The 144,179-nt window shown below is 42.5% G+C and overlaps 1 protein-coding gene across 1 annotated transcript; it reads right to left on the bottom strand.

Annotated features, from left to right (window-relative positions):
- Positions 1–33,940: 33,940 nt before the first annotated feature.
- Positions 33,941–137,175, bottom strand: LOC126235743 (serpin B6-like). Its single transcript, XM_049944529.1, has 8 exons — positions 137,121–137,175; positions 103,353–103,442; positions 91,426–91,605; positions 88,137–88,341; positions 76,452–76,666; positions 71,158–71,343; positions 52,696–52,834; positions 33,941–34,296 (listed from the first exon to the last, which is right to left on the bottom strand). The coding sequence occupies exons 2-8, from the start codon at positions 103,428–103,430 to the stop codon at positions 34,148–34,150; spliced, it is 1,152 nt and encodes a 383-aa protein (XP_049800486.1). The 5' UTR covers positions 103,431–103,442; positions 137,121–137,175; the 3' UTR covers positions 33,941–34,147.
- Positions 137,176–144,179: the final 7,004 nt, after the last annotated feature.

Genomic DNA, 144,179 nt, shown 5'->3' with positions numbered 1-144,179 from the left:
TCTTTTGCTACTTTCTCTTTATTACGAGGTTTGATACAATGTTGAACTTAAGTACGTTATCTAAAATAAAATTCAAGGTTACATAAATTTCTGACTGTATGATACATCATATTGAGTGCAATTATTAGAAATATATTAGAAGCACAGAGAATTTAGGTTTCAGCAGCAGGCAAACTCATGACGTTGAACCAGAGCAGCCTTCTTATGATGGAGGATCGGAGATGCGTCCCGCGAAGAGCACTGCCCTCGTCTTTTGATCCAATATGAAGAACAGGAAGGGATGGTCTGCCTTGAAAACTATTGGAGACGGAGGCGTTTGGGGTACATGCGATCGGGCTAATCCAGTGATGACGGCTGCAACAGACAAGTCGACCTGTCAGATTTTACATTACACAACAACTTATCACAGTTTGTTTGCAGTGATGGCTGTAAATATTTCGTTTTCGTTTGGTCACCGGTTTCATTCTGTACGAACATGTTCAGAAATATAGAAGAACTGAAATCAAATGCAGGGAACAGATGCACTTTATTAGAGTTGCGGTCTTCAGTCCGAAGACTGGTTTGCTGCTGCTCCACAGACTAGTCTGTCTTCATAACTACTACAACTTACACCCATTCTTAACCTGCTTACTGCATACAAGCCTTCATCTCTCACTGCAATTTTACACTTATCCTCTCAGTTCCGTTACAGTTTTTATACTTCGATTGCTCAATATGTGTCCTGTCAACTAACTCCTATCTTCAGTCAAGATGTGAAACGAATTTCTCCTCTTACCACTTCGATTCAGTATCTCCTCTATGTTAGTCGACTACGCGTCCGATCTTCAGCATTTTCTGTAGTATCACATTTCAAAAGCTATCAGTCTTTTTTTGTCTGTACTGTCGATCTTCCACGTTTACTTCCGTACAAGCTCGCACTCCAGAAAAAAACACCGTCTTAAAAGAATTCCAAATTCTTAAGTGTATATAGTCTGTTGACAAATTCTTCTTTTTCAGAAATGCAAGTCTACGTTTTACACCCTCTCTACTTCGGCCTGCATCAGTTACTTTGCTGCCCACTTAGCAAAACTCATCTACTACTTCTAGTGTCTCACACACCAGTGATGCTATAATTAAGACATAGCAAACCGTCAGTACATAAACAGGAGCCAGATGACAAGTAGTCCATTCCTGGAGACGACGATTCAAAACTCCATCCGGTTGTCCAACTCAGGCTTCCCTGATTTCCCCAAATCGCTCCTGGCAAATGAAGGAATGGTTCCAATCAAAAGGGTGCACCCGATTTGACTCCCCCTTCCTTTCATAGTTCGAGCTGGTGCTCCGTCTCTAATGACCGCGCTATCGACAGGACGCCAAAGTCTAGTCTTCCTTTCTTTTGCAAGCAGTTACCACGATCAATTTAAAATTTGTGGAAAGCGGCGTTTTCACTGAGCATCACGACCCAGTCATACATTGAGACGCAAATATTTTTAATAGCAGTCTCGAGTTTACTATTAAGCTGCATCAGAATCAGGTTTTTTGTAGTTTTTAAACAACATAGACACGACTTCTACTGTATGGCCGTCTTGAAAACCGTAACATCATTCTGTTACTCAACTGCAGTGTATTTCTCTTACATGTGCTTATCCTGCTTCCTAAGCCTCATTCCAAGCTTACAAGGGGAGGCCGCCAATTGTGAAATTCAGATTCGATTCATACTGCGCATAATAAAAGCTCATGGCCAGAGGTGTAATGTGGCAAAGCACCAAGATGCACTTCTCAGCCGTTGTCGAGAAAATCGACAGTTAAAAGAAACCGTTGCGGTGAACTACTCTCTACGATTAATAACTTTCTACAGCGTCGTGGCGCAGCGGTAAACGCTCGGGTTCGTAATCTGAAGGTCGCTGGATCGAATCTCGCGCCATGCAATATTTTTTTAATATTAGTTTTTTGTAATTCAAATATATATATTAATGAATTGCTTATGCATGTTGGTGAAGGCGGATCGCTCTCCAATTGTACCGCCTCCATTTTTCCGTTTTTTTAACAGGGTGTACCAAAGCTCTCCCGTCCGCATTGATTTTCGACGATGTTATAAGTTGCGCTAGGGACCGCATCTACCTTCTTTCGAAGTTAGCAGGCAACTACGCTGTTATGCGGCGGCTCGTTTCGGCCCATTCAACATCTGTCCTTCAAGTGTAACGAGTGAGTAACGGAGTTTATATTTCATACCTGCCGCAGCAAATTTGTGTTCGTGGGGTCTCTATTCTAATTCGAACGTTTGACTTACGCTATACGTATTCGTTTCGGAATACCGTTTCTACGTCTTCCGTTAACTATACGTGGTTAACATTATGAAGAGAATTAATAACATTTGTGAAATACAACTTTGTTTGTGGAAAACATAATGATGTTCGAAGTCGTCAGTTTTTCCACGACAAACGACTTTCAACAACTTATTATATGCATAATTGTTGCAACTGATTGCCGGGAATTATATATATATATATATATATATATATATATATATATATATATATATTTGAATTACAAAAAACAAATACTAAAAAAAAGGGTTGCATGGAGCGAGATTCTATCCGGCGACCTTCGGATTAGGAACCCGAGCGCTTATCGCTGCGCCACGACGCTATAGAAAATTATTGATCGTAGAGAGTATTTCACCGCAACGGTTTCTTTTAACTGTCGATTTTCTCGACAACGGCTGAGAAGTGCATCTTGGTGCTTTGCCACATTACACCTCTGGCCATGAGCTTTTATTATGCGCAGTATGAATCGAATCTGAATTTCACAATTGGCGGCCTCCCCTTGTTAGTTATAGAGGTTGAACAAGAATACGAAAACACAGCGAGAAATGTGTGCTTCAACTCAAATACAGATGCTAGCCAATCGTACACATTGGCTTTTGTAATGGACCACTAACGGCACCTGTGCAAAGTCCTCAATACATTGCGCGTGACATTCGTTGTCGTAACATCGTCGATTAGTCGTGAGTGCATTATGTCAGAGCCAAGCAAATTCGAGCCTGGGTAGATTGTTTGTGCTCGTACAGTGAATGCTTCCGTAACCAAGGGAACTGAAGTGTTTCTTATTCAAGAGTCACCACATCGAAGATATACACCTCGTGCAGAGATAGCGCAAAAATATCATCCGCTACATCACAGCACAGACGAAAGTGTATCGCGACGGACGGTCATTGAAGAGGAATGTGATAGAAAATAAGATGGCGATGGCTGCAGAACTGAATGTCGCATACCTGTCACCACCAAAACAACATGAAGGGGGCTTCCTAAGTAGGGAATTGCACGACGAGCTGGAATTACGCTGTCAAAGCCATAAAATCCAGATTATTGTGCAGTGGAAGAACGTCATTTGGTCGGATGAGTGTTGTTTAACACTTTATCTAACTTGGAAGAGCGTACTTCCCCAGTCAAACGTGGCTGGGTTTCGGTCACGTTTCGAGCAGGCATATCGTGGTATTCCACTCCGCAATGTCACATTACTGCCAAGAGTTATATGACCATTTTGGATGATCGGGCCCAGCCGGCCGTTGTGGCCGAGCGGTTCTAGGCGCTTCAGTCTGGAACCGCGCGACCCCTACGGTCGCAGGTTCGAATACTGCCTCGGGCATGGATGTGTGTGATGTCCTTAGGTTAGTTAGGTTTAAGTAGTTCTAAGTTCTTGGGGGCAGATGACCTCAGATGTTAAGTCCCACAGTCCTCAGAGCCATTTAAACCATTTGATCGGACCCAACCCTCGGTAGAGCGTTTCTTCCCCAGTGGTGATAAATGGAAATGTCGTGTGGCTAGGGCCTCCCGTCAGGTAGACCGTTCGCCTGGTGCAGGTCTTTCGATCTGCCCCAAAGCGCCAGGGCCACTGTTTGCACAGCCCCCATCGTCCACGACTAGTTTTGTGAGCATCTCTGCTGGCCATCACTGTCACCACGTCTTAGTGTTATTCAGCCCTTATGGTCTACTTTTGAGGGGAAGGTGTGTGATCGCTGTCCACCTATCCATTCCGAGAAGACTGGAAACTGTTTTGTAGGCCAATGGTTTTTCTACACTGCTTCAGGCAAGGTAATGTGTCGTGTTTATGGTGTTTCCATTTAAAATGATAGATCGTACTGAATACATATATATCATAAAATATCGATGAGTTGCAGAGAACTGACGTGCAATCAGTAGACAAGGTCTTCATACTGAGCCAGAGTGGGCTTCTTATTGTGTGGGGTCAGAGATGTGTCCGGCGAAGAGCACCGCCCTCGCCATTTGATCCAGTATGTAGAAGAGAAAGGGATGGTCCGCCTTGAAAAAGAATGGTGGTGGAGGCTTGCGGAATGGAGATGGCGCAAGGTATGCACGGCTGGTGGTATTTCAACAGGTGACGCGCCATCCATGAGAATGTCCGCTTAAGCCGAAAGGAGACTACACTTCCGCACATCGACCGTGCAGAGAGACACACGCACCATCACCCTGTGTTCCCCAAATTTGACACAGACTTTTTCTTCATTATTATTCATGCGTTTTAGTAATTATGAGAGCTATGACGTTGTGTGTATTGTGTATTGAACCGGGGACCTAGAAACGACGGAGAGGCTTCGTCCCGCCGTAGCCCTCAGTGGTTCACAACACCATAAACCAACCCACCGCCGTCCCATACAGAACCCAGGGTTACTGCGCAGTTCGGCCCACAGTGGAGTACAACCCCCCCCCCCCCCCCCACACACACACACCCTCCCCGCCCCTCCGCCGGGAACGTCTCATACCAGACGAGTGTGATCTCAGATATTTGCGTGGTAGAGTAGATTAATTTTGGTGTACGCGTACAAGGAGACAGAGTTTGCTCAGCAATCGCCGACATAGCGTAACTGATTGGGTTGTTTGGGGAAGGAGACCAGACAGCGAGGTCAGCGGTCTCATCGGATTAGGGAAGGACGGGGAAGGAAGTCGGCCGTGCCCTTTCAAAGGAACCATCCCGGCATTTGCCTGGAGCGATTTAGGGATATCACGGAAAACGTAAATCAGGATGGCCGGACGCGGGATTGAACCGTCGTCCTCCCGAATGCGAGTCCAGTGTCTAACCACTTTGCCACCTCGCTCGGTAGCATAACTGAGGTGGAATGAGTGGAACCAGCCCGCATTCGCCGAGGCAGATGGAAAACCGCCTTAGAATCCATCCACAGGCTGGCCGGCACACCGGACCTCGACACTAATCCGCCGGGCGGATCCGTGCCGTGGACCGGCACGCCTTCCCACTCGGGAACTACGACATTGCTAACCTAAGTACAATGATCAGCCAAAACATTATGACCACCTGTGATTCTTGAGTTTCTCCCGGCGTATTTGATAATCAAAATATCCACGGGTGTACTGCCGGTCTGCAGTGTCCAACGGGCACAATCGGAAGACAACGCACACTGATCTGTATTTGCACGCAGACAGCTGCCACCACCCTTCACAGAGGAATGGGGTGCTTAAAACTCTAGTACATAGGGCGCGCACTATCTCTGACGCAGAGAGTCTACCCCAGGAATTGGAACATCTGAGAACTGTATTTCGGAAAAATGGGTACTCAGAGTGGCAGATTCAACGTGCTCTCCGCCCACCCACTACAGCACAACCTGTGGAGATGGATGAAATCACGAGGGAGGAGGTAGGCACTGCGTTTATCCCATATACAGGCGCACTCTCGGGGAAAATCGCCCGCATTTTGAAGAAACACCGGGTTCCGAACTGTGTTTTGTCCTCCGAATAAAACTCGTGCACTGGTGGGGAGCGCCAAAGATGATCTCGGTTTGAGGAAGGCCGGCGTGTACCAGATTCCGTGTCAATGTGGCAAGTCGTATATTGGTCAGACGATGCGTACAGTCGAGGATCGATGCCGTGAACACTAGAGGCACACTCGACTGATGTATCCGAGCAAGTCGGCGGTCGCTGAACATTGTTTGTCGGAAAATCACGCTATGGAGTATGAACGCACGAGGATTCTGGTACAGACGTCGAAATACTGGGACAGCGTTGTTAGAGAGGCCATCGAAATTCGCACCAATGACGACCTCATAAACCGTGACTGTGGCTATAATCTTAGCAAGACTTGGGAACCAGCGATTGGGTTAATCAAGAGTAAATCGAGCAAATGTATAGTTGTGACGACCACGGCGGACAGAGCCATCACTCCGGCGTCATCTCAGACGCCGTCGCAATCTGTTCCACCGCGCGACCGTGGCGCGGGGCGCGGACGGCGGAGTGAGCGCGCCGCGGGCTGAGGGTATTTAAATCGGCCGCCGCCGCGACCGAACCCAGTTCCCCCTGAGCAGCCATAGTGTACGGATCTCCGTGCCGGCACGTTCACAGGAGCTCAGTCCGCCAGTTCACCTGATGATGGCGACATGTATGATCGCCGAAATATTGTGCCCGTTGGACACTGTAGACCGGCAGTACACCCGTGGATATTTTGATTATTATGACCACCTGCTTAGTAACTTGTTTGTTCCGTCTTTGGAATGAAATAACATTACTGATACTGCATATCAGGAATACGACAGATTGCTGGTAGGTTTGTGGAGGTATGTGGCGTTAGATATCTACGCACGGGGCACGTAATTCACTTAAATAACAGGCCACTGATTTGCGTACGAGGTGATGGCGCCAAATAGGAGCCCAGATGCGTTCCACACGATTTACGTCAGGCGAATGTGGTCACAAAGACGTCAACCTGAGTTCGCTATAGTGCTCCTCAAACCACTATTGTACGCTTCGGCCATTGCTATTTTCCCGTTACAGTGCCAGAAAGTATGTCAGTTAATGCTACTGCAGCAGCGTCTACCTTATTTACGCTGACTACTAACTTCATGGCTTGACGTTATTTTACTGATCACTGTGCAAAATTGAGTCACATTTATAAAGAGCTTGGCCCTGTAAGCCCACCTGTCACTGTGACGTTGTACGCCCTCTGGTCTGGAAGCATGCACTGATTCGGTTAGGGCACACTAGACTCACATTCGGGAGGACGACGGTTCAATTCCGTCTCCAGCCATCCTGATTCAGGTTTTCCGTGATTTCCCTAAATCGTTTCAGGCAAATGCCGGGATGGTTCCTTTGAAAGGGCACGGCCGATTTCCTTCCCCATCCTTCCCTAATCCGAGGTTGTGCTCCGTCTCTAATGACCTCGTTGTCGACGGGACGTTAAAAAAAAAAACAGAGATTCGGGTGGGATGGGTGCCATAAGGCCATTGTATCTTCTCCTGAGGCAATCTGGCCCACAACTGTTCTAACTGGTCCTTGATATCCTTGGTACTGGTACTAGGACAGAATTGACGTCTGACCTAGTCCCAGATATATTCCATCGGAAGATATCTGGAGATGAAATTATAATATGGCATTTATTGGCCGGCATATCCCCTTCGGGGTTCGGCCGCCGTATTGCAAGCCCTTCTAGTTGACGCCACTTCGGCGACTTGCATGTCAATGATTATGAAAATGATGATGAAGGACACAGAACACCCACTCCCCTGCCGGGAATCGAACCCGGGCCCCCTTGCGTGGTAAGCAGTAACGCTACCGCGGCGATACAGAGGCGGAAATCTGGAGATATTGTTGGCAACGTGAGTACCTCAACATCACACAGACAGTTCATGAAGACACGTGACATACGTGGACGAGCTTTGTACTGTTGAAAACTGGCACCACAATATTGTCGCATGAGAGACAGCACATGAGGACGAAGAATATCCATGACGCACCATTGTGACCCCAGAGTTCCCTAAGTCACTGCGAGATGGCTCCCGACACTAGGACGCCACGAGTAACACGGAAGTGCCTTTTCAAAACTTTGTAAGAATGGGACCTCTCGCCACGTCACCTCCATACTCACCGACAACGGTCAACGCAGAACACAATGCGGTACCGTTCATCAGCAGTCGATCCTTCCAGGTCACGTTACCACTCTAAAAGCAGAGTTTGTGTTTTGGTTAATGTTGTAGGGAATCCGTTACTTGTATTCGGACGGCAGGCGCAGATGTGAAGGGCTTAAGCTGTGCCTGGTGCTCCATACAGCTACCCTGTTTCATGGTGGTCATACGTGGTCTACCCGAGACTTGACTAAGAGTATGGCTGCCATAACATTACTAAGCTACCAACATGGGACTACTGTCACATCTGAATGTTTCACTAATTTGACTGTTGCACGATTCGATCGGCAGACAAAATCGAGACCCACTATAATGATGATGTTTGGTTTGTGGAGTGCTCATCTGTGCGGTCATCAGCGCCCGTTCAAAGTCCCAATCTTTACACAATCCAGTGTAGCCACTTTCATGAATGATGGTGAAATGATGAGGACAACACAAACACCCAGTCCCCGGGCAGAGAAAATCCCCAACCCGGCAGGGAATCGAACCCAGGACCACGTGATGGAGAGGCAGCAACGCTAGCAACTATACCACGAGCTGCGGACACCCACGATGCGGTCCATTCCAAAGCCTGTCAGGTGCTGATAATGCTGTCTCGTATGAGTCTGCGGCATCCCCGTGTCTTTTACCCCTCAACATGTGGTGCTGTTCATGCCACTTACATACGCTCGCAGGTCTATAACAACACTAAACACTGACGACACTAATGCACTGCAGTGACAGCTAAACCTGTCACAGATAATTGTAACCCTAATCATTAATATACTCATCGGTGTTGTGAACGTGTAGCAACTTATGTTACCATCCAACCATGTGTTCTGCAGACTTCTGTTTTTTGCCAGGCAGTGTACATAAACAACGGGAGACCATAAGCAGTCATCCTGATGAAGGCATCACTAATACCTTTCGAAACGAACTTTTTCATTGTGTTATGAAACGTCCCCTTTTGAACAATTTTACAAGACTGTGCTTATACTGACACACAATATTTTTAGCGCAACGCAATCTAACTTTCAATAATCTCTACAAGAGAATGGCACTGACTCACATTAACCTGTACTTTTCACAAATCACTTACCTCACAAAAATCTTGGTTACTCCCACTACTGCAATACAGCAAGCGCCACTACTGCCAGCTAAATAAAAGATTCAAACTATGGAAGGCACTAACTACTGATAGGGATAGTTAGCAAATGAAAGATATTAATAGAGAACAAACAATGTATTTACCTTGATATCATCATCATATATATATATATATATATATATATATATATATATATATATATATATATATATATATATAGCAGTTCATGACAAATTACAAAACTCCGCCATCTCTCTCCCCACATCCACCACTGCTGGCGGCTCACCTCCAACTGCGCAACGCTACGCGCTGTTCACAGCCAGCTGCCTAACACTACAATGGCGAGTATTACAACAATGCAAAGCAGCCACAGACTGCACACAGCACAGCCAGTGATTTTCATACAGAGGTAGCGTTACCAATAAAAAAACCTAAACAGCCTACTTACATAGCCCCCATGCTTCCCACAAAAAATTTTACAAATTGGTTTGGGCAATGGCCAATACAGATTTGAAAATTTTTTTCATAATTACAATAACAAAGAAATCAAATGCACACACTTATTGATACAATGTTGGTCAAAAGCTAAAATTTTCTCACAGTCCATAAAGATAGTCCTGATCATTCATCATAATAGTAATTACAGTTTTTTTTTCACAAAGTCTCATTAGTAAAAGAAATTGCACACAGATGTAGTGGATTTCCATGCAGTCTTGAAGAAGTAGTGTTGTCCTTCCAACGGAAAGACAGTGCTGACTCGACATGCAGACAGGTAATGGGCCACAACCGAGTAAACCCACAGCAGAGTCAGTCGACGTTTTGAAGAACATTGGTAGGTAGGTCATCACAGAGTAGACCCACTGCAGTCCTGGTAGAGATTACGGTATTAGTGGGCCACCAGAGGCGCAGACCCACTGCAGTCCTTGTGGAAATAATGGTATTGATGGATCATCAAAGAGGTAGACCCACTGTAGTCCTTGTAGAGATAATGGTACTGGTGGGTCATCAAAGATGCAGACCCACTGTAGTCCTTGTAGAGACGGCCATCAGCCATCTGTTGCAAATGTGCAGGTGCACAATCACCATCGAAGAGTCTTGCGGACAATATAGCAAGTCCATAACCACCACTTGTGCACTCACAAAGTTTTTGGAATTGTCCTCAGAACCAGCAATGCTGTTATCCAGTCCCTTGCTGAATTATTAACACACGTGCAAACACTATCAGTCCCTACTTCTCACATATTGTCCATATACTATGACCAACAGAAACGTGTGCAGTGAAATGTAACTTACAAGTTAATAATTTGATGAACTGGTGTCAATTACAATTTTATAACATAAGAATACAATTACAAAGGTACAAAACACATCATTAAAGAACATAACAATGTATTCACCTTGATATCATCATATATATATATAGCAGTTCATGACAAATTTCAAAACTCCGCCATCTCTCTCCCCACATCCACCACTGCTGGCGGCTCACCTCCAACTGCGCAACGCTACGCGCTGTTCACAGCCAGCTGCCTAACACTACAATGGCGAGTATTACAACAATGCAAAGCAGCCACAGACTGCACACAGCACAGCCAGTGATTTTCATACAGAGGTGGCGTTACCAATAAAAAAACCTAAACAGCCTACTTACAGTGTGTACACCGTCTTTCAGTTATACACGTACAAGTAAATTACTGAATCAAAGTTTTGAGAATCCGGTTTAGGTTCATCAGAAGCTGTTATTATCGGGTTCCGTGTGACATTTGAATAAGGCTCGGCTACTGTCCATTGATCATATTCAACCGTGTATCATCCCTTCCCTCACCCAAGTTTCTTTGGAACACTATGGGAAGCGTGTAGTATCACACCGTTCCTAATAGCAGCGAGAGTCCTTTTAATAAATACGAGATGACTTCAATGAGTAACTTGCACATCACACTGAGGTGATTAGAGTCATGGACTGGTGGTATCCAAATACACAGATGGCGGCAGTATCGCGTACACAAGGTAGAAAAGGGCAGTGCATTAGTGGAACCATCGTTTATTCAAATGGTTCAAATGGCTCTGAGCACTATGGGACTTAACTTCTGAAGTCATTAGTCCCCTAGAACTTAGAACTACTTAAACATAACTAACCTAAGGACATCACACACATCCACGCCCAAGGCAGGATTCGAACCTGCGACCGTAGCGGTCGCGCGGTTCCAGACTGTAGCGCCTAGAACCGCTCGGTCACCCCGGCCGGCCATCGTTTGTGTCCAGGTGATTCATGTGGAAAAGTGTTAGACGTGATTATGGCCGCACCCCGGAAATTAACAGTCTTTCAGCGCGGAATAGTACACTACAGGCCATTAAAATTGCTACACCACGAACATGACGTGCTACAGACGCGAAATTTAACCGACGCAAAGACGATGCTGTGCTATGCAAATGATTAGTTTTACAGAGCATTGACACGAGGTTGGCGCCGGTGGCGACACCTACAACGTGCTCACATGAGGAAAGATTCCAACCGATTTCTCATACACAAACAGCAGTTGACCGGCGTACCCTGGTGAGACGTTGTTGTGATGTCTCGTGTAAGGAGGAGAAATGCGTTCCATCATGTTTCCGACTTTGATAAATGTCGGATTGTAGCCTATCGTGATTGCGGTTTATCGTATCGCGACACTGCTGCTCGCGTTGGTCGAGATCCAATGACTGTTAGCAGAATATGGAATCGGTGGGTTCGGGAGGGTAATACGGAATGCCGTGCTGGATCCCAACGGCCTGGTATCACTAGCAGTCGAGTAGACAGGCATCTTGTCCGCATGGGTGTAACGGTGCGTGCAGCCACATCTAGCTCGACAACATTTGCAGCAGCATTGAGTGTCAGCTCGGAGACCATGGCTGCGGTTACCCTTGACGGTGCATCACAGACAGGAGCGCCTGCGACGGTGTACTCAACGACGAACCTCGGTGCACTAATGGCAAAACGTCATTTTTTCAGATGAATCCATGTTCTGTTTACAGCATCATGATGGTCACATCCGTGTTTGGCGACATCGCGGTGAACGCACATTGGAAGCGTGTATTCGTCATCGTAATACTTACATATTACCCGGCGGGACGGTATGGGGTGCTATTGGTTACACGTCTCGGTTACCTCATGTTCGCATTGACGGAACTTTGAACAGTGGACGTTACATTTCAGATCTGTTACTACCCGTGGCTCTACCCTTCATTCGATCCCTGCGAAACCCTACATTTCAGCAGGATAATGCACGACCGCATGTTGCAGGTCCTGTACGGGCCTTTCTGGATACAGAAAATGTTCGGGTGCTGCCCTGGCCAGCACATTCTCCAGATCTCTCTCCAATTGAAAACGTCTGGTCACTGGAGGCCGAGCAACTGGTTCGTCACATTACGCCAGTCACTACTCTAGATGAACTGTGGTATCGTGTTGAAGCTGCATGGGCAGCTGTACCTGTACACGCCATCCAAGCTCTGTTTGACTCAATACCCAGACGTATCAAGGCCGTTATTACGGCCAGAGGTGGTTGGTTAAAAAATGGTTCAAATCGCTCTGAGCACTATGCGACTTAACTTCTGAGGTCATCAGTCGCCTAGAACTTAGACCTACTTAAACCTAACTAACCTAAGGACTTCACACACATCCATGCCCGGGGCATGATTCGAACCTGCTACCGTAGCGGTCGCTCGGTTCCAGACTGTAGCGCCTAGAGGTTGTTGTTCTGGGTACTGACCTCTATGCACGCAAATTGCGTGAAAATGTAATTACATGTCAGTTCTAGTATAATATATTTGTCCATTGAATACCCGTTTATTATCTGCACTTCTTGTTGGTGTAGCAATTTTCATGGCCAGTAGCGTACTTGGGGGTAGACGCAGGAGACATTCCGGTTCGAAAAACGTTAGGGAATTCAATATTCCGAGATCCACAGTGTCAGCAGTGTGCGAGAATACCAAATTTCAGGCATCACCTCTCACCACACAATAGCCGACGTCCTTTAGTTAATGACCGAGAGAATCCTCATTGCTAGGAGACAATCAACACTGCATAAAATAACCGCAGAAACCAACGTGGGATGTACGACGAACATATTCTTTAGGACAATGAGGCAAAATTTGCTGTTAATGGGCTGTGGCAGGAGACGCCAGACGGGAATGTCTTTACTAACAACACGAAATCGGCTGCAGCGCATCTCTTGGGCTAGTGACCATATGGGTTGGACCTTAAGACGACTGCAAAAACACGGCCTGGTCAAATGTCTCTATTTCAGTGGTAAGAGCTTATGGTAGGGTTCGAGTGTGCCGCATACACCACGAAGCCACGGACCCAAGTTGTCAACAACGTACTGTTCAGGCTGGTGGTGGCACCCTATAGCATCAACTGTGCTTACGTGTAATGAACTGGGTCCTCTGGATGTTCAGCCACTTGAAAACTATTCGCACCCATTCGTGGACGTCACGCTCCCAAACAACGATGGAATTTTTATGGATGACAATGCGCCATGTAACCGGGCCACAGTTGCTCACGATTCGTTTGATGAACGTTCTGGACAGTTCGAGGTAATGGTTGGGCCAACCAGATCACATGTCATGGATCTCATCGAACACTTATGGGACCTAATCGAGAGGTCAGTTCGTGCACAAAATCCTGCACCACAACACTTTCTCAATTATGGACGGCTATAGAGGCGACATGGTTCAGTATTTCTGCAAGGGCCCCCAAAAACTTGTAGAGTCCTTGTCACGTCGAATTGGTACACTATACAGGGCAAAAGGAGGTCTGACACAATATTAGGACTTTTTTCACCTTAGTGCGCAGTGTAAAATATTTGATCAAATTTTAAAGTTTTGTTACTGAATGCCGTTATATTTCTCCTTTCTCTTTATTATGAAGTTTCGTACAACGTTGAACTTAAGTACGTTATCTGGAATAAAATTTACATAAATTTTTGATAGTATGATACACCATATTATGTACAGCTATCAGGAAATATGTTAGAAGCACAGATAATTTAGGTTTCAGCAGCAGAAAAACTCTTGATGCTGAACGAGAGCAGCCTTCTTAAGATGAAGGATCCGAGATGCGACCCGTGAAAAGCACTGCCCTCGACTTTTGTTCCAGTATGAAGAACAGGAAGGGATGCTCTGCCTTGAAAACTATTGGAGGCGGAAGTGTCCGGCGTACAGGCGATGGGGCTAATGTAACGACAACGGCTGCAACAGATAAATCGGCGTTTTAGATCGCGCATAACGCAATAAATCGTCACACCATGTTTTCACTCATGGCTCCAAATCTTTCGTTTTCCTATGGTAACCACGTTCATTCTGTACGAACGTGCTCAGATCTAAAAAATAACTGAAAAGAAAGAGAGGGTATGAGATGTACTTTATTAGAATTGTGGTCTTCAGTCCGAAGACCGGTTTGCTGCTGTTCTACAAGTTAGGCTGTCCTGTGGGAACCTCTTCATGCCTTCATAACTACTATAACTTACAACCAACGTGCTTCCTGTACACAAACCTTCATCTCCGACTGCAGTTTTAGCCTCATCCTCTCAGTTCCATTAGAAATTTGCTTCCCCGATTCCTCAACAAGTGTCCTGTCAACTAACTCCGGTTTTCAGTCAAGTTGTGAAACTAATTTCTTTTCTTTCCCAATTCTATTCAGTATTTCCTCGATAGATATTCTGTCCACGCATCAAATCTTCAGCATTTTCCTGTAGTACCACGTTTCAAAAGCTACCAATCTTTTCTTGTCTAGAGTGTCCATCTTCCAAATTTACTTCTGTGGAAGCTTACACTTCAGATAAATAGCTTCATAAAGGAATTCAAAATACTTATATATATGAAGATGGTGACCAAGCATCTCGTTAGAATGAAATTACAATTAAATGAATACCCCTAGCTGCATACAGGCGTTGATATACGTCCCGGTCGGGACTCGAACCCTGCAACTCCTGCTTACATGGCAGACGCTCTATCCATCTCTTTTTTTTTTTTTTTTTTTTTTTTTTTTTTTTTTTTTTTTTTTTTTTTTTTTTGATCGATGTGTTTGGTCGTTGCGGACGTCACATGACACCCTGTCAAGTTCGTTTTGTTGAGGAAAACCAACTCTGACCGAACACGCTGAGTTACCGTGCCGGCATCCATCTGAGCCACCAAGGACACAGAGGACAGTGCGACTGCAGGGACTTATCTCTGGCACGCCTCCCGTGAGACCCACATTCCCACCTTATTGTCCCACACTATATTTATAGTGCCCCTGGCCATTATACTCATTACTCGTGGCTTTTTGCCGATTCCGGTAAGAGTTCGGGCACTGTTTGTGCATCCGCACGGAAGAAGATGGTCAAATGGATAAGTCCCTGCAGTCGCACTATCCTCTGTGTCCTCGGTGTCTCAGATGGATAAAAAAATAAGATGGATAGAGCGTCTGTCATGTAAGCAGGAGATTCCGGGTTCGAGTCCCGGTTCGGGCACACATTTTCAATTTTCTCTGTTGACGTATATCAATGCCAGTACGCAGCTACGGGTATTCATTTCATTGTAATTTCATTGAAAATACTTAACTTTTTAAAATCTGTTAACAAATTTTTTTTCCGAAATGCGTTTCTTATTATAGCCAGTTTGCATGTTATATCCTCTCCACTTCGGCCGAAGTCACTTTTCTGCCCACATATCAAAGCTCTTCTAGTATTTTTAGTGTCTCACACACCAGTGTTCCTATAATTAAAAGATAACAAACCTCCGGTACATAAACAATGGGCTATCGACGGGACGTTAAACTCTAATCTTCCTTCCTTTTCCAAGTAGTCACCACAATCAAGGGCTTGATTTAAAATTTGTGGAAACGAACGTTTTCACTGTGCATCACGATTCAGTCATACAGTCAGACTCAAACACTTTTAATCACAATTTCGAGTTTACAATTAAACTGCATTCCCAACAGCTTTTTTGTGTTTCTTAAACAACATGTACGCAACTTCCTCCGAATGGCGGTCTCGTAAACAGTAACATCATTCTGTTACTTAGTTGCAATCTACACTACTGGCCACTGAAATTGCTACACCAAGAAGAAATGCAGATGATAAATGGGTATTCATTGGACAAATATATTATACTAGAAGTGACATGTGATTACATTTTCACGTAATTTGGGTGCATAGATCCTGAGAAATCAGTACCCAGAAAAACAACCTCTGGCCGTCATAGCGGCCTTGATACGCCTGGCTATTGAGTCAAACGGAGCTTGGATGGCGTGTACAGGTACAGCTGCCCATGCAGCTTCAACACGATACCGCAGTTCATCAACAGTAGTGACTGGCGTATTGTGATGAGCCAGTTGCTCGGCCCCATTGACCACACGTTTTCAACTGGTGAGAGATTTGGAGAATGTGCTCGCCAGGGCAGCAGTCCAAGATTTTCTGTATCCATAAAGGCCCGTACAAGACCTGCAACATGCGATCGTGCATTATCCTGCTGAAATGTAGGGTTTCGCAGGGATCGAATGAAGAGTAGAGCCACGGGTAGTAACACATCTGAAATGTAACGTCCCCTGTTCAAAGTTCCGTCAATGCGAACAAGAGGTACCCGAGACGTGTAACCAATGGCACCCCATACCATCACGCCGGGTGATACGCCAATATGACGATGACGAATACACGCTTCCAATGTGCGTTCACCGCGATGTCGCCAAACACGGATGTGACCATCATGATGCTGTAAACAGAACCTGGATTCATCTGAAAAAATGACGTTTTGCCATTAGTGCACCGAGGTTCGTCGTTGAGTACACCGTCGCAGGCGCTCCTGTCTGTGATGCAGCGTCAAGGGTAACCGCAGCCACGGTCTCCGAGCTGACACTCCATGCTGCTGCAAATGTCGTCGAGCTAGATGTGGCTGCACGATCCGTTACAGCCATGCGGATAAGATGCCTGTCTACTCGACTGCTAGTGATACCAGGCCGTTGGGATCCAGCACGGCATTCCGTATTACCCTCCCGAACCCACCGATTCCATATTCTGCTAACAGTCATTGGATCTCGACCAACGCGAGCAGCAGTGTCGCGATACGATAAACCGGAATCGCGATAGGCTACAATCCGACATTTATCAAAGTCGGAAACATGATGGAACGCATTTCTCCTCCTTACACGAGACATCACAACAACGTCTCACCAGGGTACGCCGGTCAACTGCTGTTTGTGTATGAGAAATCGGTTGGAAACTTACCTCATGTCAGGACTTTGTGTGAATGCTCTGAAAAACTATTCGTTTGCATGTCACAGCATCTTCTTCCTGTCGGTTAAATTTCGCGTCTGTAGCACGTCATCTTCGTGGTGTAGCAATTTCTGTCACACGCGCTTATGCTGCTTCCTAAACCTCATTCCAAGCTTAGGAGACTGCTGTATTCTAGTTACAGAGGTCGAACAAGAATATGGAAAACAGCGAGAAGTGCATGTTTGAATATAAACGGAGATGCCAGCCATGTAAGCAGGTTGTGCTGTTATAATTGACAACGAACGGCAGCTGTGCAGAGTCCTCAGTATGTTGCAAGTGTCAGCCGTGGACACAACAGTGTTGTGTGCAGTCGTGAGTGCGTTAGGTTGGAGCTGAGTGCATTCAAGCGTGGGCGGATTATTGGTGCTCGGGCAGTGGGTGCTCCCGTTAACGAGGGAGGCAAAGTGTTTCTAGTGTCAAGAGTCACCGTAGCGAAGACTTGCGTCTCATACAACCACAGCGGAAAAACATCATCCGTTAGGTCACAGCGCGGACGAGTGACGGAAAGTAAGACGACGACAGCTGGAAAAGCCACTCCAGAACTAACTATCGCACTCAGCTCCAGCTCCAAAAAACACGAAGAGGGCTCCTGTAGGTGGTGGTTGTTGGGATGTTTAGGGGGGGGGGGGGGGGGCTAAACAGCTAAGGTCATCAGTCCCCCAATGAAATGTTCAAATGTGTGTGAAATCTTATGGGACTTAACTGCTCAGGTCATCAGTCCCTAAGCGTACACACAACTTAATCTAAATTATCCTACGGATAAACACAAACACCCATGCCCGAGGGAGGACTCGAACCTCCGCCGGGATCAGCCGCACAGTCAATGACTGCAGCCCCTTAGACCGCTCGGCTAATCCTGCGCGGCGGGCTCCTGTAGCAGGGCGATCTCCAATTTCAAAACCACTCATCAGTGACGCAAATCCCCATAACAGGAAAACGTGGTGCCGAACTCTTCAAATCTGGACTGCGGCACAATGGAAGGACGTCATTTGGTCAGACGAGTATTGCTTCACACTATTTCCAGATACGGCCCAGTTTACGACCCAAGAGTGAATCGTGGCGTGGTTTTGGTGCTGACTGGGACTGCTATATCGTAGTATTCCACGATCCCCATGGCTACTATGCAAGGTGGCATTAATGCTAAGGATGATGTGACCATCCAACCCTTGGTAGAGTGTTTGTTCCCCAATGGTGATGATCTGGACAAGGCGACAGTACCCCTGATCGCACAGCTCCCATAATCCAGGTCTAGTTTCGTGAGCATGAGGATTAACTGTCGCCTCTTCCCTGGCCATCACAGTTACCAGATCTTAATATTACTGAGCCCTTGTGGTCTGCTTTCGAGAGAAAAGTGCGTTATCGCTGTCACTCTCCAACAACTGAACTTGTGACTGTTTTGCTGGAAAAATGGAATAAGATTCCCTTAAAAGCCTTACAGGCTCTGTATGTATCCATTCCGTGACGACTGGAAGTTGGTTCAAATGCCAAAGGTCTATCTACACCACCTTAGGCAAGGTAATGTGTTGTGCTTATGGTGTTTCCATATTTTGGTCCGCCGCCTGTACATACAGAAACCTCATGCATTGTCACCAACAAGAAGAAGGTGCGAAGTGGAACCTCGTTAATGGGGCTTGTCTGCTGACGTACATTCACCTGTACACATGGACGCCACAAAGTGTGATATACTTGAATACACTAGGCTTTTCATTGTACCTGGTGATCAAAAAGTCAGTATAAATTTGAAAACTGAATAAATCAAGGAATAATGTATGTAGAGAGCTACAAATTCACACACATGCTTGGAATGACATGGGGTTATATTAGAACCGAAAAAATACAAAAGTTCAAAAAATGTCCGACAGATGGCGCTTCATCGGATCAGACTAGCAATTATTAGCATTGAAAGGTCTCTGTTGGATTCCTTTCATGTTTAATTTATTAAATCTGTTGTCATTTACGGCATAAATTCCTCTTCTAAATTTACTGTGGCGTTTCTGACTATCTGGGAGGAGACTGAGTAGTGGAACGTGTTACTTTTACACATAAACAAGAACGATCTGTCACACTACTACACTTTAAAACACAGTTTATATGTAATTCATGTCACACAGTCTCATACGGAATCTACATCCGCTTTCTTTTATATACTGTATATGATAAGATACTGTCATCCCCCTTCCCTTCTGTGTGAGAGGATGAATGAGCAAACGTATTTCTAGTTGCATGCTTGAGGGTATCAGACAAGGCTGTCTGCTAGAGAACAGTAGGACCAACGTCGGAACAGGTAGCTACGCTTTCTAAAAGCAAAGAGGTTTCTATCCTTAGTATGGTCCTGTCCGTCCGTTGTCATGTTGGTATAGGAAGCTGCCCCTCTGGCCACTTCCGTTTGTATTTGTGAGCCACCCCTAAAGCCGTCGGCACACGGACCGTGCTGCTGAACGTTAACGTTGAGCGTGCCCAGTTCAACGTGCTGCTCAACGCTCAGGAATGATGCGACTTGTGCATACGGTACGTGGACCCCAACGTGGTATACGCGATCGCAACGCACTCAAGCGACAGTTGAGAGATGTTTCTAGTTCGTTAATCACACTGTTTACTCAACGGGCGCGTAAAATTCCCATGTTAGCTCTATTAAAATGCACATTTCTTCCATCGTCCACGAAAAGGAAAGTACCATCTCCAATCAATAAGGATACAGGCTTATAAAAGTTCCATTACAAGCAGTGCGTTACAAAATTGGAATACTTTCCGCATAAGATAAACATTATTTCATCATTCCCACATTTTAGTAAAACCCCAAGGTCAGTCTTACTTGATCACTGTTCGTACCCAGTAGCAGAATCTTTGCAACATGTCAATTACGAAGCGTAAAAGAAAAAGGAGAAAAAATACCTTTATACAAGTAGCGTCAGCTGTCCTTTAGATTAAGCCAATCGAACAAAGTCACCCCTCAAAAAAAGGTGAACTTGTATTTACATAAAATCAAACATTACAGTCTATACTTACATTAAACTAATAATAAAGTATCAGAACCTAATAAAAACGCGAATGTTAGGAAAACAAAAATGTCGTGTCAGGACACGAACCACCGCCCCAACGAAATAACCTCATTGGTATACAATGATGCTATTCATTACGTTATACCAACATCACATCCGCTTTATCTAATGATAGTACCTTACCTCTTCCTAAAAACTTTAATCGTAGATATTTTACTAATTGAAATTTAATTATAACACATTGTACCAAGAACAATGCGTTTTGGGTGGATCTTCAGTGTGTCGCTGCCTGAAATTTAATTATAACACATTGTACCAAGAACAATGCGTTTTGGGTGGATCTTCAGTGTGTCGCTGCCTTCAAATAGCCTACTCTCATTATACGCAAGTTACAATAATTATTTTGCCGCGAATATGGTGTTTCTCATTATTTTATTGGAACGAATCACACAGTTAACAATGAGTTTTGCAGTGATTCTCAATTTGCTGGTGCTCGGAACGGCATATATACGTATAGGCTTGAAATGAATGACAATATGGCGCGTCACAACTCTGTACTGAAGGGAGACGGCGTGCGTGTGACGTAGGTGGCGTTGTGCCATGTCATTGGTCAACGCTCAGACGCACGCTGAGAATATCTGACATGCCAGATATTGCTCTGCACGTTCGGAAAGACTTCCGAGCGTGCTATTCCATGCTGTGACGTCAGAAACTCGGCACGCTCAACGCTCAACGTTCGGATGCACGGTCCGTGTGCCGACGGCGTAAGGAAGGGACCAGGCAGTAGGTCCGTGGCGAGCGTCTGAAGTGGTAAGATCTCCGGCTAAGCGCGTGTCTGCTAAGTCCGTAGGATAATGGATTTCTTAAGTTCAGCCTAACTGAAAATTTAATCACCTTTATTTCAGGTTTAGCTCTAAAATATCTAATGTTATCTTAAATTGCAGCGCAGTGTAATTCTCGTGTGAAGTTCAGATCATTTTCCGGCAGTTGCTTTGTCACTACTTTGTGAGTAAAGTGGAACCACGTGTTGATCAGTAACTCTAACTAAGATCAATCTTAAATGCGAATGCTTGTGTGATTATAACGTCTCGTCTTGACAATATTTTTCAATGTAGAAACTTTTCTTTATGTTAAACCCACGTGGGGTGTACTTTGCGAGACCAGTACCACTGTTTGACCCATCAAGTTAATAGTAAGACGTTAGTAACCAGTTCGAGGTTTTCCTTTTGTAAATTGCTTTTCGATCTAATTTATTTTAATTATCAAAATTATTGTGGAGTTATACGCTTTGTGTAAACCAAGTTGACCACGTGAAGCATGTGGTGTAATCATCAAAGTAGCCCTCAGCTATTCTTTTTCGGAAGATTTCACAGAGAGTTAGTATGAATTTAGTATACCAGTGTGTGGTATTTACATGACGGACAGGATTGTGCTACGAACGTAATTTCTTTGGGTGAAAATTGAATCGGTTGGTTGTGGTTAATTTCCTCTTGCATATGTTTCAATGTTCTTCGTGTGTTATTTTATGAATGCAGTGTTGTATGCAGTCTCCCAATCTTGGCTCCATATTTGATGTGTTCCGTAAGATTACAATCTCACATTTTTACAATCCTAAATAAGGCACCAGCTTAGTTATGAATCAATGATCAATCTTAAAATAAATTTCCAAATATAAACTAATTTCTTTCTTTTTATTTAAATTCTCTTTATATATATATATATATATATATATATATATATATATATATATATATATATATATATTACCGGTTGTTGTATGACTATTAAAAGATTATAATTAATGTTAGTCTGTTTGGGAATTTGGTAAACCTAGACTAGATACCTGGTGAAACAGTTGCGCAGTAATGCACGGTTAACTTCCCCAGACAGCTCACAGCTTTTAACCCGCTTTTATTGTCTATCAGTACCGCTTTCATAGCAAAATAAAGTAACAAACTTACACATGGCGACCCTGTTCTGTGATTCCGCTAGACTCTGGAATCTCTGAAACGTTAGATTGCGAGCGTTGTATAATCTTAATTTTTTTTCCCTACTGTGCTCAAACAACTTCTGCGTTGTTTCTGAGCAGACTTTCAAATGATTCACGGCGTTGTTGAGCGGCGTTGTGTTGTTTGTCTTGTTGTTTTGTTTTCTATATTTGTGTGTTTTATATGTGTGTGTGTTTTTTTTCTCGCTTGTAAATTCCACTGTTTCGATCAAAGATAAAAATTTGTTTTGCATGTGAAAAAGTGCGTAATAGGTTGGGTATCTTTCGTGTGACTGTCGTAATTTTTGGGGGACACATTTATTTTGATTAGTGTGTCACGTACCGGGTATAAATTGCACTAATGCAGACACGTAACCAAGCTAAAAGTAAGCAGTCCGACAACTTAAACAACATGGACCATGGGGATAATTTGAATTCGAATATTAACACGCCGGACGGTTCCGAAAATGCAATGGGGAATACTTCAGAGGAAATGCAAAACAGGACGAACGGGCTCACATCAGAGCCAGAAATTAGTTTGCCTCCAACTAACCAAATTGATTTGGCAGAACTCATGAAAGCCTTATTGCAACAAAATAAAGAAAACGCAGAGAAATCTGAAAAATCGATCCGAGAGCTAGGCGAACAAATGACGCAGAAATCAGAAAAATCGTTCCGAGAACAAAAAGAATCATCCAAAAAATTGATCCGCGAGCTAGGTGAACAAATGACGCAGAAATCAAAAAAATCGTTCCGAGAACAAAAAGAATCTTCCGAAAAATCGATCCGCGAGCTAGGCGAACAAATGACGCAGAAATCAGAAAAATCGATCCGAGAGCTAGACGAACAAATAGACGAAAAACTAATCCAGCAGACAAATAAAGTCGACAAGTCGATGCAGAGATTGTCCGATGATATCTCACAAAGAATAAACAATCTGGCAAGTGAAATAAAAAGTGATATTATGAAAGAATTAGGCCGTACATTTGAACAAATCGATGATCGTCTGCAAGCCTTAGAACAGAGCAAGCGGAGTCACGATGCGGAATCGAAAGAGAGCGAAGAACAGCTACTTAGGAATTTCCAAGCGCTGAGGGAAGAATGCGAAAGAGAACACCAGCAGGTACTCTCGAGGGTCCAAGAGGCGGAAACGCATTGTCCCACGTCCGTTAGCAACACAATAGCGGACAACAGTTTAGCGATTCACGCGCTGGAATAGCAAGTAGAACAATTGAAGCAGACTGGGGCGGAGGACAAGAGACAAATACATGACAAGATTGCGGCATTAGCGGGCATTGTAGGCACGATGAAGCTGACGGAAAGCGAGAACAATACTACACCGGTAGCGGCTGCAGAGACCGAAGAAGTGCGTTTGCTTCTTAGATTTCAGAAGGGACAGTTCGAAGTGAACAGGCAGCACAAATCTTTAACAGGCGAATTGCAAGAACGCGTGGCGCATCTGGAAAACCGCATGGCGTGTGATTCCGAACTCGCCAATAGCACTAAAAATAGCCGTACAAACAGTGCAGAGAGGGACTCCGGCCACGAGGGAGATTTTGACGACAGGGAAGAATGTAATTTGAGGGGCAGAGATGAAAAAAATAGAAACATTCAAGGGCCTCTCCAGGAGGAAATGCGGGGATTTGATTTCAAACATTTCCTTACGGTGAGAAAGTTTGAGATATTTCGAAATTCACAAAAAGGAATACATCCACGAGCATGGCTCGAGCAATTTGAGTTTTGTCTTCCCCCCGACTGGGCAAGTTCACATAAGATAGAATATATGTGTGGCTATTTGGAAGGCGAACCGGCGATTCGCATGAGGTCGGCAGCGCGTCACTGCAACTCCACTCGGGAGTTTCGACAAGCCTTTCTCTCCGCCTATTGGTCGGAAGCGGCACAAGATAGGGTCAAGCATGGCATAATTATGCTGCCAAATTTGAACCAGTCTGGTTTCGGCAGTCCAGCACACCTATTCGACCACATGCTGCAGGCAAATCAATTTCTATATGACCCATACGGGCCTGCGGAACTAATTAGGATATGCATCACCAAATTGCCGATGCACTTGCGCCACGTCATTCTTGTGTGACGATGCAAAGAGGACGTGGAAACGTTTAAGACACTTCCCCAAGAGTTGGAATCTAATACAGCATAATGCCCGCCTAATCAGGCACAAAGTTATTACGTGGCACAGCAGCGCGATCGCAGTCGTGGCCATAGTACTAATCAACGGCGTGACTGGTCGTCGCGACGCGAACGGAACAATAATCGGGACCGGCCGTATAGAAACTGGGGTAACAGTCGCGAACACAGGTGGAACAACAGAAATGATCGAGGACGTGGACAAGATCGTGAACGCTACAGGTACGGCAACCAGAATCGACACTACGATGAATACGGTGGGAATAGGACTGTAGGCGGAGCACCTCATGATGTTGAAATTCGGCCGGCTAACCCTAGACATAATCCAGCAAATGGAAATGAACAAAACCGGCAATGACAAACGATCAGCGCAGAAGGCGCCCAATCGGAACAAATGAGCGACATGGCAAATGAGTAGATAGGACAGTGACAGTTAGAGAGGACGGTGAGGAGAAAGAATTGATTAGTTTAAATTTGTGACGTATGCATTTTGAATAATATGTTGGTAAAAATTAATGATAAAGATGTTTCTATGTGATTGATTGAAGTGATGTTTTAATTTTGTTTTCTTTCCTTGTGCAATTAGGATTTAGTTTGATTCAAACGTGAAGATAAAAGGTTTCTTTGTGAACGAGTGAAATGCTGTCTATGTTTTTTTTTGTGTAAATTGAAAAGAGTCGCTCCTGAGAGAAGCAACATCTGTGTTGAATTAATGCAAAACTCAGGGGAATATCCGATCTGTGGGTATTATGGGTCTGGCAAACCCAGGTCCCCAGCTGTTAGTAGCCTTGTTTCTGATTTTCTTCTTTCAGTGCTACTATCTATCTATTACTATTCTATATCTGTCAGCATAAATGAGGATCTCTTACTATAATATGCATGCTGTATGAATATTTTAAGATAGGAGAACTCTGAGAAAGGAATGAGTAAGTTTGGAATCTTGAAAACAGGATGCGATAATACGATTGTTTAACCAATGGCTTCCCAATATGTGATGATATGTTAATATTGATGATATATGTCTTTTTTGTTCTTTATAGCTGAGTATGTAAAGTGCTGTCTGTGGATTTCGTCAGTATATTGATTCCCTTCATGGCAAAAGAAGAATTGTGGTTTGTGTAATTTACGTGGTCCTGAAATATTATTGTGGTAGTCAAATACGAGCAGTTTTTTGGCAAATGGAGAATGGAACAAAAATATGGGTCCTTTCTGTAGTCTTGATTGATGTTGAGCCAAAGCCTGAAAAATTATTCTGCGTTAATACTTGTCCTAGAAAAGCGACGTTTATGTGTTTTGCTGATGCTGTGAGCATTACAGCTTACTGTTTTCGCTGATGCGGGATGCACTGCAGCCTATATGATTTGTACTGAGGAAATTTCCCTCTTGAAGGTAGAGGAAGATTAAATAATTTTGATTATGGGACCGAAGGAAAGCTTGGTTTAAGAATAGAGGTGACCACAATTTTGCCATTCATGAGAAATGAATCCAGAATAACCACCACAGGCGAAATAACTGATTTGGAAGCGAAAGGTAACAAAGAAGGAACGAAATCGCAGCAAGATGGGTAAGAAAATATAGTATAACCTGTATAATGCAGATATTTTTAGCCTTCTCAGAGTCATCTGCGTGATTAACTCTTGTGATAACGTAATTCTAGATGAAATTGTCTTACTGTTTATACATAAAACATATGAGTATGATTAATGTATAATTGCGAGTCTCTTATCAGGTGTGTCAACTGGTATAAATGTTTTGATTTGCAAATAACCATTGTTCTTTCTTCTATGTATGTTTAAGGAACGTTTCTCCATGTTTATCATGTGACAAGACGTATGCCGCGAGCGTCAAGAAGAGGACGAATTAGAACAATGTTGTAGTGGTATATACACGGTGTTGAAATACCATTGAAGTAGCTTGTTGGCTTAACTAGTAGTGGATTGAAGTAAAATTTTGAGTAATGCATGTTTATGGGTAGTTAGTTTGTAGAATAGACAACAGGTGTGCATGTGTGTGTGTGTGTGTGTGTAAATAACATGTGAACCCTATGCTGTCCTGACCTATACTTGGACAAGGCATAATCCTATTCATTTTATTAATAAGTAGCATTTGATTACTAAAACGTAAGTGAACCACATTAGTGATGTGGATTTAAATATTATATTGTCAGTTCATTTAATTTTTATTTTTTTTTTACATTGTCAAGTCATTTCACTTTTATTTTTTTACATTGTCAAGTCATTTAACTTTTATTTTATATTGTCGATTCATCTAATTTTTTTATTTTTTTTTTTAATTAAGTCTCACTTTTGTTCTTAAAAATTGTGAAAGACAATACTAAGTGGTATTATGTATGCCATTGTGTAATCACATAACTATGAAAAAAAAAATTTCTGTGAATGCAGTTGAGAACGTGAAAGCGAACTGGCTAAACTCTTACGAGACAGCAGGAGCAGCCGGACTAGTTGTAAACTGGCGGGTTTCCCAGCAGGACACGCTGTCAACCGGGCCACTTCGGGAGCAAGGTCGACAACAAAAGAAGGCCACGCGGCAAACACTTTCCCTTGCACCTGGAGCTAATGGGCGGCCGCCCCGTGCGACCCTACCTGGAGGCGATGACCTGAGATGGGCGAGCGGTCCACCACGCGGAAATCCATCTGCTGGCAACGCACCACACGCACGCGACCGTGACGAGACAGCCGCGGTGAAACGACAAAAGACAGGGGATAAAAGGGCGTGGAGCCTTTTGACAGGTACTGTCCAGAGAAACTTGCAGACGTCAACGACGCCTATCGACATTTCCTGACGGATGCCTACTGTCAAGCGACATTAAATCATGGTTCGATGTTCTCTGGTCGCTAAGGGTGGCACAAAAGAAGAGCCATTAAGTGTCATCCTTGCCCAGGAATATCAACCTGGCGTGTCAATCGAGGATACCGCACGAATTTGACAACACAAACATGGAACCAAATCGAGATGTACGTGACACGGGCCACCAAGAGAAACTTCATGAGAGGGCAGAGACGGCGGGATCGCACGCAACAGATGGACAAAAATCCCTACTGACAGCTGCGGCGACGAACCCCCCTCCCCCGCCCCTTATATTGTGCCTCAGAACAGTGGAACTACTGAGTGTGTCAGTGAACAGTGATTATACGGTTCTTAGTTCAATGCATATACATGTGTTTCTGTCACAGAAACTTTGACTCGTGTGCTTTGCAGGGGTTCGATTTATTGGTGTTTATTAGACTGACTCTTGTATTTTGCAGGTGTTCTATTTATTGTTTTTTTTTAGAACTGACTCTTGTATTTTGCAGGTGTTTTATTTATTGGTGTTTTTTTTTAGATGTTGACTATTGTACTGTTTTATTGATCAATGTTTATTCTTGTGTGATGTATTAGATTTGTGATATTTTCTTTCGTAAATTCATTGCTGTGGCATTGCTTCGTTTATCAGTCAGATAGCTTTTGATTCTCATTGAACTGTGATCGATTAGCCTTTGCATGGGGCATATTTATTGTGAGGAACCCCTTAAGGGTAACAATCACATAATTATTGTAGTTTCAATATAATGACACAGTGCTCATTGTTTGCTAACTAATTGAAATATAGTAGAGTGATTAAATTAGTGCCACATAGTTATTTTAATTCTACAAATTATTAGTTTTATAAGATATACAATTTTTTGCGATAACCACTTTGTAAAACATGTTGTTTCTCTTATCATTTTTTTGCTTTTGCGGATTGTGCATTGTAATGTTCTGCTTTATAATACTGATGTTATTTCATGTTCTTTTTTAATTGCTGTGGCACCTTTGCTATTTTCATAAATTTTGCTTGTTAATAAACAGTCATAAATTTTCCTGTGATCAGTTGGCTCTTGCAATGAGCAAATACTGGTGAACTCCATAAGGGTAACAACCAGAAATTGTTTTCATATTAATGACACAGGAACCATTGTTTTCACTTGCTGACCGAATTAGGTCTACACTATCTTTTAAATAGGTGTCACAGATTGTGTTCTTTTTTTTCTGTTTGAAATTAGTAGATTTTAAAGATTTGTTGAAATTATTGTGTTTTAGCAAGTAGCTGGTGACCTTTTGCCTTTTCTTTACACTTCTGGTTTAAGTAGGGTGTGAGAAGCCTACTTGGGAATGTCCTAGCATGGCCAGAAAATTCCCTGCACAGTCTTTTCGCGGAGCGATGGGGTTATGAAAGGTCTCTGTTGGATTCCTTTCATGTTTAATTTCTTAAATCTGTTGTCATTTACGGCATAAATTCCTCTTCTAAATTTACTGTGGCGTTTCTGACTATCTGGGAGGAGACTGAGTAGTGGAACGTGTTACTTTTACCCATAAACAAGAACGATCTGTCACACTACTACACTTTAAAACACAGTTTATATGTAATTCATGTCACACAGTCTCATACGGAATCTACATCCGCTTTCTTTTATATACTGTATATGATAAGATACTGTCATCCCCCTTCCCTTCTGTGTGAGAGGATGAATGAGCAAACGTATTTCTAGTTGCATGCTTGAGGGTATCAGACAAGGCTGTCTGCTAGAGAACAGTAGGACCAACGTCGGAACAGGTAGCTACGCTTTCTAAAAGCAAAGAGGTTTCTATCCTTAGTATGGTCCTGTCCGTCCGTTGTCATGTTGGTATAGGAAGCTGCCCCTCTGGCCACTTCCGTTTGTATTTGTGAGCCACCCCTCAGAAAGGGACCAGGCAGTAGGTCTGTGGCGAGCGTCTGAAGTGGTAAGATCTCCGGCTAAGCGCGTGTCTGCTAAGTCCGTAGCAGCGCAGTTTAATTCTCGTGTGAAGTTCAGATTATTTTCCGGCAGTTGCTTTGTCACTACTTTGTGAGTAAAGTGGAACCACGTGTTGATCAGTAACTCTAACTAAGATCAATCTTAAATGTGAATGCTTGTGTGATTATAACGTCTCGTCTTGACAATATTTTTCAATGTAGCAACTTTTCTTTATGTTCAACCCACGTGGGGTGTACTTTGCGAGACCAGTACCACTGTTTGACCCATCAGGTTAATAGTAAGACGTTAGTAACCAGTTCGAGGTTTTCCTTTTGTAAATTGCTTTTCGATCTAATTTATTTTAATTATCAAAATTATTGTGGAGTTATACGCTTTGTGTAAACCAAGTTGACCACGTGAAGCATGTGGTGTAATCATCAAAGTAGCCCTCAGCTATTCTTTTTCGGAAGATTTCACAGAGAGTTAGTATGAATTTAGTATACCAGTGTGTGGTAATTACATGACGGACAGGATTGTGCTACGAACGTAATTTCTTTGGGTGAAAATTGAATCGGTTGGTTGTGGTTAATTTCCTCTTGCATATGTTTCAATGTTCTTCGTGTGTTATTTTATGAATGCAGTGTTGTATGCAGTCTCCCAATCTTGGCTCCATATTTGATGTGTTCCGTAAGATTACAATCTCACATTTTCACAATCCTAAATAACGCACCAGCTTAGTTATGAATCGAGTTTAATATGCTGAAATTTCAATGATCAATCTTAAAATAAATTTCCAAATATAAACTAATTTCTTTCTTTTTATTTAAATTCTCTTTATATATATATATATATATATATATATATATATATATATATATATATATATATATATTACCGGTTGTTGTATGACTATTAAAAGGTTATAATTAATGTTAGTCTGTTTGGGAATTTGGTAAACCTAGACTAGATACCTGGTGAAACAGTTGCGCAGTAATGCACGGTTAACTTCCCCAGACAGCTCACAGCTTTTAACCCGCTTTTATTGTCTATCAGTACCGCTTTCATAGCAAAATAAAGTAACAAACTTACAGCATAACAAACTAATACAAAGCAAAGATGATGTTCTTTACAGGAAATGCTCATTATGTCCACCATCATTCCTCAACAATAGCTGTAGTAGAGGAATAATGTGAACAGCACTGTAAAGCATGTCCGGAGTTATCGTGAGGTATTGGCGTCGGATGTTGTCTTTCAGCATCCCTAGAGATGTCGGTCGATCACGATACACTTGCGACTTCAGGTAACCCCAAAGTCAATAATCACACGGACTGAGGTCTGGGGACCCGGGAGGCCAAGCATGACGAATGTGGCGGCTGAGCACGCGATCATCAAACGACGCGCGCAAGAGATCTTTCACGCGTCTAGCAATATGGGGTGAAGCGCCATCCTGCATAAACATCGCACGTTCCAGCAGGTGTTTATCAGCCAGGCTGGGGATGATGCGATTCTGTAACATATCGGCGTACCTCTTACCCGTCAGGGTAGCAGTTACAAAACCAGAATCACGCATTTCCTCGAAGAAAAAAGGGGCGATAACGGTAGATGTGGTAAATCCAACCCATACCGTGACTTTCTCGTCGTGCAATGGAGTTTCCACGACAGTTCTAGGATTTTCGTTAGCCCAAATTCTGCAGTTGTGGGCGTTGACAGACCCTCGGAGCGTGAAATGAGCTTCGTCGGTCCACAACACGTTACTCAACCAATGCTCATCTTCCGCCATCTTTTGAAACGCCCACATCGCAAATGCCCTCCGCTTCACTAAATCGCCAGGTAACAGTTCATGATGCCGATGGATTCTGTACCGATAGCATCGGAGGTTACGCCCCAGTGCCAACCAAACAGTAGTGTATGGAATGCCGGTGCGACGTGCGACTGTACGAGCGCTGACTTCCCCGTGCATAGACGAACCCGCTACAGTCTCCATTTCTTCCTGAACTGTCTCAGCAGCATTACGCCTTGTGCTCGGTCGGCTACTACGGGGTCTATCGTCTAAACAACCCGTGGCTTGGAACTTCGAAATCATTCTCGCCACAGCTGCATTTGTCAACGGACCTTTACCCGTCCAATCCCCTTCCTATGGCGATAGGATCGTAACGCTAAACCAGCACATTCCCCATTCTGATAAAACAGTTTCACTAAAAGCGCCTTTTCAGGTAACGTCAACATGCTGCGATTGCTGGCGCATCTGATTCTCTCTACCTTTTTTTTTTTCTTCTTTATTGTTATTTTGAAACCTGTAGTACAGGCAGGCCTGCAGCAGCATACGACGCCGCTCTTTGGCCGCAGAGAAACACAGATATACAAATGAAGACATTTAGAGAAAATTCATGGTGGACATATAGACGGAGACAACACTTTTTAAAATACAAGGTGCCGTTCACGGGCATAGAGCCCAAGATAAAATTGTTCAGACACTTGGACACAGACAGAAACGAAAATTGTCACACGTGAACGAAGGTGCACAATACGAATAACACTGAACCACTTAAGCACAAAACGACGGCACACACAGAACACGAGGCGTTGATCTCCGGCGCGCGAATGTTCACTATCCGTGTACGAGTCCGGGGACCTGCCAAGAGAGGAGGAGGGGGGGTGGGAGAGGGAGAGGGGAGAGCAGATGCCATGGGCAGGGGAGATAGGGGGAGGGGTAGCCCAGGGGAAGAGGGAAGGAGGGAGGGGATGGGGAAAAAGGAAAGAGAAGGGAGGGAGGGTGCCTAATGGAAAGGACACAGGATGTGGGGGGGGGATCAAAGTTGATAGGAGGGGTAGATGGAGGGGAGGAGGACATCATCAGGGAGGGGGAGCTGGCGGAAGCCACCTTGGGAGAGGGTGAGGAGGGTGGAGAGATGGAGACCGGGTGGGACGTGGGAATACAGGTGCGGCAGTGGGCGGGGGTGGGAGAGGATGGGTGAGACAAGTGGGTGAGGAGGATCGAGTTTGCGGGAGGTGTACAGGATCTGGATCCTTTCAAGGAAAAGGAGGAGGTGGGGGAAGGGGATGAGATCATACAGGATCCGTGCGGGGGAGGGGAGACGGATGCGATAGGCGAGGCGGAGAGCATGGCGTTCAAGGATTTGGAGGGATTTATAAAAGGTGGGGGGGGGGGGCGGAGATCCAGGCCGGATGGGCGTAACAAAGGATATGGCGGATGAGGGATTTATAGGTGTGGAGGATTGTGGAGGGGTCCAGACCCCACGTACGGCCGGAAAGGAGGTTGAGGAGACGGAGTCGGGAGCGTGCTGTGGCTTGGATTGTCCGGAGATGGGAAGTCCAGGAGAGGCGACGGTCGAGGGTGACGCCAAGGTACTTAAGGGTGGGAGTGAGGGCGATAGGACGGCCATAGATGGTGAGATAGAAATCGAGGAGGCGGAAGGAAGGGGTGGTTTTGCCTACAATGATCGCCTGGGTTTTGGAGGGATTGACCTTGAGCAACCACTGGTTGCACCAAGCGGTGAACCGGTCAAGATGGGATTGGAGAAGGTGTTGGGAGCGCTGCAGGCTGGGGGCAAGGGCAAGGAAGGCGGTGTCATCGGCAAACTGGAGAAGGTGAACGGGGGGTGACGGCGGCGGCATGTCCGCCGTGTACAAAAGGTACAGAAGGGGGGAGAGGACGGAGCCTTGGGGCACACCGGCGGAGGGGAAAGAGGTGTAGGAATCTGTGTTATGGATGGTGACATAGGAAGGACGGCGGGAGAGAAAGGAGCCGATCAGACGGACGTAGTTAATGGGAAGGGCGAAGGTTTGGAGCTTAAAGAGGAGACCGTAATGCCATACGCGGTCATAAGAGCGTTCGAGATCCAGGGAGAGGAAGATTGCGGAGCGACGGGAATTAAGCTGGTCGGAAAGGAGATGAGTAAGGTGAAGGAGAAGGTCGTCGGAAGAGAAGGACGGCCGAAAGCCACACTGGGTAATGGGAAGGAGGCGGTGCTGGCGGAGATGCTGATGGATGCGGCGGGTGAGGATAGATTCCAGGACCTTGCTGAAGACCGATGTAAGGCTGATGGGACGGTAGGAGGAGACGGCGGACGGCGGTTTGCCAGGTTTAAGGAACATCAGGATACGGGAGGTTTTCCACAGGTCAGGGTAGTAACCGGTGGACAGGACTACATTGTAGAGCCTGGCCAGAGTGGAGAGGAAAGAGACAGGAGCTTCACGAAGGTGACGGTAGGTGACACGATCGTGACCAGGAGCGGTGTTGCATTTCGTGCGGAGTGTAGCAATGAGATCCTGGGTAGTGATAGGGGCATTGAGTTGTGCAATGTTGTCCAAGTACTGGAAACCAGGAACGAGGGGAGGGACAGAGGTGTCAGTTCGATCGCGGATATCCGGGAAGAAGGAGTAATCGAACTGGGGATCATCGGGGATGGAAAATACATCGGAGAGGTAGGAGGCAAAGTGATTGGCCTTACTAAGGGTGTCAGGGAAGGGGTGATCATCATGGAGATTCTCTCTCTCATTACAGCTCCTTTTATACACGTTTGTGATGCGTAGTCACTGTCGTTGTGCTGTCCAGCGCCATCTGTCGGACATTTTGTGAACAATGTTTTTCTTGTTCTAATAAAACGCCATGTCATTCCAAGCATGTGCGTCAATTTTTACCTCTCTATCTACATTATTCCGTGGTTTATTAAGTTTTCAAATTTATACTGACTTTTTGATCGGCCGGTATTTTGTTGTCTTACAAATATGGTGAAAAATTTGAACAAGATACTCCCATTGATCATTCCCCTTTATTCTGAGCCTCGAAACAGTGTTGAACTGAACTATAATTTTTCTTGAATACAATGCAAGGTTACATAAATTTATGATAAACTGATAGATCGTGCTGAGCACAGTTATCAGAAAAAAATCGATGAGTTGCAGAAACCTGACGCGCACTCAGTGGACAAGGTATTAATACTGAACCAGAGTGAGCTTCTTAATGTGAGGGATCGGATATGCGTCCGGCGAAGAGCACCACCCTCGTCTTTTGATCCAGTATGTAGAAGAGAAAGGGATGGTCTGCCTTGAAAACGATTGGTGGTGGAGGTGTGTAGAATACACCTGGCGCTCGAATAAATTCCAGACCTGAAACAGATAAATCAACCTTTCAGACTACGCGTAACACAATAATTTAACACAGCTAATTTACAGACATTGTTGAAAATTTTAGTTTTGCATACAGGTCCAACCTATACGAACGTCTACACCTCTGTAATAGAATTGGTGTTAAACTAAAAGAAGACAGTTACACTTTATGAAACTTATAAATAATCGACATTGTTAAATATCTTCAGCTACTACAAAGTGATCCCTTGAATAAAAGCACCATAGCATTTGACCGTAACAAAAACTCATTTATTTATTTTCCGTTTGTATTCAAACAAGCGTTTTACAAAACTTTGCATTGCCATTATCTACCATATAAACAGGTGTTACTGAGTGCAAGGTGCGCTCGGCTGGTGATATTTCAACAGGAGACGTTTGTATTTCATGGCGCAACAAATCCTCATGTTGGTCGAGCAGAGCGGCTCTCGCATCGTCATTCTGTGTTTCCCAAATGAGCACAGTCTTGTTCTTGATGATTATGGATGCATTTTAGTAGTTATGAAAGCTATGGCATTACTAAGCCAAATATGTCAGTGTACAATTACGGTTAATGATCGATAATGGCCAAGTTACGTTGTACAGTATGAATAACGCCAGAGGAACGGCAATGACACAACGGCGTTTTGGGCTCCTGCCACGGACGTATTGGACTTACGTAGCCTGGCGTTCTTTTAACAGTAATGATTCCATGGGATGCCAGCAAAAGTTCCCATACAACGGTACACTGCTAGCTTGTGTTCTTGTAGCAATCAATACAGCGTGTGTGCTGTCGGATGCTACTCGTTTAACTCGCCCACATGTATCCGTCTCACTAAGCAGAAATTAAAATTAGTAGGCGGACTTTCCTTAACTCCTGTCGGCATGTTTCTAAAATTGGTGGCTGAAGTGCAGTGGCCGTTGCTAATTTGTCGAGCGGCAGCAAAAAATACGACAGTTAATGTTGCATCATGGTTTGAGAAGATATTTGACCTTAATCAATACACTAATCAGCCAGAACATTATGACCACCGAGCTACTATCGATAGAAACCCGTCCAGGAGACAGCTGCGTCGCCCGACTATTCAGACACATGCACAGTGCATGTAATACCATTGAGCGTGGTGACCGTGTGTAGAGTGCGGAAGACAAGCAATCTATTTGAGTTTGACTGAGGCCAGATTGTGATAGTTAGAAGGCTCGGCAAGAGCATTTCGGAAGCTGCACTTGTCGGATGTTCGAGGAGTGATGTGGGAGTGTCTTCAACACGTGGCGAAACCAAGATGAAACGATATCAAGATATGAAATTGGGTCGTCACCCGTCATTACAAATGTTGGGCGTCGTAGGCTGGGCAGACTGGTAAAACGGACACGCGGCAAACTGTGGCGGAACTAACATCAGACGTTAATGCTGGGCAGAGCACAAGTATGTCTGAATACACACAGAACATTGTAACACCTACAGCGCCTCTCGGTGTTGAAAAAACAAAAATAGCTCCCAAATTAGCTCCCATGTCCTTAAAATATCAATTCACAAAATGACCCAAGTCCCTCCACAAGTAGTAATTACGAAAAATAAATAAATAACAAATAGAGGGAAATATCTAGTATAGAAAGCAAAAGAAAAGAAAAGGAAAATTTAATTATAAATTTTAGAAACATGGGAAGGGGGAAAAAAAGTAGAAAATATTAAAATATTAGTTATTCCTATACGTAAGAAAATCAATATTATAGTCATAGAACGTAGGTCTGGGACACCAAAGATAGTGTTTATTAAAGTATAAATAGCCATACGTTGTAACTACGATACTCCAGTCTCTAGCCTGTTCTAGTTCGGAAGTTATTTAGGACAGCTTTAGAGAACAACAATTGGGACTTTATCAAACGGGGATCAAGAATAGATCGTGACGAGATTGTTTTTGAGGATTGTCAATTCAAGACCTTAATTTGGACATTTATCAGATTAGATAAACGGGAAGGTGAATAGTAATCTCTTTGGATTTAATTTCAATTCGTGTGAATATTTGAACGCCTGACTGAATTGAGACTTTTAACCAGATTCGGACTTTGAATTGTGATAGTGGGAAACTTTAACTTCACGCGACTAGTGATTATAGTTAATGACAGTTTGCGGATATTAAATAGAAATAACTTATTTACCGAAAGTGACAGGATATTATCTAACATCTAGCGGGAATCCTACTTAGACATCTAATTACAGAACTTCTTTGAATGAGATCGTATGAGTGAACCTATTTATTAATAATTCTTGTCAATAAACTGATGTTGTTAATTTGAAACATAATAAAAGTCTTGAACATTAATTTAACTTAGATTAATAAACGTAATGCCAAGAACAAACTAGCGATCCGTAACTAAAACAACTGAACGAAAGGTTAAAGTATCGTCGTCTGTAAACATTGGTAGTGAAGCTACTAAAGCTTTTTCTCTCAGAGTTGGGAAGACTATACGTGTAGTGACCCACGTTTAACATTGGGCTTTAAAAGTAATCAAACTGATACTTAGCCGGGACAATATTAAATAAAAGTAAAACCCTTCAATGACAGTCAATGTGTAAAAAATAAAATCAAACTTTCACCTATTAGACGGAAAAGCGAAAACAGAAAAAGGGCTGCTACAACACTCCCAATGATGGGCCTCCGCAGCCGATGACCCATGCATGTCCCAGTGTTAACACCACGACATTGGTGACTACGACTGAAACGGGCACGTGACCATCGGCACTGGACGTTCTTCATCAAGTAGATGGGAGGGTGTGAGTTCGTACTCTTCTAGGGGAACAGCTCTTTGACACCTGTACTGCAGGACAGAGACAAGCTGGTGGCTGCTCCATTACGCTCTGGGGAACATTCACGTGGGCATCCTTGGTTGACACGGAGCTCGTGCAAGCCACCAAGGAGTACCGCACAGTGGTTGCAGATCACCTACACCCCTTCATATCGATCATGTATCCTGACGGCAGTGGCATTTTTCAGCAAGATAATGCACCATGTCACAAGGTCAAGAGTGTGATGGAGTGGTTCGAGGAACACAGTGCCGATTTCCAATTGATGTGCCCCACCCCCAAACTCGCCAGATCTGAACCCAATCGAACACATCTGGAATGCGATTCAACATCGCTTCAGAACTCACCGCCCCCTACCTGGAATTCATTTGAATTAGGTGACGTGTGTGCCAACACTCTCCAGCGACCGACCAACGCCTCACTGCTTCTATGCCACGATGCGTCGTTGGTGATATCCGTGCCAAAGGTGGATATACCGGCTATTAGGTAAGTGCTCGTAATGTTCTGGTTGATTAGTGTAGATTACTGTGCAAAATCGAGTGACACTGATAAAGAACTTGGTAGTATAAGACCACTTATCGGCATGACGACGCACATCCTCCAGCCTCGATGCATGCACTAATTCGGTGAGGTAGGGTATCATAAAATCGTTGTAGCTTCATCTGCGGCAATCTGGACCACAGCTGTCGCAACTGGTCCTTTATATCCTAGGTATTGGGACAGAACTGACGTCTGACCTGGTCTCAAATGTATTCCATCAGGGACAGATCTGGAGGTCTTGTTGGCTATGGGAGTACTTCAGTATCACACAGGCAGTTTGTAAGTAGGCTGTTTAGGTTTTTTTAATGGTAACGCCACGTAACGCTCTGTATGAAAGTCACTGGCTGAGCTGTGTGCAGTCTGTGGCTGGGTGGCATTGTTGGAATTTGCCATTGTAGTGTTGGGCAGTTGACTGTTAACAGCGCGTAGCGGTGCGCAGTTGGAGGTGAGCCGCCAGCAGTGGTGGACGTGGGGAGAGAAATAGAGGAGTTTTGAAATTTGTAAGACTGGATGTCATGAACTGCTATATATATACACTCCTGGAAATTGAAATAAGAACACCGTGAATTCATTGTCCCAGGAAGGGGAAACTTTATTGACACATTCCTGGGGTCAGATACATCACATGATCACACTGACAGAACCACAGGCACATAGACACAGGCAACAGATCATGCACAATGTCGGCACTAGTACAGTGTATATCCACATTTCGCAGCAATGCAGGCAATTATTCTCCCATGGAGACGATCGTAGAGATGCTGGATGTAGTCCTGTGGAATGGCTTGCCATGCCATTTCCACCTGGCGCCTCAGTTGGACCAGCGTTCGTGCTGGACGTGCAGACCGCGTGAGACGACGCTTCATCCAGTCCCAAACATGCTCAATGGGGGACAGATCCGGAGATCTTGCTGGCCAGGGTAGTTGACTTACACCTTCTACAGCACGTTGGGTGGCACGGGATACATGCGGACGTGCATTGTCCTGTTGGAACAGCAAGTTCCCTTGCCGGTATAGGAATGGTAGAACGATGGGTTCGATGACGGTTTGGATGTACCGTGCACTATTCAGTGTCCCCTCGACGATCACCAGTGGTGTACGGCCAGTGTAGGAGATCGCTCCTCACACCATGATGCCGGGTGTTGGCCCTGTGTGCCTCGGTCGTATGCAGTCCTGATTGTGGCGCTCACCTGCACGGCGCCAAACACGCATACGACCATCATTGGCACCAAGGCAGAAGCGACTCTCATCGCTGAAGACGACACGTCTCCATTCGTCCCTCCATTCACGCCTGTCGCGACACCACTGGAGGCGGGCTGCACGATGTTGGGGCGTGAGCGGAAGACGGCCTAACGGTGTGCGGGACCGTAGCCCAGCTTCGTGGAGACGGTTGCGAATGGTCCTCGCCGATACCCCAGGAGCAACAGTGTCCCTAATTTGCTGGGAAGTGGCGGTGCGGTCCCCTACGGCACTGCGTGGGATCCTACGGTCTTGGCGTGCATCCGTGCGTCGCTGCGGTCCGGTCCCAGGTCGACGGGCACGTGCACCTTCCGCCGACCACTGGCGACAACATCGATGTACTGTGGAGACCTCACGCCCCACGTGTTGAGCAATTTGGCGGTACGTCCACCCGGCCTCCCGCATGCCCACTATACGCCCTCGCTCAAAGTCCGTCAACTGCACATACGGTTCACGTCCACGCTGTCGCGGCATGCTACCAGTGTTAAAGACTGCGATGGAGCTCCGTATGCCACGGCAAACTGGCTGACACTGACGGCGGCGGTGCACAAATGCTGCGCAGCTAGCGCCATTCGACGGCCAACACCGCGGTTCCTGGTGTGTCCGCTGTGCCGTGCGTGTGATCATTGCTTGTACAGCCCTCTCGCAGTGTCCGGAGCAAGTGTGGTGGGTCTGGCACACCGGTGTCAATGTGTTCTTTTTTCCATTTCCAGGAGTATATTACGACTTTTGAACAATATTAAGGTAAATACATTGTTTTTTCTCTATCAAAATCTTTCATTTGCTAACTATGCCTATCAGTAGTTAGAGCCTTCAGTAGTTTGAATCTTTTATTTAGCTGGCAGTAGTGGCGCTCGCTGTATTGCAGTAGCTTGAGTAACGAAGATTTTTGTGAGGGAAGTGATTTGTGAAAGGTATAGTTTAATGTCAGTCAGGGCCATTCTTTTGCAGGGATTATTGAAAGTCAGATTGCGTTGCGCTAAAAAAAATATTGTGTGTCAGTTTAAGCACAGTCATTCATGGATTTTTCTAAGGGGACATCACATAAGTTGACAGACACGTGACACACATGGACGAGCACTGTCCTGTTGAAAAATGGCACCACGATATTTTCGCATGAGGGACAACACACAAGGACACAGGATATCCACAATGCACCATTATGACATCAGAGTTCCCTGAGTCACTATGAACTGGCTGCCCACATCATGATGCTATGAGTATCACGGCAGTGCCATTTAAAAACGTTGGTAGAATGGGACTCTCGCCAGCTCACCACCATACTCGCCGACGTTGGTCATCTTGGGTAGCGTCAAACCGCAATTCGTCGCAGAACACGATGTGACGTCATTCACCAGGAGTGAACGCTTACCGGTTACGGCACCACTGCAAAAGCAGTTGATTGTGTGTGGCATTAAACGGCAGCCTACGCGTGGGACGTAAATTCCCTAGTCCTTCTACTGACAGTCTCTTACCAGTGGTGCATGATGATTCAGAATGTTACAGTGAGTCCATTACTGGTAGCAGGATGGCGTTACGATCTGCTTGGTGAACAATATAGCGATCCTACTTTGTGGTGGTCAGACGTGGTCTATCCGAAACTTGACCACGAGTATGGCTGACAACACATTACTAAGCTTCCAACACGGGATAACTGTCACACACGAATGCCCCACAAATCTGGGTGTTGGAGGATTCGACCAGCTGGCAAAATCGAGTCCCACACTGAGGCCCTTTTCATACTCTGTCAGGTGTTCATAATTCTGTCTCATACGAGTATATGGCCTCTCTGTGTCTTTTACAGTGAACCTTCAACATGAGGTGCTGTTCACTCAGCTTATACACCCTGCCAGGATTAGTAACAACACAAAACACGAAAGACACTAATGTTGTCTGATGGCAGCTGTACCTGTCGCAGAGAACTGCTCCTCTAATCATTAACATACCCATTGGTGTTATGTACGTGATGAACGTATGTCACCAACTGGCTATGAGTCTTGGATGCTGCTTTTTTTGTCAGGCAGTGTACATAAACAACGAGAGACAATCAGTAGTCATCTTGATGAAGGCTCTCATCAAAAGTTTTCAAAACGAACTTTTTCCATTGTGTGTACACCGGCGCTCGGTTATACATGCAGAAGTAAATTACTGAAGCACAGTTTCGAGAATCCAGCTTAGCTTCGCCAGAAACTTTTGCGTAGCATTTAAATAAGGCTCAGCTACCAGCCGTTGATGGTTTTCAACGGAGTATCTGAGGTGTCAACGTTCGACACCACGCTAGAGGTTTCGATAATCGACAGCGGTCCAGCACTTGCAACCTCTCTGGACCGGCTGGCGCTTGCACCGCCGCCGTATGCCACCGACAGGGACTTACGGATCGCACCGGCCGAGTCAGCTGCAGGTCGTTAGCGAAGTTAGGTTAGAATACCCTTCACCTCGCTAGGCTCGCGCATGTATTACGCACGTAATACCGGAATTGTGTTGTCTTGCTTGTTGTATAATCCAGTTAATGTTTGTTAATGAGTCATTTTATTCAAGAAATATAGTTCTTGTTAGTTATGTTCCTGGAGTGCAGTAGCAGGACAAAGTTAAGTAAAAGTATTCCAGTACTAATTTTTATAGAATGTTCCAGATTCCTACAGCCACCCCACTCGTGCTAGCCTCTATCATCACACTGCAAATCCCGGAGGTACCGATCGAAAATCATCCTGCATTTGTGTGAGGTCATGACATGCTGCCATCGACCTTCACATCAGTATCATCCTTCCCTCACTCAAGTTTGTGTGGACTACTATCGTAAGAGTGTAGTATCACATCCTCCCCAACAGGAGCGGGAGTCCTTTTAATAAATACGAGATAACTTCATTAAGTAAGATGGACATTGTTATTGCAGGCCAAGTAAGTTTAATTGAATGCTGCATTACACTGACAAGAGACACAGATACGTGACACTATTTTTGAACATAGTCATTAGGTCTCTCTAAACATCGGCCAGGACTTTCTGCCAATTGTTCAACTCTTCGACGACGGAAATCCACCACTTGGTGGCGAAGACGCTCCAGAACTGCTTTGTGAACTTCCTCATGAATGGAAAATCTGCGATTGCTGCGAACCAGTACCTGAATTGTCTGGATGTTGTCGTCTCTAGTTCTTCCAAACGAACATCACACTCATTACTTAACACTTCCAGGCTGAGATGCCGTGATCCATACATAGAACTCTCCCCTGACGTTCCGCCTTCGACTGCGGAAGGCGTCCTCCGAGGACAATCGGCGAACTGCAACGAGAGCGCGAATGAACTCCGTATATATAAGCCATCCAGAGGGTGCCGCTGTCAATCACATGACGTCAGCTGTGCTATGATCTCTGATATTGCCAACTTTCTCAATTGAAAGTAATCTCCAGAAAGATTCTAACCACCACCCAAGACATAAAAGACATTGACAGGGCGCACAAAATATGTGAACCAGCTCACTTGGATGATGACATTGAACACCTTAGACCGACCTTCAAGAAGAATGGGTATTCCAACAGAGAGATAGATCGTGCACTACGCCCTAGCCTGACAACCAGGACGGACGAGGATCGACACCAACCCAAGGGGAAAGTGTTCTTATAATTCATCAGTAAGGTCACTGATCGCATTGGAAAAATCTTAAGCAAGTACGATGTGGAAACTGTTTTCAGACCCACCACGAAAATAAAAAAAAAGAATGATTAAGATCAGTAAAAGATAAACGACATCCTCTGGCTACACCAGGTGTCTATAAAATTCCGTGCCGTTGTGGAAAGGTTTATATAGGCACAACAAAAAGAAGCGTCAGCAACCGTCTGGGACATATTGATAAATCGGCTGTAGCGGAACATGTGTTTCAGGAAGGTGATCATGAAATAAAGTTTAGTGAGACGACCGTCATAGCAAAGACGTCGCATTATTATGCGCGAATGTACATAGAGGCCATTGAGATTGCCAAACACTGCAATAATTTTAATAGAAAATCTGGATGAGATATAGATGTCAACATTGCAGCAACAGCGTGACAATAGATTACTTTCAATTGAGAAAGTTGGCAATATCAGAGGTCATCGCACAGCCGACGTCATGTGATTGACAGCGGCGCCCTCTAGATGGATTATACACTACTGGCCATTAAAATTGCTACACCACGAAGATGACGTGCTATAGAATCGAAATTTAGCCGACAGAAAGAAGATGCTGTGATATGTAAATGATTAGCTTTTCAGAGCATTCACACAACATTGGCGCCGGTGGCGACACCTACAACGTGCTGACATGAGGAAAGTTTCCAACCGATTTCTCATACACAAACAGCAGTTGACAGGCGTTGCCTGGTGAAACGTTGTTGTGATGCCTCGTGTAAGGAGGAGAAATGCGTACCATCACGTTTCCGACTTTGATACAGTTCGGATTGTAGACTATCGCGATTCCGCTTCATCGTATCGCGACACTGCTGCTCTCGTTGGTCGAGATCCAATGACTGTTAGAAGAATATGGAATCGGTGGGTTCAGGAGGGTAATACGGAACGCCGTGCTGGATCCCAACGGCCTCGTATCACTAGCAGTCGAGATGACAGGCATCTTATCCGCATGGCTGTAACGGATCGTGCAGCCACGTCTCGATCCCTGGGTCAATAGATTGGGACGTTTGAAAGACAACCACCATCTGCACGACGACGTTTCTAGCAGCATGGAGTATCAGCTCGGAGACCACGGCTGCGGCTACACTTGACGCTGCATCACAGACAGGAGCGCCTGCGATGGTGTACTCAACGACGAACATGGGTGCACGAATGGCAAAACGTCATTTCTTCGGATGAATCCAGGTTCTGTTTACAGCATCATGATGGTCGCATCCGTGTTTGGCGACATCGCCGTGAACGCTCATAGGAAGCGTGTATTCTTCATTGCCATACTGGCGTACCACCCGACGTGATGGTATGGGGTGCCATTGGTTACACGTCTCGGTCACCTCTTGTTCACATTGACGGCACTTTGAACAGTGGACGTTACATTTCAGATGTGTTGCGACCCGTGGCTCTACCATTCATTCGATCCCTGCGAAACCCTACATTTCGGCACGATAATGCATGACCGCATGTTGCAGGTCCTGTACGGGCCTTTCTGGATACAGAAAATGTTGGACTGCTGCCCTGACCAGCACATTCTCCAGATCTCTCACCTATTGAAAACTTCTGGTCAATGGTGGTCGAGCAACTGGCTCGTCACAATACGCCAGTCACTACTCTCGATGAACTGTGGTATCGTGTTGAATCTGCATGGGTAGGCCGTTATTACGGCTAGAGGTGGTTATTCTGGGTACTGATTTCTCAGGATCTATGCACCCAACTAGCGTGAAAATTTAATCACATGTCAGTTCTAGTATAATGTAGTTGTCCAATGAATACCCGTTTATCGTCTGCATTTCTTCTTGGTGTAGCAGTTTTAATGGCCAGTAGTGTATATACGGCGTTTACTCGCGCTCTCGTTGCAGTTCGCCTGTTGTCCTCGCAGGATGCCTTCCACAGTCGAAGGTGAAACATCAGGGGAGAGTTCTATGTATGGACCACGGCATCTCAGCCCGGAAGTGTTAAGTGATGACAACACCTACCATGAAAGCGTTCATTCTATGAACATCACACTCATCTGTGCGGCCTTGGCCACATTGTTTGCACTATCTCACTACGGCTGGAAGCATCGTTGCATTTGGTCCACATACCGCCTAATTTTTGCAAATGGATCTGTTTACAGTTTAGACGTTTTGCCAGCGAGAATCGTAGTGTCCTGTGTACTTCAACTTTTGAATACGTTTCCAGTTGCCACGCCACTTTGGCCGCCTACTGTGACGCACCTGTTATCTGTACCGCAGCGGGAGTGCGTCTGCAGGAAACCCAGGACATGTAATCCCTTCTGACAATGCACCATTCTTGTTGCGCAGTGGTCTTAGCGTGCAGTGACATGTGTAACTTACTTTGTCAAGTCCTCTCGTAATACTGTTTCAGTCCGTCCGCATAACTGTTTTTGCATTTACAGCTAGTGATATGGCAGAGATATTGTTTGTGCTGGCTCCCATCTTTAGTGTACAGGGTGAAAAAAATTTAAACCGACAAACTCTGGGAGGTTGTAGGGGACATCAAAACAAATATTTTTCCCTGATGTCATTTTTCCTATGAGGAGTATTATACCAGTAGAGGAAGATTTCTCTGGCGGCAAATCAATTAAACGAACAAACACTTTTCCATTTTTTTATGACCAAGAGACAACAGATTAACACAACCCAATTTCAATTACAGTAGATTTTCAAAAATGCCTCCATTGACACGTAAACTGAGGTTACACCGTCGGATCATGTTCTGCCTCACTCGGGCAAAAACCCCGGGAGTATCCTGAATTGTTCCTGCTGCTGCTACTATCCGGGCAACCAGATCCTCTTCTGATGGAACAAGAGTTGCGTAAACAGGGTTGCGCATCTCTCCCCACACAAAAAAGTCCAGAGGGGACATTTCTGGGGATCGAGCAGGCCATGCTACAGGACCACCTCTGCAAGTCCACGTTTCTGGGAACCGTCGGTCCAGGAATCGACGCACACGACGGCTGAAATGTGCCGGCGGCCCGTCATGTTGGAACCACATGCGTTGCCTTGTAGGGAGCGGGACGTCTTCCAAAAATTCTGGCAATGCTCTACCGAGAAAATTGTAATGGTGCCTGCCATTTAATGGCCTAGGTAGCAGATACGGCCCAATTAAACAGTCCCCAGCAACACCGACCCACACATTAACGAAGAACCGCACTAGATGAGCGCTAGTATCTGTGGCATGTGGGTTATCCCCACTCCAAACATGGGAATTGTGAGTGTTGAAGACTCCATCACGCCCGAACTTTGCTTCATCGGTAAACAACACAGAGGATGGAAATGTAGGATGCATTTCACACTGTTCCAGGTACCACTGCGAAAACTGTACTCTGGGTGGATAATCAACTGGTTCCAGGTTGTGGACACGCTGTAAGTGAAATGGACGTAACAATTGCTCTCGAAGCACTGTTCTTACATTCGTCTGATTCGTCCCCATGTTACGTGCAGTTGCACGAGTGCTGATAGAAGGCTCCCACTCCACATGTTGCAAGGCAGCTTCCTCAAATTGCAGCGTTCTTACCGTGCGACGGCGTCTCTGTCTAGGTAATCTGCTAAATGACCGGGTCTCACGCAGACGTTGGTACATAGCAGCAAAGGTCGTATGATGTGGGATACGGCGGTAAGGATATTTTTGTTGATAAACCAGCTGTGCAGCTCGTCCGTTGTGGTGCGTTACGTAGCACGCACCAACCATATCAGCGTACTCACTCAAGGTGTATCGCTCCACTTGTAAACAGAGACAGTGCACTACTACACTGGTGGACAGCAGGTGCCTACAACTGAAGAGCGTAGTACGATCTCTAACAACTGAAGAGTTAAATAATCCTCATAGGAAAAAACGACATAAGGGGAAAATATTTGTTTTGATGTCCCCTACAACCTCCCAGAGTTTGTCGGTTTACATACTGTTCACCCTGTATATCGTTTAAAGAAAGAAACAAAATTAAAAGCAACTAACGTAAACGATGTGTGGCTTGAAATCTCACAGAAAGCACACTTTTTTTCTGTAACGTCCGTTTATACCCGTACATGTTTTGTTATTATACATTCAACTCAAAATCGTGCACCGCCAGGGCCAAACGGGAAGCCAATGACCACCGATACGCCGCCGCCTTCGCACTCACCGCTACCCGGGACGCAAGAGATGGCTCCCCTGCGCCCGGCAGTCGCGCCTTCACCGATGGTAGAAGTTGTTCCGTCTCCGGGCGTGGATGCCCACTCTGTGGCTGGTTTTTCGGCCGCTGTTACCGACCATTAGCAAGACCGATGTCGGGGCGCGGCGCGAGCTCGGCATAGGCTGCAGATGCGGCCCCTGCCTTTTCACTGGCACCTGCGGCTATACCTCCCCCCCCCCCCTCCCTTCCATCAAAACGCGTCCCGAGGTTGACAATAAATGAAGTAACAGCCTTGTCAACCTGCGGCCGGTTCGAGTACACACTTTTATTGCAGGCACAAATAGCGCCACCAGTCAGCTGGCGTAACATGTCGCAACGACGCCACCGCAGTCTACTAGCGGAATCAGCCGGAGCCTCCGGAGTATTTATAGTAGTTACTCTGTATTTTGATTGGTATGACGACTAGGCTCTGATTAACTGAATGCACTGTAAATGTTCATGACATATTTTCGACATCTTCGGAAATGTCATTTTCGGCCTTTTTACGATTATTTTAAAATCGGTCTCGGCCAGAATCTAGTCGTCAAATGAATGAAAAGTATAAATTTCGAACTTTGACTGGTTTTACATTCTGCTAAAAGTGATTGAAATAATTAGTGCTAATAATAGACTGACGTTGGTAAATAGACCAGAACAATTTAAAAGTGAATGCCAGGCATAGTCGAGGCGTTTTACGTAAAAATCATTGGCGCAACAGGAAGGAGCTAGAAACTTCAAAATTTATATTCGGATTCTTTTTTATTGTTATTTAATGGAAACAGCATGCTGGATCTCACAAAGTAATATTTTGATTAAAATTCATGATTTTCTGCTTTTGTGTCCTAAGAGTATGGAAGCAAGATAGATTAAGTAAGTGATTAGATAAAGCTAGGATGTTTAGATGTAGGTAGAATGAAGATACGCTATAATAACAAAGATGTGAGAAGTTTCAAACAGGTAGCTATAAAACTATAGCTGTAGCGTCTCTCCAAAGGGCAAGTTCAGAGCTCATCTATTGCGTGCAGTACAACTAAAATAATTCTCTCGCCAAAAGTGTTTAACATAGCCACATCCGAATGAACAGATACTTACCTGTGTGCTGATTGTACAATTAAATTGAGAGCTTCATTGGCCTTCAGCAAATGAAGCAATTAATTATTTAGTAACTTGAAGTGGTGCTTTACTAGCCGAGTGGCTATGTAGGAAGGCAAATGTTGTCGGTTGCGCCTTCGGCGGTCCGCACCGCGGCTATATAAATAAGAGCGCTGCGAGCTAGAGTCAGGCCCCAGTTCTCTTCTAGATTCGTATAAGCGCGCACTACGCGTCGGAGGCCGCGTCGCGTCTGTGCAGTTGCAAGGAACAACCTTGCACGCCGTATTATGTAACTCGGTATGCACGTAACAATGAGTTGGCATTGGGGTAAACTGTTAATTGCGGAACGACTCCAGTGATTTATTCGCAGTTTGCGTATGTCGTATTTTCACGTGTCGCCGCAAGACAGACCTTCTACCATTACTAGCGTGGGGGTTGATGAGTAGTAGCATCAAATTTTGGCGAGCATTCACTTAGAACATTTACATCGATAACGGTTATTGAACAATTTCGTTACCTAGGGATAAAAGGATCCGCACAATATACTCTGAACAGCTCTGATAGTACAATAGCTGATAGTAGCATTACTTGGTTAAATATTTATTTGGAACTTTACGCTTTATCGTTTTCAGAATATAGCGAAAATTGTTAAAGTAAACTGCATTTTCTGTGAATCCCAGACATCACCCTAAATCCTCAGAGTAATGAACTTCAATGATCAATAACTCTATTTCTCCATCAGAGTGGGCACAGTGAAATTCAGTTGCAGGCATCACGTTTTGCTAATCACTTTCTGGACGCCAACATTGTAGTTAGAGAGCCTGTGTTGAGAACGGCAACAATAGAAATTAAATTTTCCATGTCCCACCCCACAACTCCTTAATTACGTTGTCCCTGAAACTTGGAGTATGCACCACCATATTAGTCTCATCATATTTCATTTCATGATTATATTCGAGGCAGTGGTCGGCGACAGCTGATTTGTTTGAGTCTGCTGACGTTCCTTGCATCTCCCCCCGACTCATCTGATCGTCGGCCCAACATAAGACATGACAGATTCGCATTACTTTCAAAGACCTAGTTATAAACAATGCTTTTTATATAAGTTGAAAGGAGCTAAATACACTGGATTCCACGTTTTCAGAGTATAGCGATCTTTCCGGATATTGGACCACCCTAAGGCAGATAAATAATTTTTGGTTTCTCTTCCTCGCACTGCCTCAACCCCTTTCTCATGTACACTAATGGCCTTTAAAATTGCCACACGAAGAAGAAATGCAGATGATAAACGGGTATTTATTGGACAAATATATTATCCTAAAACTGACATGTGATTACATTTTCACGCAATTTGGGTGCATAGAACCTGAGAAATCTGTACCCAGAACAACCACCTCCGGCTGTAATAACGGCCTTCATACACCTGGAAATTGAGTCAAACAGAGCTTGGATGGCGTGTACAGGTACAGCTGCCCATGCAGCTTCAACACGATACCACAATTCATCAAGAGTAGTGACTGGCGTATTGTGACGAGCCAGTTGCTCGGCCACCATTGACCAGGCGTTTTCAATTGGTGAGAGATCTGGAGAATGTGCTGGCGAGGGCAGCAGTCGAACATTTTCTGTTTCCAGAAAGGCCTGTACAGGATCTGCAACATGCGGTCGTGCATTATCCTGCTGAAATATAGGGTTTTGCAGGGATCGAACGAATGTACAGCCACGGGTCGTAACACATCTGAAATGTAAGGTCCACTGTTCAAAGTGCCGTCAATGCGAACAAGAGGTGACCGAGACGTGTAACCAATGGCACCCCATACCATCACGCCGGACGATACACTAGTATGATGTCGCCAAACACGGATGCGACCATCATGATGCTGTAAACAGAACCTGGATTCATCCGAAAAAATGGCGTTTTGCCATTCGTGCTCCCAAGTTCGTCGTTGAGTACACCATCGCAGCCGCTCCTGTCTGTGATGCAGCGTCAAGGGTAACCGCAGCCGTGGTCCCCGAGCTGATAGTCCATGCTGCTGCAAACGTCGTCGAACTGTTCGCACAGATGGTTCTTGTCTTGCAAATGTCCCCATCTGTTGACTCAGGGATCGAGACGTGGCTGCACAATCCGTTACAGCCATGCGGGTAAGATGCCTGTCATCTCGACTGCTAATGATACGAGGCCGTTGAGATCCAGCACGGCGTTCCGTATTACCCTCCTGAACCCAGCGATTCCATATTCTGCTAACAGTCATTGGATCCCGACCAGCGCGGGCAGCAATGTCGCGATACGATAAACCGCAATCGCGATAGGCTACAATCCGACCTTTATCAAAGTCGGAAACGTGATGGTACGCATTTCTCCTCCTTACACGAGGCATCACAACAACGTTTCGCCAGGCAACGCCGGTCAACTGCTGTTTATGCATGAGAAATAGGTTGGAAACTTTCCTCATGTCAGCACGTCGTAGGTGTCGCCACCGGCTCCAACCTTGTGTGAATGCTCTGAAAAGCTAATCATTTGCGTATCACAGCATCTTCTTCCTGTCGGTTAAATTTCGCGTCTGTAGAACTTCATCTTCGTGGTGTAGCAGTTTTAATGGCCAGGAGTGTATTCTTGATTTTCACTGCATTGGCCTCTCCGTTTGATGCTCTGAAAACTTATTCCTTCAGAACGCCCGTCGTTGGTGTTGCAGTTCTCCTGTAAGGCTACCCTTGCCTGAAAACGTTCGAGCCGTATGGAGCAGTCTTCAGCATCGACTTTCTTTGTGACGGGTGGTGATGGCTCGAGCCGTGGAGATGCAGGTGAGCGGTCAGCGCGTTTAGCTTCTCTGTTTACACGGACCCACGGATCCGTCCAGTCTTAACTAAAACGTCGAGTAAAGGTATCTCGCCCTCTTTTTCAAGTCGCGCCGTAAATTTTATACTACAATGCACAGAGTTTAAATGTTCCCGGAAGTCTTCGAGCTTTTCCGCACCATGTGGCCTCACGACAAAACTGTCGTTCACATATCAATAGAAACCCGTGGGTTTCAACTTGGTGAATTCTAGTGCCATTGCTTCAAAAACGAAAATGTACTACCTATCGCAACGCCGTCTGTTTGTACATAATATTTCCTCCCGTACAGGAAATAAGTTGACAGAACGTACCTAAAGAGTCCTGTGAAACAATCGTCTAATTCTTTCGTCGTGAGTTCCGAGGAATCAGAAAGTGGAACTCTCGTAAAGAGGGAGACTACATCGAAACTGACCATAACATCCTGGAGCTGCAATAGACTGAGGCGCTGTAAAAATCGGCGGAGTTGTCAATGTGTGTTCGCACTTCCACACATATTAGCTAAGAACGCGTTTCAGGTATTTTACCAACTGCTGTCCAGGTACACCAGTTTTACTGAGTATAGTTGTTTGAGGAATTCTTTCCTTGTGTGTCAGTATATCATCAAAGGCTATAAGGAGTATCCCTTAAACATTTCTAATGTTTACTTTCTCTTCTTCGTATTTCACTTCCATTAATCGTTACCGGTTTTTGTTAATTGTAACAACTGAGACTTTCTTATCTTTCTATACTTCATTTCTAACATCTTATTACACTATAAAGCGTGGATGACCTCTCCTAAAGCCGACCGCGGTGGCCGAGCGGTTCTAGGCGCTTCAGCCTGGAACCGCGCGACTGCTACGGTCGCAGGTTCGAATCCTGCCTCGGGCATGGATGTGTGTGATGTCCTTAGGTTAGTTAGGTTTAAGTAGTTCTAAGTTCTAGGGGACTGATGACCTCCGTTGTTAAGTCCCATAGTGCTCAGAGCGCTTTGAACCTCTCCCAAGTCCATGCACACAATAAAGTTACACTTTATTTCCTTTACTCTTGCATTATTAAGTGTAAGATCGAAATTTTTTCCCTCTTGTATTTACTTCCCCCGATTTATCGCCCACAATCACTCGAAATATTCTTTCTGTTTTCTGCAAATTATTCTAGTCGGTAGATCTCATGTCTGAGAAGTAAAACTTACTGTCTGACATTCCTCTTATTAATGCGAACGTACCTCCTTCTTCCTGATAATTCCTTTCTCTAAATTTATCTCCACACTGGTCGGTGAGTCCTGTTTAATATACCTGGGTCAGTAGAAAAAGAAAGTCGTCGGTAACGTTGCCTCATGGCCTGTTACTGACGTGTTTCACTTTTCATAATTTATTGCTCAGTTAATCTGAGACGGTACTACTTGGCTCAGGTTTCCTCCATGTCAATAATTAACGTAGTGTTAGTGTGACCTCGTTACGTTATTGCGATCTGTGTAATACGTTTTCTCAATAGACATTCCGGCAGCCAGAAGCAAACTAGTCGCGTCGTCCGTACACAGGAGTAAGAATTCCCTTAACCAGATACCTTCCCCATACCATTAGTATTCTCCAAGCCTATACTATTCTCTAAGCGTTTCCTGGACACAGAATGTCTTCAGTATATTACTATGTGATAATAAGCTGTATAAAACAGTTCATTCGCTCTCTCGTTCCCAGTATGGGTTCCAATAGTGCTTATAGCGTTTCTCGTCCATCTCTTTATGTACAATTATAATTAAAGAAACACATTCTCGCATGGCCATTTGGCTGCCTGAAATATGAAACTTAAATTAAATAATTATAGTGAGTAGTTGATAAATTTTAACGATACACAATCCATAACTTGCCATTTGAATTGTAATATTAGCATGTAACTACACACATAATTGTCTGTGTATGTTGGGAAATGTCCACCTAAAAGATAGACAGATAAAATTATAATTACGTTTAAATCAGTAGAAGTCCCAATTTTCTTATCATTTCTTTCTTTTCTGGGTTAGAGAAAAAAGACGTAAGGGAAACGAGACAGTTTCTAAAAATAAATATTACGAGAGCTTTTCTGGTTTCTTCTTGGGCAGCAAGTTACTTACCAGTTGCCGCAGCAGCCTCTGTGCCCTCTTCGTTAATCTCTATGAAAGCTTTGTGGAACACGTCGTCCACTTTAAGCCGTTTCTTGCTAATTCCAGAAAAATCTGCATCCTCCTCACTGAACATTTCAGTCATTCCAAGCTGAAATTGAAAAGATCATTATTTCAGAGCACGATTTTCGTGTACATTCGTCGTCGCTTCCTTGGATAAGACATGCTATCTGAAATGACAATAAAAGTTGTGAGTGCACTAAAAAATAAGATTAACAAATTTCTGACAATGGCAGATTGTTCAGCAGAGAATACGTCAAACGTTTGCATGAAATGAAAGGATGATATCACTACAATTATGTTCCACTTGCTTAGCAGCGTATTTAGTATATCTGAACCACGTCTGCTCATAGCTTTCACGTGACCAAAGTGGGCATAAATTTCCTATACCTTTTATTGGAATGAGACGTTACGAATGTGGACAATTTTGGTTGTACCGGCGTAGGATTTAAATCCCTCTCTTATCTCATTTTCACAGCAGCAGTATTACATACGGAACAGCACTTCACATTGAATGTAATTAAGGAAGAAATTCCGTCTGCGTTGTCGAGCAAACGCCAAGGGGTTACTCAGTCATTGGTGTAATAGAAAGTATTTCCACATGCAAATCTGCTAATAATCTTTAGGTAAAAGAAATGATAAATGTACAGTACAATAGCTCCGTAGCATTACTTCAAACCAATGCAGACGCCACGGTTCCTTCTCGTAACAGATTCACGTTCACCTTTCCTTTCTTTGAATAGACATGAACATCATGCGTTGTTGTTGTTGTTGTTGATGATGATGATGATTTTGAATTGGCCTTCAGTCCGAAGACTAATTTGATTCAGCTCTCCATGCTACTCTACACTGTGCAAGCCACCATCTCCAAATAACTACTGCAACCTAAATCCTTCTGAAAATCTCTTGATCTCCATCTACGATTTTTACCCCCCATAATTCCCTCCAACACTTTGCTGTTGATGCCTTCATGTTTCCTATTAACTGATTCCTTCCTCTAGTCAAGTTTCTTTTACCCCCATTCTGCTCAGTTACATGATCACATGATTGTACGAGTATTTTCTACATTCTTCTGTAGTACCACATTGTATTCTCTTCTTGTCTGAACTGTTTATCGTCCACGTTTCACTTTCATGGAAGGTAACATTCAAAACAAATACTTTCAGAAAAGACTGCCTGGCAAATCTACATTCGTTGTTAACAAATTTCTCTTCTTCATAAACGCTTTTCTTGCTATTGCCAGTCTACATTTTACATCCTCCGTACTTCGTCCATCATCAGTTATTTTCTGCCCAAACAACAAAACTCATCTACTACTTTTAGAGTCTCGTTTTATAATCTAATTCCTGATTTAATTCTGCTACATTCCATTATGCTTGTTTTGCTTTTGTTGATATTCATCTTATAGCCTTCTTTCAGATTCTGTCCATTCCGTTAAACTGCGCTTCCACGTCCTTTGCTGTTTCTCGTAAAATCACAATTTTATCGACAAACCCCAAAATTTTTATGAACTTTCATTCATTCTCAAAATTTTTCATTGGCTTCCATTACTGCTCGCTCATTGTGTAGCTGAAAAACTTCGGGGCTAGATTACTATCCCACTCGCTTCCCAACCACCACTTCTCTTTCATCCTCTCGACTCTTATAACTGCCGTCTGCTTTATGTACAAGGTACATAACTTTTCGCTCTCTGCTACCTTCAGAATTTCAAAGTGTATGTTCCAGCCAACACTGTCAAATCTACAAAAGTTACAAAGATAGATTTGCCTTTCCTTAATTTGTCTTCGAAGACATGTCGTAGGGTCATTATTGCCTCGAGTGTTCTACATTTCTCCGGTAACCAAACTAATCTTCCCCCTAGGATGGCTTCTACCATTTTTTCCATCCTTCAGTAAATAATTCGCGTTAGTACGTATTTTACAACCACGATTTTACTAAACTGATGGTTCATTCACACCTGTCGTGACGTGTTTTCCTTGGAAATGGAATTATTACTTTTTTTTTTTTTAAGTCTGAGGAAATTTCTACTGTTTCTTACATGTTGCAGATCAGATGGAATAGTTCTGTAATGGTTAGTTCTCCGAAGGATATAAGTAGTTCTGGCTCAGGTCTTTCACTGCTCTGCCAAATTTTTCTCGCCCTATCATTTCTCCTGTCTCATCTTCATTTACGTTCTCTTCCCTTTCTATAATACTGTCTTCAGTTTCATCTCCACTGTACAGTCTGTATATATATTCCTTCCATCTTTCAGCTTTCCCTTCTTCGCTTAGTATTCGTACAGCTGCTGCTATTTTTCGAAAGGTCTCATTAGTTTTCCTGTCGGCAGTATTGAAACGTCCCCTTTTAACAATTTTACACGTGACTGGGCTTAACCTGACACACAATATTTATAGCGCAACGCAATCTGACTTTCAACACACAATATTTTGTTAGCGCAACGCAATCTGACTTTCAACACACAATATTTTGTTAGCGCAACGCAATCTGACTTTCAAAATTCTCTACAAGAGAATGGCCCTGACTAACATTAACCTATACGTCTCACAAATCACTTACCTCACCAAAAATCTTCGCTGCTCAAGCTACTGCAATACAGCGAGCGCCACTACTGCCAGCTAAATAAAAGATTCAAACTATGGAAGGCACTAACTACTGATAGGGATAGTTAGCAAATGAAAGATATTAATAGAGAACAAACAATGTATTTACCTTGATATCATGACAAATTACAAAACTCCACCATCTCTCTCCCCACATCCACCACTGCTGGCGGCTCACCTCCAACTGCCCAGCGCTACGCGCTGTTCACAGCCAGCTGCCTAACACTACAATGGTTGAGTATTACAACAATGCAAAGCAGCCACAGACTGCACACGGCACAGCCGGTGATTTTCATACTGAGGTGGCGTTATCAATAAAAAAACCTAAACAGCCTACTTACATAGCCCCCATGCTCCCCACAAAAAATTTTACAAATTTTGTTGGGCACTGGCCAATACATATTTGTTAAATTTTTTTTTTTTTTACAATTACAATAACAAAGAAATCAAATGCACACACTTATTGATACAATGTTGGTCAAAAGCTAAAATTTTCTCACAGTCCATAAAGACAGTCCTGATCATTCATCACATTGCAGTGTTTTTCTCAAAGTCTGAGCAGTAAAAGAAAATGCACACGTAAGTAGTGGATTTCCATGCAGTCTTGAAGAAGTAGTGTTGCCCTTCCAACGGAAAGACAGTGCTGACTCTTGACATGCTGACAGGTAATGGGCCACAACAGAGCAAACCCACAGCGGAGTCAGTCGAAGTTTTGAAGAGTATTGGTGGGTAGGTCATCACAGAGCAGACCCACTGTAGTCCTGGTAGAGATTATGGTATTGGTGGGCCACCAGAGGTGCAGACCCACTGCAGTCCTTGTAGAAATAATGGTATTGATGGATCATCAAAGATGCAGACCCACTTTAGTCCTTGTAGGGATAATGGTACTGGTGGGTCATCAAAGATGCAGACCCACTGTAGTCCTTGTAGAGATGGCCAGCAGCCATCTGTTGTGACTGTGCAGGTACACAATCACCATTGAAGAGTCTTGCGGATAATATAACAAGTCCATAACCACCACTTGTGCACTCACAAAGTTGTTGGAATTGTCCTTAGAACAAGCAATGCTGTTATCCAGTCCCTTGCTGAATTATTAACACACGTGCAAACACTAACAGTCCCTACTTGTCACATATTGTCCATATACTATGACCAACAAAAACGTGTGCAGTGAAATGTAACTTACAAGTTGCTTAATTTGATGACCTGGTGTCAATTACAATTTTATAACATAAGAACACAATAACAAAGATACAAAACACATCATTCAAGAACATAACAATACAAATAACAGTTGCGGTAATAGGGGCTTTACAAAAGAATAGAAATAAACATATACATCAGTGTTACAAAAATAATGACATAAGTACATACATAAAGATCAGAATAACTTTTGGAACATCAACATCACACATGAGCATTAAAACAGAACAGATAAATGTCTAAACATCTTTACAAAGTAAATAACATAGTATTTGAAAAATTATACAACATAAATCTTATTAGCTAAACACATAAAGACAGGAAAAACACAAATATAAAAGAGTACACAAATACATAGTGAGATAACACAAAAGGAAAGGACAGGGTTCGTTTTCAGTGTAACTTTTGGTACTGCAGTATTTTGCGAACAAAACCTTTTTTGTTCTTGGAGATCTCCCTTCGTTCATCATTATTCCCAAAAAGTCCTATCTGTACCTCTTTTCTGTGTTCCAACCATATTTCTTTCAAAATAGTTAGTTCTTAGTGCACAATACTCATTTTTGCCAAATCTGTTTCTTATATAGTCTACCCCTCTTACGCTAACTTAAATCTACTGAGCTCAGATGCTAAACTAAGGGACGAGGCAATGCAGCATCACATAAAACAATTAATATAAACAGCAATGAAAAAAACGCAGATTTGCGAAGCAAGCAGCATTAAGAAATTAGCAAAGCAATTGTAATATTACAACTAATCTAAGGCAATGTGCAACAAATAACAAGAAATCATTAGTAAAACTGGCTTAACAGAATAATACAAAGTCAAATTCAATAACACTATGCCTGGCAAACAGCAGCAACTTATACCTAAACATGACATAGCTCAAGCAGAAAAAATATTACAGTAAAAATGGCCATGTTTAAAACTTACGTCACATCTTAACACTAGAGTGATGCATCACAAAAACTTACTCTACGAAAAAAATTAACAAGTAGTTGAAAAGAAAATTATGTATGCAGTTCCTGTTATTAGTCCCTTCTTATTGGTCTTTCCATTCCAAGAGCTCCTTTTTCGAAGAATGTGGGTCATAAAATAATTATTTAATAGATCTGTTGACAGAAAGTGTCCACATTAGCAAATGAAATTTTTTTTTTTTTTATAAAACCTATGCTGCAACACAGCTGGAAACTAGATATCAAATGAAATAAGCAACTATGAAAGGCAAAGCATAAAAATATCATTCAATAGTCATGTGACATTTCATAAGTTAGTGGAAAAATCTCTCAACTAGAGAGACAGTAGTCATAATCAGGTGTATAGACATAAAAATATTTCTCGTCATTTCATTAGGCATCCAGTGTAATCATATGTTTTCAAGTTCGACGGTGTCGTTTTTGCGATGCTTTCTACAAAAGAATGTCAGAAGCGAGGTTAATGGCCTCCCTTTTTGTTTTTCTACCTGTGCCGCTGGAAGGCTAATGGCCTTTTTTTTTTTTTTTGTTTTTTTTTTTTCGGGAGGCTGTCGCCCAGGTGGGTGCCCGCGACGCATTACGTGCAGGTGGTCACTTAACTTTCGTACGGAAATATTTACGACAGCAGTTTTCGCTACAATGGCAGTCTTATATAAAAATTTCATAGGTCAAGCATTTGTGTTACAAATCTGTAGAAACAAAATCCTATAAATATAAGTGTCCAAAAAAAAATATTCGTCAGCATTGTGATACATTCACGCATTTACACACATTTCATAATTCTAAAAGTACGATTCTCGGTTTCCAACATCCTTTTCCACAAAGCAGAGTTCCTATCCACTATTCATTACTCCTTACCTTATTATACATATACATATTCGTCGACACTTCAATATTTCATCGTAACATACGTATCATAATCAGATTCCTCATATAGCATCATCTCATTGATAATAAACATACCTCAACAACATAATACACATCGTCGCCGTAAAAATAACATCATAACACCTCAGTCAACTCTCAAAATCGTCGTAGCTTTCTAATTTCAAAACCTAAAAAAAATTCTCTGCTCATGTCAAAAGTGTCATCTGCCTCAAACGTACTTTAAAAGTCATGATTCCATACCAAACACATCATTCAAAGCTCACATAGTATCACAATGGTTCCAAAAAAAAAAAAAATATGAACAGTTCACAAAGTACAAACAAAATACAATTTCATAAGTGTGAAGTTATTCAACTGTGTAATTACGTAAGCATCTATCACTAATGTAGTGAAAAAAATGTTTGTCTCTCTCAGTTAAATGATCTGATAGCTGTGTAATACTGTGTTGGAGAAATATGGTACCGATGTGTAAAGTTGTATAAGCAAATACCATATTAGCTAGGGTTCCTTGTGGTTGCCACACACATGGTACACAAAGTAAGCGTGTACCCCCCTGAGGATAAATGTAATTATACCCTCAGGTGTTACAGATTACAGCAATGGAATGAAATATATCTCGGAAAACTTTCTTTGCAATTTAAAAATCTTTAAAAATAAAAGTTTTAAGTACAAAATTAATCACTCAAATACGTGTCCTGTAGCGCTAAATGTGCGTCTTGTTGCAACATAATCTCTGTGTAAGTGTCGTAGATATCGTCCTCCGAAAGCTGAGTTCCACAAAAGTCAATGTACTTACCTCATGATACACAAAAGTGAAATGCTTTGCGTATAGATATCTTAGTTATTACGCTTATTGCCGTGATGAGGAAAGTACTGTCCTGTAACGTATTGTTGTGCCACAAAAAAGGCTGTCTCATTGTAGCTATACCACAAAAGTTACTACTAAAACATGTTTTACTTTCCAGAAGAAGTCAGAAAAACTGTGCAGATATAAAACAGATACACCGCAAAAGCAACAAGGTAAATTGTGTCACACACTAGTAGCGTCGTGATATAGTCGTGTAGCTGTCAAATAAACTAACCACTGTGTCACCTGGTATCTCTCAGAAAGCACCTTGAATCCATAATGTATTTGCAAGTAAACCAAAATATTGCATTAAAAAAAAAGCAGATTATCTTTCAATAAACGGTTTTACGTGTGAAATGTGGTGTAAACCTTTGCTCTTCCTAGTACTCAGAGTGTGAACTTGAATGCAATTATCATGCCGTATACGTCGTTAAAGAATACTGGAATTTTTCTCAAGGTTAGCGTCTATGTTATTTTTCTCGGAGCCAGCCGGCGCACGCGGCTCCCTGCGGTGCGGGTCATTGTCTGTTGGCGCGCGTCGTTAATGGGATTCGGAGACCGAACCTCTAGAAATTCGCCTTGCCGAGAGGGCCCAGCTCTGTTATAATCCCGCCAGTTCTGATGAAATTCAGGTCTGTCGTTATATCGCTAGTTTACATAGTTTCTTGTTTGTCGGTCATGTGGTGGAGAATTTCTCCCGGAATCGTAACTGCGCGCCGAACTGTTGCGTCTGAAGTTATTCTGCACCCTTTTTTTTTTTTTTTTTTTTTTTTTTTTTTTTTTTTTTTTTTTAACAGCTTATAGTAAAAATCATTGTGTCGGCGAGTAGCATATCGGTCATTGTTAGGTCGTGTCGGCGGTTCCATCTTAAAATTCGGTGCACATTGCCAATTTCTTTCATAACTTCCGAAGTGTCCCGTGTCACTATTTTGTGGCTGTTCCGCACTTCCATGTCCCTCCTCCAGCACTGGGGCGCGAGCGTCCTCTGAAATACGCAATTCTTGTATTACCTGTGTCAGCCGATCTTGTACTTCGCGGATTTCTCTTTGGTGTTGCGTACTAATCTGATTCTGATTTTGTTTGAATTTCCCAACTTGTTCATACTCCTCTGCGTCAGTAAAAGCTACAGGTCTCATGTCATTCAGATCATCATCCACCTTTGTAGATAAGTCAATGACCTGATCCGAAAGTTCAACTACTTTCTCCGATAATGCACTAATTTCCTCCATGTGTCTTTCTACTGTGTCCTTCAAATTCTCCTGAGTTTCCGCAAGCCGCACAACCGAATCGGTAGATGCAACTGAGTCAATTTCAGCCTGCAAGGTGTCGTGATTTTCATGAACAATAGTTTGCAGCTCCTTTATGGCCGCTTCGCAATTCTGTAATGCATCTTCATGACGCGAAAAAATAGGTTGGAAACGCTCACAAATCCGTGCCTTTACGTCATTACAGACCTTTTGACATTTCGATTCGATGTTATGCAACTCAATAGCCAAATCTTCACGTGTTTGTTCAAGCGTGGTGTGAAGATTTTATTCCATTGCGTCTAACTTTTGTAGCTTTTGCTGTATTTGTCTCTCATTTTGTTCCATTTGTTTCTGACTTTGTTCAATTGTGTCTAATTTTTGAAGCTTTTGTAGTGTTTGTCTCTGATGTTGTTCCATTTGTTGCATTAGCTGTAATAACAATGCATTAGTGTCTGGAATCTGTTCCTCTACGCTTTTCGGCAGTGCATTTGCACCGGCAACATTCACATTTTGACAAGCAGAAAATGTGTCTTGACTTATTTGAGAAAACGGTGAGGATCCAAAACCTGAATCTACAGTATTTGTGAGATCGTCTCGTGTCATTTCGGATTCCTGAGCCGCGCTATTGCCGACCGATCGATCGATAATGCTTCCCTGTTCTCTAATTGTTTCGCTGTCTACACCATTGTTTGCAACCCGCTCCATTTCCCTATGCACAGTTACCAAATTACTACTTTGAACGTCTGTTAATTCATTACACAGTGGTGCTGGCAAGCTACGCTCGTCGTCACTATTATTTCTCAGTTTGCTTTGGAGCCTAGTGTTACGTTTTTCACACGCCATTATTGTCACAGTATTTCACACGACAACACAGAAAAACACAATTTCAAGAGCAAAAATAAGAGAACACATTAACATAACACTGAAAATAATATCTAGTTAATTGCAGCTGCGAAATACTTGGTGCAAATCTACATGCATACCACAACTGTTTTATTGTACAACAATGAAAAACTACAACTACAAAGGAAATTCTCTCTATAATTACGCGCTAGCAATAAACAAAATCTACACTAATTACACAAACTACAAGAAAAAAAAATCAGAAGATTCCAGTGAGGTATCCTAGGCTAAGGGTCGACATATGAAACGTCCCCTTTTAACAATTTTACACGTGACTGGGCTTAACCTGACACACAATATTTATAGCGCAACGCAATCTGACTTTCAACACACAATATTTTGTTAGCGCAACGCAATCTGACTTTCAACACACAATATTTTGTTAGCGCAACGCAATCTGACTTTCAAAATTCTCTACAAGAGAATGGCCCTGACTAACATTAACCTATACGTCTCACAAATCACTTACCTCACCAAAAATCTTCGCTGCTCAAGCTACTGCAATACAGCGAGCGCCACTACTGCCAGCTAAATAAAAGATTCAAACTATGGAAGGCACTAACTACTGATAGGGATAGTTAGCAAATGAAAGATATTAATAGAGAACAAACAATGTATTTACCTTGATATCATGACAAATTACAAAACTCCACCATCTCTCTCCCCACATCCACCACTGCTGGCGGCTCACCTCCAACTGCCCAGCGCTACGCGCTGTTCACAGCCAGCTGCCTAACACTACAATGGTTGAGTATTACAACAATGCAAAGCAGCCACAGACTGCACACGGCACAGCCGGTGATTTTCATACTGAGGTGGCGTTATCAATAAAAAAACCTAAACAGCCTACTTACAGTATCTATCTTTCCTTTAGTTTTATGCTTATATATCTTTACATTTGTCTACTAGCCACTCCTGCTTAGCCAGTTTTCACTTCCCATCAGTCTCATTTATTAGAGCTTTGTATTCCCTTTCGCCTGCTTTATTTGTCACATTTTTAAATTTTCTCTTTTCTTCAATTAATTTCAATATCTCCTATGCTACCCAAGGATTTCTACAAGACCCTATTGTTTTACTTGTTTCAGTCTCTGCTGCCTTCACCATTTCAACTCTTAAAGCTATCCATTCGCATCCTACTACACTTCGGGCCATTAAAATTGCTACACCAAGAAGAAATGCAGATGATAAACGGGTATTCATTGGACAAATATATGATATTAGAACTGACATGTGATTACATTTTCGTGCAGTTTGGGTGCATAGATCCTGACAAATCAGTACCCAGAACAACCCACTGGCCGTAATAACCACCTTGAAACGCCTGGGCATTGAGTCAAACAGAGCTTGGATGGTGTGTACAGGTACAGCTGCCCATGCAGCTTCAACACGATACCACAGTTCATCAAGAGTAGTGACTGACGTATTGTGACGAGGCAGTTGCTCGGCCACCATTGACCAGACGTTTTCAATTCGTGAGAGATCTGGAGAATGTGCTGGCAAGGGCAGCAGTCGAACATTTTCTGTATCCACAAAGGCCCGTACAGGACCTGCAACATGCGGGCGTGCATTATCCTGCTGAAATGTAGGGTTTCGCAGGGATCGAATGAAGGGTAGAGCCACGGGTCGTAACACATCTGAAATGTAACGTCCACTGTTCAAAGTCCCGTCAATGTGAACAAGAGGTGGCCCAGACGTGTAACCAATGGCACCCCATACCAACACGCCGGATGATACGCGAGTATGGCGATGACGAATACACGCTTCCAATGTGCGTTTACCGCGATGTCGCCAAACACGGATGCGACCATCATGATGCTGTAAACAGAACCTGGATTCATCCGAAAAAGGACGTTTTGCCATTCGTGCACCCAGGTTCGTCGTTGAGTACACCATCGCAGGCGCTCCTGTCTGTGATGCAGCGTCAAGGGTAACCGCAGCCATGCTCTACGAGTTGATAGTCCATGCTGCTGCAAACGTCGTCGAACTGTTCGCACAGATGGTTGTTGTCTTGCAAACGTCCCAGTCTGTTGACTCAGGAATCGGGACGTGGCTGCACGATCCGTTACAGCCATGCGGATAAGATGCGTGTCATCTCGACTGCTAGTGATACGAGGCCGTTCGGATCCAGCACGGCGTTCCTTATTACCCTCCTGAACCCACCGATTCCATATTCTGCTAACAGTCATTATATCTCAACCAACGGGACCAGCGATGTCGCGATACGATAAACCGCAAACGCGATAGGCTACAATCCGACCTTTATCAAAGTCGGAAAGGTGATGGTACGCATTTCTCCTCCTTACACGAGGCATCACAACAACGTTTCACCAGTCAACTCCGGTCAACTGCTGTTTGTGTATGAGAAATCGGTTGGCAACTTTCCTCATGTCAGCATGTTGTAGGTATCACCACCGGTGCCAACCTTGTGTGAATGCTCTGAAAAGCTGATCATTTGCATATCACAGCATCTTCTTCCTGTCGGTTAAATTTCGCGTCTGTAGCACGTCATCTTCGTGGTGTAGCAATTTTAATGGCCAGTAGTGTATAATCCTTTACCTTTTGCAGATAATCTTTGCCTAAAGCCCCCTCTGAAACTATCAACAATCTCCGATTCTTGTCTAGGTCCCATCTCCTTAACTTACTAGATTTTTGCAATTTCTTCAGTTTTAATCTATAATTCATAGCTAATAAATTGTTGTCAGAGTCCCCATATGCCGCTAGAAATTTGTTACACACTAGAATCTGGTTCCAAAATCTCTGTCTCGCTACTAAATAATCTTAAATCTTCCAGTTTCTCCTACTCTCTTCCTCGTACGCAGCCTTCTTTCATGATTCATGAATGAAGTGTTAGCGATGATCAAATTATGCTTTGTGCAAAATTCTACTAGACGGCTTCCTCTTTCATTCCTTTCCGCCATTCTTCATTTACGTACTATTTTTCCTTCTCTTCGTTTTCTTTCTAGCAGATTCCAGCCCTCCATCACAATTACAATTTTGTCTCCCTTGACTACATAAATAATTTCTGTTATCTCATCATACATTTCTTCAATTTCTTCATCATCTGCAGAGCTCGTTGGCATAGAAACTCGTACGATTGTGGAGGGTTTTGCCTTCGTGTCAGTCTTTGCTACGATAAGGCAGTCACTTTGCTGTTCATATTAGCATACCCACATTTCTATTTTTTTATTCACTCTTATACCTATTCCTGAGTCACCCCTACATGATTTTGTATCTACACCCATGTACTCATCAGACCACAAGTCCTGTTCTTCCTGCCATTGAACTTAGTAATTCCCCCAAAATGTGGAGTGTCTGTAATCTACGAGGGCGTTCTGAAAAGTAATGTCTCCAAATTTTTTATTCTGTTCTCAATATCGATTGAGGTATTACATGCCATGCATAATACTCGGTTGACGGCCTTCCCTTCGCTGACGTCCGCAGCTCGTGGTCTCGCGGTAGCGTTCTCGCTTCCCGAGCACGGGGCCCGTGGTTCGATTCCCGGCAGGGTCAGGGATTTTCACCTGCCTCGAGATGCCTGCGTGTTTGTGTTGTCATCATTTGATCATCATTTATGAAAGTGCCGAGATTGGACTGAGCAAAAGTTGGCCATTTGTATGGGTTCTGATAACCGTGTGGTTGAGCGCCCCACAAACCAAACATCATCATCATCAACATGATCCTTCGCTGACGTTAGTTGCTACTCTCTGCCGCTAGAGGACTACGAATTGTACCGTGTTACACGGCGGTGTGTAACGTAACTGTGTCGGTGCGTGAGAAACAGCGAGCTGTAATCGAGTTTCTAACCGCAGAAAAGTTCTTACTTAGGTGATGTACCCTCCCCTTCAGCACTACAATGACAGAACACACAAGGTTTGCGACGTCTGCAACAATCTGACGCCTTGGGTTTACTGTCATCGATCATCCTTCATGTGATCATCCTCATCTTTACAGAATTTGAAGAACACCTTCAAGGACTCGACTATGATAGTGATGAAGCAGAGGTGAGGTTGTGGCTCCGTCAACAGAGTCAAACATTCAGTGAATGTGTCGAGAAATGAATATGTAAACATGAAGAATAAAGATGTAGAATGTTACTAAAGTTTATTTTATTTAAACAGCTTGAAGAGTTATCACATTCGGATGCATTACTTTTCAGCACGTCCTCGTAGTACTGTTAATAAAAATAAAATTCTACCAATTTCATTTGAGGGTATAGAAAAAAATTTATAAAATAAATATTAATCGAACCACTAAACTATAGTGTATTCATAAGAAGGCTAGTTTGCAACGTTGACTGACTGAATGCAGATCCCCTGCAAGCGTTTCTTAGATAAGTTTACAGTTACAAGGAGCGATCAAAAAATTTCCGTCTGACGGTGTTTCTGCTCGAATATGCAACTTAGTGCGACTCCGAAGTGGGTATATAGGCACCGACATGTAAACAACGGATTTAGTGTGGCATTCGTGCCTTCCCAATGTACATGAAGTAATTGCGGAAATGACGTGAATTATGGCGACGTTATTACCAAATGCGCCCGTTCAGGACCAATGTACTCTTGTTTTCTTGGCCGCCGAAGGCCAAACACCGGCAGACATCTATAGGAGAATGAAGAACGTGTACGGAGCAGCACGTACGTCGAAAATCAACTTCGACAAGGGACGCTGCTCTTTGATTATTACTGACGTCCTCGTAACGTAAATCTCGTAATGCAGATGTTATGCCAACTTACGTGGGACACATTCGAGCACCCGTCCTATAGGCCTGATCTCTCCCCATGACGGCTTCGGAGACCTCCAAGGATTGGTTCAACCTGGTGAGTCGGTGCAATGGTTGCCTCAATTCTCACGGCGATTTTGCATGATTGCATTATAGATTCTGAACTGTACGGGTTTCGAACGGAAAATTTTTAATAGCCCCTTATATACGGCTGTCAATGAGGAGTTCAACTAGCGAAGGGATCGAATGTACGTAAAAGAGAAAATTTTATTTGTGGTCCCCGTTAGATAGCGCTACAGAGATGAAGGACATGAAATCGGTAGTTGAGAAGGGAACGAGACAGAGTTGTAGCCTATTCCCTACGTTATTAGGTCTGTACACAGAGCAAGAGAAGAAATAAAAGCTTTAACGTTTTAAGCATGGCAGCTTGGTTCAGTGACCGCTTATAAATTAAAGTTGAAACAAATGAGCCCTCGGTCACAATGTTTAGTCTTATTAACCAGGTTTCAACACTTCTAAGAGTGCCTTCATCAGAATTTAAATGTTTAAAGTGGCTTATAACATAATTACTAATTCATGGGAGAAGATAATTTTTTATATAAAAGTGTAAGTACTGATTAACAATAAAAGAAAGAGACAGCACTTACATGTCACGTTTAAAATAAATAACAGGCCAGAAGGACTTTTGTCACAATTTTTTTTAAAAGAATGCATGAAGGCGAGCCACTATGGTCTGCTCATATCTATAAAGCCACGGGTAGCATATAGCACAGGTGGAATGGAATGGATACTGTCCTCGTACGAGGCTATAAATTGAGCATCAACAGTGGTAAAACTAATGTGGTGCAATGTAGTCGAATCAAGTGAGGGAATGCTGGCGGTATTGGTTAGGAAATGCGACAAAAAATAATATCAGTTTACTATTTGGACAGCCAAATAATGGAAGAAAGCTGATACAAACGGGATTTAATATACATACTCACAACAGCAACAAAACCGTTTCTGAATAAAGATAAATCCATTAAAATCGAGTATAAAAAGTATTTTCTGGAAGTATTTGTCTGGATTGTAGCCTATTAAGAAGTGAATCGTGGACTACCAACAGTAGAGACAAGAGGAGAATAGCAGCTTTTGCAAAGGGTGTTACAAATAATTCTGAAGATTACGTCGATAGATCGAGTAGATAATTAACAAGTGCTGCAAATAATAAGAAGTGAAAGAGATTTCACGATACAGCCCGACTAAAAAAAAAAAAAAAAAGGAATACGTGGATAGTATACATGCTGAGGCACTGAAGAACGGTTGATCTGGTAATGAAGAGGAGTGCGAGGGATAAAAATTGTGGAGTGGGATCAAGTTCCGATTATAAAAAGCGGTTCCAGTCGACCAGAAAAGTGAAGCGCGAAGAACGGGAGCAGGAAACTGAATGAAACTGTTTGAAGATATGTGATTAAAAAATCTGGAGACATTTACAAATAATTTGGCAGTATAAACCCATTCATCAGTACGACATTGCAACCCTCCTGTCTGGATCAGCTAATGGTAGAGAAATTTTTATGTGATAGACGTGTTCAGTTGTATGTCCACATTCCAAAAATTTTTCAGTGATGTATAATTTATTAATCACCTGACAGTACTTCCCCCTTGGCTGAAATGTACGCGTTCTACTGATACGTCGTGCAACCACTCAGGTCGTAAAACTGATTTTCTTCCCACACTCCTGCAGCAAAAATATGGCAGTTTTTTTTATTTTAAGTAATCTGTTTTATATATATATATATATATATATATATATATATATATATATATATATATATATATATATATATAATCCCGAAAGAATGTATCACTCCGCAGCGATGTGCTCACTGCTTTAGAACGCGGCCGATTAAAACTGTATCCTGGGTGGGACGCTTACCTCTAACCATACCTTCTGCTGGCAAGTTCTTACTAACAGAGCCAATCAGGCTTGACTCACAACCTACCTTCACACCTCAGTTTTGCCAGGACCTCTCTCCAACTATCTAGATTTCACAGATGTTTTTTCATAGCTCAGTCTGCCCACACAGTTTCCATGAAAGGAAAGGATCGTAGACCCTAGACTGACCCGGCACAGCGCTTATTTTTCTTACGACACAACCACAAAAGAGCTTCACAATGCAGCAATCGGTTTCGACCAACCTGTAATCATCATCACACTAAAAGCCCATCCTGTAAGCTGTGTCGCCGGCCTGTGTGGCCGAGCGGTTCTAGGCGCTTCAGTCTGGAACCGTGCGACCGCTACGGTCGCAGGTTCGAAACCTGCCTCGGGGATGGATGTGTGTGATGTCGTTAGGTTAGTTAGGTTTAAGTAGTTCTAAGTTCTAGGGGACTTATGACCTCAGATGTTGAGTCCCATAGTGCTCAGAGCCATTTGAACCATTTTTTTAAGCTGTGTCAAGATAAATACTACTATGCACGGTGAACCTGATTCAACCAAGAAAATTCTGGAGAGTTTTCAGTGGTATTTCCTGAATATTTTGAGCCAACGGATCGTTGCTCTCAGGTGGCTCGTATCACAGCAAATACATTTCGCTTGAATTCTTACCCCCATTTACCTTAGCGCTGTATTAAAAATTTTTGCACAACAGCACAAATGCCAACGATATGCGCTTGGTGTTTCGTTTGGAAACAAATTTGTTCCATAGATTCACCGTATTTACCGTGGTCAAAATTCTGAGGAAGATAAGAGTAAGCTACAGCGAAAGATGGGTTATGTAAAATGTGTACAAGAACCAGGAGGAAACATGAACGTAGTGCTCGGATTAAAAACGGTGTAACACAGCGATGTGGACTTTCGCCCATAATGTTCAATCTGTTACATAGAAGAAACAATGACGGAAATAAAAGAAAGGTTCAAGAGTGGGGTTAAAATTCGGGATGAAAGGATGACTTGTGGCTGCCGCATCGCGGTCGCGAAGTGGGGCGAGGCAGTTCCAGATAAGTTTTACAGTCTGACGATAGTTTATGGATTTATAGTTTTAGCTTGACGATGTCCACTATGGACAAACGGCAGATACTGTTATTCTGAAGAAGGTTGGGTTATCCCGACTGAAACCTAGGCAAATTCTAGGTAAACGGTGCAACTGAGGCTGTTGATTATTAAAATTAAAATTAACAAGGAGAAGGGACAGGATGATAGGACATCTGTTAAGACATGAGTGAATGACTTCCATGGTGCTAGAAGGATCTGTAGAGGGCAAAAACTGCACAGGAAGACAGAGATTGGAATACATCCAGCAAAGAATTGAGGAAGTAGGTTGCAAGTGCTACTCTGAGATGAAGAGGTTGGCACGGGAGAGGAATTCGTGGCGTGTCTCATCAAACCAATCACAAGACTGATGACTCAAAAAAAAGCATCAATCTCTATAATGATGCACGGAATGAGGCTGGAAAGCTGGTCCCGGTTCATGTGACTTGTAAGGCTGAAAATGTTTGTCCCCAGTTAATCGTAGGGGAGGGGATTACCAAGGACACGATGCAGTCGCTCAACGAGCGGGTTTTTTAACATGCGGACATTCAAGATCGGCTTGAATTCAGCTTTTTTTCGTATTTTAAGGAAACAGGTTGGAAACAAAGTGAATTACCTTGTTAAGCTACTGTTCTTTTGTGTGTGTGTGTGTGTGTGTGTGTGTGTTCCTACACTCACAAGAAGCATTAGATTCTTCTTTTAAAGATTTATGTCTAAGAGTTTATTTTTTGATGTTTTGTGGGCTACAATCAAACAATCTGTAGCACTTAGAAAGTGTAGATACCAATAAAGCCACTACAACAATGTGACAATCAACAATGGCCAACTTGTGATCCCAGTCATGTGACACACAAAGGAGTACCCCCCAACCCATACTATAGGAGCTGTGCAGATATTTACATTAAATACTCAGCCTTCCACGTGAAGCGTTAAAGGAGCTACGTTCAAAGAACCTCTAAAAGTGTCACAGTGTTGAGGAGATCTAAGGTATCTTCGCAGCTAATGGGAGAAAGCATTCCAGGTGCCATTTTATTCGGTTGGACGCTTGGACAATAGCGATAACGCCAATAGTCGGAAAATGTGTTCAACGATAGCTAAGTCCTGAAGACTTAAATTTTTATTTTATTTGACCTTTGTTGCCGCTGCACCATACTTCCAGTCCTGGACAATACACGCAATCTCACTGGCTGCTGTCAAGAGAGGGGATGGCCTCTTTTAGCGGTACTGGTGAATAACTGTTTGAATGACTGTCGTACCCGTTTTAGCTTCTTATCTGAAGAGAGATTCAGCTGCGATTTACGTTTGATATCCTTACCATATGTTTCAGCCTGGTTTTCTCTCTGTTACTCATCCATCATTTGGGCCGGTAATGAAATTTTTCCACGAAAAAGAGAAAAAATCAGGCCATTGGTACCTCTGTTTACGTTTTGATTCTAACGTTTCATACGGGCTTTCCTGTAACAGCCAGAAAAGAGTTGTGGAACTTCGTGGAATGAGAGTAACATGATATTATTCGCGCGCTGAAAACAAGGTATGTCCATAGATCGTACGTCGAACAATATTGCAGAAAGATTTAACTAAGGTTTCAAGTAGCATACCGACTATACATGTTAAAAAGCGTAGTGTTGCACGAAAAATATGCTCCAGTAAGGACGCTCAGACAGCCTTGTAACGGTCCACAAATTAAATTCAACGAAGGACAAGAACATGTAATTATGTTACCAGCGCCAAAATTTATCGACTTCTCAATAACTGAAATATTGACGTCAACTGATATAGAAATAATTATTAAAATACTCCTGACCAAATGTAATGTTTCCCTAAGGAATGTTCAGCTATCGGTTCTTCTTGCGCCATATAACACTGCTCATTATTAACAGTTTTACATTTATATGACTATTTTGTGTTTAATGATGCTTACTAATAGAACAACTGAGAAATACAGCAATTTCATGGCAATGACAAACTGTAACGTATCAAAAATTGCAGTCGTTTAATATTATTTTTAGGTATCAGAATTGCACTTACGTCCGTGAGTGGTCCTGAAAGTGGTGTTGCGTACTCCATTTTGAATTTAGGTAAATATACGTCTACCTCAGGTTTGTACATTCTGGACACTATATCTTGAAGAGACACATTCGTAAGATTCTTCTCGACATCTGGTAGGCCATTTAACTCTCTGGGTAAAATTATCAGCATACTAATTCTGTTGGCCTGATGTACGAAATGAAACCAAAGAAGAAAAACGCATTAACACTACACAAATGGCGGAGCAGAGCAATCACCTAGGGAAAATAATTCGAGGGCTATTCGTTTGCTAAGGCCCGACCGGTAGCCAAATGGAAACAACAGCGAAAATCCCCTGAAGCTGCACACAGATAGGTTGGGCAGTGCCTCTAGTATTTCCGTCGATTGGGTGACGTTGCTCTTTCCAGTTCTCAGCGCGCTGGGAGCACGTAAAGATGCCTACAAAATAGTGCCGCCAACGTTTTTTATTTTCGCTGTGGTTTCTATTTCCCGACCGATCGGACCTTTATGAACGAACAGCCCTCGTATAATCATAAATATTGTATGCTAAACTATGTAACTTAATTCTTATTTTACTGCTTTAGTCTGCAAAAACCACGTAACTGGACAAATATTTAGAAAGGAGTCGCTATAAGGAGGCTTAAGAGATTAATACATCAATTAACCTCATCATAAAACAGGGATGTCACTGAGTTTGCTCTGTACAAGGTGTCCCAAAAAGAATTATCCGATTTTAAATAGAATTATTTATTAGGAAGAAGGGATTAACACCAAAAAATTGCATACTAAATTACTCAGAAAAGACATAAGTTCATAAAAATCCATCAAAAATGTTCAATATGTCCTCCATTAGCTGCACGGACGACTAATAGCCGAATTCATCCCAAACTGAGCGTGTCTTCTGTCACTGAAGGGCCGGCCGAAGTGGCCGTGCAGTTAAAGGCGCTGCAGTCTGGAACCGCAAGACCGCTACGGTCGCAGGTTCGAATCCTGCCTCGGGCATGGATGTTTGTGATGTCCTTAGGTTAGTTGGGTTTAACTAGTTCTAAGTTCTAGGGGACTAATGACCTCAGCAGTTGAGTCCCATAGTGCTCAGAGCCATTTGAACCATTTTGTCACTGAAGCTACAGAAGCTGATATTCTGGTTTAAGTTCATCAATCTCACGAGGTAAGGGAGGAACGTAAACACATTGTTCACCATATGCCCACAGGAAGAAATAACATGGTGTTGAGTCAGGGGACCTAGGAGGCCAAGAGTGTAAAGCCTGATCTCGTGGTCCTGTACGCCCAATCCAACGTTGAGGTACGTTGGCAGTGAGGAAACTGCGCACGTTGTTGTGCCAGTGCGGTGGCGCTCCATCTTGCTGATAAATGAAATCATCAGAGTCAAGTTGTGGGAATAACCAATTCCGGAGCACTGCAAGATATGATTGTCCTGTTATGGTTTCTTCCTCAAAAAAGTAGGGTCCATAAACCTTGCTTTGCGAAACACCACAAAAAACATTCACTTTTGGTGAATCACTTTCGTGTTCAGTTGTTTCATGAGGATTTTCGAGCCCCCATATACGCACATTATGACGGTGAATAGCACCGTTAATGTGGAAAGTCGCCTCATCGCTCAATATCAACCGTGACATAAAAAGGTCATCTTCCATGTCCTCTAGAATAGCATTGCTAAAGTCCACTCGCTTCACTTTGTCAGTACCGTGTCTCGAAGAGCTTATACCAGCTATAATCGGTGTGGTTTGAGGGCTAAACGACGCCGTAACGCACGACGCCACACTGTTATGCGCGGTAACGCAAGTTCTCGGCTAGCACGACGCGTAGACTTGCGACGTCTCCGCTCAAATGCTCGTCGGATTCGCTCCACTGTTTGTTCAGGTACGCGTGGCCTGCCAGGACTTTTGCCTGTACAGAGGCACCCTGTTTCTTCAAACTGTTTATACCACCGTCGAATGTTCTTCGGTGATGGTGATTTAGCACGAAATCGAATATGAAACGCCCGCTGAACTGCGATCTCTGACTGAGTACGACTGAATTCAATAACACAATACGCCTTCTGTTGCGCGGACGCCATATTGCGTGAGACTGGCTGGACGCTCCAGGTCAGCGCTCGTAGCGACATCTAGCGGATTTCTTCTGAAACTCTAGACCATGCCGATTACATCTAGCGCTGTTTCACTTACCTAGTGACATTTGTCTCAATATTATTACAGGTTAAAATCGGGTCATTCTTTTAGGGACACCCTGTATATAGAGGTGGCAAAAGTCATGGGATAACGATATGTAAATATGCAGTTGGTGGTAGTATTGTGTTCACAGTGCATAGAAGAACAGTACTCAGGTGAGTCATGTGAAAAACTTTCCGACGTATTTACGGTCGCACGACGGGAATTAACCATCCACCTTCTCCAGTACGCCGATGACACCGCCGTTCTTGCCCTCGCCCCCACCCTGAAGCTCTCCCAGCACCCTCTCCAATCCCGTCTTGACCGGTTCACCGCTTGGTGTAGCCAGTGGTTGCTCAAGTTCAATCCTTCCAAGACCCAGGCGATCATTGCAGGCAAAACGACCCCTTCCTTCCTTCTCCTCGACTTCTGTATCACCATTTATGGCCGTCCTATCACCCTCACCCCCACCCTCAAGTACCCTGGCGTCACCCTTGACCGTCGCCTCTCCTGGACCCCCCATCTCTGGACTACCCAAGCCAAGGCACGCTCCCATCTCCTCAAGCTCCTTTCTGGCCGCACATGGGGTCTGGACCTCTCCACCATTCTCCACACCTATAAATCCCTCATCCGCCCTATCCTCTGCTACGCTCATCCCACCTGGATCTCCGCCCCTCCTACCTTTTATAAATCCCTTCAAATCGTGGAACAGCATGCGCTTTGCCTCGCCTATTGCATCCTCCTCCCTCCCCCACATGGATCCTCTATGACCTCATTCCTTTTTCTGGAACGGATACGGATCCTCTACACCTCCTGCAAACTTGATCGCCCTCATCCGTTTGTCTCTCACATCCTCTCCCGCCCCTGTCCCCTGCCGCGCCTGTATTCCCACATCCCACCCGCTCTCCATCTCTCCATTCTCCATACCCTTGCCCAAGGTGGCTTCTACCAACTCCCTCTCCCTGATGAAACCCTCATCCCCTCCATCTATCCCTCCTACCAACTTTGATCCTCCCCTTCCTACCCCCTGTGTTTTTCCCAAGGGCACCCTCTCTCCCTTCTCTCTCTCCTCTCTTCCTCCCTCCTTCCTCTCCCCCTGGGCTTCCCTTACCCCCCTCCCCGACCTTCTTTGCTCCCCCTCCCCGCTCCTCTGCCACTGGAATCTACACCCTTCCCTCTCCCTCCTCCCCAACCTTTTCCCCTTTGGCAGGTCCCTGGACTCATACACGAACAGTGAACATTTGTGCGCTGGAGATCATCGTCTAGTGTATGAGTGTGCCATCGTGTTAGTGATTCAGTGTTTCATCGTTTGTGCTCCATCATTCACGTGTGTCATTTCTGTCGTCTCTGTTCATGTCCGAGTGCAGAACATTTTTTATTTGGACACTGCACCTGTGAACGGTTTCATGTATTTTAATTTTTTCTGTCTACTGTTGTTTATCCACCATGTTTGTTTCGTTTTTTGATGTCTCCTTTTGTACTGAATGTCTTATCTGTGGCCGAAGAGCGGCGTAGTTTTGCCGCTACCGGCCTACCTTGTAAGAGGTTTCAAAATGACAATAAAGAAAAAAAAACGGGAATTTACAGACTATGAACGCGGAATGGACTTGGAGCCAGACTTAGTGTTACGAGTGTGTGGAGAATACCAAATTTCAGGTTTCTCACCACAGACAACGCAGTGGCCGACAGCATTCATTTAGTGACTAAGAGTAGTAGCGTTTGTGTAGAGTTGTCGGTGCTAACAGACAAGGAGCACTGGGTGAAATAACCGCAGAAATCAGTGTGCGTCGTACGACGAACTTATTCGTATCCATTAGGACAGTGGTGGCGAAACTTGGCTTTAATGGGCTATGGCAGCAGACGACCGACCCGAGTGCCTTTGTTAACAGCATGACATCGCCTCCAGCGCCTCTCTTGGGCATGTGACCATATCGGTTGGACCATAGACTGCAACACAGCAGCCTGGTCAGATGAGTCCCGATTTCAGTTGCCAAGAGCTGATGGCAAGGTTAGTGTGGTGCAGATCCCACGAATCCATGGACTCATGTTGTCAACAAGGCACTGTGCAAGCTAATGGTGGCTCCATAATGGTGTGGGCTATGTTTTCGTGGAATGGTCCAACTGAACCGATCATTGACTAGAAGTGATTCTATTCAGCTCCTTGGATACCATTTTCAGCCATTCATGGACTTAATGTTCACAAACAACGATGCGCCATGTCACCCGGCCACAGTAGTTCACGACTGGTCAGAAGAACATTCTATACAACTCCAGCGAATGGTTTGGCCACCTAGATCGCAGACATTAATCCTATCGAACATTTATGGGAAATAATCTAGAGGTCAGTTCGTGCACATGATTCTGCATCAGCTTCACTTTCGCAGTTATGGACTGCTGTAGAGGCATCATTGCTCAGTATTTCTGCAGATGACTTCGAACGACTTGTTGAGTCGATGTCACATCGAGTTGCTGCACTATGCCGGGCAAAATGAGGTCCGACACGATACTAGGAGGTGCCTCACAACTTTTGTCACCTCACTGTATGAGAATTGTTATGAAAAGAAGCACTCCGACTTCTTATCAATAGTATTGTGTGTATAACTTGAGAAGTATTAAAATGTTGGTGGTTGGCTTAGTAGCTATGAATAATAACGTTACTTTAGATTCTAGTATGTGTTAATCTTATTATTAATTATTTTCACATTGATTGTTAAAGCAGAAATACATTCTTGTTGTCATCATATTAGTTGCGGTACTCGCACAATATGATGTTTTATATTCTTCTTTATTTTATTGCATGAAGCTGCATGAAACTGATTTACCAGTAAAAAAATTATCACACGTACAGTGTTGTGTTTTCTTGGACAAAATAAAATACAACATAATGGAGATTTAAGATTCACATTAGTATATGTCCTTTCGGTTTGTCTATTCAAATTATTAAAATTTCTTGAAACTTGCTGCTTTCACTTTGCTTATGCAGAGGAAAATATCAACTTTAAAACATTCAGTAGGCCACAATTTCTCTTAAAGCTGAGACAAATCTATGTTTCGTATCTTTGTTTGAACTTGAATGAAACTGATTGCTTTATAAGTATGTTTTCCTCCTGTCTTCAGACGAAATACCTTGTATGGAAGCAGGAGAACCTGAGAATTAAGTTCATTTATCTCTGCATACATAAAACTGGCCCTGACGAGCATGGTGTCCACATCTTTGGCTGGCTGTGATGGTCGATAGAAAGGCAGAGGTTCTGTGAGATATTTGTTGAACTGTATGCTCCAGTTGCCCTTGAAATAAACCGCATTGACCAGTACCATACGAGTGCGTTCACCGAGAGCACCTGAAAGAATTGCTTGTTACTGACATTTGAACATCATCCACTCTATCATTTATTCACACATACAGTTCCACAAATTCCGTCTTGAAGGACAGGGTTCATAGAAATGAAATACATTCCATTATACATTAATAGGGAGAAGTAGTCAGTGCAATCTACTTTTGTTAACTACGTTAATAAAACATTATGACCAGTACTAATATACTCATACTGATGATGTTAACTCTACTAGATTTCCCGCTTATTTAGACGAGATCACTAACGTACTGAAATATGCTCACTATTTTTTATTTACTTAAATTTGGCATATTTCGTGACAGTACCTTTTCCGTGAAATGTTTACAAGATGATATTTGTCTTGGCTTCAGTCGTCTAGTAGAAGTATAATTCCACAATGCAGTTTCGTCGGCTGCAGAAATGACCTGGTTCAATGCGTTTGCCTCATTTTTGGTGCTTCAAATACCATTTCTTCGAATGTGGTTTTTTCTTAAAGTTTATATAAAAAAAGTAGCAACATAATTCATTTTTTTCCTGTTCACTAGCAAATTATTTATGACGGCGACCAGCACATTGTTCTACCGTCAACACACACCAAGAATTCACTGCCGACTGACTACAGTCAAAGACGACTCCAGCGTCAAAGACATTTTACACAACACAGAAGCTTCCACTTGTAATCAGTCTCTTTGATTTTCTTCGTCACATCTATTAGTAGTAATCAATATGCTGTCACTCTCAAAAATATAAGTAAATTAGTATAAAATAAGGCAAATTACAATTTAAAAAATTCTGACAAAAATATAAGAAAACATTACCAACTTCCCACATTAAATTTGGTATCGACAAATCCAGTAGAAAATAACACATCTCCCAGGTCCATTACAGTACGCTTGTGCAGTGATGCTCGACTAGAAGGTAAGGCGGTTCGAATCCCTGTGGTGGAAAATTTTCACTGCCTTGATTTGGCCGCCAAGGGAAGGATCTCTTTGCGCCGATGTCCTAGATGAAATTCAAAAGCTCTCTGCGGTGTCTTATGAGATGAGGGAATGTGACACTCTTAATGGTGATCCGTACGTCGCATGTCGACTTTAAGGACGGTGGACGCCTTGGTGCTATTCGAGAGAAGTATGTTACATGCCGGCATCGAATTTCACCCTGTCTCTTCTAGTCACCCATACCAACAAAGAATAGACCGTACAACCATTCATCACAGTGATCCACATGGCACATACACACACACACACACACACACACACACACACACACACACACTTGACACTTCATAGCAGGTCGGGGGAAGGCAACGGCGAGCCACCTCCACTGGGACCTTGCCGTGGGCGGCGATCCCAGATTCCTGTATCTGCTCGCCCTACACTAATTCTCTGAGTGGGTTATACTCAGGCATTTGCCTATTATTTATATACGAATAAGCACATTAGAAGGTAAAAACCTTATTTGAAGAAAATTCACTGTTCATTCTCTTCTACTCAGCAACTGTTTCTCTCTAATGCTTCAAACAGAGCGTCTATGCATCATTACATAGGTCACTATGAGCTATCTGCATAACGGCAAAGTCAAGATCTCTTTAATATTAACATTAGAGATATGTGGAATATACATTACCGAGTCCTAATACTCTGAAAAATTGCAGAAGTGGCTAGCTGACTACTTTACTTTGTTTCAAATGTCTTACATCCATGGATAACCTGTTATAGATATTAACACAAAGACATTATACACCAATCTGAAACCTAAATAAGATACATAGTCTATGCAGACTTTGCATTTATTTCTAGTATTGTGGCTGTGAAATACAATACATGTTTCATCCTAAATTTAGCTTTGTTGTTAACCAAAAACGAAGTTAGGGAGAATTTTTATAGGCAACTAAGTATAATAACCCCTAGGTATCTCAAGAGCACTCTAAAATATGACCGCTTATCAGATTTAAGGAGGGTAATACGGAACGCCGTGCTGGATCCCAACCGCCTCGCATCACTAGCAGTCGAGATGACAGGCATCTTATCCGCATGGCTGTAACGGATCGTGCAGCCACGTCTCGATCCCTGAGTCAACAGATGGGGACGTTTGCAAGACAACAACCATCTGCACGAACAGTTCGACAACGTTTGCAACAATATGGACTATCTGCTCGGAAACCATGGCTGCGGTTACCCTTGACGCTGTATCACAGACAGGAGCGCCTGCGATGGTGTACTCAACGACGAACCTGGGTGCACGAATGACAAAACGTCATTTTTTCGGATGAATCCAGGTTCTGTTTACAGCATCATGATGGTCGCATCCCTGTTTGGCGACATCGCGGTGAACGCACATTGGAAGCGTGTATTCGTCATCGCCATACTGGCGTATCACCCGGCGTGATGGTATGGGGTGCCATTGGTTACACGTCTCGGTCACCTTTTGTTCGCATTGACGGCACTTTGAACAGTGGACGTTACATTTCAGGTGTATTACGACCCGTGGCTCTACCCTTCATTCGATCCCTGCTAAACCCTACATTTCAGCAGGATAATGCACGACCGCACGTTGCAGGTCCTGTACGGGTCTTTCTAGATACAGAAAATGTTCGACTGCTGCCCTGTCCAGCACATTCTCCAGATCTCTCACCAATTGAAAACGTCTGCTCAACGGTGTCCGAGCAACTGGCTCGTCACAATACACCAGTCACTACTCTTGATGAACTGTGGTATCGTGTTGAAGCTGCGTGGGCAGCTATACCTGTACACGCCATCCAAGCTCTGTTTGACTCAATGCCCAGGCGTATCAAGGGCGTTATTACGGCCAGAGGTGGTTGTTCTGGGTACTGATTTCTCAGGATGTATGCACCCAAATTGCGTGAAAATGTAATCACATGTCAGTTCTAGTATAATATAATTGTACAATGAATACCCGTTAATCATCTGCATTTCTTCTTGGTGCAGCAATTTTAATGGTCAATAGTGTAATATCTTCACTGCGTGCTTCTGTACAATAAACACTTTCCAGAACTAGAGGACAGTCAAGGGATAATAAAGTACGTAACGGGAGACGAAAATTTGATAATGATGGAACGATATACTATGGGGAGGAAATAGGAGAGGGACATGGGATTTACGAAAGAATATGGGTTCGGTAGTAGTAATGATAGAGGAGAAAGTGTAATGCACATCTGCAGTAATTTTCAGCTAGTGATAATGAATACTCTGTTCAAACTTGATAAGAATAGGCTGCATAATTCGAAACGCCCTGCAGAAACTGAAGAATTCCTTGTATCAAGAAAAGACAGAGATTCCGAAGACAGATACTGGATTTCAAGGCCTACGCACCCATGTGCACACAACGAGATCTGTTCAAAAAATTCCGGAGCTTTGTCCACAAAACCTTTTCACTTAATTTGCATGGTCTCCTTCGAAGTACTCTCCTCCACAATTGATACACCACTCCCAAAACAGTTTCCACTTCCGGAAGCAGTCTTGATACTCCTCTTGCTGGATCGCGCGAAGAGCCGTCTGCCATTTTTCTTTTATTTCGTCTGTCGTTGCAAATCTTCATCCTTTCAAAGGGGTTTTCAGCTTTGGAAATGAAAAAAGTCCGTAGGGGCCAGGTCTGGAGAGAGGGAGTCTGAGGCAGCACAGTAATTTCGTTTCGTGTGCAATAGTCACGCCCCAACAAGGATGAATGTGTGGGTGCGATATCGTGATGGGAGAACCATGAATTGTCTCGCCACATTTCAGGCCGTTTCCTTCTCACATTTTCTCACAGACGTCGCAACACGTCCCGGTAGTACCGTCGATTAACAGTTTATCCCTGTGGCACGAATTCATGATGAAGTAATCCTTCAGTGTCAAAGAAAGCATGGCTTTGACATTTCACCTGACCAGACGAGCAGTTTTTAGCCTTGGAGAGCCTGTCCCGACCCATTGTGAACATTGAACATTGCTCTGAACATCATAACCGTAGGCCCACGACTCATCACCGGTTATGATTCTCTTAAGGAAAATCTCGTACGCATTTGCGCGATCCAGAAGCCCTTCACAGCCTGCGAGACGAAGGTCTTGACCCGTGAGCCGTGGGACCAACTTGGCAGCAATACACGATGCATTCCTAGATGCTTTGTAAGGATTTCATGTCATGATGCAACTGAAATGTTACATTCTTCTGCAATCTCTCAGACAGTCAGTCTTCGAATGGCACTCATAATTTCTTTGACGTTCCTGACAAGAGCGTCGTCGGTAGACGTCAAAGGGCGTCCTGAATGAGGGTCATCTTTAACTTCCGTCCGGCCATTTTTACGAGGTGCATTCAAGTTCTAAAGCCTCCGATTTTTTTTCTAATCAACTACTCACCCGAAATCGATGAAACTGGCGTTACTTCTCGACGTAATCGCCCTGCAGACGTACACATTTTTCACTCCATGGCAGCGGCGAAGGCTTCTTTAGGAGTCTGTTTTGACCACTGGAAAATCGCTGAGGCAATAGCAGCATGGCTGGTGAACGTGCGGCCACGGAGAGTGTCTTTCATTGTTGGAAAAAGCTAAAAGTCTCTAGGAGCCAGGTCAGGTGAGTAGGGAGCATGAGAAATCACTTCAAAGTTGTTATCACGAAGAAACTGTTGCGTAACGTTAGCTCGATGTGCGGGTGCGTTGTCTTGGTGAAACAGCACACGCGCAGCCCTTCCCGGACGTTTTTGTTGTAGTGCAGGAAGGAATTTGTTCTTCAAAACATTTTCGTAGGATGCACCTGTCACCGTAGTGCCCTTTGGAACGCAATGGGTAAGGATTACGCCCTCGCTATCCCAGAACATGGACACAATCATTTTTTCAGCACTGGCGGTTACCCGAAATTTTTTTGGTGGCGGTGAATCTGTGTGCTTCCATTGAGCTGACTGGCGCTTTGTTTCTGGATTGAAAAATGGCATCCACGTCTCATCCATTGTCACAACCGACGAAAAGAAAGTCCCATTCATGCTGTCGTTGCGCGTCAACATTGCTCGGCAACATGCCACACGGGCAGCCATGTGGTCGTCCGTCAGCATTCGTGGCACCCACCTGGATGACACTTTTCGCATTTTCAGGTCGTCATGCAGGATTGTGTGCGCAGAACCCACAGAAATGCCAACTCTGGAGGCGATCTGTTCAACAGTCATTCGGCGATCCCCCAAAACAATTCTCTCCACTTTCTCGAGCGTGTCGTCAGACCGCCTTGTGCGAGCCCGAGGTTGTTTCGGTTTGTTGTCACACGATGTTCTGCCTTCAATAAACTGTCGCACCCACGAATGCACTTTCGACACATCCATAACTCCATCAGCACATGTCTCCTTCAACTGTCGATGAATTTTAATTGGTTTCACACCACGCAAATTCAGAAAACGAATGATTGCACGCTGTTCAAGTAAGGAAAACGTCGCCATTTTAAGTATTTAAAACAGTTCTCATTCTCGCCGCTGGCGGTAAAATTCCATCTTCCGTACGGTGCTGCCACCTCTGGGATGTATTGACAATGAACGCGGCCTCATTTTAAAACAATGCGCATGTTTCTATCTCTTTCCAGTCCGGAGAAAACAAATCAGAGTCCTTAGAACTTGAATGCACCTCGTAAACCGTGTGAACCATTCGTAACACCGAGTACAGCGTAAGCACTCATCACCGTAGGCTTATCTTATGTGTCTCTGTAAAGGTTTTCTTGAGTTCCACCCACAATTTAATGCAGATGAATGCTCCCCTAACTCTGCCATCTCGAGATTCGCAAATTGTGCGGCACAACGTTTTACTCAATACAGCACTGAATAATCTCTAACAGATATACAACAGTGGAACATCAGGTAGTTACACATTAAACCTAGCCGTGTGCAGCGATGCCAAACCCTTCGCTCCAAGACATCATTCGCGCGAAATTACGAATGTTCCGGGATTTTTTGGACAGACCTCGTACAAAGTTAAATCACAATTGAGTAACTATGAAGCGTTGGCTAATCTTTAAGAGAATCGTGGACATATTTAAGAAGGGCGTTCACAAGAAGAGAAGTTGGACAAAGGAATATAGGTGCGAGGAAGACAACTGCGAAGAGACTTCGAGTAACAGAGTAAATACTTCAATCGATGTACGAAAGAAGGAAGTACAAAACTGTGTAGGAAAAGATATAAACGCAGCAATCTAAGCCACATGGAAATAAATAAAGTGCAGGGAATTTAACGCGAGAAATCGTAAGAGACATGGTCGACAGAAGGTCAGAATCACCGTACAGAAAAGTCAGAATAGCCTTCAGTGGTATCAAAAGTGAACGTCTCCCAACGTTAAGAATGCCAGAGGAATTCCACTGTTAAATGCAGAAGGAAGAGCGAATGGATGGAAACAGAACAATGTAGGCCTCTACCAAGGCGAAGAGTTGATGGTGACTTGATACAAGAAGAAATCGGAGAAGATGTACAAGACACAGAGTGTCCAATATTAGCCTAAAGTAAAAGTGTAACAGAGCTTTGGAAGCAAATGAGGCCATAGACATGTATAACTTCGGAATTTCTAAAGCCATTGGGGGAAGTGGCAACCAAACGACTATTCCCGGGTGGTCTGTAGATCTAAGAGACTGGATATACACCAACAGATTTTCGGAAAGAATCATTCACACGATCCCCAAGATAGCAGAAGATAGCAAGGGGAGATATGTGCGGAAATTATCGCACATTCGACGTAACAGCTTACGAATCAAATTTTCTGGTAAGAATAATATACAGAAGGAAAAGAATGTTGAGGATCTTAGATGATAGTTTTGGCTTCCGGAAAGATAAAAGTACCAGAGAGGGGGTTCTGACATTGGTTTTGATAACGGAAACAAGAGACAAGAAAAATGGAGACACCTTAACACAGTTAGTGGACCTAAAAAGTGCATTAGACAATGTATGATGGTGCAAGATGTTCTAAATTCTGAGGAAAATACTTATAAACTATAGGCAAAGACGGCTAATGTACAGTAAGTATATCAAAAACGGTGGAGGACCAGGAACAAAGTGCTCACATTAAACAGGGTTTAAGACAAGGATGTAGTATTTCACCGCTGCTGTTCAGTCTATATGTCGAAGAAGCATGGGCGGAGTTCAAAGAAAGCTTTTAGAGTCAGATTGAAAATCAAGGTGAAAGAATCTCAATGCCAGTGAGGAATGTGAGCGGACGTAAGACGGAGTGCAGAGCATTTGTAGACGGCCAGTAAAAAGAGGATTACATGTATGGAGAAAATGTCCATACCAAAACTCGTGGAGCTACATTACGATCAAGCGAGTGTGAAACTGCACATTGACGAAGCTGGAGACGCTGTCAACCTCTTCCTACCTGTCGACAGCTACCGTACCTGCTGAAGAGCCGCTATCCCTCAGTTAGCGCCCTAGTCAGGTTTGATGAGAACTTTAGCTTCGTTTTTTGCCTGTGAGAACAGTTTTATCCCGAACTAAAATCCCTTCATCTGTTCATATTTAAAATCATGATAATCAGCCACTTTTATTTCAGTATATGATCACAGGAAAGATTAGTTAAATTTCATTTACATCCAGCTCAGAATTATATACGTTGCATTATTGCACCTGGCTGCTTTCACAGTGAGGTCACAATATTTCTTCTGCGAATACGTTGCACTTACACAGATGGTATTCTTTCGAATGATCAGCGTGGTAAGTTTGCGAGCATATGTATGGAGAGTGGCCACGCCGACAAAAATTTAAAAGTGGATGTGTTTCTGTTCTTTTTTGTCTTAGTACTACACTACTGGCCATTAAAATTGATACCCCACGAACATGACTTGCTACAGACGCGAAATTTAACCAACAGGAAGAAGATGCTATGATATGCAAATGATTAGCTTTTCAGAGCATTCACACAAGGGTGGCGCCGGTGGCGACACCAACAACACGCTGACATGAGGAAAGTTTCCAACCGATTTCTCATTCACAAACAGCAGTTGACCGGCGTTGCCTGGTGAAACGTTGGTGTGATGCCTCGTGTAATGAGGAGAAATGCGTACCATTACGTTTCCGACTTTGATAAAGGTCGGATTGTAGTGTATCGCGATTGCGGTTTATCGTATCGCGACATTGCTGCTCGCGTTGGTCGAGATCCAATGACTGTTAGCAGAATATGGAATCGGTGGGTTCAGGAGGGTGATACGGAACGCCGTGCTGGATCCCAACTGCCTCGTATCAATAGCAGTCGAGATGACAGGCATCTTATCCGCATGGCTGTAACGGATCGTGCAGCCACGTATCGATCCCTGAGTCAACAGATAGCGACGTTTGCAAGACAACAACCATCTGCACGAACAGTTCGACGACGTTTGCAGCAGCATGGACTATCTGCTCGGAGACCATGGCTGTGGTTACCATTGAAGCTGCATCGCAGACGGGAGCGCCTGCGATGGTGTACTCAACGACGAACCTGGGTGCACGAATGACAAAACGTCATTTTTTCGGATGAATCCAGGTTCTGTTTACAGCATCATGATGGTCACATCCGTGTTTGGCGACATCGCGGTGAACGCACACTGGAAGCGTGTATTCGTCATCGCCATACTGGCGTATCATCCGGCGTGTTGGTATGGGGTGCCATTGGTTACACGTCTCGGTCACCTCTTGTTCGCATTGACGGTACTTTGAAGAGTGGACGTTACATTTCAGATGTATTACGACCCGTGGCTCTACCCTTCATTCGATCCCTGCGAAACCCTACATTTCAGCAGGATAATGCACGACCGCATGTTGTAGGTCCTGTACGGGTCTTTCTAGATACAGAAAATGTTCGACTGCTGCCCTGTCCAGCACATTCTCCAGATCTCTCACCAATTGAAAACGTCTGGTCAATGGTGGCCGAGCAACTGGCTCGTCACAATACGCCAGTCACTTCTCTTGATTAACTGTGGTATCGAGTTGAAGCTGCATGGGCAGCTGTACCTGTACACGCCATCCAAGCTCTGTTTGACTCAATGCCCAGGCGTATCAAGGCCGTTATTACGGCCAGAGGTGGTTGTTCTGGGTACTGATTTCTCAGGATCTATGCACCCAAACTGCGTGAAAATGTAATCGCATGTCAGTTCTAGTATAATATATTTGTCCAATGAATACCCGTTTATCATCTGCATTTCTTCTTGGTGTAGCAATTTTAATGGCCAGTAGTATATATTTCATATGCTGAATTGTGAGCAAACAGAAGTTGTAAAGGCTTGTGCTCATACAAATTACTTTTCTCAAAATTGTTCGACAATATTTAGTTAAAAAAGTATACATTTTAGTCTACAGTTGGAGTTTATTTATTTTTTGCCTGCTGGCTATCGGTTCTGGGACACAGTACCATCCTCAGGGCACCCTCTGGCACGAAATCATTATGCTCTCTTCCCGGGTAGCCCTGACGTGACGAACGCGTGCCAGGGGGTTTTATAGGATGGTACTGTTTACCAGAACCGGTAGCCAGTTGGCAATATAAATAAATTGCGACTGAACACTAAAACATATACTTTTTCACTACTGTTTTTGATTGCTGCTGCACCGACAGGATGTCGGAAATATGTAATACTTGTTTGCTTTGTTTTTTCTGTATTTTTATTTACAGTATTTTGGAAGAGATAATATTACACAGAATGAAATTCTCAATCTGCAGAGGAGTGTGCGCTGATATGAAACTTCCTGGCCGTCTTGTTGTGTGATTACATTATGCTGAAAGTAGGGCCACAGCCAGAGCTGGTTTAAGACGCAACCGACAAAAGCGGCCGCTTCAGGCGCCACCATGAGTGGGTATCCAAGGCGCCAAGCTTAAATTTGTACTCGGGGTTTATCATAATTAGTATCGAAAACTGACACGAACTAAAGTATACGATAACAGGAAAAAAAACTTTTTCCCGTAAACACAGGTCAGCAAACGAGACGTTTGCGAACTTCAGTCGCCACTGACTTCAGTATCAACTATTGTCCTAGTTAGAATAAATATATTTTAAATGTAACCTCTTACGTGAATCCCCATCTAATCGGGCACAAATTTCATTAGGCCTAACTGAGAAAGAAGTACCATATTGTTCCACGTGTCACCTTGCCATTTGGTGGTAATACTGCAATGATCTGCTTAGTGAGTCAGGTGTTCTTTCTGCAAGTACGCATGTACGGCGCATTTTGAGGAATCAGGCACCTAACCTGTAAAACATCTCACCGGTACCCATTGGGACAGCCGAATTTACTTCGTCTTGCACACTGAGGCTTTTCGAGAGTAATTGCTATTATCAAGTGCATTTTCATTTCTTTATGGTGGCGCTAAGTGTGTTTTACAAAATGCATTTTAACCGTCAGCTGTTTATTTGTCCCATTACTCATCCACCGGTTTCGTTTATTAACCATCATCCGGGATACAAGCATTCGGTTTTCAGGCCACGAGTGGCCTACCGGGACCATCCGACCGCCGTGTCATCCTCAGAGAAGGATGTGGATAGGAGGGGCGTGGGGTCGGCACACCGCTCTCCCGGTCGTTATGATGGTGTTCTTGACCGAAGCCGCTACTATTCGGTCGAGTAGCTCCTCGATTGGCATCACGAGGCTGAGTGCACCCCGAAAAATGGCAACAGCGCATGGCGGCTGGATGGTCACCCATCCAAGTGCCGGCCACGCCCAACAGCGCTTAACTTCGGTGATCTCACGGGAACAGGTGTATCCACTGCCTCAAGGCCGTTGCCCATCCAGGATAGAAGGTACATCAAATTAGTTACAAGCATCAGATATTCCTTTAGATCTGAACAATATTGAAATTAGCCGGCCGGGGTGGCGCTACAGTCTGGAACCACGCGACCGCTACGGTCGCAGGTTCGAATCCTGCCTCTGGCATGGATGAGTGTGATGTCCTTAGGTTAGTTAGGTTTAAGTAGTTCTAAGTTCTAGGGGACTGATGACCCCAGCAGTTAAGTCCCATAGTGCTCAGAGCCATTTGAACCAATATCGAAATTATTCAATGAAATCGTACAAGCGCCTGACATAATTCGCTCCGAATACCGACAGTCTTATCTCATGTCAAATAGACAGACATCACAGGAAAAACAAGACGACCAATTACTGCTTATTGGTTCAAATGGCTCTGAGCACTATGGGACTTAACATCTGTGGCCATCAGTCCCCTAGAACTTAGAACTACTTAAACCTAACTAACCTAAGGACATCACACACATCCATGCCCGAGGCAGGATTCGAACCTGCGACCGTAGTAGTCGCGCGGTTCCGGACTGAGCGCCTGAAGACTGCTTATTGTGTGTGGGCTCCCACATCATACTTACAGCAAGCATAAATAATAATTTCCTCCCGAAACGAGTCATGTGTAGTACGAATAAAGTAGAAATTGTACGGGAAGCACAAACCTTTTGGTGTTACAAACAATTTAAAGTTACATAGACTTTTTAAAGTCGCTACAAAAATTTGTAATTGATAAGATAAAATCCGATGAATTTCAATGACGTCACTTACCCTGCCCGATTAATTGGTTTATTCTTCCATTTGTTATCTCCGATACCAAAGAATTTATAACTCCTGCCGCTCCTGGATCCCGAAAATCCATCTCTTCCACTGCACCCATGAATTTCTTCGCTGACTGCTTGAACCGCTCTTTAGTGGTAAAATTTTGCTTCACAAATATCCTGTTGGCTACTCTAAGGATAACATCGTCGGATTCCTGAAGCAAAGTACATATACATTAATTAGCACTCTCAGCGTATCACATCTCCTTTATAACTGCAAACAAGGAAAGACTGTTTCCTGGACTTTTGGATGATGGGAGGAAAAGAATGGTGATCTACAGGTGACGATCCAAGAACACGAAACAAAACCTGCGTTAATGATAGCGAAACCGAACCTCTACTGGGAGGGTAAGGCTGTGAAAGATCGTGGTATCGGATATACCACACGCCTTAAAACGATTTATGAAGTATTTTAAAAAATTAAAAAATTGTGCTTGGTAGATGAAAGGTCTCTCTCGACCTTGTGGGATGCTCGATCAATTTCTCTGTAAATATCAAATTTGTGACACCAGCTTACTCCGTTCGTGATATCCAGAAGGCAGCAGGTAGCGGATCTGAGGTTGTTGTCCTGTTCCTTAACGTGGTACATCGTTCAATACAGTTCCCGTCGGTACTTTGTAAAAGAAAAGTACTTTCGAAATACTGGACCAGATATGCGATTGCATCTGAGATTTCCTAGTGAACATAACTTGATTCTTTGCACATACATGGAGGCATAGTCAGCACCGAACCTCATGGTAGAGTGCCAGGACTGCTATTTCTCAAAATTATAAAGATCACGTAAGAGATAATACTCCTAGCTCTCACAGGTTGTTTTTATGCATCGAGTCCAGTACAAAAAGATTATTCGAAAAGCATTACGTAATGCAGAGACTTATGGATGAAACGGACAGGCAGCTAATGAGTGTGTTGAACGTCCACGAGACCACAATGTCACTACAGGTGGAGCACGTGCTGGTATGAAATAAGGTGGGGAAGAGAATCGGCCGTGCTAGGGCAGCCATCCCGGCACTCCTTGTTTCTTTCTATTCCCTTTGCCGTTTCTCTACTGGGTCGGCATTGTTATACATCGGTTTTGGCAGTGTTAGTGGTATTTGGTAGCTGGATGCACCTTCCTGATAGCACCACTCCCCCTCTCCCTGCATCCCTTGGAAGGAATCTGTATACACCCATCTCTCTGCTTCTAGTATAGATCTCTTATTCAAGTTTGATAACGTTCTAAAAGTAAAAAAAAGCGTCGAAAATAGAAATTTTATTCCCCAGATTGCAGTTGACACACGTGCTGGCCTTCCTCAGATCATCGGATACATGAATTACAAAACCGCTATGCATGACTCTGTAATTCATGTATCCGATGACCTGAAGATGTCAATACAACTTTGATGAATATCTATTAATCAGGATTTGTATCATCTTCGATCTGGGCAATAAAAGTTCTATTTTCGAAGCTTTTTTAAATTGATATACAGAGCCTTCTGACATTGTCAGGTAAATATGCTTTAAGAGACAGAACTAAAAGTAATCAGAAAAAAATTAGGTATGCCGAATAAGGAACAAACGGGCTAAAAGCACACTGAAAAAATTTAAAAACACATCAACATTTACTCAGATGTGAAGAAAACGCAGGCTAAAATTCTACAGACATGTTAAAAGACTGGCAATAACCAGATTAACTACAAAAGCTGTAAAATTCTGTGAACTCGCAGTAACACTAAAACTGAGACAACATAACGTATTGCAGCAATAAAACAATGAAAGAGGCATGGACAACAACATACAAAATATAAATAGAAAATTTTGACACACGATATTCACAACTGGACAATTTGCTAGAGAGAAAAAGAGAAGAGCAGAACCATGAATTAATAAAGTATATTACCCAAGTTATACGTGTGATAATTACAGTAGAGTGCTCTGTTGTGGATAATTAAGAGCCGGCCGTGTGAACGAGCGGTTCTAGGCGCTTCAGTCTGGAACCGCGCGACCGCTTCGGTCGCAGGTTCGAATCCTGCTTCGGGCATGGACGTGTGTGATGTCCTTAGGTTAGTTAGGTTTAAGTAGTTCTAAGTTCTAGGGAGCTGATGACCTCAGCTGTTAAGTCCCATACTGCTCAGAGCCATTTGAACCATTTGATAACTAAGAAAATAAAAAGCGATTTAAGGTGAAAATGCGATGGAGGATAGAAATAAGAATTGAGAAAAACTTATGACAGTTTCGAGAACTTTAAAATTACTTGAAAGAGTAAGAAAACAAAAACTCTGTTGCAGCATGAGAAGCTGGTGTTTAAAACTTCGATACTCGGCATTTAAGCAGGCCTAAGCGTACATTGCTCTCGATGACACCCAGAAGGATTAAATTCAGAAGAATAAAGTAAAAGAGATACTAATGATGAAATAATGTAGCAACGGCTTAAACGAAAGCACTGAAGGCAGTTCGTTATGATTTCAACATAAATAAGGGAGTAATAATTGATTCGGACTGCCGGCCGAAGTGGCCGTGCGGTTAAAGTCGCTGCAGTCTGGTACCGCAAGACCGCTACGGTCGCAGGTTCGAATCCTGCCTCGGGCATGGATGTTTGTGATGTCCTTAGGTTAGTTAGCTTTAACTAGTTCTAAGTTCTAGGGGACTAATGACCTCAGCAGTTGAGTCCCATAGTGCTCAGAACCATTTGAACCATTTTTTTGATTCGGACTGTCCAGCACAATAACAACACAAACAAAGTTAGGATGCCATAAATGTATTAGTTCTAGAGGATAGAATATCGAAAGGACTAAACATACATACAGGTTGCTTATAAATGAAATCAAAAGAAGATGTAGGAATGAGGGCGAGGGAAATGGACAACGAAAACAGAGAAAGTTTACAGAAAGAATTGATTCTGCAGATACGATACATCGAAAGAGTAGAAGTCTAGTAAGTTGTTGGAAGGGGAGACTGAAGAGGAACATGATGTGAAATACTATGTACAGCAGAATCGTGTAACTTGGAAACACTGCATCAAGCAATATCATCACTCTACGGACGTTAACAAAAGCTGGTGAATAAGTCCCAGGGAGCACAAATAGGACCAACAATCACAGCATCTATACAAGATGACTAGGATGTCCTCAGAAAATTTGTTGACAGTTGTCACTTCGAGTGATTTCTATAGTTTCAGATGCCAAATGAATTAAATTTCCTATTCCTGTTAAAAAGAACTTTACAAAACTGTATGAAACTTAGAATACAGTAAGTTACACCTTCAGTTGTTGCAGTATTTCACTGAAACCTTCTTCAGTGGCATTTTTATCTTCAGGAAGACGCAGACCTCTCGCCATCTGCTTGGCTGTGTTTCCGCCAGCTCCGAGAAACGCAAGCGCCAGAATTACCTGTATGCTCCAGGGTGAGAAGAACAAGTTACCTTGCCCTTCTGCCAATACCTACAAACGAAAAGACAAGTTGTTAACAAGCTATCTTCAGTAGATATAAATATTTGTTTTGAAGTGAAAATGTAGATTTGGAAGGGCGCACTAGCATAGTAGCTTAAATGTAATCCAGAACGTGAAACATGAACCTGACGTGTATACATATTTATATTTTCTTCTGCCTGTTTAATCTCTATACAGGACACCACCGGCTTCCCGTGCCATACATTTTATTTTTGATTTTCTTCGTAGTTTGTCCGTAATTAACACGAGACGCCAAAGATGCACGAAGATCCACCAGGGAAATGACATCTATTTTTATTATGTGGCTCTTTCAACCGGCGACCTGCTCCAGTTGACAAAAAGAGAAGACATTCGCGTTTTCTACCTGTATGTGAATCGCGGAGAAACACAGCATATAAACTTGTGTTAACCGTTTTTAGGCTCCGTTTGTGAGACAGAGGAAACCAACCTGGCATTTGCCATGTACGTGTGGAAACCTGGTGACTTGAACCAACAGCAATCAGTCTGTCCCAGGGACTCACTGCAGATGTGGGTCGCCTCCCTGTTTCGCAAGACAGCGCATTGTGCAATAGTCTCGAGGTCACCCAAAAATACGTGAAATTTTTCTTTCCCAATCTTACATCCGTTATTTTGATGTGACAATTTGCCTCAGTGAAATGGTATACACAACCTTCGCATTTTTAGTTAAACTTTTATCTACTACGACAAGTCTTGTCCTTCCAGCTTACATTTTTTTGTGGACGTCTCAAGAGCTTTTCACATTACTTCCTGGTCATCAAGCACTTTAGTAATGACAAAGGTATCAAAACTACCAGGTGTTATTCGAATGTTTTGTAGACACCGCGTCTTGCACCTAACAACTACTTTTTTGAAAAGTATTTATAATATCTTTAAACTTCGGATATACATCCGATTTTGAACAGTTATGCGAACGAAACCATTATTGTAACATAAGCTAGAGCATTGCAGATTCAGTAACTTAGAACCTAAACGTTTGTAATGTCGATGTGTATTTGGTGGCACGTCTTTGTAAGCAAATGAGACACTTAAAAAATGCAGCGACCACACAGTTGCTACAAAACGCACACATCAAAAAAGTTTTGCATCAACCCGGTGCCCAGAACTCCTGAAGACAGATGTTGACTGCACATATTGTGTCACGGAAACAGTCCGTTTGACTGTTCAGACATGTCACTAAACCCACTTAAAGATGTAGACAACCATGTATGAGCAGCGCCTATTAGACGGAGGGGTCCGACAGCCGATCAGTTCCAGTCCTTCCACGAGGATGGAGGTACACGGCTCGTGTTGTCTGTAGTTCAACCTTGCCTAGACGTTCAATACCAAGGTTGGATCGCGTCCGCATTGTTACTTTGTGCCAGGAATGGTTCTCAACAACGGAAGTGTCCAGGCGTCTCGGAGTGAACCAAAGCGATTTTGTTCGGAATTGCAGAAGATACAGAGAGACATGAACTGGCGATGATATGCCTCGCTCAGGCCGCCCAAGGGCTACTACGGTAGTGGATGACCGCTACTTATGGATTATGGCTCGGAGGAACCCTGACAGCAACGCCACTATGTTGAATAACGCTTTTCGTGCAGCCACAGGACGCCGTGTTACGACTCAAACTGTGCGCAATAGGCTGCATGATGAGGAACTTCACTCCCGACGTACAAGGCGAGGTCCATCTTTGCAACCACGACACCATGCAGCATGATACAGATGGGCCCAACAACATGTCGAATTGACCGCTCAGGATTGGCCTCACGTTCTCTTCATCGATGAGTGTCGCATATGCCTTCAACCAGACAATCGTCGGAGACGTGTTTGGAGGCAACCCGGTCAGGCTGAACGCCTTCGACACACTGTCCAGCGAGTGCAGCAAGGTGGAGGTTCCCTGCAGTTTTTTGGGTGGCATTATGTGAGGCCGACGTAGGCTACTGATGGTCATGGAAGGCATCGTAACGGCTGTGCGATACGTGAATACCATCCTCCGACCTATAGAGCAACCATATCGGCAGCAGATTGGCGAGGCATTCGCCTTCATGGACGACAATTCGCGCCCCCATCGCGCACATCTTGTGAATGATTTCCTTCAGGATAACGACATCGCTCGACTAGAGTGGCCAGCATGTCCTCCAGACATGAACCCTATAGAACATGCCTGGGATAGATTGAAAACGGATGTTTATGGACGGCGTGACTCACCAACCACTCTGAGGGATCTACGCCGAATCGCTGGTGAGGAGTGAGACAATATGGACCAACAATGCCTTGATGAACTTGTGGATAGGATGCCACGACGAATACAGGCATGCATCAGTGTAAGAGGACGTGCTACTGGCTATTACAGGTACCGGTGTGTACAGCAATCTGGACCACCACCTCTGATGGTCTCGCTCTATGATGGTACAACATGCAATGTGTGGTTTTCATGAGCAATAAAGAGGGCGGAAATGATATTTTGTTGACCTCTATTCCAGTTTTCTGTGCAGGTTCCGGAACTCTCGGAACTAGGTGCTGCAAAACTTTTTCTGATGTGTGTATATAGTCAACTTCTGTTTCTTGATAAAGTAGGTCCCATGATACTGTATTAATCGTCATGTTTTTAGTTCCATACACATTTTGACGACCATTGCAACACATTTCGACTCGGAAGATAAAATCCGTTTTGGAGGAGCTGATTGGTAAGTTCTATCTGTAGGAGGACTCCAGAAGATTCAGAGACCATTCAGAAGCAACTCTCTATTTCTGAATCCTCCATACTCACTGGATGATGTTTCTGATACACAGTGTAAGGACACAGACGTACTTTGATTTCATTTTGATGTCTAGTCTAGTTTACAACAACACGCGATATCGTTTACGTGTGTATTTCTATTTGCCATCAATCATAGGTGGGCTAGCAGTAGCGTTTTACTCTAATAATCAAAGTCATGGGTGCCGGATTGTAGGGTGTGTTCCAAAAATGAACAGTATAGAGACAGAAGTGATGACGCTGTCTGCAGGACCTGACCATCATTTAGCAGGACAATGCTCAAGCACGTACAGTGCAAGCTGTTACTGATTTGTTTGACTGATGGGGCTGCTAAGTGCTATACCACCTGATGCACTCCCCTGACTTAAGCGTGAGTTCAACTCGATTTCCAAACTGAAGGAAACACTTCACGGCATTCGCTTCAGAACTGCTACAAATTCGTCGGGCAATAGACCGCGTCGCTCCAACTGTCAGTACAACTGGCACTGCTAAGAGTATCCTACGACTTCCACACCGCTGGCAACGGGTTATACACAATGCTGGTGACTACTTTGAAGGTCAGTAAAACTTTGAAACACGTATCCATTTTGTATGAGCTGTAAATAAGTAGTTGCCACTGTTAAAGTTCCAACCCTCGTATTTCGAGTGAGGTGGGTCATTTGATTCAGTAGGCTGTTTTTAAAAAGTGTCCAAAAGCGCAGTTAACTCTCGGAAGTTACTACCTCCAAACATACTCGTATTATGAAAATTAATAGTGGGTGTGGCCTTCAAGAAATGTTATAAATATTAAGCATAATTTCTAAAAAATGTAACTAAAATCGATAAACTGAATCACACAATGGCAGCTAATATAGTAAATCTTAATTAAAGTGACTAGTAGGAAAAAAGGCGAAAACTTCGAGAGACTTTACTTTCTAGCCTCAGCTGTCTGTTGTGTTGCATCAGAAATGTCTTAAAACAAGTGAAATTAAGACTGAAAGGAATGAAATGCCTTGTATCAGAAGTGTGACGAGTTCCGTAGAATTACTCGTACAACACTTACTATTCAAAGACGCTTTCTGTGACATGCTGAGTAATAATTTAAGAACAGGATGAAGTGTATTAATTATTAAACATGGAGGTTACTGATTACGGGAGTTTAAAATTTATTCAAAATGTTTCTATCATTGAGCTGAGTTGAAATACTCGTACACTGCAAAGACGTGCCGTAAAAATGAGCAGCTTAGTGAGTTGGGTATTACTTTGTGACAGCAGCACGAGGCAGCTTTTCATTTCTAAATACTGCAACGTGAACGAATACTCTACAAATAGTTCCTTTGCAGCGTGCACTGGCACAGTGCTACTATTAGTGATGGAAGCAGCAAGTGTATGTATTACGCCTGAGCTGATCACAAAGCTACTACGTTTGCAGGTAGAAAAGTGTCTTTGCAGATTTCTTGGAAACTTTGTGCCCCTGTCGATAAATTTGAAGAGACGACTAACTGAAGGTAAGTGGATATAAATAAGTTATTTGTGCAGAGTATGTTATATAAGAGTAAATTTTAAAAACTTTTTTTCAGCGATTAGAAAGCGAAGAAATTATTATTTCCTAGAACATAGGGGTAACTTTGTGACAGCACTTATAGCTGCAGAAACAAATATGACGATTGATTTGTAGAAAATAAGTCTCATTAGTGAAATTAGGGACATATTTAAATATTATAGTAAAAAGACAAAGTTTTATTTCGCTTTGCAATTTTATTTCTAAATATACAGTTGTTCAGAATAGTGTATTAAATGTGTCGTGATTTTGTTTATTCTCATACCACTGAACTTCTAAGTTTAGTGTCTAACAGTTTGATCTAATTATCTTGCTTATAATTTACTGTGTTAAATGTACATATTGTCACCCGTCTTATCTGTCACCAGTTCTAGTAAACAGACGTGTAGCTAAGTGAGCAAAAATTTTGCCTAACACGTTGCTTAATGAAGATTTTTTTTCTTGTTTTTTATTCTAATTTCTTTCAGTGAGGATAAGCCTATGATTGTTTTGATTTTAAGAAAATTAGAAAAATAAATCTCACTAAATTGGCAAAACAATGTGACAAATGTTTTCTGTTTATTGATAAAACAAAACCCATAGAACTTGCCAGATCTGTAACAAAGTTATGACTGTATGTCACAAGAAACAATAGGTCAGCCTATATTTTTAGCAGATGACTTTGCTTTCTCTGTTTTAGACAGCGTCTCTCAATGTTATCCTCAGTGGACGAGGGGGGAGATAACTTTGTGACAATTAATATTCGAAATTCTGAATATCTCATTGGTCATACAAACTTGGTTTCCTTCAAAATTAAAGGATAAAGATAATAAAATTGCATGTGTACGGAAATAAAATGTCGCATTGCGTACACTCTCAGACAAAAAAATGACGCACCATGAACGAATTATCCGAATTGGACTGAAATCGGGCCAGAGGTGGACCAACGAGTTATTGACTTGCGCAATTTGTGAAGCTCTTTCTCTTGAATAAATCATCCAATCTTTTTCGAATTGTAGTCATTGCTTTGTCCGTACGTGTACGTCACATCTCCCGTTTTCCGTCTCATTCGGATAATTACTTCGTGGAGCGTCGGTTTTTCTTTTTCTTTTTTGTCTTAGAGCGTATTTATGAAGTTATATTACAAAAAGAGCTAAAAGTGTCACAAGGTTGTCCATTTTTATAATAATTAAACGCTTGGCATTAGAAACATTTGATGTTGGGCAAATATCGTCAGTCAACAGACGAGGTTCTGGCACATGCACTGCTCATTTACGGCCATCTGATACGCGCAGCAGGGCTGTGCAGCATCTGGCACCTCTGTATTTGTTAACCTGAGCCAGAGGATCTCGTTCTGTGGAACACCGATTTGATTACACTGTCCCTGGCAAAGCTTTGGATATGTTACGCTGTCCAGTCACATTAATGTGACCACCACCTTTGTTCGACGTCAACGTCTAGGAACCACTTAGAGAGGTCAGGTGGCAACACTAGTAGTAAAAGGTGTGTAAAAGGTGTCGTGGGGATGCAGAAGTCAGTGCAGTCGTTGTAATATGGAAACGGAGCGATTTATCACGCGCCCAAAAGGGCATGGTCATTGTCTTTCAGGTCAAGGGTGAAAACATTTCCGAAACAGCTAAGTCTGTAAACTGTTCGCATGCCGTCGTGGATAAAGTCTGCTGTACTTGACGAAAATGTGCTATCCAAAAATGGCAACTGTGGAGCACCATGGGCCAGATCACAAGAGTGAACGATGGCTGCGGATATGTGTATCCGCCAACAGACGTGCATCTTGTAAATAATAGATTTCAGCTATCAGTCGTCCTTTTGAAATTTTATTGGCAGATCTAGATTTCAGCTAGAAACTAGCCATTCTCAATGCTAACAAGGGAACCTCCCCATCGCACCCCCCTCAGAATTAGTTATAAGTTGGTACAGTGGATAGGCCTTGAAAAACTGAACACAGATCAATCGAGAAAACAGGAAGAAGTTGTGTGGAACTATGAAAAAATAAGCAAAATATACAAACTGAGTAGTCCATGTGTAAGATAGGCAACAAACTAAACTTATTACACTGAACAGAGACGTCAATGAACGAAAAGACAGATCATAACTTTGCAAAAATAATGAAAGTAAATTTTTCACTCTAGGGAAGATTTGAACCAAGAACCTCTCGTTCCGCAGTTGCTCACACTAACCACGGGACCACGGCGCTCCTAAACTCGGACTCTCCTAGATGTTGCCTATTTTGCACATGGACTACTCAGTTTGTATATTTTGTTTAGTTTTTTCATAGTTCCACACAACTTCTTCCTGTTTTCTCGATTGATCTGTGTTCAGTTTTTCAAGGCCTATCCGCTGTGCCAACTTATAACTAAATCTGAGGGGGGGGGGCGGTTCCCTTGTAAGAATACAGGTACATAGTTAGATGATTTCATAAAAAAGTTGCAATTAATCGCTTAACTCATATGGTTTGTATATTGCATACCACTATCATTTTTAATCAATGCATGTAATGCCTGTTGGTCGGACTTCATCCACAGTTCACTGAATACTAATCTTTGCGGAAGACGGGCCGTGTGGAGAACACCTCAGTTGGTTACATGGCCATGTGAACTACATATAAACCTCAATGGAAGTAAACCACTTCAAATTTAATTACATAAAATGGAACATAAGCAAAATTCTTACATTGTCATCCGACTTATTTCATATTTATCATCAAGTAATAAAATTTTCATGTTCACTCCTTGTGAGTCCGTTATTATTATTAAAACACTTAAATTACTTCAGGTGGGTAAAACTTTTTTAATTTTTAAAACATTTTTTAAATTTATAAAACACTGGAAGACACGTGCTGTATACGTCTATTGGTTGATATGGCTTAAATATATTTATTTTTATATTATATCTCCCTTTATTAAAACATAATGAGTATATTGCTCGTCATATTTACTAAATAGTTCATAGATGGCGCCAAACATCAGTTAGATGCATGGTTATTACAATTTGGGTATTCCGCTATAGATATAGAGAGTGCTGACCTCTTTTTTCCTTAAAGCCGACTTTTCTTCTAAATGTAATACAACCAATATATGGAATTGCTGTTAATAATACTGTTTATGTATCTGAAATAACATATCGTGGAACAAGTTCTGTTGGTTCAGAATTATACTGAATGAATATACAAACCATATACAAACCATATGAGTTAAGCAATTAATTGCAACTTTTTTATGACATCATTTAACTATGTACCTGTTGTATTCTTAGCATTGAGAATGGCTAGTTTCTATCTGAAATCTAGATCTGCCAATAAAATTTCATAAGGACGACTGATAGAGGAAATCTATTATTTACAAGTCAATAACACTCACTGCGTGCAACAGCCTCTGAATGGAGGGTAACCTGATGAAGACGTGCAACTGTTGAGCAAGTGACCACCCCCATGAACCAAGGGGCTACCAACAGGGTTACCATTCAGCGAACGTTGCTGTGTAGACGCCTCTATAATAGGCGCCTGGTTCATACACCCATGCTGACTGCTGTTCATCGGTTCATGCACCCATGCTCACTGCTGTTCATCGATTCATGCACCCATGCTGACTGCTGTTCATCAGTTTGTGCACCCATGCTGACTGCTGTTCACTGGCGACGAAGGCTGCACGTTGCACGCCAGTGCTGTAACTGGACGACCACTGCGTGGTAACTGTTGATCTTTTCAGAAGAATCACTTTTTATGCTCCACCGGACAGTTATCTGTTGGCGTGCACGGTGTGAAACGCCTGAAAGTAAACACTCTGCAACAATTGTTAGAAGAATCCAGGCCAGAGGAAGGAGCGTTTCGGTCTGGGATGTGTTTAAGTGGCATTCCCTGTGTGATCTCGTCATTCTCTAAGGCACAAAGGCTGAGCACAAGTATGCATCTGTACTTGGGGACCATGTCCTCCCCTACATGCAGTTTGTTTCTCCTCGGCCCGATGGCACCTACCAGCAGGACAGTGCAAAGTGTCACACAGCTTGCATTGTACATGTGTGGTTAGTAGAGCATATGGATGAGCTTACTGTACTCCCGTGGTCACCAAACTCTCAGGATTTAGACCCAATCGAGAGTCTGTGGAATTATTTCGATTGGGCTGTACATGCCATGGGTGCTCAACCGAGAAACCAAAAGCAGCACTGGAGTCGGAATGGCTCCACATCCCTGTCGTCACCTTCTGGAGTTTCACTGACTGTCTTCCTGCACGTCTTGCAATGGCCCGCGCTGCAGTAGGTGGTTATTCAGGCTTTTGACAGATGGTCACATTAATGCGACTGGACAGTGAAATAGTATTTCTGTTGTACATTGTTGAGAGCGGCTTTTATTTTGATGAAACCAGTTTGTATTCTAGTTAGCTACTAAAGTCTAGTAATGTAAAGTACAAGCCAATTAGGCATCGATGTTACATAAACTGATGATATTAATACATAAGGATTATTAAGTCCAGTTTACTGCCCAGCACAGCTTAAATAATAATTATCCCTGGCACGCATCTCATATTTTAGTGTCCATATATCTTACTGTATTAAAGTGTATTGCATGTGTTTAACTTCAGTTTTTGTATACTATAGTCAAGTGACCCATTGGCATTACTATCTTTACAGACCTGAACTTACACTGAAGCGCCAAAGAAACTGGTAAAGGCATGCGTATTCAAATACAGAGATATTTAAACATACAGAACACTGCGCTGCGATCGGCAACGTTTACACAAGACAACAAGTCTCTGACACAGTTGTTACATAGGCTACGTCTGCTAGAATAGCAGGTTATCAAGATTTAAGTGAGTTTGAACGTGGTGTCATTGTCAGCGCACGAGCGATGGGATGCAGCATCTCCGAGGTAGCGATAAAATGGAGATTTTCTCGTACGACCATTTCATGCGTGTGCCGTGAATATCTGTAATCCGGTAAAACATCAAATCTCCGAGATCGCTGCGGCCGGAAAAAGATTCTACCAGAATGGGACTAACGACGACTGAAGAGAATCGGTCAGCGTGACAGAAGCGCAACCAGTCCGCAGAAAATGCTGCAGATTTCAATGCTGGGCCATCAGCAAGTGTCATCATGGGAACCATTCAGCGAAACATCATCGATATGGGCTTCGGAGCAGAAGGCCCACTCGTGTACCCTTGATAACTGCACGACACAAAGTTTTACGCCTCAAGTGGGCCCGTCAACACCGAGATTGGACTGTTGATGACTGGAAACACGTTGCCTTGTCGGACGAGTCTTGTTTCAAATTGTATTGAGCGGGTGGAGGTGTACGGGTATGGAGTCAACCTCATGAATCCATGGATCCTGCATGTCAGCAGCTGGTTCAAGCTGGTGGAGGCTCTGTAATGGTGTCAGGCGTGTGCAGTTGGAGTGATATGGGGCCCCTGATACGTCTAGATACGATTCTGACAGGTGACACGTACATAAGCACCCTGTCTGATCATGTGCATCCACTCATGTCCACTGTGCATTCCGACGGACTTAGGCAATTCCAGTAGGACAATGGGACACTCCACACATCCTGAATTGCTACAGAGCGTCTCAAGAAATACTCTTCTAACACTTCCGCTGGCCACCAAACTATCCAGACATGAACCTTATTCAGCATATCTGGGATACCTTGCAAGTTGCTGATCAGAAGACATCTCTCCACCCCCTCGTACTTTTACGGATTTATGGACAGCGCCGCAGGATTCGTTGTGTCAGTTCCCTCCAGCACTATTTCAGACATTACTCGAGTCCATGCCACGTCTTGTTGCGGCTCTTCTGCGTGCTCGCGGGGGCCCTGCACGATATTACACAGGTGTACCAGTTTCTTTGACTTCCAGTGTATTTGTTGTGTTGATGGGAACTCTTGTTGCGGAGGAGCTAATTATGAATTTTTATTTCTTTTTAGACCCGTCTGTGTATCAATCCTGCTAAGTAAGCAAGTATTTAAAGTTGTAAGTGAAGTGTGTTACTGTACCTAACTGCTCTATAATTGTAATTGCCTAATTCCAGCTGTAACATTTATGTTCACAATTTTTAAATGTTTTCTTTTATTGAATGGCCGCTTCAGACTACTCGGTTCAAACAGTATTACATTAAGTGGAATACGTTTTTATTGTGCCGAACTTCGTTTGTGGAGACCTCTGGAAAATAAAAGTAATTGTTGTACGAAAATCTTACACTACTGGAGACCATTACCAACACGTCTCCTGCTCCATGCAGTTGCCACCTTAGTAAGCATATTGTATCATACCGCATATCTTTCACTGCAATGATATATCATGCCTATGTTTAACTGAATCAACGAGCCAGTAGCTAAACGTACACTAGGTTATTCTGATCCCTTCACAACAGTACCCCTCTCCAATCCTCCTGCACGCAAAACCACTCACACATTTCGCCACGCTTTTCCTTCTGACATTTGTTCAGTGCGTTGAGTACTCACGTCACCAAGCCAAATACACTCAACGCTTGCTGTGTTGGCGGTGCGGCAATATGCTTATCAAGACACTTTTTCACAAGAAGATGTTGTAACAATGGAAAATTGTACTGAAATTCCGGAGGATCTGCAACGAATTGACGCATGTTGCAGGGAATGGCAATTGAATCTCAATGTAGATAAGTGTAATGTGCTGCCAATACATAGAAGGAAAGATCCCTTATCATTTAGCTACAATATAGCAGGTCAGCAACTGGAAGCAGTTAATTCCATAAATTATCTGGGAGTACGCGTTAGGAGCGATTTAAAATGGAATGATCATATAAAGTTGATCGTCGGTAAAGCAGATGCCAGACTGAGATTCATTGGAAGAATCCTAAGGAAATGCAATCCGAAAACAAAGGAAGTAGGTTACAGTACGCTTGTTCGCCTACTGCTTGAATACTGCTCAGCAGTGTGGGATCCGTACCAGATAGGGTTGATAGAAGAGATAGAGAAGATCCAACGGAGAGCAGCGCTCTTCGTTACAGGATCATTTAGTAATCGCGAAATTGTTACGGAGATGATAGATAAACTCCAGTGGAAGACTCTGCAGGACAGACGCTCAGTAGCTCGATACGGGTTTTTGTTGAAGTTTCGAGAACATACCTTCACCGAGGAGTGAAGCAGTATATTGCTCCCTCCTACGTATATCTCGCGAAGAGACCATGAGGATAAAATCAGAGATTAGAGCCCACACAGAGGCATAACGACAATCCTTCTTTCCACGAACAATACGAGACTGGAATAGAAGGGAGAACCGATAGAGGTACTCAAGGTACCCTCCGCCACACACCGTCAGGTGGCTTGCGGAATATCCTCTTTCTCGCTTCGCTGCAAAACCCGTATACGTCACTTTTCGATTGTAGCTGTAGACACAGCGAGTGTGTTTCATAGATTACTGACAAGAACACTGTACAATGTAGTGAAGAATGTGAGATATTGCGTGGAATCTTACCCTGAACATGTCAGCTGTGAAGAGATCGTTTGCTCGAGACACCGTCTGCAGAGCATCACTGAAATCGCCATCAGGCATTTTTTCGAATATCTGAAAGGACAAGAAACAGTAATTTTAAGATTATGCTCATAAGTGCAAACATAATGTGCTTAGATCATATTTTAAAACGACAGGCTCATCAATATACAAAGAACGGCGATCCAACATGCTTCGAATTTTGAAGACAGTTTCACTTGGAAAAATCAGAATAAAAATTTAGCATCGCTGTCGGAATGATTTGAGAAAAGCAGTTAACCAGTTTCCGGTACAAATATTTATTAACTACCCTTGGCCATGATTTCAATAATTGTGAAATTGTCTCCTTCAGAAGTACATGGATCTATGGAGGAAAATTTTTACATTATAGCTGAAAAGAATTATTGAGATGTAAACGATGTACAAAACCACTGGATAAAAAAATAATAAACAAAATTACTTAGACGTAAAATCGCATATTCGCGACGACAAATTTCAGAGCAAAGGAGTTCATGTCAACTAACATGTATGTGTGGCCATCCGTTAAACAAAAACTGCCATTATAGCTGGGTTAAAAGTAAAAGTCTTCACTTTAAAATGTATACGAATTAAAATTCTGTGAAACGGCCCACATGTGGCAAAATAATGCAAAACATTTTCTTAATAGGTCCATTTACTTCTGAAGAAGACAATTTTACAGTTGCTGAAACATTGATCAAGGGGTGTTAACAAACTTTTATACTGGCACTGGGTGGCTGATTTTCTCAAATCGTTCTTTACATTCACTGTTTCTGAACACCAGCTATGTTCAAAACATACAGCAGTTACTGACATAGAGACAACAGAATATGTAACTGTGCGTAAGCTGTTGAATATCCCATTGATAAAAATCTGCAGGATATTTCGAGAAACTATTTTCCTCCACCTGCCAGTCATGGTTAAAGTTGGACAGGGAAACTCGAACAGTTAGAATCTCGAACAGTTAGAATCTCGAACAGTTACGTGAGTCGCTTTGTGCACAAATGATATGGTTATTTTTACTAATCTGATACAGTGACATTAAAATAATACTCCTGTAAAGCCTGAAATATACCGTGAGGGCTTGCGTCAGGCCAGAAATTTTTGTTCTACAACTTTGTAATAACTGTTTCGAATAATGAGAAGACAAACGAAAGACTGGCAGCTAGAGAAACATAACACTGGTAAAAATTCTCCCGTTGTGTATGATCGGATGACGAAAGGTTCTTCACATCTTGAAGACGATGGATTGTTCAATCTTAACGCAAGTCCAGTGACTTTATAACAACACCATCGATGTTTTCACATCTGAAGAGAGCGAGGAATGTAAAACAATCCCCATTATTTACGCCACGTATCTGGAGCAACATCTATACTCTGTTAGCCACCTAACAGATTGTACCATGGGTACCACAATTATTTTCTCCCTTTCCTGGTGCAGTTCCGAATGGTTACCGGGAAGATATCATAATTTAATAATGATGGTATGACAGTGTTGGTAATACACTACTGGCCATTAATACTGGTACACCGCGAAGATGACGTGTTACAGACGCGAAATTTAACCGACAGGAAGAAGATGCTGAGATGTGCAAATGATTAGTTTTTCTGAGCATTCACACAAGGTTGGCGCCGGTGGTGACACCTACAACGTGCTGACATGAGGAAAGTTTCCAACCGATTTCTCATACACAAACAGCAGTTGACCGGCGTTGCCTAGTGAAACGTTGTTGTGATGCCTCGTGTAAGGAGGAGAAATGCGTACCATCACGTTTCCGACTTTGATAAAGGTCGGATTGTAGCCTATCGCGATTGCGGTTTATCGCATGGCGACATTGCTGCTCGCGATGGTCGAGATCCAATGATTGTTAGCAGAATATGCTATCGGTGGGTTCAGGAGGATAATACGGAACGCCGTGCTGGATCCCAACGGCATCGTATCACTAGCAGTCGAGATGACAGACATCTTATCCGCATGGCTGTAACGGATCGTGCAGCCACGTCTCGATCCCTGAGTCAACAGATGAGGACGTTTGCAAGACAACAACCATCTGCACGAACAGTTAGACGACGTTTGCAGCAGCATGGACTATCAGCTCGGAGACCATGGCTGCGGTTACCCTTGACGCTGCATCACAGACAGGAGCGTCTACTATGGTGTACTCAACGACGAACCTGGGTGCACGAAAGGCAAAATGTCATTTTTTCGGATGAATCCAGGTTCTGTTTACAGCATCATGATGGTTCCATTCGCGTTTGGCGACATCGCGGTGAACGCACATTAGAAGCGTGTATTCGCCATACTGGCATATCACCCGGCGTGATGGTATGGGGTGCCATTGGATACACGTCTCGATCACCTCTTGTTCGCATTGATGGCACTTTGAACAGTGGACGTTACATTTCAGATGTGTTACGACCCGTGGCTCTACCCTTCATTCGATCCCTGCGAAACCCTACATTTCAGCAGGGTAATGCACGACCGCATGTTGCAGGTTCTGTACGGGCCTTCCTGGATACAGAAAATGTTCGACTGCTGCCCTGGCCAGTACATTCTCCAGATCTCTCACCAATTGAAAACGTCTGGTCAATGGTGGCCGAGCAACTGGCTCGTCACAATACGCCAGTCACTACTCTTGATGAACTGTGGTATCGTGTTGAAGTTGCATGGGCAGCTGTACCTGTACAGCCATCCAAGCTCTGTTTGACTCAATGTCCAGGCGTATCAAGGCCGTTACTACGGCCAGAGGTGGTTGTTCTGGGTACTGATTTCTCAGTAACTGTGCACCCAAATTGCTTGAAAATGTAATCACGTGTCAGTTCTAGTATAATATATTTGTTCAATGAATACCCGTTTATCATCTGCATTTCTTGGTGTAGCAATTTTAATGGCCAGTAGTGTATTTACACTGAAGGCTTCGTAAGCCGTCTAGCGGCTAGGGGCTATCCGACTGCGAAATTCTGTATCTGAGCACCAGACTATTGCTGGCGTAGTATTATCACTGTGGTACTGTTAGAATGTTCCCACATACGCCGTTCTGGGGCCCAGTGGTGACCGCATCACTGGTAACATTACAAATACGTCTACCGGGGGCCTCTCAAGACTCGTCGGACGCTCTTCCCCTGATGTTTCGACAGATATTTGCAAATTCATTTTCGCAGTTTGTAGCTGGAATGATGCAAATACCGCTCATCTCATCTTTCATGCGACTCGTGTGCCGCCCTTGCTCTGCCCTGACTGCTACCACCATGCAGCAGCGCTACTCAATCGCTGCTGGGGTACTCGTTATTCTTCCTGTTTACTGTCCTTGTTCATGTATATCGGTAAAAGGAATATTACGCTAGACTAATTTTGCGGCTGCTCTTTCGAATGGGCATTTAAAATTCCGCTTTAAAAATCATTTTGTATGTGACGATAAACATTCTGACGTTTTCCATTCCCACTGGGCGTCGCATCTAACATATGACGAGCAGTATTTGTTTGGGTCAACACCATACACAAATTCCAAAAACGGAATTGTAAATAACTGCCGAAACATCAGAAAAAATGGCCTGATGACCCTTACTACGTAGTCAACATTTTAGAGCTTTGGGGGAAGACAAAAATATACACTCTTTTACGTGACAAAACGGTCACTCCCTCCCGGAGTCTATGAAGGTTTAAAGGCTAGTTATGTTCACAGACGGTGTTCAGACTGCTTTGTGGCGAACGTCATTTTAGAGACGTTGCCCCACCCTCACATGTGTCTTTTTATGAGGGGAGACAAAGCGTTTGGTGTACGAGACACCGATAGACACGCCAGAAGATGTGGTTGCTCGTTTGGCTAATGCCGCAGCCCTTACTTATACACCAGATGGTTTTGAGCGTGTTAGGCAATCACTTGCACGGAAATACCTGTTGCGCCTTAATGTAAGCGAACACCGGAAGTTTACTGAGGCTTTTTGCAGATGATGCTGTGGTGTGTCGAGAGGTTGTAACAATGGAAAATTGTACTGAAATTCAGGAGGATCTGCAACGAATTGACGCATGGTGCAGGGAATGGCAATTGAATCTCAATGTAGATAAGTGTAATGTGCTGCGAATACATAGAAAGATAGATCCCTTATCATTTAGCTACAATATAGCAGGTCAGCAACTGGAAGCAGTTAATTCCATAAATTGTCTGGGAGTACGCATTATGAGTGATTTAAAATGGAATGATCATATAAAGTTGATCGTCGGTAAAGCAGATGCCACACTGAGATTCATTGGAAGAATCCTAAGGAAATGCAATCCGAAAACAAAGGAAGTAGGTTACAGTACGCTTGTTCGCCCACTGCTTGAATACTGCTCAGCAGTGTGGGATCCATACCAGATAGGGTTGATGGAAGAGAGAGAGAAGATCCAACGGAGAGCAGAGCGCTTCGTTACAGGATCATTTAGTAATCGCGAAAGCGTTACGGAGATGATAGATAAACTCCAGTGGAAGACTCTGCAGGACAGACGCTCAGTAGCTCGATACGGGTTTTTGTTAAAGTTTCGAGAACATACCTTCACCGAAGAGTTAATCAGTATATTTCTCCCTCCTACGTATATCTCGCGAAGAGACCATGAGGATAAAATCAGAGAGATTAGAGCCCACACAGAAGCATACCGACAATTCTTCTTTCCACGAACAATACGAGACTGGAATAGAAGGGAGAACCGATCGATAGAGGTACTCAAGGTACCCTCCGCCACACACCGTCAGGTGGCTTGCGGAGTATGGATGTAGATGTAGATGTAGAAACATTTTCAGTTACATCGTTGAAACACTACAAAATTCTCTATACATCTTTTCCTTTAAGGCGAATCACCTAAAACTTGCACGGCAAATCTTACGGAAATGGAAGTGATATTGATGTGTGGTTTTCTAAAAATACTTTTTTCTGCAAACATACACTTTTTCAACGCGACAATGCCTACTGACACTAGAAAACTTAAAGTAGGCTTAAGTAGAATGTCAGTGGTGTTTGTTGAAGGAGACTAGTGCGTATGATTCTAGTGCTTATCGTTTACGAGGTACGATGTGTTGAAAAATCTCCACACCGACACTTTTTTGTACCATTCAACCTGTGTAGTTGCTAGGGACAATACTGTTATGTTTGCTTACAGTGTGCTTGTGTGTTTCTTGAGTGCACTGCGACTTGCTAGTAGTTAGCGCGCGACAGTCAAAGCAGTAGTTCGTGAGAGGACGACGGGATTTACCATTGCAGAAAAAGATGACATTGGTGTACGGAGAGTGTATGACATCTACATCTACATGATTAGTCAGCAATTCACAATTAATTGCCTAGCGAACCACATTTCAGCTACTTCTGTACCGTTCCACTCACGAACAGCGCGCAGGTTCAAAATGTTTCAAGTGGCTCTAAGCACTGTGGGACTTATTTATTTATTTTTTATTTATTTATTTATTTATTGTTCCGTGGGACCACATTTAGGAGAAGTCTCCATGGTCATGGAACGAGTCAATACATGAAATTATAACACGATTGTAGAAACAGATAAAATGAAATATAAGAAACATATTCAGGCGACAAGTCGTTAGTTTAAATAAAGATAATCAAGAATGTAACACTGGAATTTGCTTAATTTTTTAGCTCTTCCAGGAGTTCCTCGACAGAATAGAAGGAGTGAGCCATGAGGAAACTCTTCAGTTTAGACTTAAAAGTGTTTGGGCTACTGCTAAGATTCTTGAGTTCTTGTGGTAGCTTATTGAAAATGGATGCAGCAGAATACTGCACTCCTTTCTGCACAAGAGTCAAGGAAGTGCATTCCACATGCAGATTTGATTTCTGCCTAGTATTAACTGAGTGAAAGCTGCTAACTCTTGGGAATAAGCTAATATTGCTAACAACAAACGACATTAAAGAAAATACATACTGTGAGGGCAATGTCAAAATTCCCAGACTATTGAATAGGGGTCGACAAGAGGTTTTCGAACTTACACCATACATAGCTCGACCAGCCCGTTTTTGAGCCAAAAATACCCTTTTTGAATCAGAAGAATTACCCCAAAAAATAATACCATATGACATAAGCGTATGAAAATATGCGAAGTATACTACTTTTCGTGTTGAACATGTCACTTATTTCAGATACTGTTCTAATGGTAAATAAAGCGGCATTTAGTTTCTGAACAAGATCCTGAACATGGGCTTTCCACAACAGCTTACTATCTATCCGTACGCCTAGGAACTTGAACTGTTCCGTCTCGCTTATAACATGCCCATTCTGTCTGATTAAAATGTCAGTTCTTGTTGAATTGTGAGTTAGAAACTGTAAAAACTGAGTCTTACTGTGATTTAGCATCAAATTATTTTCCACAAGCCACGAACTTATATCATAAACTACATTATTTGATAATGTTTCAATATTACACACAAGATCCTTCACTACCAAGGTAGTGTCATCAGCAAACAGAAATATTTTTGAATCACCTGTAATACTAGAAGGCATATCACTTATATAAATAAGAAACAGCAGTGGCCCCAGCACCGACCCTTGGGGAACGCCCCATTTAACAGTGCCCTATTGGGACTGAACATCATTACCACTCTCAATATTGCGGAGGATTACCTTCTGCTTTCTGTTCTTAAAGTAGGAGGCGAACCAATTGTAAGCTACTCCCCTTACTCCATAATGTTCCAACTTCTGCAGTAATATTTTGTGGTCAACACAGTCAAAAGCCTTCGTTAAATCAAAGAAAACACCTATAACGTTCGTAACCTTTTATTTAATCCGTCCAAAACCTCACAGAGAAAAGAGACTATAGCATTTTCAGTTGTTAAGCCATTTCTAAAACCAAACTGTACATTTGACAGCAAATTATGTGAATTTAAATGCTGCAGTAACCTTGTATATACAAACCTCTCGATAACTTTAGCAAACACCGATGGCATAGAAATAGGTCTATAATTGTCAACATTATCCCTGTCTCCCTTTTTATAAAGTGGCTTCACTACCGAGTACTTTAATCGGTCAGGAAACCGACCACTCCTAAAGGAAAAGTTACAGATATGGCTAAGTACTGAGCTAACATACGTGGAACAATACTTCAGTATTCTGCTAGATACCCCGTCATATCCATGAGAGTTCTTGGTCTTTAGTGATTTAATTATTAACTCAATCTCCCTCTTGTCAGTATCATGGAGGAGCATTTCAGGTAACAGTCTCGGAACACTTTTTTCTAAGAGCGCTATATGATTCCCTGTTGGGACTAGGTTTCTATTTAGTTCACCTGCTATATTCAGAAAGTGATTATTAAGTACTGTGCATATATGCGACTTATCAGTAACACGGACATCCCCACTACGCACTGATTCTATCTTCTCGACCTGTCTCTGCAGACCAGCCACTTCCTTTACGACTGACCATATGGTTTTAATTTTATCCTGAGACTTAGCTATTCTATCTGCATACCACGTACTTTTTGCCTTCCTAATAACTTTTTTAAGCACCTTACAATACTGTTTGTAATGGGCTGCTGCATTTAGATTGTGACTGTTTCTAACGTTTTGATATAATTGCCACTTTGTTCTACAAGATATTCTTATCCCTTTAGTCAGCCACCCAGGCTGCCTGTTTGTGCTAGTACCCTGTTTTGAACGTTCTAACGGAAAGCAACTTTCAAAGAGCACGAGAAAAGTCTTGAGGAAAGCATTATATTTATCGTCTACTGTATCAGCACTATAAACATCTTGCCACTCTTGTTCCTTGATAAGGTTTACAAAAGTCTGTACAGCAACTGGATCAGCTTTCCTAAAAAGTTGGTAACTATATTTAACATGTGTTGCAGCACAAAAATCTTTTAGACTTAAAATTTGTGCATCATGATCTGAAACGCCATTCACCTTTTTGCTAACAGAATGCCCTTCTAATAATGACGAATGAACAAAAATATTGTCTATGGTTGTTCTACTGTTCCCTTGCACTCTCGTTGGAAAGAATACGGTTTGCATAAGATTATATCAATTAAGGAGGTCTACCAGCATCCTTTTCCTTGCACAATCACTTACACAATTAATATTGAAATCACCACATGTAACTAACTTTTTGTATTTCCTATAAAGTGAACCAGGAACCTCCTCTAGCTTTAGCAAAAATGTTGTGAAATCGGAGTCTGGGGATCTATAAATAACAACAGTAAGAAGTTTAGCTCCACTAAATTTAACCACACCTGCACAACATTCAAACACCTTTTCAGTGTAGTACTTTGAAACATCAATTGACTCAAATGGGATACCGTTTTTCACATACATGGCTACTCCCCCACACCGCAAAGAGCTCCTAGAAAAGCTGCCAGCCAACCTGTATCCTGGTAAAGGAAGCCTCTGAATTATCTCCTTATTTAAGAAGTGTTCAGATATACCAATAATTTCAGAGTCAACATCTATAAGCAGTTCACTAACTTTATCTCTAATACCTTGTATATTTTGATGAAATATACTAATTCCCTCATTAATCGGATGCCCAAGATTTGTAGAAAGTGGTTTCTTTGTTAGAGAGACTTCCCATAAGCAGGAATACCTATCAGCTGACTTCAATCTAAAAAAGGTACAGCTCTAACACCCACAACTACCGGAATTTTCCCATGAGTGATCCCACCACCCCCACCTATGCTGTCACCTATAAGTTTTGCCAACCTCCCCTTCCCATACCTGTTGAGGTGCAGGCCATGTCTAGTGAAACCCGTCCTGCTGATAGACTCCACCGACACCACTGAAATGTGACTCATGCCTTCTGTCATCAGCGCACCCCCAAGTCTGATGTTATTACGCTTGACAGCTGTATTAAGACGAGGCCGATCGTGACGCTGAAACAGTTCCACGAAATGCACATTCGTGTTGCCAGTCTGAGTGGCTATCTTTTCCAGGACACCATCTATGTCATACTCCCCATCCCTATCAATACTATTATCAGCCCCACCCACAATCACTACCTGATCCCTTTAGTAAAATCCCTACATAACCCCCCTATGTTAAAAGTCACCTGAGCCAATCCTGCATTAGGCTTCACAATGCTGGTGACCTGGTACTCTCTTCCCAAAACTTCCTGCAACTGCTGGCCTACACCTTGAAAGGTAGCTACACTGAGCCACAGCGCCAGAGATCGCTAGAGAGCATTGTTCCGCCGCCTCCACTGGCAGTGATTATTGAGATGTCGTGTGGGCAGTGCTTGTCGAGGACTCGTAGTAGTCAGTTCGTGTTCAGATGTGCTAGTAGGGAGTGCTTGCTGAGATGTGATACTGAAAAGTTCTTGTTGAGATGTGGTAATAGCGAGTCGGTGTGGAGATATATTGTAATGATTAGAGTGATTTTGGTCAATATATGAAGGTAACGAAACTTGATTTATTTTTCATTATTTCCATGTTTTAAATAATGCGTCATTACAGGTTCAGTCAACAAAGCATCTGGCTTGTGTTCTTGTATTAGAGTGTAATTCTGGTTTTCTTGAGTAATTATGGTATTTTTATTTTCTTTAATTAATTCAGTATAAATGATATTTAAAATTTCTTGTGTTATTGAAGAAGAACCGTGCCAGATGCGTACGTTGAGTCATACTTCCACACACAGAACAGTTACACTTGTGCTTTGGTTTCGTAGGTTTTTATAGTTGCTGGGGACTTAATTAATTAATTGTGTTAATGAAAATTTCCATTTCATTCTTTGTTATTGTTCTAAGCAGTCAGATTGCGTAATAATACTAGTCAGGGCCAACCGTTCACGAGACTTCGTAGTCGAACAGACAGCTACTAAAGCAGATATTAAAATTATTAGCATTCTATATTAATTAAGCCCCCATGCACGTGGCGACCGCTGCTTCGGATCGTCCCTTGGAATTCTTCTGATTGTAGAAATAGTAGACAGTAGGATTGTTGTAGTAATTTGTAGTTTAGTAATTGTAGTCTATATTGCATGTGTAGATTTGGTAATTGTCATTCTTCTAATGGTTTTTTTTTTTTTTTTTTGCAAAATTTCATTTCTGTTGTCTTGTCTTCGGGTTTGACAATTAGTGCAATTATTTCAATTGTTCGATGATCGTGTTTGAGGGAAACATCTCGTGTGAATGATATTGTTGATGATAAAGTGTCATTGTGTGTAATTTTTTTTATAGTGACGAGTTTTGTATATTTTGTAAATGATCACGCGATCAATGAAAAAGGCAAAAATGATGGATAGTGAGAATGACGAAATTGTTAACATGGCGAACTCGCCAACAGAGGAAAACAGTATGATGGATAATGAAGTGGAAAACAATGTAATAAGTCGGGAAAATAGTCCGGAACCATTTCAAAATTTTTCTCAATCAGAAAATTCACAGAATAAGAGATTAACGACAGAAGATTCTGTAATAGTATCGAACACAGATAGCTTTACAGCTATGACGAAGGAAACTGGTTTTGCGAGAAATGTTAGGGGCGAAAAGAATTTCGAACCAGATCATACGGAACAGTTGATGAGTGCAATATTAAATTTGGGATCTGAATTAAAAACAGAGATGGGAACTTTGGCAACACGGTTAAACTCACAAATGGAAACACGGATGGGAACAATGGAAACTCGGTTAGGATCTGAATTAAAAACAGTGGCAACACGTTTAGAAACAGAGTTGGAAACAATGGAAACACGGTTAGACTCACGAATAGGGACATGTTTCAAAAATATGAAAGATGAGTTAAAGAAAGAAATCAGAGAAGAAGTACAACCGATTTTGAATTCTCACAATAATAGATTAATTGCAGTAGAGATTAGACAAAGAGAACAGGATAGAGAACAGGAAGAAAGAGATCGCGTGATAGTACAAAAATTTTCAGAATTAAATTTACAATGTGCACACGATAAGGAAAAAATAATTGAGAGAATCGAGGAATCCGTACCAAATGACAGAATAAATAACTTAACGCAACAGTGTGAACAGTTAACTACTAAATGTGACAATACCGAAACCCGAGTCGCGACATTTACGGAAGACGTAAATAATCAGAAAGAACAATTAGGTGATTCATCGGAAAGAGTTGAGGAAATTTCAGATAAATTGACAAATCTTAGTTTAAATGGGGACAGAGATTCAGATGATACAGCACCATTGCTATTTGCAGAAACCGAAGAGTACCAGAACATAAATAAGCATGTTGAAAATCCGGCAAAATTTAATGAACGCGTTAAAAAGGAATTTGAGGCATTACGAATGCAAGTCAAACAAACTGAAGGCGAAATCGTAGGAAAAGACAGTAGAAGAAATTTAGAATCACAGATAGCAGAGGGGTTTCAAGAAAGTAATTTGTTTCATTTACGGGATGCAACAAGAGAGCGCCAGGCGCGCGAACTTGACAATAATCGACATTGGGACGGGGACAGACGCGGTAGGTCTTTGTCGCCGCGAGGCGGAAGCTTTGACTGTAAACACTTCTTGACTGTTCGGAAATTTAAGATCTTTTGCAATTCTAGAAATGACATACGTCCATGTTCATGGTTGGATCAATTTACGTACGCACTTCCGCCAAATTTGCCACTAAGTCACAAACTGAAATTTATGTGCAGTTATTAATGTCCTCAGGGGATTCACTACACTAAGTGAATATGTGCCGTAGCGAGCATAGGGCCCCGAGCTGTAGTGGTGTTATTTCCCTTTTAGTTTTCTGCACCGCTGCCTACTCTTTTACTATTCTTTGCATCTATAAAAACAACTCTTCTACTATCCATCTATTTAGACAGTAGGTAAACAATAACCGGATTTGACTGTTTTACCCAAAAGTGACTTTGGAAATTACCGTTTGGACTTACTGTATCTTCATCAGCATTCATTCGTGGTTTAAATGAAATTTTACCTGTTTATCTTCGTGACAATATTACTTCATATGTTGACGATATTCTTATTGCTAAACGTTCTTGGAGTGAGCACAACAAAATTTTGGATTCATTATTACGTATTTTTGCACGAGTTGGCATGACAGTGAACTTGGAAAAATCTGAATTTGGTCGTTCTCAGGTGAAATTTCTAGGTCACATTATTTCTACAGAAGGTATTCTCCCTGATCCAGAGAAACTAGACGCTATTCGTAATTATGCTGTTCCTACCACAAAACGTGATGTTCGTAGTTTCCTTGGTGTCTGTAATTTTCTTAGACGCTTTGTTAGATTGGACAATTTGGCTACACCTCGTTTATGTGAACTATCTGGAAAGAATTCTAATTGGTGTTGGGATGAGGAAGCTCAGTCAGAATTTGAACAACTTCGTGATGCTTTAGTTGCTGCTCCACTTCTTTCACATCCGGATTTGTCTAAAGATTTTTGTTTGGCGACGGACTCATCATACAAAGGCCTAGGTGCACATTTATTTCAAGAGATAGAAGAAAACGGCGTTGTAGTACAGAAGACTATTGCATTTGGAAGTCGTGTTCTCTCTAAATCCGAAAAGAATTATTCGATTACGGAACTTGAAGCTTTGGCTGTTGTTTGGGCTTTCACAAAATTTCGCACATTTTTGTTTGGTAGACATACTAAGGTTTACACTGATCATCGAGCTTTTTGAATTTCTTATGTCGACAAAATTAACTCATGGCAGATTGTCACGATGGGCGCTGTATCTACAGGAATTTGATTTTAGTATTGTTTACATACAGGGATCTTCAAATATTGTTACTGATGCTTTATCACGTGCACCTATGGGTTTGAAACAAAGTGCTGAAGAGGACTGCAAAGAAAACCATTATTGTTTGATGTACATTCAAGGTGTTGCGTTTGAGAACTTTATTTCATCTTCGCTCCAGGACATCGCTAAGGAGCAAAATAAGGATCCAATCTGGAAGGATATTAAGGAGAAGTGGAGGAGAAAGGAAAGCGTAGCGATTAGACAGCATTATTTAGTTCGCAATGGCATTCTTTTTAAACGGAAATCGGTCGACAACTCTGTTTGGTTAGTTTGTATTCCTGATGAGTGGGTCAATAAATTGATTTGGTACACACATTTCAGTTATCCGCACTTTGGTCCCAGAAAATGCTTTCATAAATTACGAGAAAATTGCTACTTCAGTAATATGGAAAAACGTATTCGATCTGTTCTTGCCAAATGCAAATTATGTCAACAGGCTAAGCCGCCAACTGTTTCTCACAGAGCACCGTTGTTTCCTATCATTCCAGCGAAATTAAAGGACATGGCTGCAGTCGATTTGTTCGGTCCAGTGGTTCGTTCTACTAATGGTTTTGCGTACATTTTCGTAGCAGTGGAATTGACATCAAAATATGTGTGTTTTACACCTTTACGCAAAGCAACAGCTCGTTCAGTATCTAATGCTTTCATCAAACATTTTATTAAAGAAGTTGGTCATGTTGATAAGGTTATATCAGATAATGGATCACAGTTTCGCTCTAAAATTTGGCTTCGTACTCTACGGCGTCGTAAGATTAAACCAATTTTTATTTCACTTTTTCACCCTCAATCTAATGCTTCAGAGAGATGTATGAAAGAAATCAATAAATTGTGCCGTCTTTATTGTCATCAGAATCACAGAACTTGGGATCAGTATCTTCATATTTTTCAAAACATTCTGAATGAACTTCCTAATGACTCAACTTCTTTACCGCCTATACTGATATTAAAAAATAAAGTACCAACAAATCGCATTTCTGAAATCGTTCCTTTTCCGCCTTCACGGAAACTGCGGCATTCTGAATTTGTCAACCTGGCTCTACGAAATATTGCATCTGCGGCTGCAAGAAGAGGGAAATCAGCTAAACGTCCTGGTCGTTTAAAAATCTTGTCAGTTGGTCAAAAGGTGTTAATTAAGTCCCACCGTTTGTCTCACAAAGGAAAAGGCTTGTGTCGCAAATTTTTTCTGCTTTATAACGGTCCATATAGAGTTCGCAAAATTATTCATGATAACACTATGGAAGTAGAAACTCTTAAATCTCGGCGCTCTAAGGGAATACATCACATATCTAACGTTAAAATTTTTGTGGAATGACATACTTTAGAGAAACTAACAGCTACATGTAAACATGCGGAGAATACAAGGATACCGCGCCGTGTTCCGGCGGCGGCGCGTACTCAAAGCAACAGTGAAGTCTGCGCGCCGCACAAGGCAGTCGCTGACCGCAAACAATTACTTCATACGTCACGCGCCTACAGCTGATCGAGCGCACAGTGTGAATGCACTGACAGCCGTAAATAAATACACAGTCTAATTTTTCCGACTAAATTCTGTATAATGCTATGGTGACTTTATAAATTATGTTATTAACGTTCAGTATTTTTCAGGATACGGTTGTGTAAAATATTTAAGAGCTTCAGGTAAATTCTGTGTGTGTCCGACATTAAGAGGACTTGCTATGGAGAAAATTTCAGGAAGAATGTAATTTCAAAAAAAAAAAAAGAAGTAAAGAACTAAAAAGGTAATGACTAATTGAGTTTATTTTTCAGGTAACATATTTCCACTTAGGTATGTACTTTAGACGTAATTTGCTGCTTGCGATTACGTGACTCATACTTGGTGCTAAATTTCATGTTCTATGAATTTACTTGTGAAGCGACGTGCTTACGCACATTAACTGATTTTGACGATGATTGATTAATGAACAGGCTTGTTATTTGTATATATTACGCATCGCTTGGCTGCACTGCTTTTTCACTGATGTCATATTTTTTTTATTATGTGCCTGCTGTGCTTATTTTTTTAAATTATAATTGTCACCTGATTAATTGTGCTGATATGGTTATGTATGTAAGTTATACTTTGTGATTTATCTGCTTGCGCCTTCATGTTTACTTATTAAGATTACATACGAACATTTATTTGCTTATGCTGATATGATGCTAATGACTTGTTTATCATGTAAGATATATGTTTGCTGCTTTTTGCATGGATTGCATATTTACACATTTCTGTTTTGTTGTCATAACTACTCTTCAATTTTGAATATAGCAATGCTGATGTACAGTGTACGAACATAGAGTTTAGGTTACACTGTGGTATTAATTATAGATTGTTCGCTTGGCAGAGCCTCGTTGTAAGAATTGTGCTGCATCCACTTGTTGACATTCTGTTCTCTACTGGTATATTTACTCGCTATTGCATGTTTTGCTTATGCTCAGTGCCTTATATTTTTAAGATAAGAAAATGAACTGCTATAATTCGACGAACGACATTAGTACAAGAAAGTCATAGAAGTCACATGAACTGAGGTTTTATGGAAGCTGTATAAATTTATGCTAATAGGAAGGAAGCTAACGACATGACATACCAAAACTAGGTTTAGACCATTGACAGTATTACACTGCATTTTTCGTGAGCAATTGAAATAGGAAGTGACACTTGACACAAAAAATACTCCACATGTTTGCTTCTGCTATGATCATTCACACTCCGTAATCGTACTTAATTACTGAGAGTTATTCGAACTAAGTCTGTTAGAGGTCATGTATGCATTTCTTTTATTTAATGATGGACAAGGAACCAAAATGTATCTTACAATTTATAATGAGTAGAAAATTTGGGTCAGATGGATTACACAGAGGTTGTGTGTAGACACTGTGTCTTCGGATTGTATGGGATGATGAATTGAAGTTGCACTAGGATTTTGTCTGTACTTGTTCGAGGAGACTGACTACAGGAAAGAGTTGTTATGGAAGTGAAATGATATTGGTGCTGAGGTTTATATATATCGACGTAGTGAAGACGTATTATTGAAGTATTAAGATTAAGTGATGATTATTGGAGTTTTCGTGGACAAGAGGTAAGGTAAATGATATTGATGATAAGGTTTATATGTATCGACGTATTGAAGAGGTATTAGTGAAGTAATGAGATTATGCTGATGATTATTGGAGTTTTGGTGGATAAGAGGTAAAGTAAGTGAGGAGCATATTTTTTTTGTTGGTCCATATGGAACAAGAAGGATGAAGATGGCAGACTAGAACACTCAAGTAGAAGGAAGATTGTCTACACACACACTTTGTCAAATCACAAAGCAGTATATACTTTTTTTTGAGAGGGGAAGCATTTGCATATCTTGGTACACTGACAGTTGTTCAGCAACCGTACATTTTGATCTGGCTTGACAAACATTAGTCTTGACATGATGACTATGACGTTGACTTAACTATTATTGACTGTTATACATTGCTGCCACTACTACTTGGTACACATGATGAACATCAAATCTTGGACAGAGTTACATTTACACAGTTAACACTATTCAATTACACAGTAGTACTTAATGTGGATGAAAGATGAGTGAGTGTGTTTTGTGTGTTTTCCTTTCCTAATCCTACCCACCTATCTCCTAAATATTATTTTATTTGTTGGTAGTGGCTTGCACTGACACCCATAAATGTTATAGGTTTACTGGTATTTGTGTATTGTAATAGTTAATAGGACAATTATCTGATATCATTTGTGTGTTTGTTATGATTTGTATGTTTAGTGTAAAAGCATTGTATGTGTATTCAAACTATTGTTCATGCCTGAACTGTCTGATTAGTGATGGTGCTGCACTTTTCAACATGATGTGTGACATTTAGTCACATTTAATTTCTGCTGATGAACTGTGTGATCAGTGATTGTAAAAATTATGGACTGTTACTTGTACCTTTTCTACATGATTGGTGCCACTAGTACATGTTTAATTTCTGCTTATAAACTCTGATGAACAGTGTGATCAGTGATACTGAATTTTATGGAACTGCTTCTGCTGAGAAATGTGACTTGTTGCTGTGTGTACCTGCTCAACATTGCTGGGTACCACTGATGGACTGCTTCTACTGAAATGATGTTGCTTCTTGCTGTCTGCACCTGGTCAACATTACTGGGTGCCACTGATGGACTGCTTCTACTGAAATGGTGTTACTTGTTGGTGTCTGCACCTGCTCAACATTGCTGGGTGCCACTGATGGACTGCTTCTACTGAAAAGATGTCACCTGTTGCTGTGTGCATCTGCTCAACATTGCTGGTGCCACTAATGGGACTGCTTCTACTGAAATGGTGTTACTTGTTGGTGTCTGCACCTGCTCAACATTGCTGGGTGCCACTGATGGACTGCTTCTACTGAAAAGATGTCACCTGTTGCTGTGTGCATCTGCTCAACATTGCTGGTGCCACTAATGGAACTGCTTATACTGAAATGGTATTACTTGTTGGTGTCTGCAACTGTTCAACATTGCTGGGTGCCACTGATGGACTGCTTCTACTGAAAAGATGTCACCTGTTGCTGTGTGCACCTGCTCAAAATTGCTGGTGCCACTAATGGAACTGCTTATACTGAAATGGTGTTACTTGTTGGTGTCTGCACCTATTCAACATTACTGGGTGCCACTGATGGACTGTTTCTACTGAAAAAATGTCACTTGTTGGTTTTTGCACCTGTTGACCATTGCTGGGTGCTACTGCTGGAACTGTCAACTACTTGTTTCTTGGGCTATGGAAAGCGTTTATGTGAATATTTGTATAAACTGATTTTTTGTGTATTACTGTTTGTGAAAAGTTATGAGACTCTTACCTGCACATATTCGTCATTGCTGACGCTATTGATTGAACTGTTTAACCACATAATACTTGTGTAAACTATTATGTAAAGTCATATGTATGAAAGAATTTGTATTGCTTACTGTATTCTATATAATAGGTTATTGAAAGGTCAGTGCAAAGCCAAAATTTTATCTAGTTATATGATATTTACGTATTAATATTATCTTTTATTTTTGTCTGTATTTTTTTGACGAATTTGGTGGTATTTTCACCACCAATGCTGGCAAAAATACCATCAAATTCTAGCCGTGAAGGAAGGGCATATGAAAGGTGGCTACACTGAGCCACAGCGCCAGAGATCGCTAGAGAGCATTGTTCCGCCGCCTCCACTGGCAGTGATTATTGAGATGTCGTGTGGGCAGTGCTTGTCGAGGACTCGTAGTAGTCAGTTCGTGTTCAGATGTGCTAGTAGGGAGTGCTTGCTGAGATGTGATACTGAAAAGTTCTTGTTGAGATGTGGTAATAGCGAGTCGGTGTGGAGATATATTGTAATGATTAGAGTGATTTTGGTCAATATATGAAGGTAACGAAACTTGATTTATTTTTCATTATTTCCATGTTTTAAATAATGCGTCATTACAGGTTCAGTCAACAAAGCATCTGGCTTGTGTTCTTGTATTAGAGTGTAATTCTGGTTTTCTTGAGTAATTATGGTATTTTTATTTTCTTTAATTAATTCAGTATAAATGATATTTAAAATTTCTTGTGTTATTGAAGAAGAACCGTGCCAGATGCGTACGTTGAGTCATACTTCCACACACAGAACAGTTACACTTGTGCTTTGGTTTCGTAGGTTTTTATAGTTGCTGGGGACTTAATTAATTAATTGTGTTAATGAAAATTTCCATTTCATTCTTTGTTATTGTTCTAAGCAGTCAGATTGCGTAATAATACTAGTCAGGGCCAACCGTTTACGAGACTTCGTAATCGAACAGACAGCTACTAAAGCAGAAATTAAAATTATTAGCATTCTATATTAATTAAGCCCCCATGCAACCTCTACCATGAGAACTACCTAATAGCAGAACCTTCTTCTTTCTCTTAGACTTTGCAACTGTATCTCCTTCTCCTAGCAGATCTCTTGCCAACAGCCAGCTCCCATTCCCCAACCCCCTTCTCCCTCCTCATCCTATCTAGCTCCTCCTGTGCGTTTTTCAACTGCACCTGAAGGGCACAGATCTTACGCTCCTGCTCCTCTATCAACTTACTCTTGCTACATAACCTGCAGTTCCAGGAGAGGATCTCACCAGAATGCCCACTGGCTTCCCCACTGCATTCCCCCCAGTGAAAATACTTCGAACAAGTCTCACACCGCAATCCACTACTCACGAACCTACGGCAAAGCCCACACTTCTCACTCATGGTAAAATTTTACAATTATTGAAACAAGAAAACAACTTTATCTAAGTTCCCCTACTACAATAAGAAGATGTTAAAAACTGACTACAATAATCACAAACTTGCTCTACAAGGGAAGTAACTACTATTATTGACAGTATTAATCAACAACAAATGAGAATATAACAAAATACTAACACAGAAAGAAAATCAAACGTCTAATGACAGTAACGAAACTGAAAGCAGTTCGCAAAAATTTCTTCTGAAGTTATTTCACCGGAAAACACCAAGAACACCGGTTGAAGACTACTAAAGTTCCTAAATAAACTACTATACACAAACAATTAATTAGTACTTAGCTTTCGATGCGCCGCTACAGCTGCAACTGGTCAGCGCGGAATGTAAACACGGGTAAGAGGTTAAGTTGCTCGATACGAAACACTCACAAATATCAGGCCACAACATAAGAAATGCAGAGGTGAATGAAGAAACCACTAATAAGTCACTTATATGGTAAATATTATCACAAAAACAGTTAAAATATATATCTGCCCCGCCGGACGCTGTGGCCGAGGGGTTCTAGGCGCTGCAGTCTGGAACCGCGCGACCGCTACGGTGGCAGATTCGAATGCTACCTCGGGCATGGGTGTGTGTGATATCCTTAGGTTAGTTAGGTTTAAGTAGTTCTAAGTTGTAGGCGACTAATGACCTCAGCTGTTAAATCCCATAGTGCTCAGAGCCATTTCATCAGTCCCCTAGACTTAGAACTACTTAAACCTAACCAACCTGAGGACATCACACACATCCATGCCCGCGGCAGGATTCGAACCTGCGACTGTAGCAGCAGCGCGGTTCCGGACTGAAGCGCCTAGAACCGCTCGGTCACAGCGGCTCAGCGTGCGGGAAAATGGAGCAGAAATTTTTCCGTGTGAACTCTGATTTCCCTTATTTTATTATGATGGTCATTTTTCCATATATAAGTGGGTGCCAACAAAATATTTTCACACTCTGAACTGAAATTTGGTGATTGAAATTTCATGAGAAAGTCCTGCCTCAGCGAAAAACGCCTTTGTATTAATGACTGCCACCCCAATTCGTATATCAGATCCGTGGCACTCTCTGCGCTATTTCGCGATAATACAGAACGAGTTGCCCTTCTTTGAACGTTTTGGATGTCCTCTGTCTATCCTATATAAGGCGGATCCCAAATCGCACAGCAGTACTCCCGAAGAGGGCGGACAAGCGTAGTGTAAGGAATCTCTTTAGTAAACCTGTTACAATTTCTAAGTGTTCTCCCAATAAATCGCAGTGTTTGGTTTGCTTTCCCCATAGCTTTATCGATGTGAACGTTACAAGTTAATTTATAAATGATAGAGCGCAGCAATCAGTAGTCTTTTTTTTTTTTTGCAGGTTTTATTACGCAAATTCAGATTTAGGCTAGTGCCTAGCCATAATCAATGCACTATTTCTTTAATCTCGATGCATGTTAGTTCCCTGAGTATTCTAGAGTATTCAAAGAACTGTGACTGACGCCCGATCAACAGGGAACTAACATGCATCGGGATTAAAAAATAGTGCATTGATAATGGCTAGGCACTAGCCGAAATCTGGATTTGCTGCAAAAAAAAATAAAAGACTGATTGCTACGCTCTATCATTTATAAATTACATAACAGTCGCTGAGTGCACCTACTTTCCTAACGGAAGGTAACCTGATGGTTACAATTTAAGTCATTCGTAACTATAACCGCTAAGTATTTAGTTGAGTTTACAGCCTTTAGATTTGTGTTAATGTATCGTGCAACTGAAATTTAGAGGTTCCTTTTAGTGTTCATATGGATGGCTTCACACTTTTCATGACTTAGAATCAATTGCCAGTTTTTACACCACACTGGTATCTCGTCTAAATCATTTTTTAATTCGTTTTGATTACTGTTGGCTTACACGACTGTCAATGACGGCATCATCTGCAAACTATCTAAGAGAACTGCTCAGATTGTCTCTTATATCGTTGATGTAGATCAAGAACAACAGAGACCCTATAACACTTTCTTCGGAAAAGACATATATTATTTCCGTTTTACTCGATGACTTTCCGTCAGTTATTACGAACTGTGACGTTTTTGACAGTATATCATGATTCCAGTCACACGACTGAAATCAACCATCTGAGCAGTCATTTATGAACCTACTCAATCTGTTACGCGACAGTGGTAGTGTAACACCTAGATAATGTGACAGAAGGTGTAACCTCCCCCTCACTTATCGACCTTAAAGACAGTGAAAAATTAAACCGCGTGTACCTAATGGAAATTTGGGAAAAAGCAATCGTCACCGAAGTTAATCTGTCGGTAAAGAGGGAGGAAAGGGTTACATCTAAATGAAAGGAAAAATGCAAACGAAACTGGTGGAAATTAATTTTGAAAAGGGGTAAAGTTAATAAAGAAAGTAAATGTGCGGCCGTTACGTTAACAATTAACTAGCGGTAATTAGATATTTGAGATTTGGGGGAAATTACGGTCGCCAGTCCTAAGGACAATTACTATAGTAACTGAAAAAGAAAGGTTATTACACATATAATTAGCACTAGAAGCGTGGCAACTGGACGTTGACACATGTAGTGTGAAAACTGAAAGTTTGTCAGCAGTAATAAATTTCGCTGCACTCTGACTTAATTTAGCAAAGAATTAATGAAACCGGAAAATCGAAAGTTAATTTAGTGACTGAAGTTAATAGTGAGCTTTCTTTCTGAAGCACATCGAAATACAGTTAGTCTTGGACTACCTCAACAATCATTTCTAAAGCTACTTGAATCTACGCAGTTTAGAAAGAAGAGATTTAACTTTGAACTTGAATTAAACGATTCTGAACAATTAACAATAGTAAAATTTAGTACGTACCAAGCTGAGCTGCAGTCACAGGTAAGCTAAAATACGGTAACAAAACTCGCACTCTAAATTTGTGCTTGTGTAATCTAACTATTGTAGCCAGCTATGAATACTTAAAGTGAACTTTGAAATTAAAGCAGTGAAATGGAATTATGCTGGCGTTTGAATTTCAACGACACTCGGGTTCATTTCGGAAAAGGAAGGGACCCTGCTTGGCAATGCAATTGGGACAATGAGCAACAAAGGTTCATGCTAAGTTGCTGTAATTTTGCGAGGCAAATGGAACAATTTGAAAAGCTGAGGTCTGCCATACAGTTCTGAAACTTTACGTGCTTTTAGTCTTCCTTGTTGGTTGATTGAAGGTTTGAAGCCGTCGATCGAGGAGGTGGCGACAGTCACTCATTGTCGGCCGTCGCTGTTGCAGAAGCTGGATGTTGGCGCGCCTTCTTCTCGACACGGTCACCAGGCGAAACGGGCTCTTGATGTGCGCCAGCTAATGCTTCCCGTCCGCGACACCATGTCAGAAACTATCATCGCGAGTCGAGCGCAATTACATGCTGCCAAAGCCCGAAAGCGCGGCAACTCGCGGGAGCGTCACACAACACACCTGCTCCACTCGCTACTCCAGCCAGACTCCGACTGCTCTGCCCGCGCTCCACGCGGCAGAGTTAACACTACCAAAGATCCTACACACTTTGATTCTTCACACGACCTATCGATGTAATCGTTCGATAGCAGTTTTCCCTAGGCAAGACCCAGCGTAAAAATACAAATAATATTTACGAAACAAACCAATTATACATCGACATAAATGCATAAATATATATATATATATATATATATATATACAAATAGTAAAACAACTACAATATACAAAGACACAGAAACGCCATATATTCACGTAACAAAATATGGAAAAAATATTATAACACAATAGATGGAAATAGGAGGATATGCATTTCCGGCGTTACACGTGCCCCACATTGTCTGAGGATGTTCGTGTAACCTAAACAGACTCTGAAAATGTCCCAAAAAAGAAACAGCGGAAATGCATATGCTCAAAACATCAACAAAATTTAGCATTCGCCTAATTAAGCATAAATCAATTTTTGGACCATAATAATTGAGTGGAGACACTCCTAATGTTATTCCACTCCGTCATCTTGCACAAAATAAAACAGGTTGACAACATATTAAAATTCGTAGAAAACATAGAAAATGGTTTAGCTATTCAAAAATCGTCAAAATTCGTAACACTATCAAGAAATGGAATACTATTTACAAAATTAATCAGATTACATGGTCATAGAAAACAGGTATATCAAAATACGCAAATTAATAATTAATTACATAGAATACGTATTTTATATAAACTTTTCATAAATAATATTCTCGTCATGAGTGTGCACTTAACGCTAAACAAGAAAATAATATACAGCAGATCGACAAAAACATAAATATTGACAACAGAATTCTTTCATATCAGGTGTCCGGGAAGAAAAACAACTCCGCCTTCCGTACTCGCAAGTACAAAGAATGCCGACAGCGGCACAAGAGCCGACAGCGGCACAAGAGCCGACAGCGGTTCCGCCCCGCCAGTATTGTTGCGCCCGCCTGTGCGGCACGCTTGATCTCTCTCGCCCTTGTAACGGCATTTCCAGAACGTCCGTTTCACTGAATTCTTTCGGTAAAACTCACTCCCGAGTAATCTCAAGGAGTCCATAAACACTATCACAGTGGATAACTCAACACTGTCCATCATCACACGCATGTACTAGCCTGAAACTTAAAACAGCGTCTAAGTACATCGGCAATGACTAGTAAATCACATATTTATGGAACCTTACAGCTATTTACAAAATCATATTTACATTCCTTAATCTACTGTGACTCAGCTGAAAACTTAAACTAGCAGCTTGGATTTTTCAGTTGATTAGATCATGATTAAATTGATTAAAATTAAATTGATTAATCAAAATTAATTAGTTAATAATTACAACTTCTTTAATGACCTTGGTCAGTCAAAAGCATGGCAATCTAGCAAATCGTTAAATCTTACACTCTATTTTACATAGTGTACAAATTACCCATTCTGTGGTATTAATCAATCCTAGGTTGGTACAATTTCAGGTCTACAATGTTCCGTATACCTAATAGTTTTCCAGAGCTTGGATACTCTAAGCAATAAGCATTTGTGTGAGGTATACCAATGACTTTATATGGTCCATTATAAACAAACTTAAATTTAGAGATTTCATGGTCTATCTCGCTCGATTTCTCATGAGCTTTTACAAGTACTAAGTCTCCGATTGCAAACTTAGCAAAACGCGCTTTAGCGTCATGACGACGTATGCGAGCATCGGCTTTTAGCTTCATTACTTCTCGCAAACGATCTTTTTTCACACCAATACTAATGTTAATCCGTGGACGGAATTTGATTATCTCTTCCAATTCACTTTCTACACTTTTGTCAATGCCGAGATTCCTCACGTTACGGCAGTTCAATTTCATTCCTACGTCAGTGTCATCCGGCCAGTTAACAATGTGTATAGGCTGGTATTGCCTACGCACACCGTCTCCTGCCTCGTCAAAACTAACTACTATTGTTTTATCTTGGGACGTATACGTCAAAGTTTTGCTTTCGCAATTAATCACTGCACGGTACTTTAATAGCCAATCTAACCCGATAATTACTTCCGTAGTCAAGTCTGGCACGACGACAAACTCTTGTTCAAATCGTGCCCCACATATCTCGAAGTGGACAAAAATCTGTTTTGTGACCGGTTTACTGGCCTTCCCAGTAGCACCGATAATTTTCACTCCTGTTAATGGCATAACTACGATGCCAGGTCTATCTTTCAGTAACTCAAATATTTTCCCAGCTACAGCACTCAATTCTGCACCGGTGTCAATCAACACGTTTAGTTGTAGGTCGTGCATATTAACAGACACTACTATCTGTCTACACTTGTCCTCGACTGTTTCTTTATTTTCCCACAGTAAATCCTCGTCTATATCCAGGTCATTCCAGAAAAAACCATCCGGCTTTGATCCTAAATCCGGCTTATCTGGCGGCTTTTTCAGCCTCTGTTCACATACAGTTTTAATTTCAACACTTTTGTCCTGAGGCTTAGTCTGTAGCTTTGCCTCCAATACCGAAACCTTTTCCTGTAACTCGTCAACTAGTGAGTGTTGCTTTGCTATCGATTCACTAACTGTCACCTTCGTTGAATCTACTTTGGTCAGATTGATCTCATCTGCCAATCTACCTAGAGGAATGTGCGCAGTAGTATCTGCAATTACTTCCTCTAGATCTGCGCAGCCCACACTGCTATCGTCTGACCGTATAATGTCAGCTCTAACCTCATACACGCTGTAATCCACATGCTTTTCTACCAATCGTGTCCGGCTATCACTAAAATTCTCGTAATCTTTCTCCTCAATACTTTCGCAATGTTTAAACTGGAGGTTTGCGTCGGATGGGTCGGCTACTTCTACCACTACGACTTTCGGTAAGGTCTGCCGGTTAGGGCCAGAACTTTCCGTTACTACTTCAACATCCAACTCTTGCGGGACGAGACACGACGAATCTTGCTCGTGCTCCCCATTAAAATCAACTATTTCTAGTAAAGTCTGCCGGTTAGGGCCAGAACTTTCTATCATTTCACAAACACTATCTTCCTGCGGGACGAGACGCGGCCAATTCAGCCCGCGCTCTCCATAAACACTTCTCCCGTACAGGCCCCTATAATCTCTTAGTTCGGCCGGCCGAAGTGGCCGTGCGGTTAAAGGCGCTGCAGTCTGGAACCGCAAGACCGCTACGGTCGCAGGTTCGAATCCTGCCTCGGGCATGGTTGTTTGTGATGTCCTTAGGTTAGTTAGGTTTAACTAGTTCTAAGTTCTAGGGGACTAATGACCTCAGCAGTTGAGTCCCATAGTGCTCAGAGCCAATCTCTTAGTTCGTCGTATAAACGACCGAACTGCCTTAACCAGACCTCATCCCTCTCTGCATCCCCTCGCTCGATGACGGACGTGTTATCCGACATCTGATTTTCTCTCAACAATTGCGAATCATTCTTAAACTCAATCTCCAGTTCCGCTGTGGGTATTACAGCTGCCACTTTATAATCGATTTCCGGAACACTACTTAAATTGTTCTCACTGACAGTGAATGTATTTTCTACTGCCGTGTATACAGCTGATCTACTACTTGTGGGCGCACTCCTTTCTTCTAACACTGGCACACTCTCCCGCCGTTGATTATTCCACACGGAATTTTCATAACGACGACTCCTGGGTTTTCTCCTGTTATTGGGCCGCCAAAATTTCTCCACGCCCGGTAGGCCCCTCACCGGCGCGGCTAATGGTTTCCCTGTCTCGTCCCAGCAGATACGGTCCCCGGATGCTGCTGAGGCGGCTGATCACACCCTCTGGTGTTATTACTATTCTGTGAAGCCCGTATCACGTTAGTATGATACTGGTTTCCGTCATTCCTGTTATTATTTGCATTGTACCGATTGTTATTACGGTCCGAACCATTATTGTTATTGCTGCCATGGTTGCGGTATGCATTATTCCCATGGTTATCGTTGTTGTAGTTGCTGTGGTACCCGTTGTTGTTACCACGGCCTCTACCACTGTCGCGATTATTGCGCCAATTGTCCTCGTCCTCCACTCTTTCCAGGAAATCATTTATTGTCCTGTAATTGCTTCCTACGTAGCGTTTTGTATCATCTGGAAGCTTTTTGTAGAGTTCCCAGACTATTTCGGATTCCGTGCGGCGATCACGCAAATATTCCAACTTGCGGATCCAGCCCTCACAAAACTCCTTCATCGAACCGCGCGAATTCGCATCGAAAGGCCTCGATACGACAAATTCGCGCCAGACACTTTGCTGTTTTTGCTCTGACCAGTATTCAGCCAGAAACAAATTTTTAAATTCGCCAAAAGTCAGGTCCGTAATGTTGAGGTTTAAGCCCCAACGCTTGGCATCACCAGCCAACACATCAATAATCGCATTAATTTTTCTCTCATTAGTCCATGATCTGGGTAAAACTCTTTCACAATTTTTAATGAAATCCGTCGCGTGTATACCGCCTTTTTTCAAGGGGTCGAACCGCTCCTCTTTCGTCAACAATTCCGAACTATGTGCACAGATTGGCACATACCTCTGTTTTTCGTCAAGTTTCTTTTCTAATTCCGACACTCTCGTAATTACTTGGCAAGTGGTTGTCGCAAGCGTTTCTACTTCCCTTTTTTTCTCTTCGCAGGTATTAGCCTGCTTCGTCACTTTGGTATCTACTTCGGATACTAAAGCCTTTAAAGTTTCCACCTTCTTTTGATCCTCTTTTTTCACTAATTGAATTTGTTCCGTCACCTTATTCTCGATGATCGGAGCAACTGATTCTCCTACACTTTTCTCGATTCTGCTAATTTCGGAATAAAAACGAGTATTTATGCTCGCAATTTCCGCCTGAACGCCTATCATTTCCTGTTTAAGATTACCGATTTCGCTATTAATCACAACAATATATTCTTTGATTTTATCAACTTTTGTGTTAACAACTCCAACATTGTTGTTAACAACATTAATAGCTTTGTTGTGACTGTCTATCTTTCGTTCAATTTTTTCAGACTGAGCTTCTTGCTTGGCCGATTGACTCTTGATTTCGTTAATCAAAACATTCAATAAATCAGTTAAATTCCCGGAAACTACCGGTTTTACTTCCGTAGCGGCTTCCTCTTTAATTGTCCCCCCGTATTCGTCATCAAGGGATTCGCATTTGATTTTCACTTCCGACTCCGAAACATTTTCTAAAGTGTGGAATTCCATTTCTGCTCTTTGTTGCGTTTCGGCGGTCGCGTCTTTCATGCTAGCCGCCTGTCCCTGAACAATGGGTACCGCGGTGCGCGTTCCCCACTGTTCGACCGATTGTTCCTTATCCAAGCCTACCAAATTTTGGTAATTGTTGCCTTCACTCATTTTAATAATTTTCAATATAAATGGCAAATCTCAAATCTAATTAGGATTCCTCACACTAATATTCTCGCTGACGTATCGACCATTTCGTAACCAGTACTTTCTTACGAGATTTGCACAATGCAAAATTCGTGTCCAGAACAACCTCAAATTTGAAGATTGTCCTGTCACCAGGTCGCCACGTGTAACCTCCCCCTCACTTATCGACCTTAATGACAGTGAAAAATTAAACCGCGTGTACCTAATGGAAATTTGGGAAAAAGCAATCGTCACCGAAGTTAATCTGTCGGTAAAGAGGGAGGAAAGGGTTACATCTAAATGAAAGGAAAAATGCAAACGAAACTGGTGGAAATTAATTTTGAAAAGGGGTAAAGTTAATAAAGAAAGTAAATGTGCGGCCGTTACGTTAACAATTAACTAGCGGTAATTAGATATTTGAGATTTGGGGGAAATTACGGTCGCCAGTCCTAAGGACAATTACTATAGTAACTGAAAAAGAAAGGTTATTACACATATAATTAGCACTAGAAGCGTGGCAACTGGACGTTGACACATGTAGTGTGAAAACTGAAAGTTTGTCAGCAGTAATAAATTTCGCTGCACTCTGACTTAATTTAGCAAAGAATTAATGAAACCGGAAAATCGAAAGTTAATTTAGTGACTGAAGTTAATAGTGAGCTTTCTTTCTGAAGCACATCGAAATACAGTTAGTCTTGGACTACCTCAACAATCATTTCTAAAGCTACTTGAATCTACGCAGTTTAGAAAGAAGAGATTTAACTTTGAACTTGAATTAAACGATTCTGAACAATTAACAATAGTAAAATTTAGTACGTACCAAGCTGAGCTGCAGTCACAGGTAAGCTAAAATACGGTAACAAAACTCGCACTCTAAATTTGTGCTTGTGTAATCTAACTATTGTAGCCAGCTATGAATACTTAAAGTGAACTTTGAAATTAAAGCAGTGAAATGGAATTATGCTGGCGTTTGAATTTCAACGACACTCGGGTTCATTTCGGAAAAGGAAGGGACCCTGCTTGGCAATGCAATTGGGACAATGAGCAACAAAGGTTCATGCTAAGTTGCTGTAATTTTGCGAGGCAAATGGAACAATTTGAAAAGCTGAGGTCTGCCATACAGTTCTGAAACTTTACGTGCTTTTAGTCTTCCTTGTTGGTTGATTGAAGGTTTGAAGCCGTCGATCGAGGAGGTGGCGACAGTCACTCATTGTCGGCCGTCGCTGTTGCAGAAGCTGGATGTTGGCGCGCCTTCTTCTCGACACGGTCACCAGGCGAAACGGGCTCTTGATGTGCGCCAGCTAATGCTTCCCGTCCGCGACACCATGTCAGAAACTATCATCGCGAGTCGAGCGCAATTACATGCTGCCAAAGCCCGAAAGCGCGGCAACTCGCGGGAGCGTCACACAACACACCTGCTCCACTCGCTACTCCAGCCAGACTCCGACTGCTCTGCCCGCGCTCCACGCGGCAGAGTTAACACTACCAAAGATCCTACACACTTTGATTCTTCACACGACCTATCGATGTAATCGTTCGATAGCAGTTTTCCCTAGGCAAGACCCAGCGTAAAAATACAAATAATATTTACGAAACAAACCAATTATACATCGACATAAATGCATAAATATATATATATATATATATATATATATATATATATATATATATACAAATAGTAAAACAACTACAATATACAAAGACACAGAAACGCCATATATTCACGTAACAAAATATGGAAAAAATATTATAACACAATAGATGGAAATAGGAGGATATGCATTTCCGGCGTTACAAAGGGAACAAGTAACGATGGAAGAGGGGCATATTAATGTTCATGCTGCTGTTGTAGTTGATCCCCACATAAATTCCTGCGCAATCTTACGAAGAACTGGCATGATTTAGGCAAGTGTTCTACGCATTCTCCAACGATATAAGTTCCATTCCTATCACATCTCTCTGCATCAAGATCTTCATGGAAACGATTATGAGAATCATGTTAATTTCTGTACATGGACGTTAAGACAGGATACACCAGATGTATGACGATCTCGTTTAGTGATGAAGCTACATTTACCAACATGGTCAAGTAAACAGCCGAAACATCCACTATTGGTCTGTTGACAGTTCACGTTGGCTTTGTCAGGTGGACCGTCAGAATCCGTAGAGTGTAAACGTGTCTTGTTGGATGGTGAACCATCAACTCATAGGCTTTTTTTTGATACACTGAACACTGAACACGCACAAGTATCACAGCCTCCTAACAGACCATCTTCCACGGATGCTAGGAGTCTTTCCTCTGCAGACTAGGAGGAACCTCTGGTACCAACATGATAGCTGTCCAGCCCACAGTGCACGAAGCATGTCTTCACCAATTGTTTCCAAATCGTTGGATTTGGCGGAGAGGACCTGTACCGGCTGGCAAGTTTCGCAAATGTGACGCCGGTAGACTTTTTTCTGGGGGTAAAGCTGAAAGACGCTGCATACAACGATATACCAACTACTCTGCACGACAGGCAACGACGTATTACTACAGCCTGCTCGGACATCTCCGCTGAAATCACGCAAAACCTAATCATGTTATCTGCAATGTTGGGACGGTCATTGTAGATGCTGGCTGACCCCAGTACGTAGAAGTGCGAGAGGATTCAGGTACGAAGAGCAAATGCCGGGATGGTTCTATTACAACGGCCCGGCCGATTTCCTTCCCCACACGACTCAATCCGAGCTTGTGCTCCGTCTCTAATGACATCGATGTCGACAGGATGCTAAACCCTGAAATTCCTTCCTTCCTTCTTGCACACTTAACTGCCACGGTCAAACAATTCGTCTATACGATACTCCTGCGCAAGAAAATGGCAAGCAATCATCCTGTTATCTGGCACATAAGATCTGCTCACCTTCATAAATTGTGAAACTGATAAATTGTAACTGAAATGTCTGCAATATAAGTATTATAATGCAATCAAGGGGCTGATATTTGTAAACTAGCCTCCGAATGCATTACATAATTACATTTGCAGTAAGTGATTTCAAACTGAAAGGTCATTTGATTATCTTTTCTACAGAGCTCAAAAAGAGCTCTTAGACAAATGGCGGAATAGTTCCTTCCTTAAACTTCGTAACAAATTAAAAGTGAACAGCCGAACATAAGTCAAAACCGGGAATTTCCTTTCCTTACATACGAAAATTTCCTCGCGCACTTAACTGGATAGCAACCGCGTGAGAAAATGTATCGGAGATAAGTGTTAGTCACGGTTGTTACCGCACTGAACATTTCATTTTGCAGCGCAGTGAGACGTAACTGTGTGCTGGGCCGTCACCGAAGCACTGTCTATCGCGGAGAATGTCCTTACCGATTGAAAAATCCAAGTAACATTCACGAAGCTCATGGCACTTGGAAGGATCAGACTAAGACGTTGATGCTGATACTCCAAAAGAGATTTGATGGTTTCTAATGACTGAAGGTAAAGTCATCTACTATGTTACTTAAACCTTGTCATGTCACACTCCAGTGTCATCCACATGACCGACGTTTCGGCCTCTTTGCTCGAATCATCTTCAGGATCTTTTAGCGTTCACGGTTAGCTGAAACACTTCGTTATGCATGAACACTAGAAGACGCTGAGTGAGATCCCAGCAGAGGGGTCGAAACGTCGACCATTAAGTGTGATATGACGCGATCTAGAATCCAAAAACATTTGCCTTAAAAGACAACGCTCACGAAGTCTGCAGAGTTACATAATTCCTAATAATCTTCTTGGTGTATTTAATAGCAAAGCACGTACCGTGACTATCCTCCTCTTTCTTAATGTAGCATACATACTGCATCCAATTTTTTAATGTTTTGCCTGTTCAGAAAACAAACCAAACTCGTGGTGCCTTGTTGTACCATACACTTTACAGCATGTGCTTTCAGTGCATCACTTGTCTTGGCTTCCGCAAGTTCCAGTAGGACTAGAGACAGCTGTGTATCGCAGTGTCAGCATTTATTCGTCAAATAAATGTAATTTTAGTTTGTTTCTCGTAATTTTGGACTAGAATATGCTTATAACATGCTGTCATACGCTGATGTACCCTACTCCACGGAGTAAGTGATTTCTCTAATTTACTAACGTAAATGATATTCACTTTGAAAATGTTCTAAAATTTTGGTGACTCACGACATTCTTTTTAAATTTATTATTTTGATCTTATTTGTCCCAGAACAATGCACTGACCATCAATATAAACTTTTCACACAGTCTAAGCTCACGGATGAAGGAGTTAAGCAAGACTTTGTCATCGAACTACTGTTTTCTCGTTTAAATCACCTGTGATGACAGCGTATTTTCTCGGTAATAACCTTTCCGTCACACATCAAAACTGACAGGAAACGTATGTAACTCAATGATTCGAAAAATGTCAAAACGAAGACAATCATTAAATAATATCCCTTTGGTATAAATGACTGTTCTCATATTCTCGTCCCACAAGCCATTTTCTACACGGTGGATTTATCTAGCTACTCTATTCGCTGCTGGAGAGAAACAGGAATGATATGCCTATTATCTCACCCCAATCCCTTTTATACTGTCGAAGCGACACTTTCAAGGATATTAGCATTTAAGACAAAAGTGTAATTCTGCACGAACACGGCAAGTCGGAAATGGAAGACTATATGTGAACCGTATTTCGCAATCCACCACATTCCAAAATTCCCGCCTTTTCTACCCAATTCGCAAGTTTTACAAGGGAAGAAAGTCTCCCACAATCCCTTGTATTATGTCTTTCAATGATTCTCAAGTAAAATTAAGGCCATCTTCCTAACGTTATTGAATTCGAATTTACCATACGACTGTTTTGTACGTATACCAAAGACGAATACAGATTGTATAATGCTACATTCTAATTAGCTATCTCTAGTGAAGATTCGCTATAACATTATAGAAAAGGATTTACTCATGTCATTTGAAACATTCATTGCATTTCACATGACTTCGCTTAGTTCTCTGCACTTCAAGCAGCTGAACACTGTGTCTGTATGCGTAGTCGATTTACTAACGATGTACTCGTAAGTCAAAAGAAGCTCTCTTCTACCAATTTTACTGAAATTATTCTAATGCAATTGGACTAGGCACTTAAGATATGAAGCGTAGATAGCTTTTTGATCATTGATGACTCCATCACACTTTTCTTTGTGCGAGGAAGAAAGAGTTTAACGTCACGTAATTACACGCAAGTGACACCACAGCTGTTTGGAAAGAGATTTCCATTTTCTTCAAGAAACCAACCCAATAATCTCTTAAAATAATTTAGACACACCCTGAATACTTAAGTCTAGATAGCCGAACGGTTAATTCAGAATGCGAGGTCAGTGCTTAAACATGGAAGACTTCGTTTACAGAAGAAAATCCGTCGCCATCAAGTTGAAATCAGTCTGACCTATTGTTTGTACCAACCACTACCGTAGATGGGCTTGTTACACTGGCTCGTCTTTAACATCTTTTTTTTATATTGGTTGTATGTAGTGAATCTGTAACCTGACATATGTCTTCCTATTGGCGCACTTATAACTAGACCAAGGCGAAACGAATTCTCAGTTATGTGAATAGAACAATGCCCTGTTTTGATTCATGGGACAAATTATGAATCAAATAAAATCAGGAATTTTCACAATCCGATTTCTTTATCCACTCCAGAGAAGTAACACAAAAAATAGACAAAAATACACGATGGAGGTACTGCACCTCAAACAGATGTAAAAGCAGCTTTGTCCATCCAAGCATATACTTTGCTTGATCGAACAATAAAAATGAGAGTACCATCATGCTTACATCGTATGAGATGAATAATGGTTATTTAGAACGTATTAACAGTTCATTTGGCTCCAGAGATTCCGGATAACAGACTTTTCAAATACGACCAACGTTATGAAATCCGAATTGGCTACTAGACTCCTAGTGTCGATAGTCGTTGTACTTACTCAATTGGAGTCAAGATACAACGCAGTCTCTGTCGTGATGCCAGCCAACTGAAGAGCGTGTGGAGACCGAGATGCTATTTCAAGGACCTGGCGGAACCTTTTTTCGTCTTTCCCAGAACAAGCTACTGACGTAATCCGCAACAAATTACACGTGTAGTTTCCTTAAAGTCAGTGATGCTGAGTGGTACAGCGTTTTTTGTATCGTAGCCTCATCCTGCTCACAACAGGTATTTCGCAGTACCGATCTCTGCCCCCCCCCCCCCCCCCCACTCTCTCACTCTCTCTCTCTCTCTCTCTCTCTCTCTCTCTCTCACTCAATCTCTCTCTCTCTCTCGCTCTCTTTCACGTACGCACACACACACACACACACACACACACACACACACACACACACACACATCCACAAGAGAAAAAAAAAGAAAGTCAGTTAATGTTGCGTAAGGAGCATTGACCGCTAGCCCGAAAACTTTTGATGGTGCTGAACAGCCGTCCTCGCTTCTCCAAAAGCACTGATCGAAGAGAAACAATAATTATTCTTCTTTGCGCCTTTTTCTCGTTGTACCTATTATTATCCTAAGCTTGCACCACGAGGAGCATCATAGAATTCACGTGAACGCCTCTACTGCGTGTATTTGGTACGTGCACACATACGCTTACATCACTCTCCCTAATCACCGTTCGGTGTGTGGCGAAGGGCACGTGTACTGCAATAATTTACCGCCTTCCTGTTCCAATTGGGGAATGATCTGCGAAAAGAACCATTGACGATACTAATATTTTTACAGCTCATGTTTATGTTTTTAGTTTCATATCGTGGTCATTGCGTGAGACACAAGTTGCCGTCTTTCAGAATAATGAGAGCGACGTCCTCTACGATGCTCAACCCCTTCCATTGCTTCAACGATTCCATTGAAACTTGTCAGTTACTTTTTTGACACTCTTGCACTGACAAAATAAGGTTATTATGAACAGCACAGTTGTATTTTTAACTGATGCCTGTATGCTATTGTATTTATTAATCATAGCGAAAACAAATATTCTGTAACTATCATGACAGGAGCGTTTGATAATCACTGGTGGCTCTCATTTTTTTGCGAGGTTTAAACAGTTGAAGATATCTACACGTTTCTATAAATTCTCATACTATCATGGCAGAACAGTGACGTACCATCTCCCCATACCACAGACAAACGAGAGATAAGTAAAGGATGCCATAAGGGATCTTCCTATGGTGTCGTCTGTTGGGATGAAGTGGTTGAACCAGTACTCGAAATGTTAGTGTGTACAATGGTCACTTGTGTTATTTCATGATCAAAGCCCATATTCGTTTAAGGAAAAGCTTGACTTCAGACAGAGCAGAAGTCTAACGTAGCTTAACCGATGAAAAAAAAAAATAGTTCAAATGGCCCTGAGCACTATGGGACTTCACTTCGGAGGTCATCAGCCTCTTAGAACTACTTAAAGGTAACTAACGTAAGGACATCACACACATCCATGCCCGAGGCAGGATTCGAATCTTCGACCGTAGCAGTCGCGCGGTTCCAGACAGTAGCGCCTGCAACAGCTCGGCCACCCGGGCCGCCTTTACCGATGATTTATCAATAAAGTAAAAGCAATAAATTATGTACGACTGTAAAGAAGAGCAGATATCCTTGTATTAGATAATGTTCTGTTTGTAAAAAATTGATAAACCGAGTTTTAGTGCTTTATTTAGACGAGGAAACAAAGTACAACGCACGTGTTTCGCCCGCAGCTCGTGGTCGTGCGGTAGCGTTCTCGCTTCCCACGCCCGGGTTCCCGGGTTCGATTCCCGGCGGGGTCAGGGATTTTCTCTGCCTCGTGATGGCTGGGTGTTGTGTGATGTCCTTAGGTTAGTTAGGTTTAAGTAGTTCTAAGTTCTAGGGGACTGATGACCATAGATGTTAAGTCCCATAGTGCTCAGAGCCATTTGAACGCACGTGTTTCAAAAGTCTGTGAGTAATCCTCTAAGCGTAACGTCCTTTGTAACCTCCCCACATCAATTTAAAATAAATAATATAAATAAATATCTTCATTCAGTGTAACCTCCCCACAAAATTCTTTCCAATTTGATCTAAGCTCAAAATTCATTCACATTTAGCGTAACCTCAAAACAGAAAAATTCCTAAACCTCTCAACAGTAAAAATTATAATTATGTCGTTCACATTCAGTGTAACGTCCCAATAAAAAAATAAATTCAGTAACCTGGTAATAAAACAATGTAACTAACCTCTCAATTAAATTGTCGCTTACTTATGACTTTTCAATAATTCACTGTGAATTTAACCTGGTAAATTTTGGACGACAGCAGTGCTGCGTCATGGCCCTGAAAGATCATTCTGAATAAAAAAAGGAAAAATTCTTACCTCAATGAAGTCGCCGGAAATATCTGCTCTTACAATAAATTTTTCCGGCGCAGCTCTGTGCAATGCTGGCCGACCTATCTGTCATTTATGAAAGGGAGCAACTGATTTTTCTATTACAATAATCGGGATGATCATGGATGGGAGAAATTAGTAAATTCTTTAAATTGAAATGAATGGTTGTTAAAAGTTACTTTTTATGAGGAAGATTATTATTACGAGAGTTTTAAAACATTTACATGCGACTTGAGATAACATTACTACATATGCGCGAGGCTGCTTTTTACCTTGTACAATAATACTCAGGCTCCGGCATCGCTGCACCGCGACCGGGCCAGCCAACACGATACACCAGACCAGACCAGAGCAGACTGCAGACTAGCAACAACATACTGCTACAGCTACACAGTTCCTACTGCAGTCAACACTGCTCTCTGGTCAGAGATTCTCTTATACCTTGCCTATTGCAGGCAGCGCATGAGCAATACATCGAAATTACATCTGCTCGGACCTCTTACACCTTATAAGGAATTTTGGGGATATCTGGCGGATCCACGAACCGATTCCACTTCGTTTCTACAACAGGAGCAAATACAAATAGTTTTGTGAGGAAACTGGAGCACCTCAACACGCAGTATTCAAATGGCAACTGTCGATTTGGAGACTACTAAAGAGACTAATTTGAATGAAGTAATACGTGCCGAAGGACCATCTATTGCTCTAGATAGAGCAGAAAATGGATAGTCCAAGAAATCGCTACAAATGTATCTGAATCATCAAATAGGTACAGAGCTTGAATTTAGGTTATGACAAAACAGCATTGCTCAATATAATTGCCCGGACAATTACACTGACGCGTGACAATGGTCATAGACGCTTATAGTGATTTTATATCTTTCATAGACAAAGCTGTACTGCGACAGTGCAAGCCCAAAAAGAGAAGGTAAAAGACATGCAACATATTCTCTAGCTCTGGCTCACTGTCAACAGTTGTTTTAAAGGGAATGGTGTACCAGGTACTCATGTTTTGCTGCAGAGCGCCTTGTGCATTCCACGGTCAGAGTTTGTGCAACGTATGCCACCAACAGTTGGGTCAAAGCAGCAGATCAGGAGCTTCTGAACGCAGAAGATCACAGTCATATGCGGTGGATCATACTGTAATACCTAAAAACCCGCTTACTAGAATGAAAATCTGTCCGATTGTAGAAAACCACTTGCCGGGGTGGGGTAGCGCTCTAAATACGAACTAATGGATTCGCTTTGGTAAGTTAGCTATCGTCCTGTGCTGATAATACTACAATAGAATTGTGAGCGGTAATTGCACTTGTGGTGTCACCGCCAAACACCACACTTGCTAGGTGGTGGCCTTTAAATCGGCCGCGGTCCGTTAGTATACGTCGGACCCGCGTGTCGCCCCTATCAGTGATTGCAGACCGAGCGCCGCCACACGGCAGGTCTAGAGAGACTTCCTAGCACTCGCCCCAGTTGTACAACCGACTTTGCTACCGATGGTTCATTGACAAATTACGCTCTCATTTGCCGAGACGATAGTTTAACATAGCCTTCAGCTACGTCATTTGCTACGACCTAGCAAGGCGCCATTACCAGTTACTATTGATACTGAATCATGTACCGTCAAGAGCGACGTTCACCATTAATGGATTTACCAGTTACCATTTTATCAGTTACCATTGATAGTGTGAATCATGTACCGGCAAGAACGACGTTCTTCATTAACGGATTAAAGTTAAGTATTCCACCAGCTACGTCCGTTTTTCTAAATTCTAATTTCCTTGTCCTGTTCCAGACATCACACCAGCCTGCGTGAGCTAAAACGCGTGCTTTTCGGCCTCCTTCTAGTAACACGGTGTTGGCTCTCCTGCCAACCAAAACAGCACTTACCATCGTTATGTTACTTCTTTTAGTTTTAATCACTTAATATGCTTTCAAGGCGCATTTCATATGAAAAAATAACAGGTAGTAGAAATAATTGAAAAAACAAATCTGTTCTCTTCCAACTTGGCGTACATGATGGCAGCCAGTCAAGGAATATTTTAGCGAATTGGTTTAAGAAATTTATTCCAAAGACCCAGTGGAATCTTTACAAGTTTTCTCCCAGAGTAAGTCATGCCGTGTCTACGAGTCACAAGTCACTTGGCTTTCAAAAGCGAGGCAGTTCTGTCCAGTTAAAGCTGCTAACAGGAGACGGCCTGAGATCTCTGCTGAAAGTGCTAGCGAACTCACGCTATTGGTTTTAGCCAATAGCGTGCGCGGGATACCGATCACGTGTGTGGGCGCTGGGGTGTTGCGCGGTGCAGAACACACTTGCTTCTCTCTCTTATAATCCTGACCTCGAGCAGAAGAGACGTCTTTTTGGAAGGCAGAGCCTCTGGCTCTGCTTTTCACGACCAGCCACCAATGTAAGTTAACATAAACCGCTTCCCCTTCCGTTGCCCATTTTAATTACTTGTTCGACCTCCTAGACTGGCCTAAACCTGCTAACTTCCGAACCTAGGCGCGCCCTTTGTACTCCATATATTGAAATACATCCTCTTCATTGTACTTAATTTTCTGTTTTGTCATTTAACGGCAACCCTGGATGCCCACTATTAAATCCTGACCCCTCAACCTCCTGCACACTGCTGTTCTAACATTCTGCGTGGTGTCTGTTTGTTCTAAGTCGTGTCTCCCTACCACTTTCGCGCAACGACGCTCTGAGCGTGTTTTTTTGGGAATTGACTAGTTTGAACCTGGGACCTGTTGCTGGTAAGGAGACGCCAGACCACACATGACATGTAGAGTTCAGAAGAGTTCAGTGAGGCTAGCGATGATATAATCAAATACTTAATGATTTCAGCGTCAGCTCCACTGCACTCCCTGTAAAAGAATCTTAATACTAACAAAATTTAGTGGAAGGGGTTCAAGGCTTTCCTATTTTTAGTTAGCTGATAAAATAACGTCGAAAAAGCAGTTAAGTTTACCATTGGAATTTTTATTCTAATCACAAAATATTGTTTATAAATTGCGCTATTGATGAAAGGAAATATTTTAATACAGGATGATAAAAACCAACTACGTTCAACAAACATGTGAACAAATATTCCCTGAATGTGTTTCCAAGTTCTACAATGGATCCAAGGATCACATCTATAATCTAGGTTTAAGTTAAGTTTCATTAAGGAGAAAACTATCAAAAATGGTCTACAGTGACCCTCAATTATCTTTAATTAGTTATTTAACTTGTCATAAATTACAGTGGCTGATGTGGGTTCTCAATAATTATATAACAGAAAAATTATCGCGTTTCAGATTTTAACTTCTAGTAGCAAATGTGAATACCACGAAGTTTAATTGACTATCGACACTCAAATTACGTAAAAATGGGGTCTAACAGATGAGACTTCTGCTTTTCTGAGTGAAGCCTTATGCGCTCTTATGCGGCATCGCGTGCGTTCATTATTACCTTGTCGGTGGTTAGGCAGCATCAGGATCGGCGGGCGGCGCAGGGTTTGTAAATGTGCTCCTTTCTGGGTGAATTACTCTTGCTTGAAATTCTTCCAATGAATCTTAACCTGTCATTGGCATTTTCCATGTGTGGTTTTTCCAGCTTAAGTAGCTCCGGACAGATAATCCTAGCACTTGGAGTTTGTGAGTGATAGCCAAATGCGCAATCAATCGTTCTTACGTGGTTTTTCCGAGATACGTGCATTATACAGATTTTATCAGCGTCTTTCCACCAAGCGTTGATCTCTTCAAGTTTTCCTCGCCCTCAGCGAAAGATGCGGCTCCGTAGTTAACACAATCCACACACATCCAGTACGACAGTTCTGCTTTAAGCATGCAGGTGTTGGAGACGATGACGCGTCATTCATCCCGGATGCACTGGAACACGCTTTTGTAGTAATCGTGCTACCGAACCAAATACACTTTCGGCTTGATGAGTCACTAGTACTAACTAGTACTAAGACACGAAATAACGAATGACACTAATTAATGTCTAACAGAAGAAAGATGAGAAAACTTCGGGATATACACAGTTCTGGAGGCGTTGGCGGTCACATCTTGATTTTGTTGCTAGCTGGCGCTCGTCTCTAGATCCTCGGCCTAATGACCAGAGGAAGATCTTCAGACGCTGGCGCGACAGGTACATGTAATCACCAACCGCGAACCAGACGCCAGCCACCAGAAGTGGAGCGTGAACATTGGACAGTGATAGCCACTTGTGCTCAACAGACATCAGCTATAACACTGTACTAACATCGGCGGAAAATCCTGGAGCTGGCGATCAGGCAAATTTCATCTTCGAGATGCTCGAATCAACATGAGGCGTGCTGGTAATGAATGGACAAAAACCTGCCTCGGTCACATTATGACACATGTCACAATGAAGTGGATAGAAGTTGTGGTGGAACTGTTTCTTGAGGTCGTTGGCGTCGTAAGTAAGGTAATACAGGCTCGACCTGTGCCAGTATCTTGCACAGCCATTCTTCAAAACGAACACGAAATAGCAGTGCCTTTAGTATTAAGAAGTACAATGATATGTTCCTTCAGACATGCATGCGTGATTGCTTCGTACTTCTTAATAACACAGGTATTACTGTGTCGCAATTGTCTGACAATATTAGACGCTCGACTCTCGATAAATACCGGGTGATCAAAAAGTCAGTATAAATTTGA

This window comes from Schistocerca nitens, chromosome 2 (assembly GCF_023898315.1).
Source record: "Schistocerca nitens isolate TAMUIC-IGC-003100 chromosome 2, iqSchNite1.1, whole genome shotgun sequence".
Classification (NCBI taxonomy): Eukaryota; Metazoa; Arthropoda; class Insecta; order Orthoptera; family Acrididae; genus Schistocerca; species Schistocerca nitens.
The sequence above is the reverse complement of the archived record's forward strand: the minus strand, read 5'-3'. Positions and strand labels throughout refer to the sequence as shown.

Excerpts from the sequence above, each read along its gene's own strand:
- LOC126235743 (XM_049944529.1), bottom strand. The coding sequence starts at position 103,430 with ATGCCTGATGGCGATTTCAGTGATGCTCTGCAGACGGTGTCTCGAGCA. Across the intron at positions 71,344-76,451 it reads TTCTCCTGCTTCCATACAAG|GCCAACAGAATTAGTATGCT; the intron begins GTATTTCGTCTG and ends TTCGTACATCAG. Across the intron at positions 34,297-52,695 it reads AGAGGCTGCTGCGGCAACTG|GTCTGGAATTTATTCGAGCG; the intron begins GTAAGTAACTTG and ends TATCTGTTTCAG.